Source organism: Esox lucius, chromosome 11, assembly GCF_011004845.1.
Source record: "Esox lucius isolate fEsoLuc1 chromosome 11, fEsoLuc1.pri, whole genome shotgun sequence".
Classification (NCBI taxonomy): Eukaryota; Metazoa; Chordata; class Actinopteri; order Esociformes; family Esocidae; genus Esox; species Esox lucius.
In genome coordinates, this window is record NC_047579.1 from 45,829,598 (window position 1) to 45,973,776 (window position 144,179).

Here is a 144,179-nt window from a genome sequence, read left to right on the forward strand (position 1 = left end):
TTTGCATTGCAATATTTAAAAAAAAATCTGGTTCTCTGCTATATATAATTTGTGAAACCTGGAGAGTCGGATCCCTAAAATAAAAATGGATGGCCTTCCATTCAGTTAGATTATTTTTCACGTGAAAACACTAGTGACCCTCCCAAATACCAGGAATAATATTTAAAACAGCTGCTTAATTTTATGTGAAATGAGTAACAAACATAAGGGGTCGCCTAGGTATGGGAATACCTGACGTGTTTTTTACAATAATGCATCAAGTTTGTGCACAGGTGCACAGATATTGCGCATATACCTGTTTTCTTGCTTCACCATTTCACATGGCTAGAGACTTGTGTAAGTAAACATTATTATCCCAGTCATCAAAGTGGCCACGTTTAGGTTTGACTAAGCTTGTTTGCTTCAAATATTATTTAATTAATTAATTAATTAAATAACTATTAATTAAATAATCTAATGTGACAGATGCCTACTTTGTTTTCTTCACATTCAAGTCCAGGTGGTCAACACTCGTGTCAGGTGCAGAGTTTAATATATTTAACATTTTCTCAGGAAAATTACATTTTATGAACTGCGCTGACATTTGGAGTAGCTGTCTATAAATAAAGGCCCAGACGAGTTTCACAAAAACTGTTAAATAATCCATACAAAGCAAAATTGGGCAACAATAAAATCTATAACAGGACTAATCAGATCCAGAGAACTGTAACTATTGACAGATAGGATTTTTAAAGGAATATTATGTCCACCATTGTGATCAATTTGACATCAAATAACAAAGTAGGTGAAAAGTTACATTCCATTGAACAGGCCAAACTTCTTGACATTTCCTACAGTAAAATTATATTATCCTTGTACCTTCAATTTATTTGTATTATCTTGACCTCATACTGTGGAAATATCGCCCCAAAAAAGCCTATAAGCATGGACTGCCTCTTATGTATTGCCCCAATCTAGCCAAGACAACAGATTTAGAACAGTTTTGTTCTATGTTAATTACATCTAAATCTATTTTCCCACCATCTTACTTACATCTTACATGCTGACAGACTGAACTAAGATTAGGATGGGATTTTTAAGAAGTCACTTTTCAATGAATCTGTTTAAGTCTGAATGTTTGCATTTTCATTTTCTTTGGTAACCACCGATTAACTTTGTCTTACCTCAGAATTATTGGTGACAGAGTGTTGAGTTCAATTATCATATAAGATTGGCTGGTATGTATCAACAGCAGCAATTAAATTTACCTGAGATGAAATTAAAGTATTTTTCAGGTTGATATGTGCTCAGTCAGAAGACACAATAAGGCATGTTTAATTGAGCCGAAGCCTGCTGAGCACTTAATCTTTCTTATGCGTAATTACTTTTTTCTTCTCCACTCTACAGCTCAGGTGTCACAGCAATAGCGTCACAGGCTGAGGTTTGGTGAATAAAGATGCTTGTGGACTGGAGGATACAAGCCAGCACTGGAATCAGAACAAGTGAAAAACAAACTGCTCAAAAAAAGAGAAAGAAGCAAAGTCCCTAAGCACAATGAATGCTCTGAGGTTGGACCATCTCAGATAAGAAGGGGGATATCAAAACATGGAGGTGCTGCTCTGTGTCTGTACCCTCTGGCATCTTTTGTTAGATAAACCTTGACATCTACATAGGGTCAAACAACCCTTAAATAATGTATATATGTAGAAGAACTGACTTGTGTCAGCAAGAAAGCTCTGCCTAGATGAGAGACCCTTTTGTGACAGAGTTTCGGCCACTGACACGATTGAAGAATGTAGCTGTTATAAGCTATTTGACCTATGATTTAGGACTTTCAAAGCAAAGACAAAGGCAGCATGGAAGTGCCGACCACCTCTCTGGTTCAGATTTATGTAAATGATGCAGAGAAGCTGAATACATCTTACGACTACAACGTGACAGATGCATCTGAGCCCCCAGAGGCATATCAGTTCTACACCATTGGCCTCTTCCTCTCATGCCTCTACACCATCTTCCTGTTTCCCATTGGCTTCATTGGGAATATACTCATCCTAGTTGTCAACCTAAATCACAGGGAGAAAATGACCATCCCTGACCTCTACTTTGTCAATCTGGCGGTGGCGGACCTGATACTGGTGGCAGACTCGCTAATCGAAGTCTTCAACCTCAATGAGAAGTACTATGACTACGCTGTGCTGTGCACATTCATGTCCCTATTCTTACAGGTTAACATGTATAGTAGCATCTTTTTTCTGACATGGATGAGCTTTGACCGATATGTGGCTCTGGCTAGCTCAATGAGTAGCAGTCCTCTGCGAACCATGCAGCATGCTAAGCTCAGCTGCAGCCTCATTTGGATGGCCTCCATCCTAGCTACGCTGCTTCCGTTCGCTATCGTCCAGACCCAGCACCGCGGCGAGGTGCACTTCTGCTTCGCCAATGTTTTTGAGATCCAGTGGCTGGAGGTGACGATTGGCTTCCTGGTGCCCTTCTCGGTCATCGGCCTGTGCTACTCGCTGATCGTGCGCATCCTGATGCGGGCACAAAAGCACAGGGGCTTGTGGCCTCGCAGACAGAAGGCACTGAGGATGATTGTGGTGGTGGTGCTGGTTTTTTTCATTTGCTGGTTACCTGAGAATGTGTTCATTAGCATCCAGCTACTGCACGGCACAGATGACCCGGCCCAACGCAGCACTTCCAGCAGCCATCTCTGGCACGACTACCCACTGACAGGCCACATTGTCAACCTAGCCGCCTTCTCCAACAGCTGCCTCAATCCCATCATCTACAGCTTCCTGGGGGAGACCTTCAGGGACAAGCTAAGAATTTTCATCAAGCAGAAGGCCAGCTGGTCCGTGCTCTACCGCTTCTGCCACCACACCCTGGATCTAAACATCCCTGTGAGGAATGAGGTATCGGAGGTGTGATGCTATGGGATCTTGCCTGTCTATGGGATCTTGCTGCAACTGGTTTTCATAAAAGTTTTAGGATGTCACAGAAGTTGAGTTATATGTAGGCTGTAGGGTCCTGGGAGTTGTCTTTATGTTCACAAACAGGCACCAAACCCTCAAGGCTTCCAGAATTCAGCTTTTTTTACTACTATTATTAGTAGTTGAGATATCATGTAGGTAGGACCTTACCAAGAGACAACCATTCTGGTTTCTGTACGCACAGCTGTAGGATGCATTGTTTATCCTCTTTGTAATTAGATATTAAAATTAGATGCCATTGATCTCCGTTTAGGCTGATTCAGGGTATTAAACACACTGACGTTTAATGGAATTTGCATGACGAAACTTGATGGAAATACCAGAATTTATGTTTTTTTCATGTATTCTCTTACCAAAAGACACACTCATTATTATAATGTATCAGAGCTAAACCTCTCATAAAGCTGCTGGACAATCTGATCTGGGAAACGGTGTTGAGGGAACAAATTTAAACAGACACATCAAAGGGACTAGGGATTTTCTTCCCCATGACCCTGGTGCAATTATTGTAACACTGTATACTGCTTGGAACTGTTCAGGTAACCCAGAGGGACTGGGACAAATTTGTTTGCTGGCTTATTTTTATATGTATTGACAATGGTACTTCATTTTAAGTTGCCATCAAATGACATTTTCTTTCTTCCTTTAACACTACTATTATTTAAATAAATAAAATATGTTTGTTTTTTTCTAAGATGCTGTTCAGAAGCACATCGCTGACTCCTACTGACAAGTACTGACAACCTCATGTATTACAAAAATTTTTACGATAATGCAAATCTAAACCAATGTTATGAAAACATGTTTACAGAATAATTTCATATTTTTCAACTCAAGGTTGATATCAAATGTAACATTCATGCATATTATCCTAGAATAAGTAAGAATTCAAGAAACATTATGTGTTGTTGCAGTATTTGTGAAAACTATAGTCAAGACCAATACTCATCTAAAGATAAAAGTTATCCATAGTGATTTAACCCTAAATGTCTACTTTTATTTGCTTGAGGCAGAAGCGAGGAGGCAGGTGTTGCTCGTAGCGGAAGAGATGGGCTGTATATCTAAACACATTACTTAATGAAGAAGATATAGGTGCTGCTTAAAAAACTTTTGTGTTTACAGCCAGTCTCAATGTCAACAGTCTGAGTAATTAAAAAAAATGCAGCAAATGGAAAGATTTATTTACCAAATATTTATTTATCAAATGCTATTTTATTTAAGAACTTGCTTGTTAAGGGACAAGGGAAAACAATATTTTCATCATTCTTTCTGTCTTGCTAATCGTAGATTTAGTAATAAAGGCCAGATGTTATCGTTCAAGAAGTTTTGTTTCAGTTACAGTAGAGATTATGTACAGTAGCCTACTTTAAGGAGTGTCGCACCTGCTTCTGTTTTGCTCAGTACATCTCCCCAGATACAGGAAAGCGGCAAAAGGTCTGCTTCCCTACCACTCATGTTCTCTTTTACTATAAACAGAAGCATTTTACAGGAATAAAAAAATATATATATCTTCATAAGTTTAATGTACACACTGCCATGACCCTATTAACCCACATTGAAGCTTGAGGCCATTGCCTCAAATATTTCACATAATTCTGTCTATGTGGATGTGCATTTCTGTGTACTTTGTATATCCATTTCCCATGAATGTAAAAGGAACCAGTAGGAAAACAAACTAATTCAGTGGATGCCAGTAATTGCCAGGATTAATGTGCTATTTGTTTGTGTTTGTGAATTGATCCTAGGTTACTTAAACTAAAACAATTTAATATATCTTGAATTTGGATCTATATAAATGATGGAGTAGTCTGTGTGTCAGATATCGTTGGAGTAATAGGCCTACTTACAGAAAACACAACAGAAAAGCCATGGTCTTTTTTTATATAAACCTTCCAATATCGTTATAAGATCTGCCAACAACTCATTTTATGTATGCCACAATTCCCATTGGTGAAACACCCAAAACAAACAATGTCAATCTGAATAACAGAATAGTTAATATGGAGACCAATGAGATTACATGTGCCTAACATTTCTTTCTGCCTGTGTTTGTTTGGGTGTTACTTCCAGGGCATTTCCTTTCCAACATGTACTCAATAACCTCAAGATTTGAGATGTTGAGATTTGGAACCAGTTCAGTTGTATAGTGTGAGAGGGTAAGTAGAAAAATAGCTTTGATTTATTGTTTCAGCAATAACAAAGCTTGTGCAGCGTGTACTGCCATTGCTCAAGTCCTATTGTGTCATATACCTATCGTTGTATAAAATAACTATAGGCCACTCAAACAGATTGTCAATGGGTCATTTTGTAAAATATTGTAAGATTAAAGAATACAATAGCAACTTTTTTTATTTTAGAGTTCCTAGCTAAACACAACACAGTACTGAAAGCATTATCCATATTTGGAGATAGATAAGCTATCACGATCTACATGTTTGTTACTACACCTGGAGTAAGAAATTATTACTCATTACAAAATATTGAAAACTATACTTCTACTAAGAAAAATTGTTGTTAGTAGAAATATCTTTCCTTGAGGCTTCGAAACAACTGTCAGGTTTTTAACTAATTTGTTTTTTTAAACAATCAGATCAGCTCAAAATAATTATCTGATGTTATGGGTCAGAATACCATTTGTCAGAATAAGGTGTAAAGGCAGCTACTGAATCCAATATGGCTAAAAGAGTTGACTGCCTATTTCGGTATTCTGTATAAAAAAATAGACTTTGATATGATTCCAGACAGCATAAGTAAAAAATAAAAAATAAATTCAGGCATGAGAGAGTACATGTCTGGAAATAGTGTAGAAGACATCACAGTGCTTACCAATAACCTTGTACTTTACAAAAAACAGTGGTCCTCTGCTTTGCAACACACGTAAGTGCTGTTCCTCAAACACTGTGGCTAGTGTGCCACTCAAATCCAGCCAACTAGTGTTGTAAACTTGGACACTTAAGGCTGGGGAGTAAGTTGCACACCTCTCTATTTGGTACACCGTCATGCATTGAAATGGTATCCTTTGAATCAAGATGTTGTTCCTCTAGGTGTTGATGTGACAATCTGTTATGATACTGTGATGCCAATGAGAGTTCATTAAGTTACAGTGTGTGTGGATGTGAAAGTTTGTTGCTGGACTAGAGGGTTACATGGTCAGCCTGTGAGTAGGGCAAGGCTGGGATGTAGCTCTAGTTCGAGTAGCACTGCATGAGATAGTGGCTTGGCACAGTGTGAGAAAATCATGAGCCCAAACCACAAACTGTTTTTCCAGCTGTGACAGTCCAGGCAGCCTGGGAAATACACTTGGAGCATTGTTTAAATACTTTGTTTGTAGGGGGCCTTGGAGGAAATGTCAAACTTGTGGTACATGATAAAAAGGTCCCTTCTTTTAATGCAAATTTTTTTTTTTTACCGAATGTCACTGTACCTCATCTCTTTTGGGTGAAACAGAATGGCAATGTTTGTACATGAGAACATACAGAGTATACTTGTAAACTATACAAAGTTACTAAAATAATACCATGGTGCTAGGTTGTCTATATATTCAGTGTATGTCCACATATTTAAGGTTTGAACGCAATTTAGAAAGAAAATAAAAAGTACTGTGTGTACAGACTGAGGATGTGACTCTAAAGAAAGGTGACAGGCGGGACCCAGACAGGAAGACGTGCGGGTTATAATGCAATGAAGAATGACAAGTTCATAATTACACAGCAGCGACGCACAGACAGACGGAACCAAGAGCACCCCAGGTCACCCACCCCCTGGGGAGAGACAGTGCTAGACCTGTCTGTGTGTGGTGTACACAATTACATACACGCACATATACAGGGAAATAAAGGCTGTGAGAAGAGTTTGACAGGGGACCGTGTGAGCAGCTGTAGGGATCAGAGTTGGATGCAACTGACGTCACAGAACGACGAGATGGCGTGACTATTTCCTTTGATTTTATCTGCAGTACGTTATTCTGAATTAGGGTTTGATTACGTCTTTGAGCATGCTGGAGCAGTATGCATTCTAACGATGATCAGAGCAATGCACCCTGACTTTCTGTCAAATTGGTCAAGGGAAAACACATTCAATGCACCAAGAAGTGAAAAAAGGCTGCCGTCTTGTCAAGGTAATTAAGAGTTAGCATCGCTCATGAATAAGGGCATGTCAGTGCACACTGTGGTGCTAGGTGGCTGAATAATGGATCAGACTCATGATTGCATTTGTAAATTACAATTATTTGTGAAAAACCGAGGTAAAAAAAGATTGCCTTCTTGGTAATAGGAGACGATATACAAAAGCATTCAAGCTAATCATCTCAGTGGGTCACTGAGTGCAAATTGACCAATATTCCCTTTTCCCCCCTAATAGATCAATTTAGACAGCAGGCTTTTATCACATGAAGAGGTTATGTGGTGACAAAGTTGATCTGCCCTAACTGAATCTAAATGTAAGCGTGTGTTTCATGGACAGAAAGGTGCAGCCACTTGTTTTGAGTACGGCTGTTGAGTAAGGATTCATCTACAAATGACGCAGCATGATAAATTCCTGGATAAAACACATACAAGCATACCGTGCCCTCTCGTGGCATGCTAACCAAGCAACATTGTCTTTTATCTGGGCATAAGGACCTGTGTATACACATGCATGCAGGGCTTTTGCCGAGAATCCTGGGCCCTCTGAAAAGATATAGGCCTGGGCCCCCTCACATGTAGATGAAGAGTGTATTATTACGATCACTGGGCTCTTCCAGGCCATCAGCCCCCGGAAACATACCCACCCTTCCCCGCGTTAGCTGTGGCACTGCATGCATGCACAAACACACACAGAATCAAAGACGCTTTAAAAGAAAAAGCTTCCAGAAAATGTGTCAGTTGGGAAAATAGCCAATGTATAAGCCATGCAAATGGGTTGGTTTGTGCTCGGGAACATGCAGTTTTGAACTAAGAAATCTTGTCCACACAAACATGATGAAAGAATTATGTTTTATTTCAGTATTATGGTAAAAAAAATATATGTTTTTGTTAAATTAGAACAGGCAGTTCTTTGGGGTTAAGAAGGAATCAGACTCATGTTTCTGAGGGTCTTATTCATCAGGATTGCAGTCTAAATATTTTGTACCTTAAAGCGTTGGAGTCGTGTTGGGAGGTGCAAATGGGAGAGTGGTTGGAAAGTTTAATCATTTAGAAGGTTGCCGGGGGACGGCTAGGGAAATGAGTGCAAGGGAACGTAACCTTATTGATAAATAAATATAAATATACATACAGTTGTGCTCAAAGGTTAGCATACCCTTGGGGAATTGGTAATATACAGCCCCGGAAAAAATTAAGAGACCACTGCACCTTTTACTTTTCTTTCTAAAAAAGTCGAAAAGGAAGGTTTTTAGTGAGGAACAGAAATGGTGAAATTAAGAGACCACTGCAAATTGAACACTTCTGTTCCTCACTCAAACCTTTCCTTTTCAACCTTTTTGTAAAGGAAAGAAAAGGGTGCAGTGGTCACTTAATTTTTTCCGGAGCTGAATGTACCATGTGAAAAGAAAACATGAGTGAGAAGGCAAAACACTCTTTTATTTCTTACGGGATTCACAATCAACTCTAGGTCATAACAGAATGGCACAATCATAAAATGAAACATGGCAACAAAGACAAAAATGAACAAAAGTCTGCCTACCCTTATTTCTTAATACTGTGTATTGCCCTCTTTACCATCAATGACAGCATGCAGTCTTTTGTAATAGTTGTCTATGAGGCTCCAAATTCTTGCAGATCTCTCCAGAGAGGCTTGATGATATTAAGGTCAGGAGACTGTGATGGCCACTCCAGAACCTTCAACTTTTTCTGCTATTATCACAGGAGGGTCAACTTGGCCTTGTGCTTAGGAAGATTGTCGTGCTGGAAATCCAAGAGCGTCCCATGCGCAGCTTTCGTGCAGACGGATGCAAATTGTCTGCCAGTATTTTCTGATAACATGGTGCATTTATCTTGCCTTCAATTTTCATAAGATTCCCCATGCCTTTTGAGATCACACACCCCCAAATCATCAATGAGCCACCACAATGCTTCACTGTGGGGATGGTATTCTGTTCACTATAGGCCTTGTTGACCCATCTCCAAACATAGCGCTTATGGTTGTGAGCATAAAGTTCTATTTTGGTCTCATCACTCCAAATTACAGTGTGCCAGAAGCTGTGAGGGGTGTCAAGGTGTTGTCAGGCATCTTGTAACCGGGCTTTTTTGTGGCATTGGCGCAGTAAAGGCTTCCTTCTGGCAAATCGACCATGCAGCTCAAGTATTGTTGTATTGTACCCCTTGAAACAACCACACCATCTTTCCATAGCAGTCTATATTTTTCCTGAGGTTACCTGTGGGTTTTTCTTTGTATCCTGAACAATTATTCTTGCAGTTTTCACTGAAATCTTTGTTGGTCTACCTGACCTTGGCTTGGTATCAAGAGATCCCCGAATTGTCCACTTCTTAATAAGTGATTGAACAGTACTTATTGGCATTTGCAAGGCTTTGGATATCTTTTTATATCATTTTCCATCTTTATAAAGTTCCATTACCTTGTTACGCAGGTCTTTTGACAGTTCTTTTCTGCTTCCCATCTGCTTCCCATATTTATATATATACAGCTCCAGAGAAAATGTTTCTTTCCTTTCCAAAAAAGTTGAAAAATAACGTTTTGAGTGAGGAACAGAAGCGTTAAATTTGCACTGTTCTCTTAATTTTAACCCTTCTGTTTCTCACTCAAAACCTTCCTTTCCAACTTTTTTGGAAAGGAAAGGAAAAGGTGTAGTGGTCTCTTAATTTTTTCTAGAGCTGTATGTATCCTTATCATTCCTGATTGATTCTTCTCTAGTTTTGAGTTTTGCTAGTGTCCTTGTCACTACTGGTAGTATGAGGCGGTACCTGCAGTCCATTCAGGTTGCACAAGTAGTCCAGCATCTCCAGGATGGCATATCCATACATGCCATTACAAGAAGGTTTGCTGTGTCTCCCAGTACAGTCTCAGGTGCATGGTGGAGATGCCAGGAGATTAGATGAGGAGAGTCGGACAGAACTCATCGAGTGGATGTGGATGCTGTCACACTTAAAGCTACCTAAAGGCACAATTCCTATAATTACTTACATAATGCATGTGATTTCTGTTTAGGAAGGTCTCCTTTATATGTACACCACATATGAAGGATTGTCACTGTAGAATTTCTGAGAAAATTACATTTAAACTTTAGTGCATCTCTACAGCATGGAGACTGCCACACTTAAAGCTACATTACAGGCTCAACTATAATAATTAGTTGATGATTCTACTTGATTTGAGTAAAGGTAGGTCCCCTCTATATGTGCACCACATATAGAGAATTATTACTGTATCATTGTTGAGAAATTTATATTGAAAGAATAATGCATCTCTGTGGCGACTTGAGTGCAGCTACATTTAAAGTTACAATATGTGCTAAAATTGTGTAATTAGTTAATGATAATACATGATATGAGTTAAGGTAGGTCCCCTCTGTGGGTACACCACATAATCAGAGAAATTGTACTTTAGCATTCTGGAGAAATATACATTGAAATGTATGACACATCTCTATGGCGACTTGAATGCTGCTACACTTAAAGCTACAGTACATGCACAAATCCCATAATTAATTAATGATTCTATTTGGTTTTACTTAAGGTCCCTTCAATTTACAACATGTAGAGCAATTTTACCGAAGGATTTTGTGAGTAATTCACATTTAATGCATATCTATGCATCTCTATGGCAACTTGAATGCTACTATATTTAAAGCTACACAGTATTAATCCACTTGATTTCGGTTAAATAAGGTCTCCTTTATACATACACCACATATTGAGCAATTTTACTGTAGCATTTTTGAACAATTCACATCAAAATGTTTAATGTGTCTCTATGCAGACGTGATGTCTGCTATATTTAAAGCCACAGTAAACGCTCAAATCCCATAATTAGTTAATAAATACCCTTGTTTTAGGTTAAGGAAGGTCACCATTATACATACACCACATGTAGAGCACTTTTACTGCAGAATTTTGGAGGTTTTTGCTTTTAAATCTAAAGGGGCATTACTGTGGAGACATGGAAGCGTTAAGTGAGACAGCATCCAAGTCTCCATAGAGATGCAATATATCTTTCAATTTCTCCAAAATGCTACAGTAAAATTGCTCTTTATGTGGTGGACACAGAGGAGACATACCTTAACCCAAATAAAGTGGAATCATTAAATAACTATGGGAATTGAGCCTGTAATGTAGCTTTAAGTGTGACAGCATCCAAGTCCCCATAGAGATGCACTATACATCATTTAAATGCTAATTTCTCAGGAATGATGCAGTAAGATTGCTCTTTATGTGGTGGACACATATAGGGGACCTACCTTAACTAAAATCAAGTGGAATTGGTAACTAATTATGAGAATCAAGGCTGTAATATAGTGTTAAGTGTGACAGCATCCAAGTCTTTATAGAGATGCATTATACATTTATATGCACATTTCTAAGAAATGCTGCAGTAAAACTGCTCTTTTTGTGGACACATAGAGGGGACCTATCTAAACTCAAATCAAGTGGAATGGTTAATTAATTATGGGATTTGCAGCTGTAATGTGACTTTAAGTGTGAGAGCAACAACCTCTCCATAGAGATGCAATTCAATTTCTCCAAAATGCTACCATAAAAGAAATTATTTATGTTGTGTACATATAGAGGGGACCTCCCTTCACTCAAATGAAGTGGAATCGTTAATTAATTATGGGAATTGAGCCTGTAATGTAGCTTTAAGTGTAACGCCATCCATGTCTCCATTAGAAATGTTAATGTTAATTACTCATACAGTAATGTGTCTCTGTATTTGTTGTGTATATAGAGGACACATCTGACTGAACACAAATTAAGTGAAATTATTTATTTATAGCCTACGTTCTGTGGTTTAGCATCAAATAAATGTAATGCAATATAATCCCCAATAGGAAATTAATATTTCTTCTCAAAAGAGGTCCGAACTAGATGTAAAAAAACAAAAACAAGTTCTTACTATATCGTATCTTCAGAAATGTTTATTGCATTAATGTATCTAGAGATACAAAAAATGTAACCGATAGAGAAAGACACGCATATATCTTGTGACGCAAACTGCTTTTCAGAGCGCTTTCACGAATAATGGTATAGCCGCACACAGAATCTTTCCGAGCGTCTAGGTTGACCGCAGTTTCCATGCGCACCACTGCATCGTTGCTACAGAAACAAACTCTTTACAGATCTACATTTTTTCGTGTTTATAGTTGTTTGTAAAATAAAATAAACAATGTTCATAACATTTCGACCTTTTACATTTGCATGGTTGTGTAAAAGGTGTTCTCATCTTATTGTGCTCACATGAATGAAAATTGCGTACAACTGTATCAGTTGAACATTGAAATAGCGGGATGCTTTAGGCACTTTTAGCCATCGGGGGGTGCCACCACCTTAAATCTAGGTTCAACAATGAACAGTATACACTATGCAGGGTGCCAAAAAGTGGAAGTTATTTGAATGTAGGAGACGACTGTGCAATTATTCACCTCGATGAGGAAAGTGGAATAATCCTAGAAGTTTATTTCTGAACTTAGCCTACATTATTTACAAAAATGAATGGATATGCTTCCCTAATTTATGAAACCCTTGTCTAAGACCTAATGTACAAAATCCAAAACTCACAATGTAGAATAAACGTTTTTCATTTGTTTTCTTTTCATTTTTGTTTATAGTCTATTCAGAATTGTGCATCGGTGTGCTAAACGCATTTTATATAGGACATGGACAAGAATAGTATATACTAGGCACACTATTGATTTATTTCACGAAATATATATTTTTAAAGACATTACTTTTACTGACCCGTTTTTTTTCCCCCAGTGAGTGGTTCATTCCAATCATTCTTTGACAAGCTGTGGTAATAAATTATACATCTCAACCGCCCAGATGAGCCTTAAAATTGTCCATGAAGCATTTTTTTCTGTCAAGGTAGTTATTTGAGCTGGCCTATACTATATTTTTATGACAATTTGGAAAAATAAAGATTGTTGATTAATATATAAACGAACTTTACCTTTCTCAACTAGCCCCAGCTCAACGATTCATGTTGCAGTAACTTTTCAGTTTTTCAAATGTAGGCTATTTGTAATGTGACTCAAATGTTATGCTGGAAACGTAATATAACTTTTATATATATTTTTTTGTAATCCAACACAGTAGGCTATATCAGATGATCATGTTATCAGCATCCCCCCGCACACATCCAAGTCCCCCCTCCCCGATAAACATACAGAGGATTGCCACCTAATTTGGCGCTTCACTCCTCCTTTCCTTTCCCACAACTCCAACATTTTAAGAAAGTGTCAAAGAGTACTTTAAAACCCTTTCAGATAGGAACTGCGTTATTGTTTTTCTATTGTTTTTTCAACGCGCACGGTGAAAAGAAGCCTTAGATCGAGAAGCATGCTGTGATTGAGAAGAGAGTAATAAAAGGTATCAAACGCCCCAAAAAAATGTTGAGAGTCGTAGTGGAATCTGCCAAAGACATCCCCAAAAAGAAATTCGGAAATCCAGATCCCATAGGGACTATAGCGTTCAGAGGTGAGTTATTGTATTCCTGCTTCTTTCTGTAGCATTTATGGTCGCTTTCATTTTGTCTTTCGTCTTAAGGTCTTGAGTGTATTGTGTTCTTGAGATTAGAAATTCAGAACATCGGGATTAAATAATCGTTGACCTTCTATACAGAATTAGACACTGAGTGACTTTCGGGTGTAGTATAACGTACTTTTTAGCTGCACTACTTATTTAGTTCTTTATTAGAAACCTTTATTAACTGTCACATCATCATTTATTTAATTTGCCGTCTATGAAGGCTATGTTAGTCAACCCAATATTAGTTTTTTAAATAAAAAAAACCTGCAAGACTTTAATTAGATTAAATAATGTAGCATAATCGCCTGAAAAGTATGTAAGGGAAGGGGCAACTGGTCATTATAGGGGCAGGTTGGCCACAGCCTCACCTGTTGTCAACAGAGAGAACTGCAACACAATTGTTATTTTTATTTCTCGAAGATTACTTCCTATTATCTATGAATATATCATCTTCCTAAATTGCATATAATTTGTGTTAGGAAATTGAATGTTCATTGGGCCCTGCCTTGCTGCTACAGACTGCGTTGTGCCGATTCGAGTTCACAGTAGTAGGCCATAGGCTAAGCGTGAATGTGGGGCTAGCCCCTCTCTCACAATGCAATGTACATTGTACATGTGAAAATATTAATACACGTGCTCAGAATGTTAGTGTGATCAATGTAGATCACACAAATTTGATGCCAAGTGGGGCTGACAGCCGGTAGCCCCACTACAGCGTAATTTCGTGTTTCAGACCTGATTTGCTGTCTGTCTGTCTGGCGCCAACATTAGTCGGCAAGAATTGCGAGGAGGGTAGATTGTCTTTGCTAGCTTGTTAGCTTCACAAACACCAGATAACTTGAGAAAATTAATAAAGTGGATTTCATACTCCAGCACCGGTTTGAAACCTTTAATTAGGAAGAGAAACTTGAAGTAAAGCGACTTAGTGCCCATCAGCCACGGGATATTGTCATCACTCAAACTGCTGATAAAAGTAACCGCAGGTTTAACGTGGAGTGTTTATTTGAAGAAAAAGCGGCTAACAGTTAGCATACAAAAGAAGGCACTCTTCTGTTTTCCATGTCTGCTATTTGGTGGGGATGGTACTTGGTCAAGGACGCGTTACAAAGATTTGAAACATCTTTCTGAGTGGATTGCAAAACATGAGAGCAGCGGGAGTCATCTGGACAATGCTGGGAAATTGGGCTTACTTGGAAAGGTAAATGTCGCAGCCCAAGTTGACAGTGAATACAGGCGCTCCATTGAGCAGCAAAACAAACAGGTGGAGGAAAACAGGTACGTTCTCAGTCGGATCATAACATGTATTAAACTGTGTGGAAAATGTGAAACCGCACTGCGGGGGCACGACGAGTCAGTGGACTCCCTGAATCCTGGAATATTCTGATGCATTTTCCAGACTATGTGTGAAGGCGATTTGAGACTTCAGAGGCACTATGACGCTCAGACATCTAGCACTGTACAAAACTAACTTTTAGACTGTATGTATGAATTGTACAGGGAGGAGATAGCCAAGCAAGTGGACGAGACATAATTTGTTGCCATACAGGCAGATGAGACAACTGATGTCTCCTGTAAATCACAAATGGTGGTTGTGTTGCAATACATGTTGCCTGACAATACAGTGACAGAGAGGTTTTTGGAGTTGTGGGAATCAAAGATAAAACTGGACCCGGCCTATCTAATAGCATCAAGGGTGTGCTGGAATCACTGAAGCTGGGAGAAAAGCCAGGAACAGACCAGGAACATTTTGAAAGTGCATTCCTTAGATCTACAAGGATTTACAGTGGTGAAGGAGAACTGATCCTACTCCCCCGGCACAACAATATAGCAGCAGTAGACTTTGGGGTTGAGACAGGGGGAGGCCCCGGACAGGGCCCAAAAGGCAGGAAATCAATCACCCACATTGCCAAGCATTAAACAAAGGGACATCCACAACCTCAACCACCCTGAAATGGGTTGAGTATTGCCAGCAGAGTTCAACCAAATTGCACGATGTGTGCAACAGAGAGAAACAACAAGCCAGTGACTCTGTACCCGAATGGCATTGGAGGGAGGGCATCCTATTGGTGATGAGATTCCACCTGGCTAGACAGCAAGGGTGGACCTTTCTGATCACCTTCACATCCCAGGACCAGACTGCACTTAATCATAGACCATTCTGAAGAGAATCCGACCCGGCCCCGGATAAGCGGAAGATGATGGATGGCATTCTGAAGAGATGAGTCAAGTAGACACTTGAATGTTTGCATAGAGTCTGCACATCAAACCTTAGTTGGCAGATCATTCCACAATAGTAGAGCTCTATGAGAGTAAGCCCTGCCTCCAGCTGTTTGTTTAGAAATTCTAGTTACAATTTGAATGCCTGCATCTTGTGATCATAGGTTACGTGTAGGTATGTATGGCTGGATCATTTCAGCAAGTTAAGTAGGAGCAAGTCCATGTATTGCGTTATAGGTTAACATTAAAACATTAAAATCAGCCCTAACCTTAACAGGCAGCCAGTGTAAAAAGGCTAGTACTGGAGTAATGTGTAAAAAAAAGTGTTCTAGTTAGGATTTTAGCAGCTGCGTTCAGCGCTAATTAAAGTTTAGGGTAACCGGAAGATGAGCATTGCAGTAATCAAATCTAGAAGTAACAAAAGCATGGATCCGTTTTTAATAAAAAGTTTCTGATTTTTGCAATGTTCCAAAGATGAAAATAAACAACTCTTGAGATATATTTTATATGTTCATCAAAGGAGAGGTCAGGGTCAAGTGTAACTCAGAGGGTTCTTACAGTTTTTTGGGATACGACCATACAACTGTCGAGGTTCACAGTGAGATCTGCCAATAAAACTATTTGTTTCTTGGGTTCTAAAACAAGCATTTCTGTTTTTCTTAAGTTTAAAAACAAGATGTTCTCTGTCATCCACTTCCTAAAATCTGAAACGCATGCTTCCAAAGTAGCTAATTTTGGTGCTTCTCCATGCTTCATCGAAATATACAACAATGTATCATCAGCATAACAGTGAAAATTAACATTGTGATTCCGGATGACATCACCCAGAGACAGCATATATAGTGAGAACAATAATGGGCCCAAACCCGAGCCTTGAGGAAAACCAAAACATACCTTTGATTTGTCAGAGCATATGCCATTAACACATATGAACTGATATATTTCAGATAAATAAGATTTATACCAGGCTAGAACATGTCCACGTAACCCAGTCTCTCTAAGAGAAGGGAGTGATCAATAATGTTAAAAGCAGCACTAAGATCAAGAAGCAACAGGACGGATGCGGAACCTTTGTCTAAGGCCATTAGAAGGTCATTTTTTACCTTCACGAGTGCAGTCTCAGTGCTATGATGGGGTCTGAAACCGGACTGGAGAATTTCATAAATGTTATTTGTCTTCAAGAAGGCATTCAGTTGATGGGAAACACATTTTTCCTTGTTTTCTGAGAGGAATGGGTGGTTCGATATTGGCCTATAATTGTCTGGGTCCAGATTAGAGTCTTTATTTCCGCTATTCTTAGTGAGTTAGGTACACATCCGGAGGAAAGGGAGCAATTTATTATGCTCAACATTGGCTGACCTAGCACAGGAAATAGCTCCTTAAGTAATTTTGTTGGAATCGGGTCTAGTTGGCAATTTTGAATTATTAATTTTGTGAACGTGTCGAGCAATACAGGATCAAAAAATTCAACTGTCCACATTGACTCCAGGTCAGGGAGGTTCAGGTTATTCTCAGGACAATTGTGATGTTGGGGAATATACCTATTTATGGAGGACTCAGTTGTTTGTTTTATAATGGTGATGATCTTTTCATCAAAGAAATTCATGTATTCATTACAACTAAAGTGAAGACCCACTTCACTTGTTGAGCATTGTTTTTTTGCTAACTTTGCAACTGTATCAATGAGAAATGTTGGATTGTTTTTGTTCAGCTCAATCAGGTTGGAGCTCCAGTTTTTTGTAGGCTTGCTTGAGTGCTCTAGTATTGTCCGTGTACCAGTAAGCGAGTTTCTTGTTGTGTATGTCTTTTGTTTTAAGTGGTGCAACCGTATCTAATGTATTTCGCAGTGTTGAGTTTAGATCCTCGATTTGATCGTTTGCAGATTTATTTACTCTGTCATCGATGAGCAAGCCTGGAAGAATATCAATAAATCTATTTATAGTCTGTGAATTTATTTTATGGCTTTTGAAAGTCATTATTTTGGGTGCAAGTGGGTTTCTTGTTTTAACAGTAAATGTACTAAGACAATGATCTGATATTCCAGGATTATGGGGAAAAAATATTTTTCTCTTGACAGGACTAAATCTTATTGTGGCAATTCTTTGGACCTGAGACATGTTGGACAAAACCCATTGAGTAAATTATGGCTTCAAAAGCTTTTTGAAGAGGGTCATTGGTCTTTTCCATATGAATATTGAAATCGCCAAAAATGTGAATACTATCTGCCATGACTACAAGTCTAGACAGGAATTCAGGAAACTCACTGAGGAACATTGTGTATGGCCCGGGGGGCCTGTAAATAGCAGCTATGACAAACAGTTTATTAGCCTGGTTAGCTATCATGAGTATAACTTCAAAAGAATGAAAACCAGTGATGTGTTTAAGTGTACATTTATATTTACTGTCATAAATATTAGCAACACCCCCTCCTTTTCGGGATGCGTGGGGGATATGATATCTAGTGTAGCCAGGAGGAGAGGCCTCATTTAGGACTGTAAATTCATCAGGCTTTAGCCATGTTTCACACAATCCAATAACATGTACTTTATGATCAGTGATTAATTCATTTACTGCAATTGCCTTTGGAGCAAGGGATCTAACATTAAGAGATTTTGCGATGCAAGGTAATTCAGTCATTTTTATTTGTGATCGAGGTGGAGGAAGGCTTTATCTTAATATGTTTGCTATTGTTATCTCATGGTGAGGCTACAGGAGTGAGACTCAGGTCAATGTTCCTAGATAAAAGAAGAGCACCACTCCAGCTAGGATGGAGTCCGTCGATCCTCAGCAGATATTTCTGGGAGAGTCCCAAAAAGAGAGCCAGTTATCTACAAACTCTACCTCCTGCGACGGGCAGAACTCAGTTTTCAGCCAACGATTGAGTTGCACAAGTCTGTTGTAGAGCTCGTCACTACCCCTAGCTGGGAGAGGGCCCGAGACAATTACTTGATGCCGACATATCTTTCTAGCTACTGTAAGTTACACGCTGATGCTATGTTTTGCCTCAGAACCTCTGACTGTTTCATCCTAACATCGTTGGTGCCAACGTGAATAACAATATCTCCTCAGTCACTCTCTAAACTTGCCAGTTTTAGACTTCGCTAGCGCCAACCTCAGATTTGCTGCTACGTCGGTGGCTCTGCCTCCCGATAAACAGTGATCGCGGGCTGATTCTTTAGTCTAATACTGCGGGTAATGGAATCGCAGATGACCAAAGTTTTCTGGGCCACCGGTAGAAAATGCCTGCCGATCATTCCCCTCCTTGAATTCAGTGGGGAAAACCTGTTGAAAATCTCTGTCAGCTCTAGAAGTAACCCAGGTTTAGCTGGTTGTGGCATTTCTTCCCCATGACCAAGAAAAAGTTCTTGCCCGGCTGCAGGAGCTGGGGAGCTAACAACGGAGGTGTGCAGGGGGGCTATCAACGGAGGTGTTCCGGGGGGCTAACAAAGATGAAGCTCTCTCTTGTCGAGGTTGAGCTTTAGGTGATGAGTTGACATCCAAATAGAGATGTCAGACAGGCACGCACAAACATTTTACCGTCTTGGTGTAAGGTCGTGCAGGGAGAAGAGTAGTTGCGTGTAATCCAGGAGAGACCATATGTGTTTAATATTAAAAGCAGAGATTAAATAAAAGATGCATTGTAAAAAAAGTTTTAATTATTGGTCACAATTTTGGGGAAATCTGGCTTCCCTTGAATGATTCCATGAATACCTGCCACTGATTTTGTGCAAACTTTAGATAGCAAGTTCTCTCAATCTGCACACAGGGATACCATGTTTTTATCCACAAGTTAATCTGAATCTGTGAAAGTAGATTACTGCCAAAATCCTCAATTATCCTTTAACGGCAATGAGTCACATTAAGTAAGTTTGCTTCTATTGTTGTTACACTAGAAGCAGTATTATTTATTTTGGAATTATTCAGTTCAAGGCATGCATTTTACAGAGTAATGGTTACATATTCTGCCCCGTACTGTTCTTTATACTTACAGTATGTTGCGAAGTGTAAACATAGAAATGGCAATTGATAGAAATCTTGAATGAGGAGGACATTAGTTAAAGTAATTCGATGCATTGTTGTTTCCATTCAAAAAAGCATGCTGATCTTGTCACTTTCTGTAAACCCTACAGATGAAAAGAAGAAAACTAAAGCAATAAATAATGAAGTCAATCCCGTTTGGAATGAAGTAAGTATAAATATTTACATTACCATACTTGGTCTCTCCGGCAGTCACTGGATATGCCGTGGAGGAATGTTGTATGGAGAAGGGTAGGAAAGTGATTTAGAGAATGAGATAAACATTTGGTCTAATGTGCTTTCTGCTAGTTGATGAATTAACATGGAATTGTTATTATTAGGTAGTGAAATAATGACCATGTTAAACCATTCCACTTCCCATTTCATAAAAAAAATTGTACCTTTCGTTATTATACATAGTTACATAGTTTCATTAATATTCACAAAGTATAATTTTTATGTGATCAATTTGTGCTTGCAGGTGCTTGATTTTGAACTTAAGGGCTCCCCATTGGACGCTTCTTCCTTCATAGAAGTTATTGTGAAAGACTATGAAACTATTGGCAATAACAAGTAAGTACCTGATCCCAGATCCTTTTTTTCGAGAATTTGTTTTACATCCCAGGAAGATAATCCCGCAGCAACAGGAAGTGGGAATTATTATGTGGATTACTGAGTAATTCATAGTAATTCTGTTGACAAAATGTAGCAGAAGTCTGACCAAAGTCTGTCAAATTTGAAAATATTATTTAATATTTAAACCTAAACAAGACTGTATGTTTGCATTTCGTGCAACAATAGGATGATCCAATGAAAATAAAGAATCAGGACACAGATTTTAGCATTGATTTTGATCTGATCAAACGTTTACATACCCTTCAATATTTGGCCTTGTTACAAACACAAGGTGGCACACACAGGTGAAAATGGCAATTAAATGTGAATTTGCCACACCTGTGGCATTTTAAATTGCGATTAGTGTCTGTGTATAAAGTCAATGCGTTTATTAACTTTCAAATGGATCCACTGAGCAGGCTAGATTCTGAGCCATGGGGAGCAGATAAGAACTGTCAAAATACCTGTGTAACAAAGTAATGGAACTTTATAAAGATAGAAAAGGATATAAAAAGATATGCAAAAACTTGCAAATGCCAGTCAGTACATTTCAATCACTTATTAAGTGGACATTTCAGGAATCTGTTGATGCCAAGCCAAGGTCAGGTAGACCAAGAAAGATTTCAGCCAAAACTGCCATAAGAATTGTTGGGGATACAAAGAAAATCCCACAGGTAACCTCAGGAGAAATACAGGCTGCTCTGGAAAAAAATTGTGTTGTTAGCTGCATGGTCGAATTGCCAGAAAGTAGCCTTTACGGCACCAAGGCCACAAAAAAGCCCGGCTACTATATGCCCAACATCATATTGACACGCCTCACAGCCTCTGGCACACTGTAATTGGGAATGACGAGACCAAAATAGAGCTTTATGGTCACAACCATAATCGCTATGTTTGGAGAGGGGTCAACAAGGCCTATAGTGAACAGAATACCATCCCGACTGTGAAGCATGGTGGTTGCTCACTGATGTTTTGGGGGGGTGTGAGTTCTAAAGGCATGGGGAATCTTGTGAAAATTGAAAGCAAGATGAATGCAGCGTGTTCTCAGAAGATACTGGCAGACAATTTGCATTCTTCTGCACGAATGCTGCGCATGGGATGCTCTTGGACATTCCAGCATGACAATGACCCTAAACACAAGGCCAAGTTGACCCTCCAGTGGTTACAGCAGAAAAGGGTGAAGGTTCTGGAGTGGCCATCACAGTCTCCTGACCTTAATAACATCGAGCCACCTTAATATCATTGAGCGGTTCATGCAAGACGACCAAAGACTTTGCATGACCTGGAGGCGTTTTGCCAAGACAAATGGGCAGCTATACCACCTGCAAGAATTCAGAGCCTCATAGACAACTATTATAAAAAATGCATGATGTCATTGATGCTAAAGGGGGCAATACACAGTATTAAGAACTAAAGGTATGCATACTTTTGAACAGGGGTCAGTAAATTTTTTCTTTGTTGCCATGTTTTGTTTTATGATTGTGCCATTCTGTTATGACCCACATTTGAATGTGAATCCCATAAGAAATAAAAGACATGTGTTTGCCTGCTCACTCTTTACTAATGGTCCAGATATTACCAATTCTCCTAGGGTATGCAAACTTTTAAGCACAACTATAACTACATCCCTGTTTCCAAAAAAGTTGTGATGCTGCATAAAATGCTAATTTAATGTTGTAATACAATAAAATGTGGATAAGTCTAAGGCGTTGAATACTTTTGAGTGCCACTATATTCATACATACAAGTATCAGATTCTTCACCGACCACACATTGTCTTTATTAGTTTATGGGTGGGAACTTTGTTGTTGAACTATTATGTAAATTACTGCTAATTTGCCTGTCCACACACCTGTCCACCCACTCAATCAAACAGACTCCAACCTCTCCACAATGGCCAAGACCAGTGAGCTGTGTAAGGACATCAGGGATAAAATTGAAGACCTGCACAAGGCTGGGATGTGTTACAGGACAATAGGCAAGCAACTTGGTGAGAAGGCAACAACTGTTTTGGCGCAATTATTAGAAAATGGAAGAAGTTCAAGATGACGGTCAATCTCCCTCGGTCAGGGGCTCCATGCAAGATCTCACCTCGTGGGGCATCAATGATCATGAGGAAAGTGAGGGATCAGCCCAGAACTACACGGCAGGACCTCGTCAATGACCTGAAGAGAGCTGGGACCACAGTCTCAAAGAAAACCATTAGTAACACACTACACCGTCATGGATTAAAATCCTGCAGCGCACGCAAGGTCCCCCTGCTCAAGCCAGCGTATGTCCAGGCCCGTCTGAAGTTTGCCAATGACCATCTGGATGATCCAGAGGAAGATTGGGAGAAGGTCATGGGGTATGATGAGACAAAAATAGAGCTTTTTGGTCTAAACTCTACTCGCCATTTTTGGAGGAAGAAGAAGGATGAGTACAACCCCAAGAACCCCATCCCAACCGTGAGGCATGGAGGTGGAAACATCATTCTTTGGGAATACTTTTCTGCAAAGGGGACAGGACGACTGCACCGTATTGAGGGCAGGATGGATGTCGCCATGTATCGCAAGATCTTGGCCAACAACCTCCTTCCCTCAGTAAGAGGGAATATTCAAATGAATTATTCCAAGGCCACTGTTTTGAGAGCTCATATCGGATGGAGTATTCAAGGGGTTATTAGATGAGCAATGCTTCCTCGTGTATCAACTGACAGGACTGAGTTGGATGGAAACCAGATTACTTCTAACAATACCACTCTGTCTGTGTGAGGAGGTGGCAACACAGTACCTTGACAATAGTGTATCAATGGCACAAGGTGGTCAAAAGAATCCATATTAGCAGTGCTGGGAGAGGAGCAAAGAGAACAGCCGGATCGGGAAGCAACCAATTCCAAGAATCCACCCACAAGGCCTCATACTGTCAATTCCCTAAAGTGAGAGCCAGGTTTGAGGAGAGAATTGCCAGCTGTACTGTAACCAACTGAATGTATGTGAGTAGGACAGAGTTGTGGTTAAGACCACAAAGACTTCATTGCTCTTCTCCTGCAGGCTGTGCCAATCCTTTTCAAAAATTCCTTTGTCATCACCCCTTTCCTTACAGACACTACCCACAGTGGACTGCCCTTGGCAAAGGTTTATAGGTCTGTCCCTCCAGTGGCAGAATTGCAATGTATCGATAGGCCAGGAAAGAAATGGGCCTATAAGATTAGGGTCTTGCTTGTCGCCCCGTTTGAATAGAAGAATGACAACCGAAGGTCTCCAGTCTTTCGGGATTACAGAATGTGAAGTGAGAGGCTCCAATAATTGAGGCAGACTACAGAAAGAAAGTGTCCTCATCAACAAGCCCAGCTTATTTGTAAGGGACCTAATTTTGGAGTTTTTTCTGAACTTTATCACCAAAAGTGTTTCCAATAAGTATTCTCTCAGGGGAGTGGAGACTCTTACAAATATGATTTTTGTTCTTTGTATTTTAATGTGTAATTGTATAAATCTCCATAAAATAAATAAATTAATGAAAACAAAAAAGACAGATGTAAACAAATCAAATGTAGACAAAAACACATTCAAATGTAGCACTAATACAAAATGCGTTGTCGACTTTCTAGACGCTGAACAATGCATATAAGTGAATACGTATACCCAAATTACCAAAAAAATCATAATTTTACTTTAGGGATATTGCTGAAATTGAAATGATTGACCCTTCTACCAGCAAAATACATTTCCCCTTGACTAACTGGACAAAAAATACAAAAAAAAAAGTTTGTCTTTTGTGGTAAGCCCATGAGTTGTCTATGGATGATATTAGAAAAGGTCAACTTTAAAACCCACAACAGGCATTTTATCACATACATTGTGTATGGTATGTACCACAATCAATTGTTTTCACTGGGACGGAACATTTGATTTTCGCATAGATAATTATCATCTCACAAATTTCTATCAAATCACTGTAGTGGAGGGAGAGCAATATAACCAGATAATGCTGCACTCATGCTAGCTCGACCCTGCTCTCCCAGAGTGGGGATGTCTGGGGCGTGTGTAGAAGTTGGTGAGGATCTTAGTCATCTGAGGAAGAACATGTGTTGTCATGTCTGTGTGGTGACTCAGTGGATATGGTGGGACCTGAACAGCTGCTTCATGTTGTTGCCGTCTGGCCGCAGATTCTGTCTGCCTAAATGCAGGACAAACAGACACAAAAACTCTTTTGTTCCTGCTGCTATAGGTTTTGTTAATAATTCAATGTGAGATGTGGACCTTTGTGTAGTATGTATTTACTTGTGTTCTCCTTCGATAGTATCTGTTGTATGTATGGCTTATGTGTCGTTTATGTTGCACTTTATTTTGCTGCAAAACGAATTGCCCCTCGGGGATAATAAAGACTCCTTGAACCTTGAACCTTGAACCTCTTAAGTGTGTTGTTGATCTGCACACCAAGGATTTTAAAGCTGCTGCTCCATCAAATTGTCGTGTCTGAAAGTCCAGGATCCAATTACAGAGGCATGTGTCTAGTCCCAGGATCCCGAGCTTGGTGACAACCTTGAAGGGAATAATGGTAGTAAAAGCTGCCCTGTAGTCAATGAACAGCATTCTGATATACGTCTCCCTTTTGTACAAGTAGAACAGCGTAGTGTCTAGTGCAAAAGCAACCGCTTTATCCGTGGACTTGTTGGATATTGTAGTGGGTCTCAGACTTCACCAGTTTCTCAAAATCAATTCCAATTATAGATATGAGAGCCACTTGGCGAAAATAAACAAAGTTAAGAAATAGCTTAGGAAATGTCGACCATGCCATCATATAACATATTTTAACACATGTTCTTTGCAATGTGACGAGTGTTGGAGGTGCAAATCATAAATATCATTCAGGCTTTATTTAGAGCCTTGTTATTTCCAGTGGTGTTAGGAAAAACGTGGCTGGGAACACTTCATTCAAAAGATTCCTTCTTGTCTTCCAAAGAATAATAATAAACAATCTTTGTAAAAATGGTTGTTTAAAAGAACTCTCTCCGAAGAACTTAGCAAAGTCATACATACCACAGACCTTCAGTGAACACCACATTGATGACAGAAAAGTAAAAAATTACAATACCACATCCTGTATCTAGCCCAGTGGTCTGACTCACTGTGCTCTGTGAGAAAGTTTGTAAGAAGCGAATTCTGTGTGACACACATTAGCAAATTCCTTTTAGCAACCTATGATATTGTTCACTTTGCTGCAAAAACTCCAGTGTAGATGTCTTTAGAGAGAGCTAGAGTTACAGCAGTAGTTAAAGAGCTTTGCACAGGCTTGTCACAGGAATGCTGGTGGTTGATGTCTGGAAATCGTATGTGTGTCTGTATGTGAGTCTGGGTGTGGTTTACCCCTTCACAATAAACAAACGCTTATTTAGAGCACAAGTTGTTTAGAAAAACATTTCCCAACAAAGTGGCACTAAACAATCATCTTTCCTGTTGAGGAATTTTGTCCAAAGTTCTAGATGGTAAAAAGCATGCAGTGATATACAGTGGGCTGGTGCCAACTTCGTTACTCTTTGTCAAGCTAAAAAAAAAGCATGACGAGGAGCAACAAGTAGTTGACATGTTGTACAAATAGCACCCAGACTAACGGTTTGCAGCAGAGCGTTTTATCTTAGCAAACAATAACGGTGTATTGTGCTGTATTATTTGACTTCATTGGGAATAAATGCTTTAAAAAACTAAAGTCATTTTAGTGAATTTATTGCAACTAGCAGACACAATTGGGTGTGGTGTTCCAGGTGAGTGTAGGTTTTCCTGATAACAGGGGATCCAGCATGGGGTAACGCTCCCTCGTTTTTGCCCCTCTTGATTTCAGATTACCATATGCCAATATTAAGACTATTTCTTTTATCACATTAAAGGAGAACAGTGGCAAATTTAAAACGTGTCAATGTGCTTAAACCACCCTGTCTTGTGGCAGTCTGACTGTCTGACCAACTTGATTATTTCAGAAATTCATAATTGCAGTTTTCTAGTTGATAAGAGGTAGTTCAAACACTGTAAAATGACATACTCAAACAACAGGAAAACGACATCCCATTCATGCAGTAAAGCAGCAAGACATTTATTTGTGATCTATGTGTGGTATAATTAAGTCCCTCTATATGTTTCCACCAAGATTTATACATCAGAATTACTGTAGGGGCTTATTACTATTTTACCTGTTTTCCAGATTCATCGGATCAGCTAAGATCTCTCTCCAAGATCTTGCCCTTGGTCATACCAAATCCCTACCTGCAAAGAACCTGTCCCTTGTCAACGAGAAGAAACAAGAAACAGGGGTGAGCATATATAATGGGATTATTCTAAAAATTAAGCACTGTAACCAGATTGTAGAGCCTATTTTCAGAGGTTTCACCATGTCTCTACACATGGGATGTGTAGAGACATGGTGTCCTAAAGGGAGGGGCAGTTAAAGGGAGGGCTACAGAGTAAAGACATGAATTCCACACCTAGCAACCTGAACAAAAGGTTCAAGCATTTCTTAATGTAACTAGTAAGGTGTTAGGAGTTGACCCAGGTTTGGGAATACCCCACATATGTGTCACAACTTGGTTAAAACGTATTGACCATGGATGGAAGCTAATGTTGGTAACCACACGGAAGTGTAATTCAGTGGGGAGAACAAGTTTTTGATGAACTGCCGATTTTGCAGGTTTTCCTACTTACAAAGCATGTAGAGGTCAGTAGTTTTTATCATAGGTACACTTCAACTGTGAGAAAATCTCCAGAAAATCACATTGTATGATTTTTTTATAATTAATTTGCCTTTTATTGCATGACATAAGTATTTGATCACCTACCAACCAGTAAGAATTCTGGCTCTCACAGACCTGTTAGTTTTTCTTTAAGAAGCCCTCCTGTTCTCCACTCATTACCTGTATTAACTGCACCCGTTTAAAGTCGTTACCTGTATAAAAGACACCTGTCCACACACTCAATCAAACAGACTCCAACCTCTCCACAATGGCCAAGACCAGAGAGCTGTGTAAGGATATCAGGGATAAAATTGTAGACCTGCACAAGGCTGGGGTGGGCTACAGGACAATAGGCAAGCAGCTTGGTGAGAAGGCAACAACTGTTGGTGCAATTATTAGAAAATGGAAAGAGTTCAAGATGACGGTCAATCTCCCTCGGTCAGGGGCTCCATGCAAGATCTCACCTCGTGGGGCATCAATGATCATGAGGAAGGTGAGGGATCAACCCAGAACTACACGGCAGGACCTGGTCATTGACCTGAAGAGTGCTGGGACCACAGTCTCAAAGAAAACCATTAGTAACACACCATGCCGTCATGGGTTAAAATCCTGCAGTGCACGCAAGGTCCCCCTGCTCAAGCCAGCGCATGTCCAGGCCCGTCTGAAGTTTGCCAATGACCATCTGGATGATCCAGAGGAGGAATGGGAGAAGGTCATGTGGTGTGAGGAGACAAAAATAGAGCTTTTTGGTCTAAATTCCACTCGCCGTGTTTGGAGGAAGAAGAAGGATGAGTACAACCCCAAGAACACAGTCCCAACCGTGAAGCATGGAGGTGGAAACATCATTCTTTGGGGATGCTTTTCTGCAAAGGGGACAGGACGACTGCACCGTATTTAGGGGGAGGGAGGGAGCTGCAAGTCCGTATTGCCCAGCGACAGCCCCAAAACCTGAAGGATCTGGAGAAGGTCTGTATGGAGGAGTGGGCCAAAATCCCTGCTGCAGTGTGTGCAAACCTGGTCAAGAACTACAGGAAACGTATGATCTCTGTAATTGCAAACAAAGGTTTCTGTACCAGATATTAAGTTCTGCTTTTCTGATGTATCAAATACTTGTCATGCAATAAAATGCAAATTAATTACTTAAAAATCTAATGTGATTTTCTGGATTTTTGTTTTAGATTCCATCACTCACAGTTGAAGAGCACCTATGATAAAAATGACAGACTTCTACATGCTTTATAAGTGGGAAAACCTGCAAAATCGGCAGTGTATCAAATACTTGTTCTCCTCACTGTATATTGACATCTCTTTTGAAAACATTTATTTTGAATGCATGCCTATATTTCTTAATAAAAACTAATATAGGTATTATATATATTACTATTGCATGGCCATATATGTCATACATTTATTTACATACTCGATTTTGGACATTTTGAAATGTATGTTTTAATGTCTTAAATACTTGTAAATATATTTACATAAATGCCAAAATTATAGTTGGTAATATGCACTTAGCATTTACATCTAGCTGATATATTTCCATATTTGTATTGTTTACTGTGTTTATGTTATCTAGTCATTTATTTGAAGTACTTTTACAGAGATGAAAAGCATTCATGATACCGTGATAAAATGTATGCATAATGAGTCTCTTTTTTCTCTAGAAAATAATGTCTTTAAGGTTAATTCCATGATGTGTTCATGAGAAATGCTTACTGTACTGCATACAGTTGTGCTCAAAAGTTTGCATACCCTTGGAGAATTGGTAACATACAGCTCTGTAAAAAATTAAGAGACCGCTACTTTTTCTTTCCTATCCAAAAAGGTAAAAAAGGAAGGTTTTGAGTTTGGAACAGAAGGGTTAAAATTAAGAGACCACTTCAAATTGTAGTGGTCTCTTTCCTTTCCTTTTTTGTAAAGGAAAGAGAAAGGTGCAGTGGTCTCTTAATTTTTTCCGGAGCTGTTTACGTTGAGAAAACGTCTACATATGTATGTATATGATTTGCATGCGTTTTCCATGTGGGTAATATTGTTTTTTACCAAGTGTGACAAATAGTATTTGCAAGTATGACAAATTTTCTTCAAATAGCATTTTGACCTTTAACCCCATCTTTTATAGGCTACCATTGATTTGATGATAGGTTATGAGCCGCCAACTAACACCACTCCTAACCTCAATGACCAAACTCATGGAAACCAATTGTATGGGGACACAGGTCAGTTTAACATAATCTCTCTTTTGGTCAAGCATATGTTTTTGAGTGTTAAGCAAATCCTCACTAATGTCACAAGGATCGTTTTACTCAGTTACAAATCGATATAGTAACCAGGGTTGCGTTCATTAGAACAATGAAAGGAAAACTTTTGAAAGAAAATAAATACAGGCATTTTTTTTTACGTGGACACATATATTCCCTCCATTTGTTCTTAAATGAATACAATGAATCCCTAATGAATAGGTAGTGTGGTGGTTTTCTACCAGTGATTGTCTGCATGCTGTTTATTATCATTACAGTGGCTCTCAAAAGTATACAAGCCCTTATTTCAAGAATCCTATTCATTCGAATTATTACACAATACAATGTGTAAGAGTCCAAGATGGGTGAATGTTTTTGAGAGCCACTAGTATGCAATTTGAAGATGATTAAAAAAAACACAAGTTGTCTGGTGAGATTAATGTTTTTACTAGCTGTCAGTGGGGAATAGTGTATCATCCTGTATTTACAAATGATTGTGTGTTCGTGGTTGTGCTTGTGTGTTCCTGTGTACATGCGTATGTGTGTGCTTGGCCTTCGTGCACGTGTGTCCTGTCCTTCCAGATGGCGTTGAGGAGGGGGGGAATGGTGAGGAAGAAGTTTTCCCAAAGGGTCAGATGGGGACTCCTGGAGGTCTACCCACACCTGGCCAAACGCCTGTCCGGGTGAACCGCAAGAAACACCGGGCCCTGGCCAACAAGCCTCAGGACTTTCAGGTAGGATATACAGCTAACACCTGAAGTGCATGTTAAATGTGTAAACTCTCCTTGTCTGTCGCCTCACTGATCTGAAACCGCAAAGATGAAGGATAATGTGTTGTTGAACTATGTCACACTTTTGTTGTCGTTGACCAGATTCGTATTAGAGTTATTGAGGGCCGACAGTTGCCGGGCAACAACATCAAACCGGTCGTTAAGGTGAATCTGTGCGGACACACCCACAGAACCAGGATCCGACGAGGAAACAATCCTTTCTTTGACGAGGTAATCTGTTGATCTTTTACTTTAAAGTGTCTTTACACTCCAAAATCAAAACCAACCACCATAAATTTCATATTTCCTTATAATCATATAGTGGACATTACCACAAATAAAGACGAAAATGATGAATACCCAAATTGGACCATTAGTAATACAGCATATACGCAGGAAGCCACCGTCGCAATCAAATTCTCCAGGCTGCTTGCTGTCTAAAAGTTCTTCCCATGGTTTAATAGGATCCTGGGGATGAGAGTCAACCCCACCTTCCAGGGAGCCACGCTCCTTTTCCCAGTGCACTAAATGCCCAATGTAATTTACCTCTTCGAGACAGAGGAGCCGCGTGATTGCATCTTAAAAGAACAGATGAAATGTAATTCCTCAGGTCAAATCAGTATCTGTGTAGTAGATGAACAGAGCCCCGCTGACCCAGTTACTCAGTTGTATCAACCGCGGTCTGTTTATACGTGAAATGTACTCCTCTACATTCACAAAAGATTGTCTTTGTTCCAGTGTTCATTTTGTATTTGGAATTGACTTCCTCTAATCTGCCTGTTTCCTCAGTTGATTGGCATTTTTGATTGTCTATAGACTTCCAATTCTCTCATCCTGCTGCATCACTTTCTCTATGCCCTGTTCCATTTCCTGCTTCAGTGAGTTTCCTTCTAATCTTCTCTCTCTGCAACAGTGATCCTTAGTTAAAACCTTGACCACTCACATGCATTTGTCCTTGTACATTTCATTACGATTTCTGCAGTATATCTGTACACTTTCTGAAAACCAAGAGTATAAAAACCTAGGAATTATGGTATAGAGAACTAGGAATTAATGTTTATGACAACCTCTCTGCTATGTGCATACACTGACATTACAATGAAACATTTTTATAAACTCTCCGCAGATTTTCGTCTTCAATGTCAACATGCTGCCTTCAGAGCTTTTAGATGAGTATATCAACATTTGGGTAAGTACAGGCCTAGTTGGCTGCACTTGTAAACACTCCCTCTCAGACAGGATGGGGTCTGTTTATCTTATACAATGCGTTCACAGGCTCAGCTTCTTACCATCTTATGGCCATGTTTTTGGGGGTAGTAGTTGGATGGAGTTTTGGAATGCAAGGTAGATGTGGAGGTCAGACCCTAGTCAGGCATCTGGACTGATGGGTGGCCTTTTGGCAGGATAGTTGTTTAATGTTGTGTTGAGCATTCTAGCAGGGCCCACCCATTGGGTGTAGGCTGAGGCTACTGTCAGCCTTGCTGACTTACTCTTGTAATTATTAGGTTGTTCAACATTAAATTACTTTGTGTATTCTACTACTCTTCAAAACCTATTCCCCAACTAACTAGTTGCTTGGATTTCAAAAACCAGTCTATATCTTTTTACTTCTTCTTGGACAATCTCTTTTCCAGAGCCAAGGACTTTTTTTCTTTTTTTTATGTATGCAGCTGTTTTGGTATTGTAAGAGAATAGTCTACCTTTGGCTTCATTTTTGATTTGCATCAGTTTACCTGTGGCATCCACGGAAAAGAGAGATGCAAATAGACACCAGTGTACTGTACATGGGAGAGCCTGCCTCTTCTTATACACTACTCTTCACCAGGACTGGGAATGCTAGTTATAATCAAGACATACCAGTGATCTTAACAAGCCAGACAACCACAAGCCCACTGTAGGTGAATAAGATATACAGCCTCCTGGAAGATATAGAATAGAGGCAAAGGAGGCAAATAAAAGTACAGGAGGCGAAGAGCTTAGGAGCTCTGAGATGGGGAAGTCTGAGGGGAAAACTACAGCAATGGACACCCAGTTCCCAGCAGTGAGGCAGCCAGTCACAGCAAAAGTAATCAACCGCACTGAGGTAGAAGACATGTCCAATCCAAGATATGAATGGCAACATCAGCCGGACAGAGAACATTGTACTGGGGCAGAGGGTCATTGGTTACCACAGCATGATAGTACATGACAAGCTAGGGGTTCTGCAAGTTCTAGTGGATGCTGAACCACAGCCATTGGAGAGGACTTTGGTGACTAGATCCTGATTAAAGTGTCAAATATGTGCACAATGTTAACAAAACCAGCAACAAATTGTGAAGGAGAGAATGGGCACGCAAACTCTTTGTACCAGTGTGTGTCAGTGCATGGTGTGGGTCAAGTCACAGGTCTAATCAACAACGTGAGGAGGGTTAAACATCTTTAGGTTGTCAAAGGATCTGTAAACACAACAGTCATTGCGTGGATGACACTTCTGTCATCCTGTCTCCCCAAAAACTAAAATATCTATTGTATCTATATGGCGTGTCTGACCAGAGGTTATCCAAAGTATAGTTAATAGAATAAGTGACATGAACAATGTTACATCTCCTTAACTGTGGTTAAACTATGATGCAGCTGGCTGGCTTTTTTCTCTGCATTACTAATCCTCTCCCACTTTCTTTCCTAATTTGCTCTCTCTCTCTTTCTCTCCATGCAGGTGTTTGACTCGTACTGCCTCCGAGCTGATAGTTTAATCGGGGCGTTCAAGGTGAAATTTATTTACACTGGGTGAAAGTACACAGATAACAGTTCTTAAGGGTACAGGAACCTTTCATGTTGACAAGGCACAACACAGTAAAACATTATTATTGGTATAATTCTATAATTAAATAGAATCAAATTGATGTTATTGATTACATAGGCCTATAATGATGATAATTTTGTAGCCTACAATCTACATCATATTGCTTTGTAGACTGTGAGATGAACACGACTAGTTATGCTCATCGAAATATTAAACAGACGGACTGAAATATTAAACAGCTGTTGATGCAAATGAATAATTCCGCTGTCCAAACAGTGTCCTGAGCCCTAGTGCCTGACTGTACTGGACTGTATCATACTGGACTGAATCATAATGGACTGAATCACACTGGAGCGTATCTTATTTGACTGAATCATACTGGACTGAATCATACTGGACTGAATCATGCTGGACTGTATCATATTGGACTGAGCCAAACTGGACTGTATCATACTGGACTTTATCATATCTTTTTAGTTTTAGTACAATAAGTGCTTCTGCTTTAATTGAATGCAGAGCATTAGCCTATATCACCATCCAATCTATTGTGATTTCTTGTCCTAACAATTATTAGCCTACATTTGGTTGAGATAATGTTGAACTGGCAACAAACATGAATTTCTTGAAGTAATAGTAAAATAGTCCATAAGATTTTAAAATGATATTGCATTTACACTTTTCGCACTTACAACCATCAGTTACATTGACATAAAATGTCAATATGTTGATTGATGACATTGATGTAATGTTGGAAGAACATCTTGAAAAAAAATGTTTTATCCATAACCAAATACTTTACTCTGATTGTAACAGTTTGATGTCGGTTACATCTACGACGAACCCGGTAAGTTCCATTCAACAAAAGAGCAATAAAAGAAACAAAGTATTTTCTTGATCTTCAACTTCCTTCAAGTACATTATTTATGTGTGCTTTTGTCTGTGTGGGTTGTATTCATATGGTTAACAGCCCATGCCATCATGAGGAAGTGGGTTCTTCTGAGTGACCCCGATGACTCTCAAGTGGCCAAAGGTTACCTAAAGGTCACCGTGATCATCGCAGGCACAGGAGACGAGCCACTGGTATGATTGCTGTGTCGCTGTGTTGGGTCACCTCATTCCCCCACATGTCTAAGCATCCTCCATGATGTTATTGTGTGTACACTGGATCAATCTGTTACACAGCTACATACCTTGTCTCATCAAGGCTCTCTCCTCCTCTCAGACTGAGAAGAGAGATCGGAATGAAGAACAGGATGACATAGAAAGTAATCTATTGGTGCCAGCTGGGGTAACGCTCAGACTGGTTACTCTCAATTTGAAGGTGTACCGTGCCGAGGACATGCCTCAGAGTATGTTTTTACTTCTTTCTCTTCTGTCCTAAATCTAGTTAGGGGCCACTTTTCTGACATGAATAACTGGTCTTTTCATACTACAGTGGATAATGCGGTTGTGCAGACTGTAAAACATGTATTGGGATTCGAAGGCGATAAGAAAAACCTAGTGGATCCCTTTCTGGAGGTCAGCTTTGCTGGCAAGAAGGTACAGCTAAGACTCTGAAAACAACTCTGAATTCATTACAAAGGAAACCACTCAGACAACAGGCAATATTCAGATAATTGGTTTGATTTTGTTTAATGATGAATTGATCGTTTTGTTACCAGCTGTGCACCAAAATCATTGAGAAAAACGCAAATCCTGAGTGGAATCAGCTGATCAACCTTCAGGTCAAGGTACAGTATGAGCTAGTTCTTTTAGTAGTAAATCACAGCGTAAGAATTTTGGTGGATGGTAGAATCACTGAAAGCACACAACATCCTCTTATTTCCGTCTTTAGTTCCCATCCATGTGTGAACGCATCAAGTTGACTGTCTTTGACTGGTAAGACTATGGTTGTCCTCCCTGGATGACAAATATAATACATGTGTAGATTGTTATAATGGTGCGATGTTTTACACAATATTGATGAACATCTCCACCTCAAATTCTGCCACTAGAGAAAATGATGGCATATGTTTAAGAAATGGATCGTATATGAACATTCAGTAGATATACTGTATCAGTACATATATGAATGATGTGCTGAACTGTTCACACAGGGATCGTCTGAGCAGGAATGATGCAATAGGAACAACCTTTCTAAATCTGACCAAAATATCCTCAACTGGTGGTGAGATTGAATGCATTTTATACAGGGGTTAAAGTTAATTACATTTTCATTCCTGGTACAGTAACCTATTGTGTGTGCATGTACTTGCCTGCAGGAACGTAGTGGGCCTAATAGAAAATAATTGTTTTAAAATGTATATTGGCCTACCTTCTAATGCAACAGATTCTACAAGGTGTTGTTTTGCTCAAATTCAGGTAATTACCTTAAAAGGCTTGTACACACGTAGGTAAAAACATGCTAACTTGAACCTGAAAAGGTTATTTAGCTGTCCCCTTTGAAAGGTTTCAGGTTCCAGGCAGAAACCTTGTTGGTTCAGTGTAGAACACTTTTCACATAGTGGATTCGTAGGAATAAACAGTGTTTGAAACCTATTTGCTTTGTATATATTGCAGGCTATGTTGCTCAAATTTTTCTCCTGATATATTTGGACCAACATTGGGCTATTTGTTATTCACTTTGACATTACCTTCTCTCTCAAACAGATATCCCTGCAGAAAATAGCACCACCTTGGCATCTGAAGGTAAAGAACCATCATTGTATGAGGAATTCCGATAACTTTTGTCACACAGGCACAGCAGTTGAAATTACTACAGAACAAGTATACTGTTGACAACCATTATAAACTGGATGGTTCGAATCCTGAATTCTGATTGGCTGATAGCCATGGTAAATGAGACCGTTTACCACATGTACGACATATCTTTTAGGTGTTGGTTACAGCAATAAGGCATCTCGGGGGTTTGTAGGTTATTGCAGGCACTCCACATTGTGTCGTGCTTATGAACAGCTCTTTGTCGTGGTATTGGCCATATACTGCATCCCCTGGTGCCTTCATTCTTAAATAAATCCTTAAACAGGCTTCATTCACATACCAAAACCGAACAGAACAGAACCTCACACATTATTGCTGTTCACCAGGCTAACTACAATGTACATGGCATTGTACCTGGCTTTAATTCAAAATTACTACACCAAACCTTCCCATTAAAAGATACTGCTTTTTGTACGTCAGTGAGCCGGGAGGCAGAGGTGGGGTTCCTCCCAGTGTTCGGGCCTTGCTACCTGAACCTTTACGGCAGTCCCAGGGAGTACACTGACCTCCCAGACCAATACGAGGAACTCAACTACGGCAAGGTAACACCGTCCCTGTGGTTAAGTACCAGTGCTTCAGCGACAGCAGGAGGTTTTGTTACTGCTTTTTTATGAGTTTTAAATATTGCATGTATAACAGCTTTCTTAACGGCAACATATTTATTATGTTAGAAATAGATTTCTGGAATTTCTCTAGTTGCTGTGTGATGATTGGAGCATTTTGTGGAGTTCTGTGCTTTTGTGGCCCTGTGTCTAGTGCAGTAGTGTAGTGGTAACCCTTACCTTAAACCAAACCACACAATAAGGAGAGAGTATATACAGAACCTACCTTTCTGCAAGACTTACCCTCTGTCAATATCCAGCAAAATCTGCATTCCTCTCTACAAGACCAAGCATGCCACAATAATCACATACACTACCAAATCAACTACTTTAACAAGCCCCGAGAAAGTTAAAGAGCAATTCTATTCAGAGCAAGATAACATCATCCAGTCCACTACCCCAAATTACCAACTAATGATTTCTAGTGATTTTAATAAGAGGGTGGGCAAAGACAGCCTGATCTGTCAAGTAATTGCCAATACAGAGGAAAACGAGGACATGAATAGAAATGGCTCCTACTTCTGACTACATGCCCAGAGCTTAGTTTTTCCATAACAAATCTATCTTCAGACAAGCACAAAATTACAAGATACTACCATACCCTAGTATAATTTTGTTTTAAACTGTTCAAGCAACAAATGTGTTCCAGAATGGAACTGTTACTTCATGGCATGGGAACTTGTTAATAACTTTATTCTGTTTATCTTGTGTGTGTTTGCCCCTGCCCCTCTGAAGCATAACCCCTTAGCCAAATGATTGATTTGTTTAATTAGAGAATAAATTATTAACATTTTCAATGCTAGTTAAGAGTAGAATCATTATAATGTGTCAAAATGGATTTAACTATGACAAAGTAAGATCTTTCTTGTTCTAAAAATGGTAAAATGTATTCCTTTCCCAAAATGAGACAATAAGAAATTAATTCCTGTTGCGTCCTTGATAGTCTGCCTAGAACCTCAGAGGATCCTCAGTTGGTAGAGGTTCTCCAGGATGTCTGAGAGGATCCAGATGAATTGTAATTTAGATTCAAATATAGAGCAAACCTGTGGCGCAGCATGAATTTTGTAAGTATGTATTCTTTTGGCACGTATTTGTCACCTTTGTTAACAATGGGTGACATATTTACTCACGAAGGGTGAAATACTTATTTACTTTACAGAAAGTTTGATCTTTCTAAAAAAAAAAAATATGGTCCTCCCTCCAGTTAAATACATTTTCATGTTAGCCTAGCTTAACACTTGAAAAAAACAAGTGACCAAGAAGTGATAATGAAATGACAAGTTATTCCCAATTACACCATTGTTCTACATTATTGTAAATTAGCAAATCTATTCCAAATTGAGACCTTTTAAAGGTTTGCAAGTCAAGAGAGGCAGTTGTACACTGACACGCGCATATGCAAATACATGACTGTATAAGAACTTGTAATTTGGTCATATACATAAAAAAAAAAACATTTTGAATTGATTTTAGCTTTGATAGTGTAGTCAATGAAGTGTCATGCAAAAATGTATTAGCACATATCCACTTTGATATTAAACCTTAAACCAAGCCGTTGGATGGTATTCCAATTAACCTGTGGTAGCCAAGTTGACAAAATAAACGATTGGCATGAGATAAATGTGAATTAAAATGTCATAATTTTGTTAATGGATATCATAATTATACCTCCCTCAGCAATGTGGCTTATTTTACCACCGTGTCCTATGAGAACAGGAAGCAGCTTGCCATATTAGACTAGCGGTTTTAACCAATTATTATAGCATAGCAGTAGTGTCTTAGTTTAGGGCTGCTCAATCCAATTCCTCAAAAGATACCATCCGGTTTTCTCTTTTGTAACTGGTATACAATAAAATGTAACTGGTAGCTTAGAAATAAGGAAAGTAACAACAGTGTCACTGCAGTAAAAGAAAAACATCCTTGCTGCACCAGCAACTGGAACCACAAAACCAGTATAAACATAATAGTTGTTAGCATCTTAGTAATTTATGTCTGAGTTTCAATAGAAACCACAATAAATCAGTGTGACGGCATAAATCGTTATTAGCAAATCCAATGGACTACCAGAGGGAGATACCGTCTCTCTATCACAAGGTGAAAAATATTTAAGGGACGGTTTTCCTGACTCAGGTTAAGCCTAATCTAGAACTTTGCTTAAGCATTGTCTGTGAAATCGGCCCTGGATGTTTTACAAATCCTTTTATCAGGGTGAAGGGGTGGCCTACAGGGGCAGAGTCCTCATCGAGCTCTCCACTCAGCTGGAGGGCAAAGCTGACAGGAAAGTAGACGACATCTCCAGTGACGACATCCTGGTGGCCCAGGTAAACAGAGAGATTCTTTCATAGCTGGGATTTTGTTGCTTCAAGAATTAATAGAAATCTGTCTGAGACAGGGTTATTGTCATTTCAAATTGAAAGCAGTCTATTTAAGAATGAAACAGCGATTCCATTTTAAAATTGGGCAGCAATAAACTAAAAAGGAGGTTTTTACACAATTTATATTATTTCCAGAAATGACTGTCTGCAATTAAAATTGACTGTAAAACTGCTCTGAAACAGATGGATATAGAGTTGAATATATCCTCCGTTCAGGACCCACCGTTCAGATTTCTATGTGTGGACCAGTGCTTCCAAAAAAAGATTTTTTTTATACCAAAGACAAAACAATAGTGACATTGAAATAAAGCTACTCTGACTTCTCTGGGTTTATTATTTCAGAAATACCAGCGAAGGAGGAAGTTCTCGCTTTGTGCTGTGTTCCATAGCTCATGCATGCTCCAGGAACCCGGTGAGCCAATCCAGTTTGAGGTTAGCATCGGTAACTATGGAAACAAGCTGGACTCTACCTGCAAGCCATTATCGTCTACAACCCAGTACAGCTGTGCTGTGTTTGACGGTAATCAAAACTATACAATACCATTACTGGACTGAACTGTCCCGTTATATGTTAAACAATACCCCTCAGTAGCTTGAAACGTAGATAACTTTTTTCTGTTTCTGCCATAGGTAACCACTACTACTACCTGCCCTGGGCGGATACCAAACCTGTTGTCATTCTCACATCTTTCTGGGAAGACATCAGCCACCGACTGGATCCAGTCAACATCATTCTCTACATTGCATACAGACTGGTGAGAAATCATAAAAAAAAAAGTCAATCTTTCAGTCAATCATGGGACAAAGCTTATTGTGGCAACTTTGTTATTTCCGTCTGTTTTAATTTCTGTCAGGAGTCCAACCTCACGTCCTTGAGAACAGCCATCCTTGCCAAAGCCTCAGATGCACGCTTAGCTGAGATCTGGCTCAAACTCATCAACCAAGTTATTGAGGACCTGAGCAAGTAAAACATTCATTGATTCTATCTCAGCTTATGATTGTTTCTTTTTAGGTTCTTTAGCATATTTCAATTTACAAGCTAGCTCCCTCTTTCTATCTCATGATATTATATGCTGTGATCATTTCAGAAGTTCTGAAAACCTTACTCTAGTTTACTCTGAACGTTTTCTAAGAACGTTCCTGTATTTGGCGTTTTCAAGATTTCAATTTTTAAAAGTAATAACTATAGTCTAGCTTCTCTGACAGCTTCAAATTAGCTTCTGATAGCTTTCAGATACCAGAGCTTGACGGCAAGCCAAACCTGACCTCGCTGGACCTCCAGATTAAGAAGATGCGTGACTCAGCAGTGGCCAGCATCAGAGAGATGGCCAAACAGATGAAAGAGGAGGCCACCAACGTTAAATCCACGCTTACAGATATTGAGGACTGGCTGGAGAGATTGAAACAGCTTGCAGATGAGGTCAGGAGCAAAACGACAATTGACATTGTTATTACATTCAGGGTTCACCAGCTAAAGCCACCTTTGTGATGAACACACATACCAGAATACTGCAGGGATTGAATTCTCTCTCTTCTACTACTGTGTCAATGTCAAACCGACCCTCTCTCTTTCTTGCTTGTTCTCCCCTCCAGTTATCTCTTTTCATCTCCTCTTAATTATGTATCTTTGTTAACTGTCTTTGGCTGTGTCCTTAGTCCCAGAATAGTATACCTGATGTGGTGATCTGGATGCTGCGTGGAGAGAAGAGGGTGGCATATGCTCGCATCCCAGCCAATCAGATCCTATACTCCACCTACAGTGAACAGGCCTGTGGGAGATACTGTGGCAGGACCCAGACCATCTTCATGCAGGTATTACAGTGGAGAACAGAAACATGAAAACTGATTGTAGTAGTACACTGAACAAAATGCATTTAAGTTCCCTAGCCATTCAGGTATTGCAAACATTTTTGTGACTTTTGGTCGGCGCAATGCAGTACATTATGTTGCCTCTACCACAAATCCACACATAGCTACAGCTATCATTAGTTACATCTCCTTGACCATCATCAACCAGTGTGCTGCTCTCATGTCTTTTGAAATATGAATCCAAATGTGTACCTATGAACCGAGCCAAACTAATTACTTGTCTATGCAGGCTAGGTGTCCAATGTTCATCTGACAGTCAGACATGTCCAGTGTTACTTTGACATTCAGGCTGAAAGGCCTGACAGTGAGACTAGGTGTCCAGTGGTGATCTGAGCCAGATTAGGTGTTCACTGTTGCTCTGATAGATTAGTAGTCTAGTTTAATGTCCACTGTTAATCTGTCAGGTTAACTGTCCGGCTTAACTCTACTGGTTGGACTTGGATTAACACAATGTTTTGATGTTAAGACTTATATTACTGTAACTACATTTTAACCCTCAAGAAAATCTGATGATTGTTTTAACCCTCAAGAATGTTAACCCTCAAGAAAATGTATTTAGTTTTTTTTTTACCCTGGTTCCACAGTTTAGCCACTTTATTGATATACCCATATACTCTCATTTACAACATTTTATTATGTTTGTTTGTTTTGGCCAGTACCCCATGGACAAAAACAAAGGTCTGAAGATCCCTGCCATGCTCCGTGTCAACATGTGGCTTGGGCTGTCTGCCCATGAGAAGAAGTTCAACAGCTTTTCAGAAGGAACTTTCAGCGTGTTCGCTGAAATGGTATTATTATTCATATATGACTTGCACCAATTCTTTGTTGTATAGTTGTATAGTGGGTATATAACCTTGTTTTTACTATGCTGATAAACAAAATGCAGTGACATTGAGTACCTTTTGGTGCATGTTGATTTCAATGGGTCTTCTTCTCTATTTTTTATATGTATATTTTCGCCCAATCAACGTCTCTTTTCACTTGCACTTCCATTGAAGTTATATTATCAAGATGCAGTTACCCACTCAATTAGGCTTAAGTGCCTTGCACAAGGACACAATGATGGATTTTTCATCTTGTCAGCTTGGGTATTCAAACACTTTCACTTACTTGGCCAATGCTTTAACTCTCAATTGACCTTTCTAGCCCTTACTGCATTATGCTTTCTCCTCTCCCATCAGTATGAGAACCAGGCTCAGGTGTTTGGGAAGTGGGGCACCACAGGGCTGGTGTACCGGCATAAGTTCTCTGATGTGACCGGAAAGGTGAAGCTTAAGAAGGAGTGCTTCATGCCCCCCAAGGGGTGGGAGTGGGAGGGTGACTGGATTGTCGACCCTGAGAGAGGGTGAGTGTAACTTTTTGGCGGGCTTAAACACACACGTGTGTGTGTATGTGTGTACATGCACACACGCACAGGTTTGTTAACCCTAGAGTATGATGAACAGGATCGTAATCTTCAGCTGAGACTACAATGAGTTAGTGGGAGTGTTAAGGTCTGTGGTGTTTTTGTGTGTCTTTGTTTTAAATTACTTATGAGAAAGATATACTCACACTGATAGTAAAACAAGGAACATTTTACCTTGTCATGACAATTTTTTGGCACCTATGAGGAAAAATGCTGTTCATGGTTTACATTTATTTTAAAAGGTACGCTTGAGGTTAGAATCATGTTTAAGAAATAGGTTAGATTTTTTTATGGTAAGGTTAGGGTCATTTGAATGGTAAAATTGTTTTGTCTCCATAAGGATAGTAAAAGGTAAACTGTATGTGTGTGTGATTCAGGTCTAACAATACAACTGGCTACCAAAAGTCCCCATAAAAATGGTCAAACTATTGACAACACTTTAGCTGTTCCCTACTAGGAAAAAGGCTGTTTCCAGTTCAGAGGGTTTTTTTTTTTGAGTTTTTTTTTTTAAAGAGGTTTGGGTTTAGGGTAAAATGAATTATCTTTAGGGTAAAAGTTGGGTTTAGGGTTAGAGGTTCAGGAGAATCCTGTTAAGCCATGAAAACAGGATATGTGTTTGTGTGATTCAGACTCCTAACAGAGGCAGACGCGGGGCACACTGAATTCACAGATGAGGTATTCCAGAATGAAACGCGTTACCCTGGTGGGGAGTGGAAGCCTGCTGCTGAACCTTTTACTGATGTGGTGAGACAGCACACATACACGCACGGACACATGCCATACACACAAACACACCCACACACAGGCCCTCTTTATATACAAGAGGGAATACATATGCAACACAAATAGGGCTGCAGCAACGAATCGATAAAAATCTAGAACGTCGATAACAAAAAGTGTTGCCAACAAATGTCACCATCGAATTACTTGGGTCTACACAAAGAAATACATTTTCAAAGATTGCGGTGGCTGAGATGGCAGGGGCTACATCGAATGGAAGTTGCACGCAACCAGAAACGTTTCGGACCACTTAAAGAATACAACGGAAGAATTTTGTTCCAAAGCAGAACTCTCATAGCACGACAGCACTGTAATGCATGAGCATTTAAAGAGAAAACACGTCGTAGCCTTAATGACAAAAGATGAAGAGGGCTCAGCACGGCAAGTTAATATAATACACAATATTTTATTTTGTATTCATGGAGTTTAGGCTGAGTTAACGTTGATATACCTGAGCACATTGAGTTTGTGTATATAGTTGCGCGGCTCCGGCTAGCTATGCATTCACAACGTTACTGATGAATGAACCCCTTACATTAGTGTCAAATTTAGTCAGTTCTATGTTTCTCCACAATAAATACGTTGATGTATTTAAGTGCATTACAATTCTGGGAATGATGTATTATTTTCTACCCGATACATTCGATAGATTCATCAATTATCAAAATAGTGTTTAGCTGCAGCCCTAAAAACAAACCATGTTTCCTTCACATCACACAGTTTCTGCACAAGTCAAGTTATGTTGTATTAAAAAAGTCTCACCAGGAACTCACTTGGGGTGCTAGAATGTATCCTAAGAGTGTGGCTCTCAAAACTCGTCACAAGAGAAGACATAAAAATGTTTCCTCAATCCTCTTACAGTAAATATATACATATATCTTATAATAAAATAAGATGTATATTAACATACCAAATACTGGAGGCAAAAGGCCTTGACAGAGGCCTCTGGCATCCTGAAGCATTCAGCCTCTATCATAGAAGATCCCTGTGCTGGGCCTATAACATTTTCTCTCTATTGCTGAAAATCAGTGTGGCATTTTCAGAGGAAGTTGGCTATATTTAAGATTAGCATAAATGTTATAATTGGCGCCTTAGCAACTACATCTGCATTCAACACTAGCAGATTTCTGAGCTCAAGTGGACGTATTCTTGTATTGTTTTATACCTGTGTGTCTCATCAAAAAAAGGGTAGGAACTGTGTCAGTAAAATGTGATTTATGTTGACAGGTCTGTTTCTTTGACATGGTGGAATATTTCTGTTTTTGGTCAAATCAATGATCTAAGAAATAGTGGTAGGAATACCTTTGTTAGCAAATTGTTGAATGGAGAACTATCACATCTAAGTACACACTGAGTATGTGGTCCTCCCACTACAACCCAAGACTGAATACATTATAATAATTGTCCCCAAAAAAAGTTAATATTTACTTAGAAGAATAATAGTAATTAATTTAAGATTAAGATTAATTGTACCAAGGAATATCAGGATTATTTTGACATTGTGTGTCATATGTGATGTAGTTGTCAAAAGCTGTTACCGAGCCATTATTTAATGTTGGATGTGACTGACTGTAACTGTGTAGAATGGGCAGACATGCCAGAGTGCAGGGGAAATGGAGTGCCCTGCAGGCTGGAAGTGGGAGGACGACTGGAGCTTTGACAGCAACAGGGCCGTGGACGAGAAAGGTAAGGAATGACAGGGCTTTTTTCTACAATTGTATGGTACTGAGCGTACAGTGCGTAATGTAACACTGACACTGTACGCCGATTTGCCGTTGTGCTTGTTGTTTGACAGGTTGGGAGTATGGCATCACCATTCCCCCCGATGACAAGCCCAGGTCCTGGGGAGCAACAGAGAAAATGTACCACACCCACCGCAGGAAGAGGCTCGTACGGCCACGAAGGAAAATATCGAACACTGCAGCAGCACCCGAGGTGAGGGGACGAGGAGGCGTGACAGAAGCGGATGGAGAAGGAGGAAGAGGAATGTGGGAAGGTGGAAAGGGGTTTCTAGGAGATAGTGGAAAACATTTAGCGTGAAGGGCCGGAGTGGAAGCGACCGTTCTCGTGTGCGTCTGATCAAATTGCCGAAGTGTTATTCCTCACATATGCCACTGCCTTTTTGATTGCCCAGAGGCGGGATTCAGGCGAGGGCTGGGAATACTCGTCCCTGATTGGCTGGAAGTTCCACAGGGTGGCGCGCTCATCGGACACTTTCCGCCGTCGGCGTTGGAGACGGAAGATGGCCCCGTCCAATGGCATTGGATCATCAGCTATCTTCAAACTGGAGGGGGCACTGGTTTGTAACAGTAGATGTTCAAAAACAGTCCAAGTGGAAAGTTAGACTAAAACTACGCCACCTCGAAGTACATTACATGGGTTAGGGTTAAACGTTTAGCAAATGTTGTTGTCTCGCAGCTGTGTTGCTGGGTAATGGAGAGACATAACAAAGGCTTCGGGAAGCCTTGCCCCGGCATTAATATGGAATTTCCAAATGCCTTTTAACATCTTGATTACAATATCCTCTCATTATTCTCCTCCAAAGGAACCTTCCTGGTTGGCACAAAAACATCAGATAAGACCAGAACTGACTCATGCCCTACTTATTCATCAACATTGTTGTGTTGCAGTGTCTTAATGGGCACTGTCTATAAACAGCCCTAATCCTTGTTCCCTTTTGAAGATTAGAGAGGATTGGAATGGTGTAACTGAAGAGGTTCCTCTGTAGCAGTCCAGTCATCTAAAATCTCTTTTGGGTGCTGTTTAGCATATTTTCTTTGGCAATGGTTTTGTCTTGATATGATGTCATGATGAGTCTGTAATCAGTGAATGTAAATATGAATGGGTGTTCATCATATCCTATATAACTTTTATAAAGTCTGTCTATTCCTCTCTGGAATTGCCCATAATGTCTAATGAAGGCATTGCTAGTCCTGTTCTAAGATGTTCTCTGCTTTTCTTGCTGCATTTACAGAGGCAGTAGAGCTGTTGGTAAAATGTAAAAAGGTCATAAGTGTGGGGTATGTGTAAACTCACCCCCTGTGTTTTGTCTATAGGGTGTAGATGTTGATGAGCAGGTCAGCAAGAAGGATGCAGCCCTGCTTTTTGGTGCCAGCACTCCGACCGTTTCCTGTCACTTTGACCGTGAGTAATGCGGACCCATGCCAGCTAATTGCATACACTGATTAAGATAAGCCTGTTAACATAGATGTGTATGAAAACATGTTCATTCATCACTGTCCATAGTTTAACTCAGTTATGTTTTTTGCAGATATATTTAAATAAAAGATGGACAGCATCAGCATATTGTTATGGATAGACATTCATTGTCATTATTTTGAGATGAAAGACAATAGAAAGTCCCTAGACCTTAATCGGGCTGCAGCCAATGCATGTTGACTTCTCATATTCCATCCTGCCTGCCCCTTCCTCTTCGGAAGTCTGAGAAGATTTCAGACGACATCCAATCAGTATCACTCTCTCATCAGGGTGTTATGTGTATCATCTGAGAGTGTATGTCTATCAGGCCAGGCATCTCATCGCCATGGACAAGGATAGCTTCTCAGGTGAGGAAAATCACTCAAAAATGATAAAAGGGCAAATGGGTCCCTTTTGTTTTAGCATTTTTTTTAACCGCGTATGTTCTAACTAGTTATTGAACATTGTCCACATTCTCCAGGCTACAACATTTACTAGTGTATTGTGTATTTAAGCAGAGAAGTTGCAGGTCGAAGCATAAGCTATTCATCAACGCAGTTGTAATGCACTACAAGCTGATTAAATCTGTTTTAAAAATACAACGCCTGTGCTCTGGTCTGCTGGTTCAGATCCCTATGCCCATGTGTCATTCCTCCATGTGAGTAAGACCACAGAGGTCATCAAGGCCACTCTGAACCCCACCTGGGACCAGACCCTCATCTTCAATGACATTGAGATCTATGGAAACCCACAGACAATTGCACAAAACCCCCCGAGTGTGGTATTGGAGCTCTACGACAGTGACCAAGTGGTATGTACCCATAGAGATAGTGGTCTCTATTGCCCAAAGGTTTGTTTTAGCATGTACTGGGCCATTGTTTTACCATTTTGTAGTAGTCAAATGGCAGGGATTTCCTACAGTTTAAAGAAGTATGAGATACAGAGGCTCTCCTCTTTACATCTTTCCAAATGTTTTGTTTTACCTTAAAATGTATTTAATCTAGTAAAATAATATGAATTCAACGCAAATCCGGAATAAGGTTCTACAAAAGCATCAATCAGGGGTGGGATATAAAAGCAATGTCAAGCATTGAATATCCCAAGGATCACAGTAAAGTTCATTATAGAAAAATGGGGAGAATATGGCACCACTGTGAATTGATCTAGGACAGACCGTATTGGATGAGAAGTGCACTAGCCAACGAGACCACCAGTGGCCTATGGCAACTCTAAATGTGTTAGTCTTCCATGGCTGAGGTGGGAGACACTGTGCATACTGCAAAAATAAAACATATACCTTACAAAACTGGCCTTTATGGGAGTGGCAAAACAAAGAACTCACATCAAAGCTAAAGTTTGCCAGGTGGCATCTGGAAGACTCTGAGACTGAGTGGAAGAAGATTATATGGTCTGTTGAGATCAAAATTGATTAAAAACAAGAAACCAGGCAAGCCTAGTTCAGCCGGCCCGCAATAGAAAATGTTGCCACTTTAAGATTCAAACCCGGGTCACCCACTTGAAAGGCTGTGTCGTAAACCACTACACCACAGCGCTGTACATTTGTTGGCTGTCAGTACAGCCTCTTGTCTCTATTTTGAACAAATCCACTTTTGCCACTGGCCATTGTAATAGTTAATTGGCCATTCGTGAATGACATTGATACAGTTAAACTGACTAACGTTTCTTACTAAGTTTACCTCCACCACAAATAGCAGCTATGTATCGCGTTTGCCACTGGCTGTTTTAACCCTTGGTAGCCTATGGGGCTTTCGGACGGATTTCACTACTGGGACATTTTGGGTCTTAGATTCATTTCTGTAACTGATACAACCTATTATGATGTATCCTGGTAATAGCAACCCCTCTGGCTACAATAAAAACACATAAAAACAGACTTCTGGGTCACTATTTATAAAACTCATCTGTTTGAAAGGCAAAAAAAAAAATTCTGAAAACATTTCTGCCATTCAGCATCAAGATTTTTTTTTAAAGCATTATGAGATTTTGTGTCAATGGTATTTCCTCATACTTTCATGCCTTTACTATCAAATTACACTGTAATTGGGTTGAAAATAATGAAATAATTATATAATAGAAGGTAAAAAATATAGGCACCCCCAAAAAATTTGGTTCTTCAACCTAGAAATGAAACACTATAAAATGAAAGATCCAAAACCTATCTAAAGGTTTTTAGGTGTAATGACACAAAACGGCCAGCAGATGGCAGCACTAGATCGCTAGTTACGTTTGGACTTATATATTTTATAAACTTAGAAAAATTACCAACTTCTTCCCAAAAACTCAAGAACATCCCCATACTATTTTGACTAAATATTAATTTTTATATCTTATATATAATACAAACGATGTATTATGGTTCAAAACATCATATATAGTGATGTACACGCTTATAATATCTATCCTTGTCTACAAATTAGCCTTTCTAAGATGCATTGGCAATGTCGTTGCCTGGTGAAACGTTTTCATAGCAACCCAAACTATACAACTATACAACCCATATTATACACGGACAACACCAATTATACACGGAACGCTTCAGGAAAGTGGCTACAAATAATATACCATTGGAATAGGACGATTATGGCGAATCTATTTTTCGAAATATTTATGCAAATGAGCACTGTCCGCGGTATCGCGGATGTCGACTATGGATGGTTAACAGCGTATTAGCCAGTAATAAGCTTTACCAGTGTCATAAGAATTGAGCAATTGCCAAAAGCTATTTCATTTCATGGCATAAGAACTTATTTTTTTCTTTGTGAAAAGACGAGATGCAACTAAGAAAATATCAGGAAAAACCCTACTAGAACAACTGAACTTTATTTGTGATTAATCAGAGTCACTTTAAATGATGGCAGGTGTGTAATGACTTCTTTTTAACATGAGTTTGAATGTGATTGGTTAATTCTGAACACAGCCACATCCCCAGTTATAAGAGGGTGTGCACACTTATGCAACCAGGTTATTGTAAGGTTTTTATTTGTAATTCTTCCCCCTTGAAGATTTCAGTTTGTTTTTCAATTGAATTGTTCACATTATAGGTTGCATTGAAAGTGGAAAACATTTTAACATGGATTGTATGATGCTCTCCATGTGCACAAATATGTTTTAATGGGGCAGATGAAAATAAAAATATTCTATATTGTCTTCTATAATGGGTCTGATTCTGACTTAGGTTACCTGGGTTATACACACTCACTTATAGTGGCCGTATGTAAAATTGTTACGGAACTACTGGCATTAATAGAAGCATTAATGACCAGAAGACATTTGCACTAAATGTTAATATTTCAAATATTATTTTCTACAAAATTGAGTGCCTGAGATGTTCCACACAGCGATGGTATCTGCCGACGCTCTGGATTTTGACCATGACCTGATTCCCTCATGATTTCACCTTTACGAGGCAATGAAACAATGAGAAGAATTCCTAAGTTATAAGTGGAATAACTTTTTCTTGCACTTTAATTAAATAATTCATTAAATCTATCAATAAGACAGTGTTAAATGAATCATGATCAGATTAGATGGGGGAGTTGTACAAACGTATAAAAAAATAAATACAGTGCCTTCAGTTCAAATGTTACCTTTGGGCAATATCCAAGGTTTTAATTACATACCTCACTCTTTTTTCTATTTCTATCATGTTAAATATTACCCACTATCAGTATCAGTAGCTGTAATTAGCACATACATTATATTTTAGGGCCTTCCGCTGTTTCTTTTGTTACCTTCATATACTTTCTCTCTAATTGTGTACGCAATTACAGCCGTGTGCTTCATAATGGAACAGAACAAAGACAGAGCAGATTAGGATCTTGCCGGACACATTTCAATAATTGACCATGTCATCAGTGCCTGCAATAGACTTTGGTGTTGAAGCCTACACTAAAGCTGCATCCTCCCTGTCTTCCATCAACATTATAACGACATGCAATCAATCATCTTTCCTTAAATGAAAAATGGCAGGCAGGGGGCGAAATCCCTTAAGTCATTTCCATGTAGCTGACATTCTGCTCACTTTCTGTGAGGTAGTGCCATCTACCCCTAAATTTTTTATACTTTTAAAATGTCAAAAAATGTCAAAAAATGTTTACAGCTTTGTAAGCTGGTCAGCCTTAAGTTTAGTGAGTGCACTTTGTAATTATTTATGACTCCCCCTTTGAAATAAATGAAAGAATATGTGTATATACAGTACTAGTCAAACGTTTGGACACAGTACTGTATATATGTTTGGGTGTGTCCGTTTGGGTGTGTCCTACTTGTTGACAGATACTGTATATGTATGTGCAAAACATCACATTCAGTACTCTTTGTCATTAAAAATAAACAACTGAATTACATTTTTTTATTAAGATTTATGTCAGCCCAATAGGAAAGAAGATGTGCACACTCTTCCTACCAGCTGGATCTATGATACTTTTAGGTGATTCTCAGAATCATCTTGGGTGAATATACTGTCCGCATGGACCAAAAACTGGTTGAAAATAGTTAATTTGAGTGTTCATTTTTCATGTAGTTATTAGTTTCTACATAGGCGGTTGTTTGGGCTTCTGTTATTGAATACACTGATTCTAGAGCATGTGCTGAATGTACGAGAACATGAATACAGGGGCCACATGTCCCTACTCTGTGTCGGGCCATCAGGGTAAGGATGAGGCCATGGGTCGCAGCATGTGTCCCCCGGTGGTGAAGCTGAATCCCGGCGCTGCAGTCTCCCCAAAATTGCTTTGGTTCCCCATCACCAAGAAAGGCCACAGTGCCGGAGAGATACTGGTTGCTGCTGAGCTACTGCTGAAAGACAAGGTAGAGTTCTAGAGCCCCGTTTTGCAGAGTTGTTTCCGAACGGGGAACTGGATGAAACCGGTTGATTGATTGGTTGACGTGTATTGCTTTTAGGCTAATGAGGGTGATTTGCCCCTGGCACCCCCCCGGCGAGGGGAGAGACTCTACATGGTTCCCCAGGGAATCAGGCCTGTTGTACAGCTTACTGCCATTGAGGTGAGGCCGACATATACAGTGATAATACGAAAAGGCAATGGTTTATGTAGTTTATACATCTAACAACACAATGTACCTTCATAGTAACGTATGATCATGCATGGTGCATGTTTGCACCTAATATTTTTTGCGATCGTCACACTCTCTTTCCCAGATGTGTAATGTAAAATAAAATGTTCTCATCTGTACATCAAATTGAATATAAAATGTTATAGAGCTAAAATGTTATAAGTTGAACTTTGGATAAAGATTACCCGTGATATCAAAATGAATGGCTGTGCATGGCATTTGCATTGTTTACAAACAATTGAGTACATGGGGTGTTACAGTTGAACTAAGCTCATAAAGCTAGTGGTATTATGCAAGAATGAATGGTTACATTATCATTAATTCATAAGTTAAAATAATTGAAGTAGCAAATACAGGCTTTTATGCTTTTCCTGGTTGTAAGAAAACCACCATTTCCAGAATTGATAGTGCTTTTCAATAATCAGAAGCAGTCATTGTTTTGCAATCTCAAAAATACTAGCTTGCTTGCTGGCAAGCTCTGAAGAATACCTAAAAACTAGTGCCACAGACATTTTGAAAAGCCCTCCATCAAGAGTGGGAACAACATTTTACAAGAAAGGGTAATGGAAAACAATTTTATTTAATCAATGGTGTGTGTGTATTTGTGTATTTGGTTATGCAAACTCATGCGTTTGTTGTGTTATGTCATAGATCTTAGCCTGGGGTCTGAGGAACATGAAAAATTACCAGTTGGCTTCAGTCACCTCTCCCAGCCTAATAGTGGAGTGTGGGGGGGAGATTGTCGAGACGCCCGCTATCCAAAACATCAAGAAGAATCCCAACTTCCCAGGATCTATCCTCTTCCTTAAAGTGGTATTGCACAACTTCCCATCAAAGTGAATGTACTCTATAACAGGGGTTTGAACGTTTTTTTCTCATCACATTTTCTCAAAGATCTTAGAGAAAAAAAATTCACAACTCTGTTCATAAATAAAGTGACTGATTGTGATGTTGTTCTGTATTTTAAATGTTTTTAAATTACCAAATGCTAGCTATATTGGCCCTTTGACATCATTCTCATTTTGGTCCCACCACTGAAGACTAATATATAGGAACCTTTTGTCCTGAATATTAGGACAATGGATAGGAATATTTTGATGCATGAATGGGATAAATAACAACACCAAACGATGTTACCAATTTAGTAAAAGCAACATGCAGCATACATTTTAATAATAATAACACTGGAGTCAAAAATAGCAATGATATACTCAATGATATAACTATAAGGAAGGTCAGTGCTACAATGAAATGTTAAATACAAATATGAAGACAAATTGCAATCATTGGTTCACAAAGGCAATATTAGGAATACTGGGGTATTTAAGATACTCTGAAATAGTGAAAAATATGCAGTAATGGTCAGACACAGAGACATCAACGGATAAGGATACTGCAGTGTTTAGCTGCTATGTTGTCGCTAAGTCCAAAGCATGGCCATGGTGGTTGGAAGGCCCATTCACATGTTGAATAGAAGATCTAAAAATGACGAAGTTTGGAATCAGTCTGATTAAACAGTTTGTAATTGAAAAATCACGTGAATGTGGAACATGGCCTTGGTGGTGTACTTAGTGTTTTGACAAGCACATATGGCTGACATTTTAACAATACACTGTGGTATGCATAAGAACTGAGCTCATTGGCACCCAGGCCACCAGAAGGAGTCATTGGAGCACAACAATCCTGAATGCTGCTTGGCTGAAAGCTGTGGCATGTGTCGTCACCTACCTTGTTACTGTTGTAATTGCGGCTGTAGCTGGTCATACCCGTATTCTTCAATACATACGACAGGGAATTATATGAAATATAATTTATAAAATATATATTTGTACATATTAGAAGATTGATCCCGCACCCTCCTTCCCTTCCTCCTCAGCTCCTACCCAAAGAAGAGATGTATACCCCTCCCATTGTGCTTAAGGTGATAGACCATCGGCCTTTTGGTAGGAAGCCCATTGTGGGCCAGTGTACCATTGACTCCCTGGAGGAGTTCCGATGTGACCCCTACTTAACCAGCGCTGAGGTGGCCATGTCGGCCAAAGGTACTCACACTCATACAGACCCAGACTTTCACATGCACACGGATGCATGAAAGCACACAAGACTATACAACATTGCTTGTGTACAGCTTGTTCAATAAAATAACTATCCAGTCTCTTTCGTACATTATTGTTTTAGTGGCCATGATAGCAGCAACTCAAGGAGACATCATCATTGACATGGAGAACAGACAAATCCTTAATACTAGGGTAAATATTACTAATTGTTTCAGTTGTATTGTTTCATCAGCAAATTATACCAGCAAAGGAGCAATATTGCTACACTCTTTCTGCTGTCTCTTCCAAATTGCTTGGCATGCCAGTGAGTGATAAAGAGTTCTGATAACATTAGAAATAAATCTGGTGAAAGTTATCAGAAATGAGTTGTGTTGTGACAAATTCTTAGTATGATTTTATTTTGGTTTTCTTCTTAGTTCCTCACAGAAACAGTAACATTATTTCTTATATCAATGCAAATGATGAACAATTTCCAGACTGAGACAAAATATATTGTTTTTGCAGCTAACTTGAGGTTCTCTGGATTTTTTTAGGAAGAGGAGGCAGTTGACTGGTGGAGTAAGTTCTATGCCTCTTTGGAAGAGCATGCTAAGTGTGGGCCGTACCTGACAAAAGGATATGACACACTAAAGGTACAATCAATACATTCTATCACTGTTTCCATGAATGATAGGTTTGGGTTTTCGGTTCTGGAGTACACCTCTGTGGTTTTTGTTATTTATTTTTATTTGACTGTGTTTTTATACAACTTTCAAAATGATTGTATTCCACTCTTCTGAGCTCAATGATATTTATAAATGATAAACACTAAAACAAAAGTGTTTATAAGAACTCAAATATTTTGGCACAGTGGAATTTCAATGATAAGCATGTTGCCATACTCATGGGAATTAACTTCCCAGACAAGCCCACATTTTGTTACATTCCCAAATAATCAAAGAAAAATGTTGTTACTAAAATGGGAGGGAAATAACAAAGAAGTCACTGATGACCAAACAAAGGTCTGCTGGTAACTGGGTCAGAAACAGCATCCACTGGGTATCCACCAAAACCTACTAGTATTTTTTTGTAACTTTTATTTACACAGAGAAATGGTCTAAAAAAAGATGTACAAAAACAAACAAAAAAAGATATATTGGAATAGGAAAATGCACACAGAAACACACACAAATGAAGCACACACACATTAAAAAAAGAAACCAGGCAAGCCTAGTTCAGCCGGCCCGCAAAATAAAATGTTGCCACCTCAAGATTCGAACCCAGGTCGCCCACATGAAAGGCTGTGTCAGAAATAATTAATACATGTCGTTGCTCTCAGTAGATTCAAACTTAATTCTTCCACTCCACGAGAGGCACTGTCTTTACCACTTCGCCATGGCATTACACATTTCAGCAGTCAAGTTTACCTCCACCACAAATAGCGTCTATGAACTGTATTGCTTTTGCCACTGGCCGTTTTAACAGCTTATTAGCCAGTAATAGGCTTACTTGTATCTACTAACATCCTAGGAATAATCATAAGAATTGAGCAATTGCTAGAGAGACTGAAGATGAACTATTCCATGCCAGAAACAGTCGCAATATAACCGTATACAGTTACAGCCAGTGAAGTTTTTATCATTACAGAATAATTCCCAATGCGTACTTCACTTTGCCTGCGAGGGGCAGTCAGTCAGTCACACAGTCAGTCAGTCATACAGTCACTCAGTAAAAGACATTCGCTTACCCAGTCCGGCAAAAAACATTCACAGTTAACAGAAAAAGGGTATTGTATAATTTGAACTGCCTTATAGGCAACATGATAGTCGAAAGCAGTTTTACCTTACTCAGAGTAAGCTCTCTAGTACTAGCAGGTCATGTGAGTGCATCTGCACTTTTTGCCGGGCCGCGTAAGCAGAGCCGCCCTAGAAGAGTGAATGTTTCTTACTGAGTCCATCCGTCCCTGACTGACTGACTAGGTGACTAAATACCCCTTTTACAGCGTAGTGGTTAGAGATGCGGTCAACACACATGATGCCTGAGGTTCACGACAGATAAAAACTTTGCTGGCTATAACTTTATGTAGCTACATAATAGGAAGCCTAAAATAAAACAGGTGGATATAAGGATTTGTTCAGGAAAGACAAACACTTCGCTACCTACACGATTCTCTTGTCTTTTCACTTGACAAAAAAGTCAGTTATAGATATATCGTCACCAATATTTTAGTAGCAGGATATTATGGTGACAGCACTCAGATTTTCATTATCACAATAAAAGCCATCATTGACATTTAGAAGGCCATAAAGTTAACAATCTAGTAGGTAAATAAATATACTGAGAAGAACAACATTGGAACGGACATTAAACATAAACATACAGACTAGATTGACAGGCTAGATTGTTAACTACACTCACCTAAAGGATTATTAGGAACACCTGTTAAATTTCTCATTAATGCAATTATCTAATCAACCAATCACATGGCAGTTGCTTCAATGCATTTAGGGGTGTGGTCCTGGTCAAGACAATCTCCTGAACTCCAAACTGAATGTCAGAATGGGAAAGAAAGGTGATTTAAGCAATTTTGAGTGGCATGGTTGTTGGTGCCAGACGGGCCAGTCTGAGTATTTCACAATCTGCTCAGTTACTGGAATTTTCACACACAACCATTTCTAGGGTTTACAAAGAATGGTGTGAAAATGGAAAAACATCCAGTATGCGGCAGTCCTGTGGGCGAAAATGCCTTTTTGATGCTAGAGGTCAGAGGAGAATGGGCCGACTGATTCAAGCTTATAGAAGAGCAACTTTGACTGAAATAACCACTCGTTACAACCAAGGTATGCAGCAAAGCATTTGGGAAGCCACAACACGCACAACCTTGAGGCGGATGGGCTACAAGAGCAGAAGACCCCACCGGGTCAGAATTTGGCGTAAACAGAATGAGAACATGGATCCATCATGCCTTGTTAGCACTGTGCAGGCTGGTGGTGGTGGTGTAATGGTGTGGGGGATGTTTTCTTGGCACACTTTAGGCCCCTTAGTGCCAATTGGGCATTGTTTAAATGCCACGGCCTACCTGAGCATTGTTTCTGACCATGTCCATCCCTTTATGACCACCATATGCCCATCCTCTGATGGCTACTTCCAGCAGGATAATGCACCATGTCACAAAGCTCGAATCATTTCAAATTGGTTTCTTGAACATGACAATGAGTTCACTGTACTGAAATGGCCCCCACAGTCACCAGATCTCAACCCAATAGAGCATCTTTGGGATGTGGTGGAACGGGAGCTTCGTGCCCTGGATGTGCATCCCACAAATCTCCATCAACTGCAAGATGCAATCCTATCAATATGGGCCAACATTTCTAAAGAATGCTTTCAGCACCTTGTTCAATCTATGTCACGTAGAATTAAGGCAGTTCTGAAGGCGAAAGGGGGTCAAACACGGTATTAGTATGGTGTTCCTAATAATCCTTTAGGTGAGTGTATATCACCTTATATAATTCAATAAAAAAATGAGTTAGCGCTGCTACCATAATATCCTACTGCTAAAAGAACAGCCATCACTAGTTTACTGTTATATTGCTATTTTTGAATTATGTCTTAGCATTTGTTCAGGATAGTCAAACACTTCGCTGGCTACACCATTCTCTCGTCTTTTCACTTGATGTAAAAGTCTGTTATCGTCACCTATATTGATACAGTAGTTATTGTATCAATGTCATTCACGAATGGCAAATAAGCTGTTAAAACGGCCAGTGGCAAAAGCTATAGAGTTAATAGATGCTATTTGTGGTGGAGGTAAACCTAATAAGAAACGTTACTACGTTTTACACATTGCGTAATGGCGTCTAGCGACATATTACTGGCTAATATGCATTTAAAATGACCAATGGCAAAAGTCATACACTTCATTGATACAATTTGTGGTGGAGGTAAACTTCATAAGAAAGTTACTCAGTTTAACACAATGTTTAATGGTCTCTAACGAAATATTCAAACTAGGCGTGATATTAATGTATGACAACATTATATAATGTCAATATGCTATACTGACACCCGGCAAATGGTCAGCTCTGTGGTGTTGTGGTTAAAGACACAGCCTTTCACATGGGCGACCTAGGTTAGAATCTAGACAGGGCAGCCATGATCAACACTTTCTATTGCGGGCCGGCTGAACTAGGCTTGCCTGGTTTCTTGTCTGAACGAATTAATTAGATGACATTGTTCAGAAGTTGAAACAAACATCAACTAACAACCAAAGTGAATAAAAGGCAATGATGTCTGTAAGTACAGTCAACTCAAGAAGTGTTGACACTTTTCATTAAATTGAGCAAAAGTAATTGGAAAACATAAAAAACACAATGAGTCAAACATAAGGGAATGTTAAATCATAAATTAATGGTATAAATAAAGGAGAGAGTGGTCTGCACCCAGGTAGCAGACTGGTAGGCTGTGCTAATGCAGTTTGAAATTATTTGTTAGAATGCCAGAACGGTGGTGGTTCGAAATGATCTCTAGAGAAAGTTACAGAAAACACACAAATATCATAAATGTATGTATATATTCTGCCTTCCGCTATTGCTAAATCCATGTGTTATTATTTAATCCAGTCTCTTTTTATTCGAGTGTCGCTTAACTGCAGAAAGCCGTGAGCCGTGGTTAGATGTGGGATAGGTTAGTGTTACGTCGTACCTGACGGCTGCAGAGTCACAGAGTAAGTGATCGCTGAATGGCGGTTTGGAGGGCGACGGGCCAGTAGCGGACATTTACTGGTCCATTATTTTTGTCTGTTCTCAGGTGTATGACTGTGAGCTGGAGGAAGTTCCTGAGTTCCAGGGGTTGACGGATTTCTGTCACACATTCCGACTGCAGCGGGGGAAGACTGATGATGATGAAGACGACCCCTCAGTGGTCGGAGAGTTCAAGGTCGCCATTCAGATTTTCTTTTCAACAAATTAACATGTTATTCTATTAAGCTATTGTATTCATAGTACATTTAAAATGTGTCTCAGTTTAGGTGGACAGACTGGCATGGTGATTTTATGAATTTTTGTGTTTTCCTATCTTCGATGGGAGATGTATGTTGGCTGACAACAGTGATGACGCCTCCTTATCCTGAAATTGTCCATACATTTTTACAGTCAAAACATGCACAACTTGGTGGTGTAAGGGGGTCCAGCATTCTAAGCTGCTGCAGCCAGTGCATATGCACTGCTGCAGCACAGGTTTAAATCTAGGATAATGTGATGCAAATTTGTAATATAATCCTCCTTAAAATTACTCCCTTCCCATCCTGTTTATGTGTTGATGGCAACCCTTGAGCAAACCGGGTTAACGGCCATGTTCAAGATCAACCAGGTAGATTATTCACCTTGTTCCCTTTAGGATTCAATCAACTTTCAGTTAATGGCCTAACAGTTTCCCTGATCTCACATTCATGAGCTAGCATAACAGCCCAAGTATCATGCGAGGCAGTGCAAAATAATTTCAAGTGCAATTTAGCTTGGGGGAAAGTAAAAACCTGTTTCAGCAGGTTATTACTTACTGTTTTTTATGTAGAACCAATGTTGCTTGTCCTATCCTGCAGGGTTCTTTCCGGGTTTACCCCCTACCTGATGACCCAGGAGTGTCAGCCCCACCCCGCCAGTTCAGAGAACTTCCCCAGAGCGGGTTGCAAGAGTGTCTGGTCAGGATCTACGTGGTGCGATGCATGGACCTGCAACCTAAAGACACTAATGGCTTGGTGAGTGGACTCCAAAAACTGTCTACACACCAAGATAACTTAAAAATCAATAACCTGATGTATTGTAGGTCAGAATTTGAATTAATTTCAGGTGACCATTTGTCAACCACATTCACGTTTGACCATCAACAAACATCAATAAACGTCAACAAACGGTTATCAATACAAGATACATGACTTATATATACTCTTTTCCCACACTAACACCATACACTATTTCAATATCGTGTTTGCATTTGTGCCTTAGTGTGACCCTTACATCAAGATTTCTTTGGGGAAGAAAACAATAGAAGACAGGGACAACTACAAACCAAACACACTCAATCCAGAGTTTGGCAGGTAAGACAATATACAGTAGTAGTTTTATGTAAACTTTCACTTTCCGGTGAGCATGCCAGTTGGGTTGGTGATTACAGAGGTCAGTTGCTGCAGATTTTTAGAATTTTAGAGACCTCTAAATCCCAATGAATACAAGAAAGATAAATAACAAATTGATATAATAAATAAGATCTTTATGACTCCTTTTTGTGTGCGAAACCACTGCATTTTTAACATTGATGATATAATCATATTGTTTTTTACGCATCAACAAATCTACTAGCATGTGAAGGTAATCTTTTTCTTTTTCTTGGCAATGTGTTTTTTATCCAATTCTTCTGAAATTATTAACATTGAATGACATAGCAGAAAACAGTGGCACATCAAACATTGCCAGTGTAAAGTACATTTAATATTTTAAATTGTGTGGCTATCCTATGAAATGATTAGCTACTGCTAACTACTATGCAAGCTAGTCACTGTTTCAAGATGCTTGTGTTGTACTGGCATTCTCCTGATTAGTTATTGGGCATTCTCTACGTCTTAGTGCTACAGCCACCTTTCAACTGGCTAGGGCTAACCTGTATCTGTATTTACAACAAAAATAAGGCATTATTACATTAGTTTTTGCTGGCTGTCATGTTCCAGTGTGCCAAAATGTGTTTACTTGTTCATTTTTAGTTGGTAAGGTGTTGGCCAAAGCAATTAATGTTTGGCGTTGCAAATGTGAAGCACGAGCCAAATATTTGATTAAATTCGCTTTGGAAACTAATGCATTAGCTTTGGAAGCAACCAAGGAACTGTGGTTATGAGTTTACTTGTCTACATCATTAGTTATAGACATAAAGGTACTGAAAGGTTGCCAGGCTCGGCAAAAACATGTTTCCTGTCAACAAATGCATGGAAGAAGACAACTTCAATAAATTCTACTTACCAGCCAATTAATGGAATTTGTCCCTTGCTGTCAACAAACTTGCAAAAAATTGTTAAATGCCAGTGTTTCCCCAGGTAGTTCTACTCCAATGACTTCAACCAATTACATTTCTTTCCCGACCATGGTGGCAGTACTGAACCTGTTCAATAGGAACTTGGAGTCATTAGAGTGGTACTACCTGTTGATAATGAGCACTGTGAAGTGCATCTCACTTAACCCAAGGTAACCCAATTTCTTTTTGTCAGGATGTTTGAGATGTCCTGTTTCCTCCCCCATGAAAAAGACCTTAAGATATCTGTGTACGACTATGACATGCTCAGCCGAGATGATAAAGTGGGAGAGACAGTCATTGACCTGGAGAACAGAGTCCTTTCTCGATTCCGCTCCTGCTGTGGCCTTCCGCAGTCCTACTGCCTGTAAGTGTGTGTGCTTTGTGTCTCCCTGTGTGTGTGTGTCTATATGCCTGTCTGTCTGTTTTATTGTGTTTCGGTATTACTATCTGTTCTAAAGGTCTCTCACTTTGGTTTTCCACAGTGTTTCTGTTCCGTTTTGTATGATTATGTCTTTATATTGCCTGTACTTGCCTAGTAGAGCACAACCTGTATTCTGAACCATTCCCCACTAGAGAATGCTATTCAGTTATTTAACAATTCTATAACATTACATTACAAAACAGCTCAGGTATAAACCAGTGGAGGGATCAGCTGAAGCCCTCCCAGATCCTGGAAAAACTGGCGAGACTGAGAGGGATCTCACCTCCCCAAACCTCAGCAGACGGCGGCATGCTGTCCTTTGGTGGAAAAGACTACAACCTGTTGGACTTGGGTACAGTAGAATCACTCAGTAGAAAGTCACTTTAGACCTGCAAGTAATCCAAACATTTCTCTCTAACCTTTTAATCTAGGAAAAACCTTTCAAGATTTTATGATTATTGGCACCTTTGGTAATACTTAAGTCTTTACCATCTCTAACGGAAGTGCAATATCTACTCATTTATATTTTTTCCAAGTTCACATCGGTCATTAGGAAATCTTACATGGGAAAGGCTGGAGAAAACACAAATGAATGAGAAATGTATGTTTGTTGAAGCTGTGATGAACTTGCCTGGAAGAGGACCCAAGTGTAATTTTTTTAATTATCCAATTATCACGATCATTGGAACTTTTGATTGGAACTGATTTCTGCCGTCAGTTATCTTGTCTTCATGAGAGTGGGGGCTGTTTTCAGGCAACATGTCCAAATAGCTTGTTGCCATGGAAGTGACAGCTAAATATTTTGGCCTAATATGCTTTTTAGATAAGGTGTGAGATATTTCTGACATTTTGCAGATTCAGGAGAAGGACAGTGAGTGCACATTGAGGAGGCTTGGTTTGAAAGCCAGATTATAAGTCATGTGACTTGCAACTTTTGACATGTTAATCAACTCTCCTTCTTACTCCTTCCATTCACTCTCACTTTGGGACCCCCAGCTTAAAAATATATATTTGACTGCAATTAAGATGGACAAATTATTCTCTAAACTATTCAGTGCTTGTTTTTAACAGTAACAGAAATTATAAAAATGTTGGAACCAGGTAATGACAGGGAATTCGCTCAAGCCATTGTTTTCTTTTTTTTCGCCTGAGTAGATTACCATGTCTGCTAGTGTCACCACTTCATGTTTTTCACTAAACAACATATCTGCTTCTGAAAGTCAGCCCGCATTTCTGTCTCCTGATTATGTGTTTCATCCCTAGAGGCCAACAGAGTGATCCACCAGCACCTGGGTCCAGTCAGAGAGAGGATGGCATTGCATGTTCTGAGGGAACAGGGTCTGGTACCAGAACATGTAGAGACCAGGACCCTGTATAGTTCTTTCCAACCTACACTTTCCCAGGTTAGTATATTATTACTTTATTTTTCTAGGCACATTCGTAAAGTCCATAAGCATGTTATATGTGCATTTACAAGTATGTGCATATAAAAAATATGGATAATGTATTCACTTGCTAATTTATTAAAGGAATACATAAGATGTCTCCTTTACTGCAGTTATGTAAAATGCAAACTCTGTACTAAATTTATCATGCCAACTCAAATATGTAAAAACATGATGTTTTCAATAGCAATGTTTTTTTTTCTGGGATCCCCAGATATTTCACAATTGTATTGTGCTTGGGAACTACCACACCTCATTTAAGTAAAAGCCTTTAAGATTAATTGACAAGTTCAACCAAATTTGCTGGATTGTCCCCTAGAAGAGGTTTTATAAAGTGTGGTCTGGAGAACAATTCTCAATTGTATTTACTCTTCCCATCTGTAGGGGAGGATTCAGATGTGGGTGGACATCTTCCCGAAGAACCTAGGTATACCAGGACCTCCCTGTAGCATCACTCCACGCCGAGCCAAGAAGTAAAGGCCTTTTTCACTACAAAATAATGATATAATAATTTTGAAATGTCTCAGTCAATATCTTATTCAATTTGATGTTATTGGTATGAAATCAGTTCACAAGAGAATGACCAAAGTATGCGAAATTGCTGTTACTGGTGAATAGATCAGGTTTTATTATTAGCTTTTTCCTCTGTGTTGAAAATTGAGGAGGTAGGTAATTTCAGGCATTGTGGTTCATGAACATGGTGCATTTATTATGAGATATACCCTAATCTATAATGAATTAGCTCTTGGTAAAACAGTACTGTCAATTTCATCTTGGTTATCCAGCCAAATTATGCAATCAGCATGGTGGATCTATTGATGATGTTACAATCACCAAACAGTTTGACACACAAATCATTATAGTATATTAAGGTGAAGCCGTTAACCTGATGTACCACAGGGTTTGATGTGCATAGTGGAGAGAGGGAGTTTCAGTGTTTGAGTTGCTTTGTGTGTCAGACAATTTGATTGAGATGATCTCAATGCACTTCCATTTCCATTTATCAAACATAGTGGCAGTTTCATAATCTTTATCCAAATGGCAGACTGTGTTGGCAGACTTTATCCAAATGGAAGACTGTGTTGGCAGACTTTATCCAAATAGCAGACTGTGTTGGCAGACTGTATCCAAATGGCAGACTGTGTTGGCAGACTTTATCCAAATGGCAGACTGTGTTGGCAGACTTTATCCAAATGGCAGACTGTGTTGGCAGACTTTATCCAAATGGCAGACTGTGTTGGCAGACTGTATCCAAATGGCAGACAGTGTTGGCAGACTGTATCCAAATGGCAGACTGACCATTAAAGTGTTGAATGTTTTTGTTTTGCAGATACTTCCTGCGGGTCATCATATGGAACACCACTGATGTCATACTGGATGAGACCAGCATCACCGGAGAGGATATGAGTGATATCTATGTCAAAGGGTAAGGCAAAGCATGATCGATTACCCAATGTTACAGCATTGAGTGATTAGCTTTTCGTATGCATCTTACTGTACTGCTGATCAAGAATAGGTAGTGAATCCTACATTTTGCGGGACACAGCTGTCTGGCCATTCTAGATCCAAGAGGTAGTTGTAGCAGGGAAATCTCATTGTCGAAAACATATAAACCTGACTTAATTCTTACGTTTAAATGTTTTTATTACTGATTACACGACAAAGTACCACATTGCCTGTTCAATTGGTGGCATAGAATGAAGAGAACATTTGTTGTTGGTGGAGTGTATACTGTAAGACTTGAAGCTGCAGTCCAGCTGAAACTGGAATTCATGCTTTCGGCACTCTGTTAACTTGTTCCTCTGGCCAGAACAATCACTACCTACAATATGTAAAGTAAGCAAACGTGACTGTCTGTTCATGTTGATACTTTGCAGATGGATGCCTGGTATGGAGGACAACAAGCAAAAGACGGATGTGCACTACAGGTCCTTGGATGGTGACGGAAACTTCAACTGGCGATTTGTTTTTGGCTTTGACTATCTATCCGCTGAGCAACTGTGCCTTGTTTCCAGTAAAGTACGTTTGAAGGGATGCATTTTTATTGCTTTTAGCAGACACAGTGATGAGCCAAAACATTATGACCACTCACATGTGTGTCGAATAACAATTGATCCTCTACTAACAAGAGCACATGTCAAGGTCGTAGTCAGCGTGTGTGATCCAGGAGAAATGGGCAGGAGGGAAAACCTGAGCGACTTAGACAAGGGCCAAATTGTTAAGACCACGAGACTGGGTCGGAGCATCTCTGAAATGGCAAAGCCTCTGGAGTGCTCGGTTAGCAGTGATGATTGGAACGCCCAAGTCTTATCGATGCGCGAGGGCAACAAAGGCTATCCCGTCTGGTCCGAACCGATAGGTCTGCTGTGGCACAAGAACATGTTAGTGATGTTTATGGGAGGAATGTGTCACAACCTGCAGTGCAACACACTCTGCTGCGTATGGGGCTGCGTATACGCAGACTGGTCAGAGTGCCCATGCTGACCCCTGTCCACTGTCGACAGCACCTGCAATGGGCACGTGAGGGTCGGAAATGGTCATTGGAGCAGTGAGTCCCATTTTCTTTTACATCGAGTGAATAACCGTGTACATGTACACCGTTCACCTGGAGAAGTGATGGCACCAGGATGCACTGTGGGAAGACGACAAGCCGGTTGAGGGAGTGTGATGCTCTGGGCAATAGTCTGGAATCCTGAACGGGCATTCATGTGGACGTCAATTTCACGTGTTACCTACCTAAACATCTTTGCACACCAGGTACACCCCTTCATGGCAATGGTATTCCCTGAGCAGGATAATGCACACTGCCCCACTGCACAAATGGTTTGGGAATGGTTTGAAGAACATGATGAAGAGTTAAAGGTGTTGCCATTGCCTCCAAATTCCCCAGATCTACATCTGATTGAGTGGGATGTGCTGGACCAACAAGTCCAATCCACAGCGGCTCCATCTCACAACTTACAGGACTTGAAGGATCTGCTGCTAATATCTTGGTGACAGATACCACAGCACACCTTCAGGGGTCTTGAGGAGTCCATGCCTTGGCGGGTCTGCACTCCTTTGGTGGCATCCAGCATATTAGGCGGTATTAGGCAGATGGTCATAATGTTTTGGCTCATCAGAGTATATTAGACGCAACTTAACAGTCGGTCCTGGTCCCGGAAATTAAACCAACTAGTGCCATACACTACCAACTCTACTTACACATTCTCTTGAAATATTGTCAGATAAGGACAAAGTTGTCAAAGACAGTAATTCATTACTGAGTATGTTGGGACATGGTTATTGTCTTTTCCTGACAGGACCATTTTTGGAATCTAGACAAATCTGAGTTCCGGATCCCACCAAAGTTGATCATCCAGATTTGGGACAACGACAAATTCTCACTGGATGACTACTTAGGTAAATAAAATGTCTTTCCTCTGATCTGAACTAACTGATTGTAAGTGTTGTTCTTTTTACTGTCATCAAATTTCAACAATCTCATAAAATAAAAAATGAAAGAATTAATGTTAATCAAGACAGTAACAAAAACATTTCTCAGAATCTGAAAACCAATCTAATTTAAATCCAGGTATGCAGGACATAACAGATACCACTCAACAGGAAGCATGAGGGCATAACAGTGAAATAACAGGATAACTTAACCAGTTGCTGCTGTGTTTGGGTCACAGGCACTGTTGAGCTGGACCTGCTCCATCTGATCCCACCTGCCAAGAACTCTGAGAAGTGTAATCTCAACATGCTTCCAGGCATTTCAGGCTCAAAGCCTTCCAAACAACCCCAGCCCAACTCTCTGTTCAACCAGAAGTCTGTGCGGGGCTGGTGGCCCTGTATGATTGAGCAGGATGGGAAGCACATCCTGGGAGTAAGTCCTCTTCTAGTAAAACGAGACACATCGCTTATGGTGTACACAAAAAGACACACACGTTTTGTTGTTAACAAGAAGCTCTTATCTGGTCTCACTGATGATGATTTGCACAAATGTTTGTTCGGCCTTGACAGAAACAGATGGTTCACCATGAACATATCAAACAAAAACATATGTTGATGTGTTTTATGCTCCCGTTGCCCCACTTTCAAACATTCAACGTATGTGTGCCAGGCCTAGCTTATCATGGCCCGGTCTACGAGACTAGCTATAATTATATGTTTAAGTATATTTTAATTAATTAATTTACATCTTAAAGGACCTTTTTTGGCAAGGTCCTTTAAGGTTCAAATTGTTATTGTGAATTAAATGCTTACACATACCATAGGCACCGGTAAATAGCCACTTTCATTCTTTGCTCAGTGTTGATTAACCAAATTATGTTTTGAATCTTAAGCTTTAGAACAATCTGTTCTTGTCTTCCAATAGGGGAAGGTTGAGATGACCCTGGAAATACTGGATGAGAAGGAGGTAGAAGAGAGACCTGCTGGGAAGGGCCGAGATGAACCAAACATGAACCCCAAACTAGTCTTCCCCAAGTAAGCCAAAATCCACATCAGCAACATCACTTATTAACAACCCATGACAATATAATTTGAGCTTGTAGTGGGATTGGAGCATTAGGGACTTCGCCAGTCTAAACAGTAAAGAGGGGACTGTGGAATTCTGGCCTTCCAGTCATAGTTCTTCCTCTGTCCAGTGTCTGTGTTCTTGTGCCCAATTTAATATTTTCTTTTTATTGGCCAGGAGGGCTTTTTCTTTGCAACCTCTGCCTAGAAGGCCAGCATCCCGGAGTCGCCTATTCTCTGTGGACGTTGAGACTGGTGTTCTGCGGCTACTATTTAATGAAGCTGCCAGTTGAGGACTGTTTCTGAAACTATACACTCCAATGTATTTGTCCTCTTGCTTAGTTGTGCACTGGGGCCTCCCACTGCTCTTTCGATTCCAGTTAGAGACAGGTTGCGCTGTTCTATGAAAGAAGTAGTACACATCGTTTCAGATCTTCAGTTTCTTGGCAATTTCTCACATGGAATAGCATTTAGGGATGTCCAATGATCAATTAGCCTTTGAATATGATAAACTTGGATTTCCAAACACAACGTGCCATTGGAACCCAAGAGTGATGGTTGCTAATAATGGGACTCTGCACGCCTATGTAGATATTCCATAAAAAAATCTGCCGTTTCCAGCTACAATCATTTTCAACATTAACATTGTATGTACTGTATTTCTGATCACTTCTCCAGATCTATGCCGAAAAAAGCAAATTGGTAGCTCGAATAGTGGATCAGACAAAGCCAAAAGTGATTTTCAGAATCTCATCAGGGGGTGTTGAAGCTACAACGGGGGGGGGGGGGGGGGGGGGCTACAGCACCCATATGTCCCGCAGCTATGATGTAGTGATAATTCTAAAGGTGTTTTTGGACAAAAATCATGAAATAAGAGTTTACATTTCAATCTGCTTACCCAAAAACTACATGCAGATTACCTCTCCACATTTTAGACCACATGTTAGAGCAATGTAACATTATGGCAAATGATCAGATCCGTTGAAATTACCCTAAGAAAATGTGCTATGTGGTTGATATTGTTTTTTTCTGTCCCCATTCAGTCGCCCCGACACTTCCTTTTTCTGGTTCAGCAGTCCGTGCAAGACTATGAAGTTCATCATATGGCGCCGATTCAAATGGATCTTCATTGGTGTAATAGTCCTCCTGCTTGTGCTGCTGTTCATTGGGATCCTGCTGTACTCCTTACCAGTATGATGCATATCTATCATTTACAATACTATTATATCAATGCCGCATTAGAAACTTTAATATGCAGCTCTGGAAAAAATTAAGAGACCACTGCAAAAAGATCAGTCTCTCTGGTTTTACTATTCATAGGTATGTGTTTGAGTAAAGTGAACAGTTTTGTTTTATTCTATAAACTACTGACAACATTACTCCCAAATTCCAAATAAAAATATAATCATTTAGAGTATTTATTTGTAGAAAATAACAACTGGTCAAAATAACCAAAAAAACATGCATTGTTGTCAGACCTCAAATAATGCAAAGAAAACTAATTCATATTCATTTTTCAGCAACAAAATACTAATGTTTTAACTTAGGGAAGTGTTCAGAAATCAATATTTGGTGGAAGAACTCTGATTTTTAATCACAGCTTTCATGCGTCTTGGCATGCCCTTCACCAGCCTGTCACATTGCTGTTGAGTCACTTTATGCCACTCCTCTGGATGTTGTGGGGCTGTCTTGGTTGACACGCCTGTGCAACATCGCGTGGCGGTCGGGGACAGTGCCTCTGGGATGGCAGACCGGGGTGGTGGTCCCTCTTTTTAAGAAGGGGGACCGGAGGGTGTGTTCCAACTATAGGGGGATCACACTTCTCAGCCTCCCCGGGAAAGTCTATGCCAGGGTTCTGGAGAGGAGAATACGGCCGATAGTAGAACCTCGGATTCAGGAGGAACAGTGTGGTTTTCGTCCGGGCAGTGGAACACTGGACCAGCTCTATACCCTCTACAGGGTGATGGAGGGTTCATGGGAGTTTGCCCAACCAATCCACATGTGTTTTGTGGATTTGGAGAAGGCATTCGACTGTGTCCCTCGCGGCATCTTGTGGAGGGTGCTTGGGGAATATGGGGTCCTGGGTCCTTTGCTAAGGGCTGTCAGGTCCCTGTACAACCGAAGCAGGAGCTTGGTCCGCATTGCCGGCAGTAAGTCAGACTTGTTCCCAGTGCATGTTGGACTCCAGCAGGGCTGCCCTTTGTCACCGGTTCTGTTCGTAATTTTTATGGACAGAATTTCTAGGCGCAGCCAGGGGCCGGAGGGTGTCAGGTTTGGGGACCACACAATTTCGTCTCTGCTCTTTGCAGATGATGTTGTCGTGTTGGCCCCTTCTAACCAGGACCTTCAGCATGCGCTGGGACGGTTTGCAGCCGAGTGTGAAGCGGTGGGGATGAAAATCAGTACCTCCAAATCCGAGGCCATGGTCCTCAGTCGGAAAAGGGTGGCTTGCCCACTTCAGGTTGGTGGAGAGTGCCTGCCTCAAGTGGAGGAGTTTAAGTATCTAGGGGTCTTGTTCACGAGTGAGGGAAGGATGGAACGGGAGATTGACAGACGGATCGGTGCAGCTTCTGCAGTAATGCAGTCGATGTATCGGTCTGTCGTGGTGAAGAAAGAGCTGAGCCACAAGGCGAAGCTCTCGATTTACCAGTCAATCTACGTTCCTACTCTCACCTATGGTCATGAGCTTTGGGTCGTGACCGAAAGGACAAGATCCCGGATACAGGCGGCCGAAATGAGCTTTCTCCGCAGGGTGGCCGGGCGATCCCTTAGAGATAGGGTGAGAAGCTCGGTCACCCGGGAGGAGCTCAGAGTAGAGCCGCTGCTCCTCCACATCGAGAGGGGTCAGCTGAGGTGGCTTGGGCATCTGTTTCGGATGCCTCCGGAACGCCTTCCTGGGAAGGATGGATGGATGGATGGATGGATGGATGGATTTAGCCCACATGCATTTATTAATTATTCCAATTGGACTCTTAATATCTCACCTGGCACAGCCAGAAGAGGAGTGGGCACCCCTCTGAGCCTGGGTCCTCTCTAGGTTTCTTCCTAAATTTCGGCCTTCTTAGGGAGTTTTTCCTAGCCACTGAAATTCAACACTTCTGTTGTTTGCTCCTTGGGGTTTAAGGACAGGTGTTTCTGTAAAAGCACTTTGTGACAACTGCTGTTGTAAAAAGGGCTTTATAAATAAAAAACAATTCTCAGAGTTGGGGAACATTGTCAGAGCAGAAAGAAGCAGGTGTTCTTCTAGGATAACCTTTTACTTGGCTTGATTCATGCATCTTTCACAAAGACAAATCTGCCTGATTCCAGCCTTGCTGAAGCATCCCTAGATCATCACCGATCCTCCAACAAATTTCACACTGGGTGTGAGACACTGTGGTGTGATACACCATTAGACGACCAGGTGTTGGGCAAAGCGGAACATTTGACTTGTCAGAGATGACCTTACTCCATTCCTCTACGGTCCGATCCTTAAGGTCTTTGGCAAAGTTCAGCCTGGCTGTTCTTTGCTTCTCATTGATGATTTTTTCTAGCTTTTACGACTTCAGCCATGCCCCTAAGTGCCTTTTTCGAACCATCCTCGCCATGCACTTCACCCCATCTGCTGTTTGACATTCTTTATACAGGTCACTTGATGTCATCCTACGGTTGTTGAGTGACATTCGAATGAGTTGACGGTCATCTTGGTCAGTGGACTGTCGTTATTGCCCTCTATAGCTTTGTTGTCCCCAATGTCTGTTACTTGACCTTGTCTTTATGAACCACCGTCTTTGAAATTTTCAGGATGGAAGCAACCTGACGTTCACTGTAGCCCTCTGCCATAAAAGCCAGAATTTAAAGCTTATCACTCAAACCTTATCTTTTCATTTCTTTTGTCATGCTGAATAGTTATTTTTTATTCTAATTACCATTGAGGTACTACTTACACTGTTTTTGCCATCCAACTGGTCCTATTGCAAGAGGATAGTGATGACCACAGCAGTGGTCTTTATACTTTTCCTTGTTAAATTTGATTTGGTTCAGGTAGTCACCTAATCAGTACCTCATTATGTAAAATGAGGTGCGCCTGTGTTGGAATTTAACAGACTCTGGAGTGGAATGGCTGCCATAGATGTAGAGATGCTTTAGAGAAAAATTAGGAGTGGTCTCTTCATTTTTTTCAGGGCTGTTTATTAAAAACTGTGAATGCATAGATTTTGTGTTTGTAGTTGGTCCATGGGATCATTAAACCCAGTGGAGCCATACTGTTAGGGTAAATAGGAGGTACCCTAGTATTTACTTGATGTGCAATATTGCAATCATTTAACAAATTTGTCATGAATATGAATGTCAGATGATCTAACTTTACTTTAAATCAATGTAAAATACGTATTTTACTAATTTAATGTTTTCCTTGCTTCTCCAGAACTACATCGCAATGAAAATGGTGAAGCCTTTCTCTTAGGAGTTTTTCTACAAGGGATTAAGCGATAGAAGACGTAACACTCTGGCCCAGGCATTTAATGACATGTATTCCTATCAGTTTTATCCAGCATTATTTTTATTGAAAAATTTGATGAAGCTTAAATGGTTAGGTTTTATATTGCTGCTTTTTTTTCAGCAGTCATCAGTTGCACTAAACAATTAAGCTTGTTTCCACTGCCCTCTCGTCACTGTACTGTATTGTCTATACTTTACATTGCCCTCTCGTCACTGTAATGTGTTGTCTATACTTTACACTGCCCTCTCTTCACTGTACTGTGTTGTCTATACTTTACACTGCCCTCTCTTCACTGTACTGTGTTGTCTATACTTTACACTGCCCTCTCTTCACTGTACTGTTTTGTCTATACATGTCTGTCTTTCCCTGCAAAAACAAAAACAAATCCAGTTCTATCTTGTATGTATGCTTTAATGAACTTAATATGAATAAACTATGTTATAATCACTGAGAAAAATAACTACAGATATCAAACTGCTAAAGTGGCTTCAGACAATGTCCTAACATCCTGTGGTCCACTAGCTTCAAGTCCATAGAGAAATGATGAGAGAGGGTTTGTGCTCAGGCTAAAGTACTGTAAAAAGGCTTCCGGTGTGTAAGCGAAACAATATAATATAACCATAATACTCACACTCATTCCAGGATTTTTATTAATTCCTATATCTCAGCCTCCTTGGATCTTTTCCTTTTCAATGTCAGGTGTATGAGTATGTGGTAATGTGTCATGTTTTGTCAAAATATTGTCTCCACTGTTATTTTCAGCATTAATTAGCTTTAGTTGAAGTGTAACGTTTGAGTAGTGTTATCTCAGTCTAGAATGTAGTAGGCGAAGGAAGCACATGAGAGTGGTTAAACTTTACAACTCTTGAGTTCCCTTAATCTCGAGTCTAACATCATAGAGCACCCTCTGGTGTCCTGACTTGTAATAGGATCTAATGCATATTCCAGACTGCATATGAATGTTTAGAAGGGCTCATTGTAAACGGAAATAAAAAAGGTAGGCCCTTTCAACTTTGTTAAAATGTAACTAAATTGTATGGCCTTAAATATTTGCCTATTTATCAAGGTTCGAGTGTTGACACAGAGCTCCTCCTTTATATAATGTGGAGATTGAGTGGACACGTGAAATAAGGAGAAAACAATCTTATGCCCCCTACTATGGGAAACTCACATTCTTCATACACAGTTCTTCCCACCCTTACAGTTAGTCAGATCCCACTCAGCCCAGTCAAACTCTTATCTGCCCAGAGTAGGACTGCATGTTCTTAAACTGAAGTTCTTATGTTGTTGTTGTTGTTGTACACAGCATCATTTGAACACTGCCTGTGCAATGTTATCCGCCTGATGCAAATAACAATAAATGACGTTAATAACAAACAAAACGGACCGCAAACAGAGAGTTAGGGGTGTCTGGCTCATTGGTGCTGCTGCAGCTTATGAGGCATGGCAGGTACCAGGGAGACTTGGCAAATGTGCCGCGGCAGGTGGCAGAGTTGTGGCAGGTAACGTGGCTCATAGCGTAGCTGTGTAACATGCCAGAGGTGGCAGACACCGATGTTGCACACAAATAGACAATAAAATGCTGATTCGATAAGTTTTAAATCCATTTAAGTTGCTCACAGTGCATTCAGAAAGTAATCAGACCCCTTCACATTTTGTTACATTATTGCTTTATTCTAAAAGGTTTTACATAGTTTTTTTTCCCTCATCAATCTACACACAATATCCTATAATGGCAAAGAAAACAGGTTTCTAGAATAAAAAAACATGTATCACATTTACATAAGTATGACACTCAACTGGTGTCCACAAGTGGTAAATTCAAGTGATTAGCCATAATTTGTATAGGCACACAACTGTTTATTCGAGATAATTATATTTTACTAAAAATAAAAATGTAAACATCAGCCCTGATCTGTTCATCTGCAATTCTGATCATGCATTAAAGCCCTCAAATATAATATGCACAAATGTTTTGGGTCCTGTGTGTGTCATTCAAGCAGCAGATCATCTTCCAGTACTTCACAGTATTTTGGCCCGTGTGCATTTTGTGTGAGCCCGCAGAGAGAAAGAGAGCGCATCGGTTACAGGGCTTGTCATTTTTGGCATCTGATTCTGGCGGCTATGGAGACATGATCATTATTTGAAGAGCAATATAAGAATTGCAGCTAAAGAGTTGATGTCCGATTGACAATGTATGTAGGCAGCTAGCATGTACATTCAAATTTCTTTGGGGGGGGCGGGTGGTATTGTGATCCTAGCAATGCCTCTGATCTCACAGTTATCAGTACATGTCAGAGCAGAACCCTAGCCACGGGGTTAAAGGAATCAAGCGTAGAGCTCTGAGACAGGATTTTGTGTCGATGCACAGACCTGGGTAAGGATACCAAAAACATTCTGCAGCACTGACGGTCACAAAGAACACAGTGGCATCCATCAGTGGAAGAAGTTCTGGAACCACCAAAACTCCTCCAAAAGCTGTTCGCTCGGACAAACTGAGCAATCGGGAGAGAAGGGCCTTGGTTAGGGAGGTGACCAAGTACCCAATGGTCACTGACAGGGTTCTAGAGTTCCTGTGTGGAGATGATAAAACCTTCCAGAAGGACCATTTCTGCAGCACTCCACCAATAAGATCTTTATGGTAGATTGTTCAGACCGAAGCCACTCAGTGAAAGCCAACTTGGAATTTGCCATAATGTACCTAAAGGACTCTGAGACAATGTGAAACAAGATTCTCTGGTCTGATGAAACCAAGACTGATCTCTTCGGCCTGAATTCCAAGCATCATGTATGTAAGAAACCTGGCACTGCTAATCACCTGGCCAATACCATCCCTAAGGTTAGGCATGGTGGTGGCAGCATAGTGCTGTCGGGATGTTTTTCAACAGCAGGACTTGGGAGACTATTCAGGATCCAGTGAAAAGATACAGACGTAGAAAAGTAAAGACAGATTCTTAGTTGAAAACCTGCTCAAGAACACTGAGGACCTAATACTGAGGCAAAGGCTCAACTTTCAACCCTACAATGACCTTAAGCACACAGCCAAGACAATGCAGGAGTTGCTTTGGGACCGGTCTGTGAATGTCCTTTAGTGGCCAGCCAGAGCCCAGACTTGACCCTGATTGAACATCTCTGGAGAGACCGGAAAATGGCTGTGCTGCGAGGGTCTCCATCCAACTTGGCAGAGCATGAAAGGTTCTTTAGAGAAGAATGGGAGAAACTCCCCTTATACACTCTGACCACCTCACTCGTGGCTCGAACCAGCGATCCTTTAAACACAGTGAAGGGAAACAACTGTAAATCTTTTGAACAGACAGTAAATATGCAAGAAATAGGATATAGGAGTTATTTAGATTAATTGTAATCTACAAATAGCCAAGGAGGAAAACAATATTGGGTCTATATAGTATCCTTTTTCAATACATCTGGCTAAATCGCGCCCTTCATCAGTAGGACTGGATACCTTTACATACATTTACAGGTATCTAGAGTATCAGTTGGTGCTGAGACTATCTGGATCGAAGGAACATGGTGCTGTTGCCTTTATAGTCAATTGTATCCACAACAATGTCCATCATGCACATGGAAGCAATCCTGAAAGAGTTTGGGAGTTTGACTGTCTGCAAAAATAAACAGACCCAACTAAAATTGTATTGTAATTCAAATACTGTAATTATTTTTCTTATTCATACCACTGAATATTTTATGCCCTGTAAAAACCTTACATTTCAATAACAGAGACGGGGGATATGATGGTAACGTTTACATTCACTTGTGAATATGACAGTCTTACATATCAGTCTGACAGTACTTTGACAGCATTTCAGTCGAATGGAAGTATAGTTTGAAGTCACTGACAGTATTTAGAAATGCAACCAACTGTCTTTAGAAGTCACTTATTTAGCTGAATGGAGTCCACCTCTGTGTCACCAGGGTGTTTTAAATTATTTTAGGTTAAATAAACCTGGAAAGTCCGATAGTTCGTACAATTCCCAACAAAAACTACATCATGAAGATAAAGGAATATTCAAAGCAAATTCAGAATAAAATTCTTCAAAAACACCAATCAGGGTAGAACATAACATTTCCAAGGCTTTAAATATCCCCAAGAGCACAGTAAGGTTTGTTATGAAGAGAATATGGCACAACTGTGAATCTGTCTAGAACAGACTGTCCTCAAAAACGAAGTATCAGAGCGAGAAGGGCTCTAGTCAGGGACACCACCAAGAGGTCTATGGCAACCCAAAATGAGCTACAGCCTTCCAAGCCCGAGCTGGGAGAAACTCTGCATAATGCAACAATAAACTGGATGCGTCACAAAGTGGCCTTCATGATGGAGTGGCAAAAAGAAAGAGAAAACAACCCACATCTCAGCTTGCGTTTGACAGGTGGCATGTGGGACACTGAGACCAAGTGGAAGAAGATGAGACCAAAATAGAGCTTTAACAATAAGCAGTATGTATGGTGCGAGCCTAACACCACAAATCATCCTGAGAACACCATCCCTACAGTGAAGCATGCTGTTAGCACATGCTACTGTATGGGTATTGTTCCCTGTGTCAGGGCCTGAAGAGCTTGTAAAGATAGAGGACAAAACGGATCCAGCAAAGTACAGAGAAATCCTGGGAGTAGACCTCCTGAGGTCTGCAAGAGACCTGGGACTTGGGAGAGGATCATCGTCCAGCAGGACAATGACCCCAAGGATACAGCCAAAACCATACTTGAGGTACATTTACAAAAAGGCAAATGTCCTAAAGTGGCCCAGTCAAAGCCAGGACCTCAAACCAATTAAGAATATGTGGAAGGAGTTAGAAATTGCTGTTTACCGAAGGTCCCCATCCAACTTAAGCAATTTTGCAAATAAGAATGTGCAAACATTGTTCTGTCCAGATGTGCAGAGCTTGCATTACTTATCCAATAGACTGATGGCTCTAATTGCTGTCAAAGGTGTCTTTAAAATAAATATTGACTAAATTGCGTGAATACTTATGCAATTAATTACTTTCTATTTCTAATTCATTTGGAAATAATTTGTAGATCGTATTTTTCACTTTGACATGAAGGAATTTTTGTGTTGATCAGTGGCAAAAATCCCAGATTAAATCCATCTTGAATATATGTTGTAACACAATAAAATGTGCAGAAGTCCACGGGGTTGATTACTTTTGAGAACCACTTTAAAAAAAAATATTCTGTGGCACTCTTTGGCACTATATTGGACATTCAGTACCCCAGTATACTTCAAAGCTCATTCAGACAGATATATTGAACAGGGGTGAGTTCAGAAGCATACAAGGTTTTGGAACACATATATTTGCTCAGAAATATGCACTGCTGTATAAAAATGACTCTCCAAAATCTAGATTAAAGGCTGTTTAATTTTGGATTCATAATTTGAATTATCAAATAATACTTTAAGTTTATTAATCAAAATAATGGTTGTTGTGTATTACCACAACATTTACAGCTGTTTCTAGTGATATGCAACACCACTGGTGTGCAGTTTCTCAGGAGTCAACAATGCCTACACCTGCACCCTGAATGGGTGTCTGTTTACACTGACGGAGGGGAATGATTAGATAACATGGACTTATAACTTATGTAATGATTGTGAATGTTATGTGTGGGGGGGGTTGAATCAATGCCACGTAGAATTAAGGCAGTTCTGAAGGCGAAAGGGGGTCAAACACAGTATTAGTATGGTGTTCCTAATAATCCTTTAGGTCACAGGTGTCGAACCGGTTCCACAAAGGGCCGAGTGTCTGCAGGTTTTTGGTTTTTCCTATAAATTGGTTCCTAGTTCATACCTACACAACCAGGTGAGGGTAGAAACTAACCAATCAGTGACCTAATTAACCAATCAAGTACAAGGAGAGAGCAAAAACCTGCAGACACACGGCCCTCCGTGGAACCGGTTTGACACCTCTGCAGGTGAGTGTATATATATATATATACTGAACAAAATTATAGATGCAACACTTTTGTTTTTGCTCCCATTTATCAGGAGATGAACTCAAAGATCTAAGACTTTCTCTATGTACACAAAAGGCCTATTTCTCTCAAATATTGTTCACAAATCTGTCTAAATCTGTGTTAGTGAGCACTTCTCCTTTGCCGAGATAATCCATCCACCTCACAGGTGTGGCATATCAAGATGCTGATTAGACAGCATGATTATTGCACAGGTGTGCCTTAGGCTGGCCACAATAAAAGGCCACTCTAAAATGTGCAGTTCCATCACACAGCACAATGCCACAGATGTTGCAAGTTTTAAGGGAGCGTGCAATTGGCACAATCCCTCAGATGTTGCCCGTGAATTGAATGTTAATTTCTCTATAAGCCATCTCCAAATGCGTTTCAGAGAATTTGGCAGTACATCCAACCGGCCTCACAACCGCAGACCACGTGTAACCACACAAGCCCAGGACCTCCACATCCAGCATCTTCAACTCCAAGATCGTCTGAGGCCAGCCACCCGGACAGCTGCTGCAACAATCAGTTTGCATAACCAAAGAATTTCTGTAAACTGTCAGAAACCGTCTCAGGGAAGCTCATCTGCATGCTCGTCATCCTCATTGGGGTCTCGACCTGACTTAAACTTTAGGAGGACATGAGGTCCTGGTCCACACCTGCGGAGTACCTGGTTTGGGGGTCCCGTTGCTGTCCCTGTCCTTGTCCATTTGGTCATACTTCTGACCTAGTCTAAATGTAAATAGCCCAGATAAATGTATTAATTATTCCAATTGGACTCTTAATATCTCACCTGGCACAGCCAGAAGAGGAGTGGTCACCCCTCTGAGCCTGGGTCCTCTCTAGGTTTCTTCCTAAAATTCGGCCTTCTTAGGGAGTTTTTCCTAGCCACTGAAATTCAACACAACTGTTGTTTGCTCCTTGGGGTTAAAGGCCGGGTGTCTCTGTAAAAGCACTTTGTGACAACTGCTGTTGTAAAAAGGGCTTTATAAATACATTTGATTGATTGATTGATTCTCTTCACGGATGAATCCCGGATTTCACTGTACAGGGCAGATGGCAGACAGCGCGTATGGCGTCATGTGGGTGAGCCGTTTGCTGATGTCAGCGTTGTGGATCGAGTCGCCCATGGTGGCGGTGGGGTTATAGTATGGGCAGGCGTGTGTTATGGACAACGAACACAGGTGCATTTTATTGATGGCATTTTGAATGCACAGAGATACCGTGATGAGATCCTGAGGCCCATTATTGTGCCATTCATCCACGACCATCACTTCATGTTGCAGCATGATAATGCACAACCCCATGTTGCAAGGATCTGTACACAATTCCTGTAAGCTGAAAACATCCGAGTTCTTGCATGGCCAGCATACTCACCGGACATGTCACCCATTGAGCATGTTTGGGATGCTCTGGATCGGCGTATATGACAGCATGTTCCAGGTCCTGCCAATATCCAGCAACTTCGCACAGGAGGAGTGGACCAACATTCCACAGGCCACAATCAACAACCTGATCAACTCTATGCGAAGAAGATGTGTTGAACTGCGTGAGGCAAATGGTGGTCATACCAGATACTGACTGGCTTTCGGACCCCCCAAATACAGTGAAACTGCACATTTTAGAATGGCCTTTTATTGTGGCAAGCCTAGGCACACTTGTGCAATAATCATGCTTTCAAATCAGCATCTTGATATGCCACACCTATGAGGTGGATGGATTATCTCGGCAAAGGAGAGGTGCTCACTAACACAGATTTAAACAGATTTGTGAACGATATTTGAGAGAAATAGGCATTTTGTGTACATAGAGAAAGTCTTAAATCTTTGAGTTGGGGGTAAAAACAAAAGTGTTGCATTTATAATTTTGTTCAGTGTACATATATATAGTGGGGAGAACAAGTATTTGATACACTGCCGATTTTGCAGGTTTTCCTACTTACAAAGCAAGTAGAGGTCTGTCATTTTTATCATAAACGTATGATCTCTGTAATTGCAAACAAAGGTTTCTGTACCAAATATTAAGTTCTGCTTTTCTGATGTATCAAATACTCATGTCATGCAATTAAATGCAAATTAATTACTTAAAAATCATATAATGTGATTTTCTGGATTTCTGTTTAGATTCCGTCAATCACAGTTGAAGAGAACCTATGATAAAAATGTTACTTCTACATGCTTTGTAAGTGGGAGAACCGTCAAAATCGGCAGTCTATCAAATACTTGTTCTCCCCACTGTGTAGATATATATATGTGTGTGTGTATATATATATATATATATATATATATATATATAGATAGATAGATATATGTGTGTATATATATATATATATATATATATATATATATATATATATATATATATTGATTATTGTTTTATTTAATCGTTATTAAACCTGGTCAGTTGATTGAGAAATGTATACATTTTAAATGACAACCTGGCCAAAGGTGTTTAATTGCAAGACAAAAAGTACAAAAAGCACATTTACAAAAAGTACAAAAAGCACATTTGATCTGGTTGTTATCATCATTTTTGCTCAACTATGAATTATTGACCAGAATCCTAATTCGTTGGAAAAACCACACTCCCGGATTCTACCTTGATTGAGCTCACAAGTCCAAACCGCCACAAGTAGTCGCTACAGCACGAGGTCAGGCAACCATATTATTAAACCCCCTACTCAAACAGTTCTAGCCACTTGCTCCATCCTCCAGGTGACCCCCGTTTAAACTGTGAGCACAATTTTAAACCTGGTCTCGCAATGATCTAGCTATACAGTGAGGCAGTGACTCTACTGCTGCATTTGGGGGTTAAGGAAGATTACTTTTAAACAGGGAAGGTTAACATCACGAAAGAAAATGTAACTATACCGCCTATTCTGTGTATTTAATTCTTAATAAACAGCCCACCAAACAATGGATCTTGGATTTTTCTTGCTCAAAAAGACGGTCTTCCAGAGAAGAGTTCTGGACAAGGCTGCAGATATGTGCTATGCCTACGTGGTTTGCTCGCTACGTAGGCCTATGCTTCTCTAGCGCATTGCAAAGAATCAGCGCAAACAAACGAGATACCCTGAACTGAATCTGGTTTCCTGTGTTTGATTTTACCCGCCTGTTTTTCTCTGTTTTTCCTGCAGTGGCGCAGGAGGGCACGAGGAATTAAACAGACCTTCGCGCAGGCGCATTTCATTGTTTTGACTGAAAATGCCGTCGGTTTCGAAAACGGCGGCGAACGCTTTTCCTCAAACCGAGAAACCAACCCACTATACGTAAGTAAAGCAAACGTTAAAGGGACAAAAACACGTCTTTGTTGAAATACTGTGGTTCTTTTATGTGCCGAATATTGTTTTATAGTTGGACTGATTGATATTTTTTTACTCGTAGTGCAGTAAAACATGGTGCTTTTCCTTTTGTAAATTCTTCCCAATGCAATGGCAGTGCACGTACGTTTAGCACTAACGCGTTAGCTTCATAGCTAGCTTTCCACTAGCTAGTAACTTAGCTACATCTTCAAATGGAGAACGTTGCGTTGTAGTAACTGTTACTTTCCACCATTAGCTATAATTATAATTTAATTGTATGTTTGTGGAAATGTTTTCACATCAAAAAGAAAAGTCTTATCATGCACGTTTTTCAAAATAGTGAGCAACAACAGTACGATTTGCGGCTGCCGTTATAGTCAGTCAACTTACAGTACTATACAGTACTAGTCAGTAAACACCGCTTACTCTGACGTTAGCAAGCTAGCTAGCTCGGACAGGGTAGCGAAGTTGGATCGTTAGCCAGCCAGCAGCTTTATCCTTTCCTCCTTCCACCTCGGCCTTTTCCTTGCTCTTTCTACGCATGTATTTTGACGTACGCTCCGGTTGTTTGAGTGACTGTAACGTTAACAATCTGGAGTGAACTGTATGTGAATACCTAGTTAAGACACACACATATACACACACATACATACTTGGCAATAACGTTATATCAGTTGTAATCTCTCTTTGAATGACAATATGTAGTTTAATTAAAAAAATAAAAAGCAAAACTAATGTACTGTCATGTTGTCAAATGTCCTCTCTGAGCTTTGCATTCAATAAGATACGGTGCGTGGCACTACAGTATTCTCATAACACGGCATGTTTTTACATTTTGCAGATATTTGAAGGAGTTCAGAACCGAACAGTGCCCTCTATTTTTGCAGCACAAGTGCACACAACATAGACCCTTTACATGTTTTCACTGGCATTTCCTCAACCAGAGGCGAAGACGACCAATTAGAAGAAGAGATGGGACTTTTAACTACAGCCCTGATGTTTATTGCACGAAATATGACGAGACTACGGGAATTTGCCCTGATGGAGAAGAGTAAGTGTGACGCATAATCTTTTCAATTAATTATTACGATGGCCTGTTGCTACTGTGCGATCCTAAAAATGTACACATTTGGTTCGTGTTGATGTTGTTCAGCCAGGTTGAGAATTTACCCAACAGTCATTAAGTTAAGGCTGCGTATTTACAACAATGGTTAATATTTGATGGATGTTGCATTGTTTCATTAGCAAGTCAAATGCTTGTGAAATACTAGAGTGATCCTCGTTGCGCATGATTCTGCTCCTAACACGAGCTTGTTGGTGACTTAGCTTGCACATGGTGTTGTTGACTTGTCTATTGTATTAGTTGAATGGTCCGAGTTTCGTAGTTCGTATTCCTCTTGAGTAGAATCCCCCCCCCAAAAAATAAATAAATAACAACACACCGTAACATTTCATATTGAAACACTGAACGAACCAAATGAGTTGTCTATCTTCACTGTCAAATATTATTTTGGGGACACGAGTTTTCGACTGGGTTGAGCTATATCTCTCTAGCTTAGCAGGAAACAATTGATTTGAACGTCTGCTATGATAGCGAGGTTAGGAAACGATGAACACACCCCCTGTTTTCTGGCTTGTGATTGAACCGCCATTGCACGTAGCTTTCTTCCATTGGTCGAGCAAGCCACGTTTGTTATTTCTTTAAACCCACTGTATTAAGTACGTGTGTTGGAAACGAGTTCGCTTCGTGCTTACGTCTTTGAAACAGTAGGCTATACAATACGAGTCTGTTTTCACTGTTGTGAATTGAAAGCAGGCATTCAGTTCATACGTTTTAAGGTGCTTTCAGTTCATATTTGACTTCCCAATTCAAGCGTCAGCGTCGATGTTATCCTATTAGCATAACTTCTCTTTTATGTTTATATAAAGTCGTCGTCTTATGGAGGTTATGCAGCCTGTGTATGTACTGGTCTTGTCCTATTATGGACGCTGCAGCATTTCTAGGCCCAACCTTCAAAGCATAAGTAACACATTTTCAGTTTTATTGTTGGGTTGTGTCACTTGTGCACATCCCCAAAACTTTACTTGTCACAATGAGTGTGACAAATGTTGTGAAAAAGGAAAGTAGAAAATAATTGTTAGGCCCCTTTGAGGCAGGTTTTTGCAAACACATTGGTGAACAGTCACACGTGATGGGATAACCAAATGGTAATATATTTAGCCTACAGATATATAGAAAGTCATGTTTTTGAAAGGTATTTGCCACTTAATAGATTACCCATGTGAAGGATTGTGAGGTTGCACTTATAGATCAAAGAATGGATAAATGCATATATTTTCAGTGCATCACAATATATCTAAAAATAGTTTTTCAGTTTATCAAGGTTACAGGGATAGGTTAAGGAAAAGAAAGCTAACTTTTCTAGGTGATCTGAATGCTGTTACTTTGCCTACTGGCTAACAAACCTGGTTATGAGTATTTTGAAATTCCTTAACACAGGTAAGTGAAAGTAGTGATATGTTCATTTAATTGTCAGTAAAAATTGGGTGTTTTACAACTGTAGTCGTATTAAACAATTGACCAAATTAAGGGGTCACTGAAAGGATTCAGGCTAATTAATACCTTATCCTGGGTTAAATGATAAGAATGAAGCCCTACACCATCTTGAAGAAGATCCTGTTCAAAACTGAGAATAGCAGCTCTGAAACATGATATTCAAGCTACTCCAATGCGCAATGTAACATAGCCACCATGCTCCCCTTTAAATTAGGCCTATTTGTGTTAGGAGCACCCTTAAAACATTTTATAATGATAATTACAAATGTCTCACTCACTAGTTCAATGACATTCCTCTATGTTACAGGTCTGGTAAAATATTTTGTCAGTCAAGCCTTGTCTAGAAAGAGGTACAGACTAGTTACGATATTATTAACATTGTTTGAACTCTGCCTGAGAACGAGTACTTGTACATTATCCCCCTCCCTCGTTTTACCAGTGGCTGTCCGCTCTCTCCTCGTGACGTTCCATCCGTTGCCGTGGTTACTGTTGCTATCTGAGTAAGAAGCTTTGGCTGTATCTGAGACGATTATTGGTTATTTACCATTTCTTTGTGAATCTGACCACTTTAATAGCAATGTTGCTATTATTTCTGTTCAATTCTCCAGCATACATCAAAGCCTGTCAATGCTGTATCTAGAAAAGGCATTGCATTCCTCTGACTCCCACTCTAGGCATTGTCTAGATTTCTGTTGTTTGACTAATATGCATATTAAGCAGCATGAATTTTTTCCCCCCACTAATACAGGGGGGGGGAAACATATCTCCCCAATTAAAATCTGTAGAGATACTTCATTAGGATACGCACTGCATAGCATATAGAAATATATAAACCTTTTCAATTCCGAGTGTATCACTGTGAATACATTCTGATGATGTACTTCAGTATGTCTAATCAGTGGACTTGACCTCCCTTTGTTTCTCTGTCCTTGCATGTCTAGCTGTCCCTACTTGCACCGGACCACTGGTGACACAGAACGCAAGTACCATCTTCGCTATTACAAGACTGGTACCTGTATCCATGAAACTGATGCCCGCGGGCATTGCGTGAAGAATGGCCTGCACTGCGCATTTGCTCATGGCCCACATGATCTCCGGCCACCTGTCTACGATATAAGGTGATCTGTTATCTCCTTGGTTCCCACATGTTGTAATTGTATCATAACTAATCATTACTTTGTCAGAAAATACTTCTTATATCATCTGAATAAAAATAGGTCTGTATCGGGAATGGTTTGACCATACACTACCAAAATATCTATTCATACATGCATAGCTTTGGAGAATCTACTCATTTTACCAGTATGCTGTGTTTCTTTAAGATGGCTCTGAATGTCTCTACCAAATGTTGTTTACTTTGATTCAGTGAAGTAGGTCTAGGTGTTTTGGATGAAGTGAAATGACCTCAAATTAGTCTGCCCTCACCCAAGCACATGCTGGCAACAAGACGTGGCACATATTAGACTTTAAAGGGGGGTTGTTTTCTTTGCAACTTCACTATTCCTTCTGCCCATTTTATTACTGTTATAATTCCATTGCTGTTATTCATGATAGAGGTGTAAAAATGTAAGGGTTTTAATTGGATGGTCAGTGTTTAGATGCCTACCCTTAATACTTAATCATAGCAACTCTGAGCGGATTTGGGACAGTCAATGTCCTGCTGTCTTCCAAAGGACATTCAATGCTGTTGTCGTATTTATCATGCCACTTGCTCAACCAGGAAGTCTACACCGCAATCTTTACCTGGATCGAGCTCACAGGTGTTTAAGTCACCACAAAGAGTCACTAAAACAAGACATGGCAACAAAGTTAGATTACTAAACCCCCAAACCTGGATGGTGGTGGCTAATTGCATCACTCTATTTGGGACCCCTAGACTAATCCACCAGCAGGACTCAAACCCTGGTCTTGCCATGATGTAGTTGAGAGGCAGTAACTTTACCTCTGCGCCAGTCAGGGGCCCCGAAAATAAATGTTTTGGGCTCGTTTTGGAACATGTTTTTTAAGATACAGATGATCAAAACATGCAGTGCCTCACTTGCTCACTAGCGTGTTCTTTGGTCAGTTGAACTTGTAGTTACATTATCTTAGTCTGTTTATTAATGATATCATAGGCTACCGGTTTGCTTTAGAATACTTTTTAAGATTTTGTTGTCAAGCCCCAGCTTATATCGCTGAATTACTGAAGCCGTACGCTCCTTTGAGCTCATTATTGTCATTAAGGTCTGCTGCCTTATAGGGGAGATCGAGCATTCTCAGTCGTGGCCGCAAGGCTGTGGAATGAATTGCCTCTGCAGGTCAGATTGGCCCCCAGCCTCCACATTTTTAAATCACGACTTACAACTCTCTTTTATTCATTGGTCTTTAAACCTGTTTGAAAGTTGTATTCTGCATTTTCATTTTCCAGTTTACTTGTTTTTAATGTTAGTTTTGTTACTCCTATGTGTATAATCTGTCCTAAATCATGTTAATGTCCAGCACTTTGGTCAACTTGGTTGTTTTAAATGTGCTTTTCAAATAAAGTTGGATTGGATAGAGACCCACTTTTAATTAAGTTACAAGAAACTGCGAGGTACAGCACTCTGTTGTGAAGTATACATTTAATAACCTTTTATATGACCTATAACGCACATTGGTAACTTAGACTGCGTGGTGTCTCATCAGTCTGTACTGTGCACCTCCTCTCTACCTTGCTAGCTTTCCATTAAAGATGCAAGCGTTCTCTGAATTACGCCAACTTATTGGTCTCATCGGCTCCAAAACGGAAACAGAAGCGAATACCTGCATTGCTGGGAAAACTTCAAGTTAAAAGAGAATTGGATAAAAGGGGGCATGATTGAACAAACAACACAAAGTTTATACTTATTTTATTTTTTGGAAGATACGCAACTTTCAATCACCCGTTAGGCACAAAACGAGTTAAACCACTCTTTGCAGCAAGGCTTGCAATCACACTTTCTGATCAGTCTCATTGTGCCGTGGAGGAAGATTGCATGTTTCATTACCTAAATGAAACCAATAACTAAATGAAACCAATAACTTTACTGTCCCAAAAATATCTGACCAAATTCAAAGTGACAACTTTGCCATAATGGAGTAAATATTTTAACTGTTTGTTAATGCACTGTAGGGTCCCTGATGGCTTTCATCTTGGTTGGGACGGTGGAATTAATTACCCATTTTCATGCAAATATTTTAAAATCATGAGGAAACTAAGATCAATGCCCCTGTCCCAGGCCCTTCTCCCCTAAGTGCACGGTTTGGCTGGGCGCCCAGCTTTAGAAAGCCTGTTGGTGGTTCCAAACTTCCTCTGTTTATGAATGATCAACTGGCTATCAACTGTACAGGGAGCCCTCTAGCTTATACAACATGGTAGAATACTAAAGATTAATGTTAAGTGTTGATAACTAGGCATAAAACATTACACTGAATTGGTTTTTCTATTTCTTTATTTTGGTAAATTATATTTGTTAAAAAAAAAAGCAATTCAGTGTAATGTTAGTTAATTTATATATTTTTTTGTTGTTGCAATAATTAAAAACAAGAAGCACAAAATCTCTACATTCAGTATTGCATCCTTAATCTAGTTATAATTTATAAACTTGTATTTATGATTTTGAGTTAATCTGAAAATATTTTTTTCCTTTTCTTTACCCAGCCCTAATCACTAGAACAGGTTGAAACTTCCAAAAATATCACATCAATGAAAAATTGACATTTAATGAAATCTGGATACTATTGGTTATGGTTGTGGTCAATTACATTCCAATTCTCAGAATCAGAGTTTTATTGACAAGAAAGTTTCACAACTTGCAAGGAATTTGTTCTGGTGTTGGAGCAACAGTTAATTCAAAAGGAATAAGGGAAATAAAATCAAATAAGAACAGTGGACTGAGCATAAAAATAGTAGACTGTGCATCAATAAATTACAAAAAATAACTAAAAGGTGTATGTAAGTTGCAAGATTTTGTTGAGGGTTGTTTATGTATGTGGGGAGGGGTAACAGATTTGTGCCTTTATGTGGGTAGCGCCTATAGTCAAATTGGTTCCAGGGGCATGTTCATGAGGCCTACTGCTGTAGGAAAGAAACTGTTCTACTCTGGTCAGTTATATAAGTGGAACAATAATAATTTGCTGACTGGAGTTTTTTTTATCTGCACAGAGAGATCCAGGCACAGGAAGCCCTTCAGAATGGTCAGTTGGGTTCTGGAGAGGGTATTCCTGATCTTCAGCCTGGGGTACTAGCCAGTCAAGCCATGATTGAAAAGACCCTAACCGAGGACCCTCGGTGGCAGGGTGAGCAACAACTACATTGATTCTATTGGGAGCGTCTCTGAATGTTGCATTATATTTTGGAATTAGGTCACGAAATAATGTCCTAAATTGTGTTTTTTTTCCGGCTAGACACCAATTTTGTTTTGGCAAACTACAAAACCGAGCAGTGTACCAAGCCTCCACGACTATGCAGACAGGGCTATGCCTGTCCCCACTACCACAACAGTAGAGATAGAAGACGAAATCCACGCAAGTTCAAATACAGGTAGGTAATTCGCACTGTCGGCTTATAAAGAATAATCATTTTTTGCATCTGTGTAAAAACTGTATTATAATAATATTTTGCCTAAATGAAGCTTTTGTATGTGTTGCTCTAAAACCCTGTAAATGATGTGTCAGGTCAACTCCATGTCCCAACGTGAAACATGGAGATGAGTGGGGGGAGCCATCGAAGTGTGACAGTGGAGATAGCTGCCAATACTGTCATTCACGCACAGAGCAGCAGTTCCACCCAGAGGTGAGAGGGACATAGCACTCTTGTCTCACATTTACTGTGAAGGACATTTGGCCAGTAGGGGTGGGAATGTATAAACAACAGTGAGATCATGAATGTTAAGAAAATCCCTGAACAAAAACCATGAACTTCTTTTCTTAACACATTATCAATCATATCACAAAACTAACACTCATAAATGCAAAAATAAATGCAACAGTTCTGTAAGCCTAGTTGCAGGATCATCATAAAAAAGACCAGACGAGAAGCACTGTACCACCTCTAAGAATGCCATGGATTATTGGGCGCACTGTGTGTGTCTGAGTTAAGGCAGAAGGGAACAGGAGAGAGGTTGCAACCTTGACCCAAGTTGACTCACTGACTTGGGACACTAATTTATAGCTTATTATAATCTATTTTGTAATGTAGTTGTCTTGAGTGCAATAATACAAGACAAGCTCATTCATCTTGCTAGCCAATGGAACATGTATACTTTTTTTTTACTGTGTACTTTTCCCCTTCCAACCGCATTCAGATTATTAGCAAAATTGCTTTTCCTTCTCATTTCAACTTTAAGTTCTGTCATTTTTAATACAGTTTCTAATTGTGAAAGCCAGCCATCGCTTAATAACTTGTCCCTTGGAGGCTTTATCACTAATCTATCGCTTTGATAACTTTCGATTGGATGACAGTCCGCAAGCTACATGCTTCACTATGGTGAAAACCAAGAGCGGTAACAAGGGTTTACATTTCAAGGAGGCTCAGGGAGACAATGAAACAACAGAGATGGTAGAGGAAACGTTAGTGGCCAAAAGTTACGTGATAGATGTCACAAAAAGCATTACAAAAGTATATAAATATAAACTTCTTGGTATTAAATGGTGTCAGGAGTTTAGAAGACTGCTCTAGATTTGAGATTTAATCAATACAAAAAAAATTCTCAAGCGATGTATGCACTGCCAAGAAATGGAATGGGCACATTTACATAGGCTGAAACACCGGTCTCTTCCAGCGAACAGCGTTCAGATTCCTATTGCAGTAGCCTTTGTGTAGATAGTTTGCAGTCAGTGTCCATGCAATCATTTGTTTTTATGTTTTCAAAATGATTTTGCTTTTAGTGTTGATTCAGTACCGTGTCTAAAAAGCCAATACCTTTGATTGGCCCTGTTTGAGAGTTGACAAGCATTCCTCTACTGTAGAGACTAAACTTGTGGGCATATCCTAAGAAAAACTCAGGATTACATTCCACTTTGTCGTTGAATGTACAAGTACAGTACAATGAAATGCAGTCAGCATATAACCAGAAGTGCAAATAGAAGAGGGCAGAAAATGTGTAAGTAGTAAGTATTATGTATGTACAAGTGGAATGTATAGATGTGCAAATAGCAGATCCGAACCCCAATTTGCTGCGCGCGTCTGGTACTCTTAAAAAGTTGGACAGGGTTGGCAGGTCTGCTGTACCACCAGTACAACAGGTCCTGTTCTGTAGACATGGTCTTTATTTATTCATGTTGTACCAGTCCAATATGACTGTCTGTTGAAATGAACCCTTGTGTTGTGAGAACTGATTGTTTTCATATGTTATGAATCTATTTTGAAGGGTTTTCCCATAACTTTAATGGTTTTACTTATGTTTAAGAATACTGAAATGAATGTTATCACAATATTCATGATCAATATCAAATTTTTCCAATATCGTGCAACCCTAGGCTCATCCCTAGACTACACTTAATAAGGCAGCTAGCGTTTCTGTCTCTTTCTGTGCAGCTGGCTAACCGAACCTAGACTTTGCTACACTTAATATAATATGGCCCCCCTACCTTAATTTATAATCAATTGCTAATCTTAAATTACTTTAGTGATGACATATTTTTGTACACCTCCTTAGCATGTTAGTTACCTGTCTTATTTCAATTGTATAATTGTTACTTTCATTTTAAATATAGCTAACTATCTGTGTTAAATCAAACTGCTAAATAAGCCATGCACCTGTCAAATCAATATGACCACCCTAGCTTAAAATAAGGGTGTCCAATAAATCAAGTTTTAAAATGAAGATCGCACTAGCGGCCACGCAACTTTTCTAGGTAGCCTGAACGATAAACCGGACAGTCAGCTGGCTAGTTAGCTATGGGAAGCATAAATGAGAGAACCTCCAACTAGTCTGCTGACTATATATACAGCGCTGGAAGAAAACGAGACCACTGCACCTTTTTCTTTCCTTTCCAAAAAAGTCAAAAAGGATTGTTTTGAGTGAGGAAGAGAAGGGTTAAAATTAAGAGACCGCTGCAAATTGAACGCTTCTGTTCCTCACTCAAAACTTTCCTTTTCAACTTTTTTGGAAAGGAAAGATAAGGTGCAGTGGTCTCTTAATATTTTCCGGAGCTGTATATACAGTTAGGTCTGGAAATAATTGGACACTGACACAAGTTTTATGTTACCTTAAAGTGCACACTCTCAGCTTTAATTTGAGGGTATTTACATCCAAATTGGAGGAAGGGTTTAGGAAATACAGCTCGTATATGTAGTCCCTCTATTTCAAGGTACCGAAAGTAATTGGTCAATAGACTCAAAAGCTGTATCATGGATAGGTGTGTCCAATTGGCTTCCATTGGCACTGGGTCTCTAGTGTTTATTGATGATGTGACAGAAGATAAGGAGCCAGATTAATTCTGTAGTGTACAGGGATATATTGTCGGCTCAGATTTAGCCAAATTCAGCGATGTGATTGGACAGCGTTTCACTTAACATATGGACAATGACCCAAAACATACTGCGAAAGCAACGCAGGATTTTTCTAAGCCAAAGAAGTTAAATATTCTGCAATGGCGGAGTCAATCACCTGATCTCAACCCGATCAAGCATGCATTTCACTTGCTGAAGACAACTTAAGGCAGACAGGCCCATGAACAAACCACAATTGAAGACAGTTGCAGAAAAGGCCTGGCAAAGCATCACAAAGAAGGAAACCCAGCGTTTGGTGATATCCATTCGTTTCAGACTTGGAAAGGATTCTCATGTATTAAAAATTATTTATCCAATTACATTAGAGCTCCTGAAATAAGTCAACTGTATGAAAATGGTTTCAATTCCTAAACGTTTCATACAATCTTTTTTTTTCAACCCCTTGAATTAAAGCTGAAAGACTTCACTTCAATTGCATCTTGGTTGTTTTGGCGTATAGAGCCAAAATTCTGAAAATTGTGTCCAGATATTTCCGGACCTACCTGTATCTACACACTCCAACTTTCCAGCTCTTAAACAAGCAATAATTTGAGCTCCACAACTGATGTGCTCGCCTATCAAGTGATAAGGACAGGGTTGCTATCGTTCATGTAAAATGTTATTTAACGTATATCTGCTGTTTATTTTACTAAACTGAACATTAAAGCTTTCAAACATTTCCTACTCTGTATCACCAAACAACATAGAAATAGTTGTTCTAACGAGAAAAGGTGTGGCCGCTTTGGCAATGTCATTTTGTGTTATTAAATAAAACTTTGAAAAGTCTGAGAGCATAACCTTTTTTTTTTATGAAAGCATCCATGCAAGGTAGATTTGATGATATTTACACATATATTATTGTTAAATAAACAGCCAAAACAGTACTTTAAAGGAAGGCTGTCAGTGGGTGCTAATGGGTATGAAAGGGTTAAGAAACTGTTTCCATTTGTCGATTAATGGAATGTGACACGTTATTTACCAAAGATGTCTTCATTGTCACTTCAAATATAATTTTTTGCAGATCTACAAATCCACCAAATGCAATGACATGAGGCAAACTGGGTATTGTCCTCGAGGTCCCTTTTGTGCTTTTGCACATGTAGAAAGTAAGTGAGCTCCTCAAAATAATGCTGTCTTGGTTGTGGACAACAACAACATTAAAACATTTACTTTGAGAGGTTGTTAAAACTTTCTGTCTGATTATATTCTTTCAGGGATTCCGTCAGAGGAGACAATGAACTCACTGCTAACAGCAATGCAGTCGGGCTCGCAGGCCAAGCTGGGCTCTCAGCAGTATTCAGAGTGTTCGGTCAGCGAGTGGGGCAACGGTGCGAACTCGATCAGCTGCAGCAACAACGGTCAAGTGGGGAATGTATGACTTCTAATTATTATTCCCTCTCTGTGTCTTTTGCCCTTTAACTTCTCAGGTTGAAAAATATACTGTCAGTATATAACATACAATCAATTGGACTCTGAATAGATGAGATAAAATATGATGATTGAAGAAAAGAAAAATAGCTCATCCATATTTATCACAACATTGGTATATTTTTGCCATTTTCTTTTTCTGTTGTTCTGTTTCATGTACTTTGCATTTCACCACTTTGTTACCATTTTGGCACGCTGGCAGTACTAGTCCCCCAGGGGTTCAAAGAGTAATTAAAATGAATGTAAGATATAAAGAAAAGCTCTTAAAAAGGCACAACCACTACATTTCATTCAGTCTAAAGCCAATATTTGATCTATTACAGTGGGGAGAACAAGTATTTGATACACTGCCGATTTTGCAGGTTTTCCTACTTACAAAGCATGTAGAGGTCTAATTTTTATCATGGGTACACTTCAGCTATGAGAGACGGAATCTAAAACAAAAATCCAGAAAATCACATTGTATGATCTTTAAATAATTAATTTGCATTTTATTGCACATTTATTTCTTTAAGAAGCCCTCCTGTTCTCCACTCAATACCTGTATTAACTGCACCTGTTTGAACTCGTTACCTGTATAGAAGACACCTGTCCACACACACAATCAATCAGACACCAATCTCTCCACAATGGCCAAGACCAGAGAGCTGTGTTAGGACATCAGGGATAAAATTGTAGATGTGGGATGGGCTACAGGACAATAGGCACACAGCTTGGTGAGAAGGCAACAACTGTTGGCGCAATTATTAGAAAATGGAAGAAGTTCAAGATGACAGTCAATCTCCCTCGGTCTGGGGCTCCATGCAAGTATTCACCTCGTGTGGCATCAATGAACATGAGGAAGGTAAGGGATCAGCCCAGAACTAAATGGCAGGACCTGGTCAATGACCTGAAGAGAGCTGGGACCACAGTCTTAAAAAAATCATTAGTAACACACTACGCCGTCATGGATTAAAATCCTGCAGCGCACGCAAGGTCCCCATGCTTTTCTGCAAAGGGGACAGGACGACTGCACCGTATTGAGGGGAGGATGGATGGGGCCATGTATCGTGAGATCTTGGCCAACAACCTCCTTCCCTCAGTAAGAGCATTGAAGATGGGTCGTGGCTGGGTCTTCCAACATGACAACAACCCGAAACACACAGCCAGGGCAACTAAGGAGTGGCTCCGTAAGAAGCATCTCAAGGTCCTGGAGTGGCCTAGCCAGTCTCCAGACCTGAACCCAATAGAAAATCTTTGTATGGAGCTGACAGTCCATATTGCCCAGCGACAGCCCCGAAACCTGAAGGATCTGGAGAAGGTCTGTATGGAGGAGTGGGCCAAAATCCCTGCTGCAGGGTTTTTGCAAACCTGGTCAAGAACTACAGGAAAAGTATGATCTCTGTAATTGCAAAAATAGGTTTCTGTACCAAATATTAAGTTCTGCTTTTATGATGTAACAAATAATTATGTCATGCAATAAAATGCAAAATAATTACTTAAAATGTGATTTTCTGAATTTCTGTTTAGATTCTGTCACTCACAGTTGAAGAGTACCTATGATAAAAATTACAGACTTCTACATGCTTTGTAAGTGGGAAACACTGCCGATTTTGCAGGTTATCAAATACTTGTTCTCCCCCACTGTATCTGCTTTCTGGCCTCATTAGGAAAGCTGGGTTTTTGGTTGGCTCTAAGACCCTATTGTTAAGACCATGTGTACTTCTCTCCCTCAGGTTTCATGTTCTAATAGTCCAACTGTAACACCAAGCTCAGGAAGCAACAGTTCATTGTCCCCAATTGGACCCATCGGCAGTCCTACTTGCTTAACTAATGGTAGCTTATGTTCAGAGTCCACCACGTCCAGTGTGTCATCTCTGACGTCTAACTATCCCAAAGCTCCGGGCTTTGAACGTGAGGATCAGGTACAATAAGACTGCTCTTTCCCTCTTTCTTTTAGCCCATCCTTACGGGCAGACCCCTGCACATAGCTTAGTGTAGGGCCTAACCCGCTGCTACACAGACTTTGGTCATAGTTTTCAATTCATTTGTTTCATATTTTTTATTTGTATGTTTTTTTTTGTCTTTCACTTATTCAATGTTGATAATTTATGACCCAAACATTTTATAATTCCATGTCAAATTTAGGTCATGTTGTCCAGTATAAGTTACAAAACATGTTTCCTTATTTAGTTTTAGAATGTCTGAAAACGCTGTGATCATAGTATTAAAATGCTTTTCTCTTAATAAGGCTGAACATTTTGAACATATTTGTATACATAATTTGACTTTGAATCAAGTTGTTTGCTCTCTTATAGCTGAAGTAAATGACAATTTTGCCTGGTTTACAGAGTCAACCCTTTTGAGAAACACTATTTTATTTTTTACAATGCAGGCAAATGAACTTGTCATTTGTATTGCACTTTTTAGCCTTGTGATTGGACAATCAAATTGTATTTGTGGTGTTTTACAACATGTTGACTAACAGTGAAATGTTTATTCACAGGCTTTTTACAAAAAATTATAATTAAAATAAATAGATAAAATAGAAATATAAAGAAGGTATCAGTTGGGCCAGAGTCGATGTACCGTATATTTTCTGTGCAGGTTTGTGCATCTGTAGAAAGTAAATGCTTGGTAACTGGAAGAAGTTGTTTCTTGTGAACAGTGAATTTTACAAATATTAAATTATAAGCAAAGACCAGCCGGGGTGTAATGTAGTGGGTGATCTTCAACTCTTTGGATGGTTAAGAGGGTTTAATTAAATAATATTTTCCTTTAAGTTAACTTGTTAGTTATTACGTTAGGCTAATACTTGACTCTTGATGTGGAATCAGTGATAATGGCCAGATAAGTCTGTTTTTTCAGGACTTAAATTGGTTCCTAAATAAATAAGATTAATAGGCTGCAACAATAAAACTAATTTGGGACAGGACTCGCATCTGCATTCATGACAAAGCAAAAACTTATTTTAGAAATGTGCCAATTTAAAAACCAAAAAATTTAAGGTAGTAAAAAATCTTTGCCCATTCAGCCAACTCAAGAATCCGGTGGAAGAATTGACCAAGAAACTAGTTGTGACTAACCAATGTTTAGAGATTGGACCACTTGCCAGCAGCACTTCATCAGTCAGGCTGTTACTAGTAGAGTGGATAGACGGAAGCCACTCCTGAGTAAAAATCATATGAGGCTGAGTGTTTTGTAAAAGCACTTTGTGACTGCTGATGTAAAAAGGGCTTTATAAAATACATTTGATTGATTTAACGTGCCTGAAGTACTATGAGGAAAAAGACTGAGCCTGGTCTGAATGCCAAGGTGTACATCTGAAAAAATAAGGTACCACTCATCACCTTGCAAATACTATCGCTACGCAGAAGGGTGTTGATGGGAGCATCACGCTATGGGGATACTTCTCGGCTGGGCCTGATAGATTGGTTAGGATGGAGGGAAGGATGAATGGTGCAAAATATAGAGAGGTCCTTAAAGGAATTTTTTATTTTATCCAGAGCACAAAGAACCTAAGACAGATATGAAGACTCTTACAAAATGAAATTGGAACACATAAAAAATCTCATTTTTCTAAATGAATGTAATCAATTTTCATTCAATGTAATGAATGTAATCAAATGAAAATTATTCTATTTATAACGCGTACAAATGTGAATGGGTATGGATACTTTCTAAAGGCACTGTAATTCTAATTTCGAGTTGACGTACCCATAAAGTGCTGAGGAGTGTGAGCACCGTCAACCACAGTGTTCATATACTTTACAGGCTGCTGTCTTGTGTTTTACCCCGTATTTGCTGCATTTTGCTACAGTTAACTGCCTGGAGCTGATTGGGAGCCCGATATTGGGCTAAAATACTTGCATTGTCAGCAAGGACGTAGATGCCAACTGCTACGGTTTCAATGTTGGGTCATGTGAATATCTTGTCTGTTTTCAGATAAAGAACCACAAGGGACATTGCGATCAGAAGATGATGGACCAAGACAAGCAGGTCAATAACTAAAGCCATTACTACTGTCTCTGTATTTATATAGGGTAGCACATGTGTATTGTTTGCTGTTATAATTTCTAATTCAACAGGACCCATTCAATTCCTCTTCATAATTTGCCATTGTAAAGCATGTGATTAGACATGGTGTCTTAATTCTCTTATTCTTAACCAAGCACCAATGCGTGCAAGCTAAGGTAATATAGCCCAACATTGACAGTTCCTAACACTGAACATCTCTTACAGACACACAATAGTGTATTCTCTGGGATGAACCCTCTGGCATCCAGCATAACCTCCAGTATAACATCTAGTCTGGCATCCAGTGTTGGCTCTGATAGTTCTTCACCCACCACCTTATCAACAATGAATGCAAAAGCAACTCCATTCTATCCTGGGAGCAATACTGTGGAGTCAGTTATAGGTAAGTGTGCTGAACAATACTGTGCCCACTTTTTTAAGGGCTGAAATCTAGGTCTTTATACAATGAAAAGGTAGGCATTTTTAATAAAGTAATGATAATTGACTTTTCTTTCAGGTTCTGCTCTTGACCTGAATTTTTGTGACATCAATGTTGCGTCTCTTGATAAAGAGTTTGAGGAACAAGAAAACAATAGTCTTGGTTTAAGTAAGGAAACTTTGAAACCTTGAACACAATTGGCCGTACACTAAATTTAGCGTTTACATTGAGCAACTCATTTCTGTTTCCTGTTACCCTCTAGGTCAACGGATGTTGGGAGGATCTGCTCCAGTCAACATTCCTGGCTCTCTTGCACGGTCCTCTTCATTGAATTCCAACTCATCCCTCTCTGCCTCTCCTCTGAGTTCCCTGTCCCAGTCCCTATCCCAGTCCCTGCTATCAGGAATGGCTCCTCAGCAGAGTCAGTCTCAGGGCCTGCTAACTAAACCTGAGCATGGCCTTCTAGGAACACCCACCTCCTCTCAAAACTCTCTGGGTAAGTTGGCAACAGTGTCACATTACAAGTAATGGAAACGAGCTTGAAATAAGTACGCTTTATTATATTATTCTCATGAGGCATCCCCAACAATTCATTAATGCATCACTGTACAATTTTCTTTGCATACTTTTCTTGGGCACTAAGATGTTTTTGTGATCCCACCTTTATAGGTTTGAATGGGGGAGCTAACAATATATGGGACTTTGTGAGTGGCAGCTTTTCTCCCAGCCCGTCGCCAGTGTTCAGCAGCCTTGGCTCCACTACTGTGAGCAGCAGCACTGATCTGAAACGGCTCTTAAGAGAGCTGGAGGAGGCCAAGAGGAAGATCAAGCAGTGGGAAGAGGCTTGGCACCAGGTCAAACAGGTCAGATATTAGTCCCATGCAAGAACTATGACTGAAGGTACTGTCTGAAAGCAATGCATCTGGACTCATGCTAAACAAATTGCTTTTCCTTGTACACTTCTTTGTTTGTACCAGGCATGCGAGGCCTGGCAGAAAGACTCCCGTGATGCAAAAGAACAAGCAAAGTCGGCCGAGGCAGAGCGGCAGCTGGCAGTGCAGAAACGAGAGGACACAGAGCGCAAGCTAAAAGAGCTCCAGGGTGACTTTGACGTTGTGTGTCGGTCCCCTGGCACACTCCTGCTACGAAGCTATGGAGACCTGGACCAGCTCCCTTTACCAAAGCTCCACTCCATCCAGAGCCAGTTGCGCACAGACCTAGACCTCATAGACGGGGTAAGAAAGGCCAGATCCCAAACACATTGTTTTCCTTCTTAGTCTCTGGATCACTTCAAGACATGATGATATAGCATGCATTTTGTTCTTGGTCAAAATATTTTCTATTGAGCTGTTCTGTTGTGATTTGTGACTGAAACCACCTCTTCTCTTCCCAACACAGGTAATATATCAGCTTCAGTCAAAGAAATGTATAGTTTGCCAAAAGCACGATCGTTGCATAGTCCTGCAGCCTTGCCAACATTATGTACTTTGTGAGAACTGTGCACCTAGTAAAACAGAATGTCCATACTGTAAGTCAAAAATATTGAAGTGGTGATGTACAATTATTCAAGGTACTATTTAAGGAATTAGCTCTTCAAATAACTACTAAACCATATATAAATTATGCTTACTTTTTCTAAATTAATTGTGTGTTTCAGTATTTCATTTAGTGATTAAAATAAAAGTTTAATTAGAACTACATACAGCTGTGGCCAAATATATATGAACACCCCGCACTCTTGAATAGTTCCCTATTTATTCTAGAATACGTCTAAACCAATAAAACAGTATCTTACAACACCTTTATTTGTTTTTCAACATTGCAGAACCAGTTTTAATTTATAAACTTAAGTTTAAAATGTTTGTTTAAAAAGTAAAGTTAAATGACATGGACTAAAGTGTAGACAACCTGCTACTAGTATGCGGTTGGATAGACTTTGGGCCAAGTGTAGACAAACATTTCTTCACTAGCCACCCCAGAACAGTCCAGCATATCTGCTAAACTGTTCCTTGTTGTGTTTTAATGTGTGTTTGGGGTTTTTCTCTGGCTTAAAAAAAAACCCTGTCCTACAGTGAAGACTTTTGGATACTAGGTTTCCCCATTTACCTCTAGAACACCTGACAGTGCATTTCATGATACCTTGCGCACATAAAAGACCCCCAGTACCAGAGCCAACAAAGCTTCCTAACAACTTCATACTGTCTTCTCCATATTTGATTGTAGGGAGTGTTCTTTAAATTGAATGCTACACACTGATCTGCATTGGAAAAGTGTCTGCTTGTCTTTCAGTGTTCCATAGAATATTTAGTCCTAGATTTAGTCCTTGTTTAGGTTATTTCTTTTGAAGATCATTCATGTTCGTTGGGTTTCCTTTTGTTGATTTACAATCAACCAAATTTAGTGTTCAGAGCAAACAATGCCTTTATGAAGTTATGGGTATGTTTTAAAATACGGTGGGGTTGACTATCTGCTTTCAATGTTGGAGCCCTTCCATTAGCAGATTGTAAAGGTGTTTTGGAGTGCAATTTTCATGCACTGTCCAGCGAAACAGCAACCCCAAACACATACAATTCTTCAAACTTTGAACAATTAGATTAAATATTGCTGCTGAAGAGCTGATCAAATTGACAGTCGAAAGGTGCAACAAAAATAAAACTGGTTCTAGGTTCTTGGTCACAACTAGGTTTTTGGTCATTTCCAAAATAAAATTGGTTCTGCAACTGGTATGAAGGCTAAAAGTGTTTTAGAAGAAATCAAGAAAAGTGCATGGGTGACAATGTATTTGGCTGCACATTTATTTTGTATCGTGATGGATCACTTACATTTTCCAAATAGTTAGGGTATCAATAATTCAGATAGTCCTAATTTGACTGTTCATCACTAACATATCAGTCAAATGTTATTGTGAAGATTGATTTCTTGTTAAAGCACTTTGTTCACTTGGGAATTTGTTATAGGGTATTTTCAAAATTAGCTTTGAGCTGCTTTGTAGACTTTGTTTCTTAGATTACTTTTTTCCCCTTATAAATATGCTAATGTTAAAGGAGAATTTTGCTCTTTTAGATTGTTACTTAACCTTAAAGTAGGCCAATATAAATAGTAGTTTATGGTTCACTTTTATTTAGATTGCCATTATAAATGTGAAAAATTTTCATGTTTATGGCCAAAACACCTTTAAGTAACATCTAACCAAATATGGTTGTGACTGAGGTTAGCTGATGCTGGTGATGTCTAAAATAAACTGAACCAGATATAACACATTCTTCAGGATGAGGAACAATCTAACATCAGGTTGTAAATGTTGAAATTCTCCTTTAAAGCTTGTGTGTGTACTGTGAAACATACTAGAATATTTCATGTTTCCTATTGTCAAATCATGGTATAGTTCTATATATCTTGTTATTTTTCATAGAAAATTACTTAACAATAGTTTCTACTTCCATTGTTTAATTAAACATTTTCAATCAAATAAGTGCAAACTTTTGAATGCATTTTAAGGCATAACCAGCAGCTCTAATATCAGTACGGCACATACATGTAAGCTAAAGCAGTTAGGCGATCAATTAGTCTGTATTTTAGTAAGTTCTGAATTGTTCATTATGTAGTTGTTAGAGGAGCATGTCTTGTATGTACAGACGTCTAACATGGTGAATTTTATAGGATTCCTACTAGCCTCTCAAACATGTATAGAACATATCTGATACCTGGCCTCTACTCTCAAGTGCCTTGCCGTAGATGGTAACCATGAGTGTCAACATTTAGGATTGTTGTAAAAGCAGACACAGGTAGTCAAAGCTTGTGCTCACATTTCTGCAAAATATGTCTATTTTTTACTTTGCATTAGATGTATCCACCATAGGGTATTCAACGTTTACCCTACAAGGTCCAGATCCTGCTGCTTTTCTTTTCTGATAATAAATGGCACGCACCTGAAGTCCTGGGTCTAAGTCAGGCCCTGATTCGAGGGTTACAATGAGAAGAAAATGCAGTGGAACTGGCCTAAAGTTCCAGAGTTGATTTTGAGGGCCGTACAGTATATCGGCTCAATCCTATGTCAAAGTATTTGATAAGATTTATAGGTGTATGAAGTAAGAAACCTTGTCAGTGCCTATGTTCTGGCAAGCTTACAACAAAGCCAATTGAAATGTATTTTCGTAACAGGCAATGGTGCTTTTTTTTGGTGCAGCTTCAGTATCATTAAAATGACCATCTTTGATTTAATGTTTGGGAGTATGCAAGCAAAGAAACCGGAAACAACTGTATGGTCTTGTCTAAACGAGATAAATACAGGCTCTGCTATACATTTGAAGTGTTTGTGGAAAGATGCATAATTCTGTAGTGTTTACAGAAGAAATAAGTGGTGTTAAACATGTACGTTTTTTTTTTTCTCTCTCCCAAGTATGACAGTGTAATGTGCTTAGGTTAATCTAATTGAAATGACCTTCTACTGTGTTAAAAAAATGTTTTTATTTTTCCTGTTTATATTGTGATGTCTGTATATTCACAGCAGTTAGTATGTTCATTAAGAAAAACATATTTCCAGGTACACGTTTTGCAGTGTAATTATAAAAATGGGGAAAGTAAATTGTTTACATGGATGGTAATTAAGTAACTCAGAGAAAAGCTAAATGTGTGTTTCTCCTAAAATCCAAAAAATCATAGGTATTACCTTGTATTGTGTTCCCTTGTGGTAAGTTAAAATGGCAGGCAGAAATTTGTATTGCATGCCTTAAGCCTTGTATGCATCATACGTTAACCAGCTAAATATCTAGATCACACTGCCAGATTTATTTGTATTGTCAGTCTAGCATACTGTAGAATTGGTTACTTCACTTCTGCAAATCTTTGCTGCAGCTGAGAGAAGGGTATACGAGTAGTCATAATGTTTTTAGAGGCTTGAATGTTATTGGGCATACATTTTCCTAAATTATCACTGAGATAAACACTAATATGCTTTACTTGAGTTCTTTCTATCAAAACAGTGTAATATGTGTCCTTTTGACTAACATTCAGTGGAACATGTCATGATGTCTTATAACGTTTGCTTTACCAAATTTATAACATAATGCTTCAAGTTCAAGTAAAGCACCAGTCAAAGACTCTTTGGATCGAAACTCATCTTTGATTACGTTATGTTAATTTTCATCTCTTAGAATCATTGTTGCAGGCATACTGTAGATGTACAGTGTATTTCGGTAGAATGTGTTGATTCCTTAATTGGTTTGTGGAGAATCCTAATAATGTTACTGGGCTACTGTAAATGGTGCATTCTAATAACATGCGCACGCCAACTAAAAATAACTTTTTTTTGGTGAAGCCAACTTTGTTAATGCGTACTTGGCTCAAATGAACCAAAGTGTTGTAGTTTCTTGTAGTTACAAAATTTACAATTAGTGATATTCTCTTCTATGTTTCAATGACAGAAAGAGGAGAAAACTATGCCAACTGCTTTTGCTCACAATTGTAATGGACTAAGCCCATTAGTAGTTTTACCAAAGACCTTTACTGTTATTGATATTGTTTCCTTTATTTTTATAACTGTATTTCATTTTGTTTAGCATTCTAAGCAAATTGTTAGAAACCTAATGTGAAACAAACCAAACTTACTGTAGTAACTTACATAGATTGGGGTGTGGATTTACAGACACAAACGGCATCTCTGGCCCTTTTGTAAAACAAGCAGAATATTAAACAATTTGAGTTTTTAAATTGGCAGTTTAATTCAGTGAAGGAATTTCAGAAGGGAGTGAAATTTGTGTTGATATTCCTAAGTGGCCATTTAGACTATTTTGAAGTTGTTTCTCTTTTCTACATGTTGATGGTTGTGCACTACTTGTATGCGGTCAGGAGTATAAAGAGTTCACTGACTATGGTGCTTTCTTTAGTTTCATTTGACTGGTGTTTTCTTAACGATTTTAAATATTTACTCTATGGAATGAATTCAATAGTGGATAATGTGTTAATTGGTTGTACAAGTCATTGACTGGTAAAATAACCGAGGAAAGTGATTATTTAAACCAGCATCTATGGCATATACAGACTTGAGTAGGTTTATGGTGCAGGTGTTATTTAATGAAAATATTTCACTTGTTTTTGGTCCTTTGCCCTTCTGAGTATCTCCCTTTTGGCTTTTGTTGTACTAACAGAAAATTATATTTTTAATAATATGGCTCAGTCATTCCATGTTAAGGCCATATTAGTCAATTTTCTTTCCTATGGACCAGTTTGGCTTTTAAATACATCTGTGCCTTTATGATGTTAAAATGTGATATTTTAATTGCGATTGGAAGAGCATTTATAAGAATATGATGGGTAACATAATTTATATAGGGTTGTTACATTACAGGAAAGCCAAAAAATAATCAGAATCCCAGTGCCTTCAGATAATTGTATTGATCGATAGTCTAACCAATTTAAATCTGTGGTTGTTACCCTTCACCTGATTTAGAATAATCCCTTTGAGTGGTGAAATTTGTTTTGTCGCTCTGAAAAGTTATGAATGTAAAGATGTACAATTAGCGATTAATGAGAAAATGGTTGTTTGGAATAAGACTGATTTATTTGGTAGAGACCTTGAACAATGAATCATGCCTCTTCTTCTCAGTCTGTATTTGCCATATCAGGAGTATGCTTCATTGTCTATAACCCATACATAATTCCACCTATACTCAACTTCATTGGCACGAGAAAAACCAGACAATTACTGTTAAAGAAAAGCACCAAGTAGAACTTGTGTAAATGAACTGTAATTGAGATTTATCATAATGCTCTGCAGTGGAATACCCTATAATCTATTTTGCATTCCTGTGAAGTGTTTTTGTTTCCATGTTTTATTAATATTGTGATTATGGAACCTAAAGATTTTATGCAATCTTGTACATACATAAATATAATGTATGACACTGTTCAAATTTAGTATGAGAAAATGCCTATTGAAGCATAGAACTTTTGTAAAACATGAAATTAAAGTCTGAATAGATGGAACCACTTGTTCCCAATAGTTAATTTCAATATGTTAATTTAATACAGAAACCCTGAAATATTGAATGTACCGTTCTAAATTAGATATTTAATAGGTCACTGGAATAATGTGGAGAGCAGTTAATCCATTATGATGTAGCATCTAGTTTTGTGAATTGCTTTACAATAAAATAAATGTATAAGACATAAACAAGTGCAGTTTTCCAGTCTGTATTTATTAGTTTAGTAATTAAGGGGAGGGGGAAAAATCTATTTTCTCAGGGTTTTACAGCTATGTCTGTAGAATAAAGCAAGGTGTTTAACTGTAAAATGTAGTACACAGATGTGTTTACGCTGTCCATGGAAGTAGACATATGTATTGCAAATGGAAAACATTTCCCTTATTTTGTTATATGTATAGATGCATAGGACATGGATAGGTATTCAATTCCCCTATAGAAATCATAATAATGGGATTTCTCCTGTTGAAATTTGAACCTTTTCATGAATGAATAGATTGTCTTGATCTAATACAGGCCAGATTACTTTTAAATAAAAAAGTATCAATATAAAATCTTGTAGTGTATCATTAATATTGTTAACACTTGTTTAATTGTTTTACACTACAACATTATGCAATGATTTACAGATTTCAGTTTTTTTTAATCATCTTGGGAATTAAACTTTTTATCTTAAAAGTGTGGAGTATTTGTTTCATGCATTTCAAAAAAGATAGTAATAATGTATGTACTTAGTTGACTACAATCTCATAGAGAACTCCCCTCTTTAAAACAGATTCAGACAAAAATGAACCAACATTTATTTTACTTCTGATTTAACAAAGGTTTTAGCACTTAACGGTGAATACATTCCAATACCTTAGAAAGTAAATTATTCAAACAATCTTATTGAGATTTGCCATTACCTAATAGTGCAACAGAAACTTATACAACAAGCTTATTTCTTTTCAGTCCTGGAATAAATCAACATCTTCCCAACCTTTGCAAGTTTAGACATTGCTGTAAATGTTACAGAACAAAATTAAACTATAAAATATTAACATATGCATTTAATTATGAAAGAAATGTTTCATATAAAACAATCTATACATATTCTTAGATATCCTGTTTTCTTTACCTTTCAAGCATGGAATCAAAGCAAGTCACAACATTATCTCTCTGTAGATCAGCAATAAAACAAGGGCCCTTGGATAAAGAAGACATCTAGAGGAGACAGGCCACAGGCAGAGTTTTGTGGTGAGTAACTACTGTACACAGTAGTGCCATTGAGTAACTATCAAACTCCTCCAGCATAACAGACCCCCACTCCTCACCATTCCATCCCTCTCAGAGAGTACCATCAGCATCTCAGCTATGTGGCATCTCTGGATCTCTTCCAGGACACTCATCCTCCTGGCCACCAGGGGGCAACCAGTTCTCAGCAGCTACTCTAGCAGGTCAAAGTGTGTGTGTGTGTGGGGGGGGGGGGGGGGGGGGCAGGGCAGGGCAAAGATGCAGCACATTGGAAGGCAGCAGCAGGCAGGTGGTCTGGCAGAGAGCACTGTGGACCAAGGGCCCTGTTGCCACCCACACAAACAGCCACATTTACAAAGTTCAAAGCTCAGCAACAGCTGCCCCACACCAATCGGCATTGTCCTAATAAAAAGTCAATGTTTAGGGGGTGTTTTGTATCAATATAAAAGTAGGGAATAAGCCATTTAAAAACTCAGGAAGACTACAATGTTAAACAGGTGCTAGTCCTCACCTTAATTCAATCCAGTTATGATAAAAGTGGCTTACATTTGCTTGCGAAAGAAAGGTCTGTTCACCGATCAAATATGCCAAAGGATCTGCTCGTACACTTGGTATCTGTCTTATAGAACAGTAAGTCACACAGACAGTTATTTCTAAATAAGCAGAAAGCAAATGAGACAAGGTATTGTCTGTGAAGCAGCTGCTCCTCTCTCATGGTCTTTTTGCAGCATAAACCCTCAGGGAACAACCGTTTCACATCCTGACCAGCTCTCTGATAGCTCCTCGATCTTACACCGCAGAAGTAAATAATTATGAGCTATTTACATCTCCAAAACATGATAAAATCTTCTTCCGAAGCCAGTCTCAGCCACTCTGTAATTCATTGATCCGTGTTGTTGGCAGGGCCTGGAAGATGGCCCAGTGTGGTGCTGGGTCGAGGGCACTCACTTGACCATACATACCACAGTGTAGCTGGTCAGATTGGTAACATGCTCTTCAGAGAAACTGGTTCTGCGCATGGGCAGGGTCCTCAGGACCCAGCAAGTCTAGTAGCCTCTTCACAGTGTTATCTGCAAGCCAAGAGCCAATTGAGGGCCCACATCTACCAGACACAGGCCTCCAGATTAGAGACATCCTAGGGAAAAACAGGGAAAAGGCGCTAAAAATGCAGCATTTAAAACAATCTATACACTGGCCTGGTAGAGACAGGAGTACATTTACAAATTTACTCGGGCAAATCTATTTCCAGTTCAGAGCACTCCGGTTGGAAAGCACAACGGCACAGAATAACTGAACGAACAACGTATGATACATTTTTTATTCTAATATTTTGGGATACTGGATTTTCTTTTCTCTACGAGCTGTAAGCTGTAATCATCAACCTCACAGGGGTTGACGTCCCGCGCCTGCCGACTTGACAGCGTGGTTAGCCCTTTCAGAGCCAGCAGCTCAAATCCATCGTCCCTGACATCGCCTGAGAAACCGAGCAGTGAGGAAGTCAAGTCAGGGTCATTTGTGAGTCAGAACGATGGCTGAACAGCAGGTAGAATAACAGTATAATGTGGTTTGAGAATTGGTAGTGTGAGTAAAGTATCAGCTGCATCGCCTTTCAGGAGCATGTGTAGCAGGTCCAGGCCTTGATGGACATCCCTGCCAGACAGGGTGAGGATCACCACCTGCTCCATGTCTGGGTTGGATGAACACTTGATTGGACATCAGCACACTCCAGGCGTCCGGCACTGCCTACATTTGTATACCTGAGAACCAAATGTGAATAGAAACATTACTGAACCAAGACAGAATCTGGGGTCTGAGTGGGACCGACTGCACTCAAGCTGCAATTTTTTTTTTATCTACTTTTGTTTCTTTGGCTTTTTGATTGACACACTGCTGATTTGCATGGGTTATCTAAAAATGTGGCCTGTTCTAGTTACATTGCATTGTGGGAGTTTGGGTGTTCAGTTCTGGAGGCAAACACATTTCCTCACTGTGCCTGAGGCACCTTGTCTTTCAGGGCTCTGCACGAACAAACTGCTGGACCTGGATCACTCCTGTATTGCTTATTACGATTTCCATTTGCCTCACATACATTTTTGAGAAACATACTCTTTCCAGTTGCTTCCCTGGGAGAAAGAAAAAAATACAACATAGGAAACTCAAGCAGATAATCTTAATTAGCAGTTCCCAGCCATTGAGTCATAGAACACAACCTATTCATTGATGTAATGAGCTATAAATGGGTCTGTTATTAGAGGAAATGTACTCTTTCCCATTCACTAATTCAGACAGTGTATTCTCATCAGATAGCTTTTATCTGTGTGGTTTGGGGTTGGACATATTCATGGGCTGGGATGCAGTGCTGTTGCATGGTCCAGTTTTTTTCATAGGAGGCTCAAGGTTACACAAGTCAATAGAAACAGTGGGCGCTTCCTGGCAGAACTCAGATGCTATCCATTTCCAAGATCTTCCACATCCCCCATTTCTTTCTGGACAGTAAACAAACAGTTCATGTTAATTCATGAGGTTATTAATTCTCTTGTAAAATCCAGTATTTTACCTGAAATTGCCATGATCTTGAAGAGGTGCTTTCAGATGCACCCCATGAAGTTCTCTTTGGACATTTTTCTTCAACATCTCCATCTGACTGTGTCTTGCAGAAAGCAGCAATCCTCTCCATATAATCATGTGACCTTACATTGTCTTCACCTGAGACCATTATTTATTTTGTTTTTTACAATGGTTACTCTACATTCATTATTTCATTAACAACAACAGTTATATCAGTGATATATTTGAGTTATATTTGTCTACCTGGTTGTACAACTAGAGGTTTGTATGACATGCAGCCTCACAGAAAGTGGCCATCTGTTTGAAGAGTCAGAAGAACAGAGTGTAGATCCCAGTGCTCAACTATCTGTAAAAAAAAGACAATCTACAGTATGCCTGTAGATTCGGCAAAGACCTAAATAAGTGATTACACTATGCAATGCCTTATGCTGAACTTGATCCCACCTTGTGGATATTGTCTGAATTACAGCAACAGTGCATTTTAACCAAATCTCCTCCCCTTGATTTACTTTCACTTTTGGTAAAGCAGCATAGAAAAGCCGGAAAAAAATATATTTTTAAATCATTAAAAAATAAGTGAGCAATTAAAATCAATAACCATCTGGATCCTTCACCACTATGTCTCCTCTTCACATGTCTCCTCATGATTCAAACAGTCCAAAAAAGCTTTGGATAAAACAATAAAAAAGAGTGTGTCCACTCTCCATAAAAAAGATTTAGGTAGGACAATAATTCCCTACACAGTGCATCTTAGTGATGTCAATGTTAGAGAGGGAGGATGTCTCTTTTCCATTTCACAACAAAATACAAGATATGTATAAAATCTAATTGACCTATTTCCATCAAATTAAAGGTTGTAAAAGTTGTGCAGCCTACTGTAGAATATTTTCAACTTGGAATGATGTTTCAATATTACTTTTTGTAAAAGTTATTGCGATATCATTTTCAAAGTGTGAAAATGTGTATTAGATTTAAGTGTACTATTTTGATACATTTTTGGATTTCTGGATCAAATCAAAGATTGTAAATGTTGTCCACCCTAGGGTAGAATATTATGAACTTGGAATTAAGTTTCTGTGATGACATTTTAAAAAGTTATTGTGATTAAACTCTATTACTCAAAGTTTGAAAATGTGTTTAAAATCTAAGTGTACTTTTTTGATAAATTTAAAGATTATAAAAGTTGTCCAGCCTACTGGAGAATATTTTGAACTTGGAATGAAGTTTCTATGAAACGTTTTGACAAAGTTATTGCAATAAAACTTTTTTCAAAGTTTGCAGGATTTTGGAGGTTCGAGTTGTGATTTCTGGATCAAATCATCTTCTTCTTCCGCTTCATCCGGGGCCGGGACGCGGGGGCAACAGTCTAAGCAGAGATGCCCAGACTTCCCTCTCCCCAGACACTTCCTCCAGCTCTTCCGGGGGGACACTGAATTATGAACAGAACCAGCGACAAAGGGCAGCCCTGCCAGAGTCCAACATGCACTGGGAACAAGTCTGACTTACTGCCGGCAATGCGGACCAAGCTCCTGCTTCGGTCGTACAGGGACCTGACAGCCCTTAGCAAAGGACCCAGGACCCCATATTCCCAAAGCACTCTCCACAGGATGCCGCGAGGGACACAGTCGAATGCCTTCTCCAAATCCACAAAACACATGTGGATTGGTTAGGCAAACTCCCATGAACCCTCCAACACCCTGTAGAGGGTATAGAGCTGGTCCAGTGTTCCACGGCCCGGATGAAAACCACACTGTTCCTCCTGAATCCGAGGTTCTACTATCGGCCGTATTCAAATCAAAGGTTGTAAAAGTTGTCCATCCTAGGGTAGAATATTTTGAACTTGGAAGTTTCTATGATACTTTGTGAAATATTAATAGCGATTAAACAGTATTTTTCACATTTTTAAAGTGTGTATAAATTTAAGTGTACTATTTCCATCAAATAAAAGATTGTAAAAGTTGTGCAGCCTACTGTAGAATATTTTCGACTTTGAGTGATGTTTTATGATACTTTGTGAAAAAGTAATTGCGTTTAAATTTAGTTTTGTGAAATGAAAAGAGAATTGTGTAGTCAGCAAAGATTTCATCTATCCTGAACAAATTCTAAGACATAATTCAAAAATCCACCAGAAATTGTCGCAATATAACAGTAAACAGTTTCGTTTTAGGCTTCCTATAACGTTGCTACTGAAAATTGTAGCCAGCAAAGTCTTTGTCCATCCTGAACAAATCCTCTTTTGCCACTTGCCGTTTTAACAGCTAATTAGCCATTTGTGAATGGCATTGATAGAGTATCTATCAATATAGGTGACGATTACTGACTTTTTCATCAAGTGAAAAGATTAGAGAATTGTGTAGCCAGCTAAATGTTTGTCTGTTCTGAACAAATCCCAATATCCAACCCAATGTCCATGTATAAGTGCCTAGTTATTTTATCAGTGGGTTTCCCGAAAGCATCGTTACTTAAGTGGCACATCGCTTATTAATTAACGAGTGCTCCGGGCCACTTGTTAGTCCATCATAACCGATCTTAACAGGCACTTCACTGTTTATGTGAAATAGTGCCTCCCTCAACATGAGAGGAGTGGTCACAAACAGTTAATATTAAGGCAACAGAACAAATAAAACCTATCAAAACAGTTTTGATTTAGACACATTTATTTAGACAAAAACGTACATAAAACAAGAAACAGGCTAATTAAGATTAACCATTCACGAGTCTGAAACCCTGCATCATGCTGCTACTGTTATTTGATGGATAGGTGCTAGTGCCTCTACCTCGTCAAGAAGAACATTGAAGAACATGCCAGATTGCATGTTTTCTCTTGCATTCCATTTGTATTCCAAACAATTAGAATAGATTTTTCTCACTATGGTTTATATTCCCATTTAACCAATCACATGTTGATTGCTATGTGACTTATTTTCTATATAGCTACGGGAGGAATTGAATGTTATAATTTCATTCCAAGCCCCAGAGATGACCTAATTCCATTCCAAACTCCCGTAACGTGACACTCACGATGCACTTTATAAAGAGCGACTTACGTGGTGGTTTGGGAAACAGATGTAAGTCTGTCGTAACAAAGTCCCACTTAAGGCTACGTGTAACGTTAAACCATCGTAAGTGCTACGCTATTGGGAAACCAAGCTCAGAACAGTTTTATTTTAGGCTCCTGTTATGTAGCTTCTGAAGGTTGTAGCTAGCAAAGCTTTTGTCTGTCCTGAACAAATCGTAAGGCATAATGTGTTTTGACTGTGACAGGAGTCGAATGCAGGACCTGTTGTTCCATAGTCTCTAACCATTACGCTAGTTAACAAGGGGTAGTCAGTCAGTCACTCAGTCAGTCAGTCAGTAAGAGACATTCACTCTTCTAGGCTGGCTCTGCTTATGTGGTCCAGCAAAAAATCTAAACTTTTTGGGGAAAGTCCAAAGGCTGTGCAACATGTGGGTTTGCTTTCTGAAAAATCTGAAAGTGGTTTGGGGTTTCTAAGCCACATTGTTAAAAAGCTTTTGAATACATAACTTTGAAGCATGTAATGTATTGCATGTTTCTGAGTCTGGGGAAACAGGACCTGATGTTGGAGTTTGAATAAAAATGTAATGTCCAATATCATATATCAAACCAAATTTACCTCGGTGAATTAACTGATGTGGAATCAGAATCGACAGATGAAATATAGGATTTGAAGCTCTCAAAAAGAGTATTCCAATATGTTGAATCCGTGTCCATATGTACAAGGATATAATTATAATGTAATCATGAAATAAACTACAGTCATGCGGGAGCAAAATTTTTGTATAAGCACTGTTAAAAAGAAAACTGGATTTTTTGACTGGTATTGTATACACTGCTCAAAAGAATTAGGGGAACATATCACAAAGTGGGTCACAATGAACAAAACATATCAAAAATCTTTACTGTACATTGTGTAATTTGTTGAGAACAAAATAATGGAAACCAAAGTCATCAACTGATTGATGGCTGGATTCAAATTCACATCAAAAATCTAATTATTAAACAACTGAAATCACTGGCTGTTCCAACTTGGGTGAATTTCATCATGGCAACTTGTAATGTGAGTCAATAGGATTTATGGCCCCCACATGCCTCTATGCACTCCCAAAAATGTCTAGGCATGTTCTTGATGAGACCGTGGTTGGCGTCCTGGGGGATCCTCCCAGACCTGGATCAGGGCATAAGTGAGCTCCTGGACAACCTGTGGTGCTACTTGGTGGAGTCGGATGTACTGATACATAACGTCTCAGAGGTTCTCAATTGGATTCAGGTCTGGGGAATGTGAGGGCCAGTCAATGGCATTGACGCCTTTGTCATCAAGGAACTGCATACACTCTCTGGCTACATGAGGCCAGCCATTGTCCTGCACCAAGAGGTCCCCAGGACCCACTGCACCAGTCTAAGATCTGGATTTCATCCCGATACCTAACAACTATCAGGGTACCGTTGGGTAGCACGTGGAGGTGTGTGCGACCCTCCAAGGATATGCCTCCCCAGACCATCACTGACCCACCGCCAAACCGGTCATGCTGGATGATGTTGCAGGCAGCATAACGTTAACCACAGTGTCTCCAGACTCTTTCACGTCTGTCACATGTGCTCAGTGTGAACCTGCTCTCATCTGTGATGAGAACGGGGCGCCAATGGGGGACCTGCCAATTCTGGTGTTCTCTGGCGAATGCCAGTTGAGCTGCGTGGTGCTGTGAGCACAGGGCCTACTAGAGGATGTCAGGCCCTCATCCTGTCTGTTGTTTTCTGTTGTTCAGAAAAATGCACACTAGTAACCCGCTGGAGGTCATTTTGTTGTGCTCTGGCAGAGCTCCTCCTGCTCCTCCTCGCACAAAGGAGCAATTACTGGTCCTGCTGCTGGGTTGATGTCCGTCTACGGCATCAACCCAGCATAATCAGTCAGGTAGGATAAGGAGAGAGCAATTGTCTGTTGCCTCTCCAGTGCACCTGCTGTCACTTTTCATTTGCACCAAACCAGGTGACATTGATTCACAATCGCTTATGCTTCCCAACTGGAGATATTGATATCCCTGAAGTTTAATTGAATTGGTGTTGTGCTTGATTACCCTTAATTCTTTGACCAGTGTATTTCAGTCTTCAGTTGTTTGGTTTGCTTTGGGAGTGTGTACTTTCTCACTTATCTACCATAAAAAATTCAAACCTGTGGTTTTGAGATTGTTGAATAAAAATAATATCCAGTTGTGGTATGACTGACATCTTAACATGAATTTCTATGTGTCTTTCATCACAATTTACAGTGGCTATAGAAAGTCACCACTCCCTTTCAAAATGTTGTTGCCTTGCAGCATGAAATGAAAACACGTAAAATTATCTTTTTCTGGGTTAATTTACACACAGTAACCCACAATATCCAAATGTGAAAAGAAAAAATATCTAAAAGAAACTGAAGATTACCAAGTTGCATTATTTTTATCTTATAGACCCTGCCTTGCTTTTGGGCATCTAAGAGCAAAACAATTGCAATATTTATTTCTGGCACATTTTATGTAGGGAAAAAAACCCAGTGGGATATTTTGCTGTGCGGCACCACTCTCCAAGAAAAAAATGGTTGGCATTTATACAAGTTTTTTTTTTATTTGTCTATATGCCTGCTAAATAATTTCTTGTTGGTGTTTACATGGTTTTATAAATGTGCCTATTGACAGAAATGTAAATGTCAGTACAGAAGCATAAAATCGGTATAGAGTAAATCATTTGCGGAGGTAAATAATTTTCAAATGTTGACCATAATAAGAAAGAACTGCACAGGGGAATAGTATATTGAAAAGTAATTTTATTTTAAATTAGTGAAAACATGTTATAGTGCTTTAAATCGGACCATATCCAGGATTTATTTTATAGATCCATCAGGCAATGTTTGAAGAGGCTTCAATGGCTTTGAAGTTTGTTGATCAAGGTTGTGTAATGTAAGCAGTAGAGCCATCCAGAAAGTCTGAGCATTTGTGTTTCATTGAAATCCTTTCAGACAAGCAGAAGGCTGTCCTTTTCTCTTATATTTATTTAGAGGACAAAACAAATATGTGAATACATTTCATAGTAATCCATTCCAAAAATGACTAATTTGAAATATATCAGCTAATTGTACTGAACATACAGTATTTACACAGATTATTCTGGTAGGCTTACTTGGAATGTGTTCCCTGCAATGATAAAACATTTTACAAATTGCAAAAAATATGTATATGGTAATGCAATAGTGTATCTACTTCTCACACATACTATATAGGGCTTAATTACTACAGTAGCCAAAATAATTTAACTATATATATATATATATAGATATATATATATAGATATATATATATATATATATATATATATATATATATATACATATATTGATGAATAAAGCATAATGGCAAAACTTACTCAATATACAGTGAAAGTTGTAGGTATAACAATTATTTTGATTTCTTTAAAATGTCTGGTATTATTGATTGAATAGATCCTTGCCTCAGCATTTGCTGAAATGTTCATCGCTGATATCTCTCAGGTCATGGCCAAGAAGAGCTGGGGGGCTGGTGCATGTTATGCTGTTGTAGATGGTGACAACAGTGTGAGGTTCCACTCCTTCAGCCAGGGTCTCCACCTGCCGGGGGACAGTCTGTGGTCTCCTCAAGCTGTATTCTCTGAGAGGAAGGATACTGCAGTCACAATTCCAAGGGTTTCCTGTCAGCCAGAGTTGGTCCAGGGTGTCTGGGATACCTGGTGGAATGCTGCTAAGAGTGTTATCTTTCAGGTTTAGGTAGCGTAGTCTGGGCAGCAGCTGCAAGGTACCATTGTGTAAATGCTCCAGCCTGTTAGCTGAGAGGTCTAACCATGAGAGATGCTGCAGAGGCGGAAGGGCCTCAGAAGGGAGCTGACGAAACTGGTTGCTTGACAGCAGCAGATAGTCCAAGTTCTTCAGGCCATAGAAGGTGTGGGAGGTGAGGGCATCTAACTTGTTAAACCTCAGGTCCAGCTGCTGAAGGCCCAATAGTTCAACAAAGCTCTGGCGCTCCACCACAGATATGTTGTTGTGTTGGAGGAAGAGCCGTCGAAGACCTGAAAGTCCAACAAAAGCCTGTGTTGTGACCCTGGTTAGACAGCCTTTATCCAGGTGAAGACTGTGGAGCTTGAAGAGACCCTTGAACACCTGGTCTGGAAGACTGTGGAAACAGCTGCCTGACAGGTTTATCACAGCCAGATGAGAGAGGCCCATGAAAGTACCCATCCGGGCCTCTTGCACCTGGTTGTGCTCCAGCTCGAGAACCTCAAGGTGCCCAAGCCCCTCAAAGATCCTCTCTCCTAAGGACCGGATCCGGTTGTAACTGAGACGCAGCTCCTCAAGATACTGCAAGTCACGGAAGGTCCTGGGCCTTAGTGCACTAATGGAGTTGTTTGAGAGCCGCAGTACATGGAGGCTGTGAAGACCTAGGAAAGTCTCATCGTGGAGCACTGATAGTTTATTGTTTGTGAGATCCAGCCATCTAAGGGACTTCATACCCACAAAAGCTCTGGGTACCACTGACATGATTTGGTTCTGGCCTAGGTAAAGCTTTTGCAGTTTTGTGAGCTTCAATAACACATTAGCCTTGATGACCTTAAGGTAGTTTCCAGTGAGGTCCAACTCCTTCAGCTCAGTTAGACCTTGGAAGAGTTGTGGCTGTAAGTAAGCCAGCTTGTTCCCAGCCAGCACCAGCTCCCTCAAGCCATGCAGATCCTGGAATCCATTCTCAGGCAACACTGCCAATGAATTCCACCCCAAGTTGAGAAGCCACATATGTGAGAGGCCAGCAAACAGCTTATCTTCAATTCGGGACAATTGGTTGTTATTGAGACTGAGTGAGGCAAGGTTAGGTGTGTTCTGGAAGATTGTGCCAGGCAATGAACGGATGCGGTTGCGCTCCAAATGGATGTGAGCTAGTGACTTAAGTCCCCGGAACACCTGGGAGTCAAGGGTCACCAGCTGACCATTTTGCAGATTTAGAAAGTCCAAGTTGCTGAGATCCTTGAAGCTGGCAGCAGGTAAAATGGTAAACATGTTGCCATCCAGCCAGAGGGAGCGTGTGGACATGGGCACATCAGCGGGGGCCTGGGTGTAGTTGCGCGCACTGCAGTAGACATTGAGCTCTTGACTGTAGTCATCATGTATACAGGTGCAGCCCTTGGAACAGGGAATGGGCTCATCAGTAGGTTTCTCTCCCCCTGTGTCAGGGTCTGGTAACACCAGTGATGTTCCCAATACCCACAACACCAGTAGCACAATGGTGTGCATAACAGCTAGGGGTAGAGAGCAGAGGAAGTAAAGTCTACTCATCCAAAACTTCTCAACATTATCTCTCATAAACATGCATTTTATTGCAATAAACAATGAACAAGCATTTGGCTTTCCTTCTCGAAAGATGATATTAACCTAAAGCTCTATTTTAGCTTCTGCACAAATATACCCAATTCAGATTACTCAAGATCTAGGTCAGATATTACATTATGTAGTTGACCCTCAGATCACGGTTGGTGGCCACATATTTCATATTCTATATTTCCTTAATAAGTCACATTTGCTACATGTATGGATTGCATTTGTTTCTGGACATTTGTTCAGCTTGTCTGGCTCTTTTTGTCTGGATACATTTTTAGCTGATAAATATATAACACAATTTAGATTTTATTGTCCCTAATTTCCAAAATATTTTACATTGGATAATCAACCTTGGATTAGGTATGGATTATTATAATTTTTTTAAATGACAAGGTCATGTGTTGGGTGAGAATTGTTTGGAAACAATTTGGCTTGGATATAAATCTTGATATTTTGAATAATAAATTCTTAATAAAGATCCCAAATTCTAGAAAGAATTTGCTGTAAACATTCATTTCAAAATTATCAAAAGCTAGTATCATTTGTAGATTAATTTAAATAATTTAATGATGAAAGTTCCATAAATCAGCATTATTTGCCCTACCTTATGTTTCAGCAATCTCGACTGAGGTAGACCGACAGCCATCCACTAAACGAAGGACGTGTGTTTGCACTTGAAAAGGCAAACCAGTCTACTCTTTAAAGTCAGACCCACTGAACTCTCAAAATTAACCAGTTAACTTCCGTATGACCATCATCATCATCAGTTTCAAATGAGACTGCTCTCTACTATCTCCCACATTTCTAGACTTTACAAATGCATGTGCAATCTTACTGTCTTACTGTTTACAGTTTAAAATAATGAAAATCTAAAATTACTTAATTTTCATCTTTAATAATAACGACAAAGAGACCAGAACAACTGGACTAAATAGGTCTTATCTGTATATTGGTTGTAGGTATCAAACTGAAATTTGCCACATCAGGTTTTATATACAACATAATTAATAACCCTAAACATTCATATTATAGGTTGCCTCTATTGTACATAATGGTCTGACAGTCTGGCTCTTAAGCAGCCTTTGCTGTTTACTAAAGCCATGTTCCTCTCTCTGAGTATGTGCACTGTAGATTCTGACTGATACAGCCTAGCTGAGAGATAAGACAAACCTAGTGCACTCGCTGGAGTAAGGCTTTATGAAATGTTTTACTATTTAGGAGATTCTAGTATGCACTGGCAATGTGCATGCTAGAAAGCTCAGTATTAGTAGTTTATCAGTCTCAATGTTGCCTTGATATCAGAGCATTTTAGCCAATCATTATCTCAGGTATAGAGAAATGTTGCTGTTTCTTATCTCACTACACATGCTGGGGTCAAATCGTGGTGGGGGTAGTATCAGACCAATTGACCAGTGCTAAAGGACGACCAAACTCAGAAAATTCTAACAGAAAACATGACTTGGCAACAAAGGGTTTCAGTAACCATTTCCTGGAAAATCCTGGACTTTGACAGGCTAGCGGTAAAACAAATACATTAGGTGTGTTGTCTACTCTAATAGTTACAGACAGGAAATTACTTCCTTTTGTCACAGTTAATGCAGTTTTTAAATGCCAGGCTAAACCAAGACATAAATATGTTTTTCAGGGTTTTAATATTTAACTGCCGACACTGAATTGTCACATTAAGCTTACATCAAGGCGTGGCTCAACAATTTTTCTAAATTACATGAGATCACAGTTTCATGGTGGTACACAACTTGTGACTTCACTGGGAGGTGTTATACAGATACATGTTTGAGTGGTGTGATTTACCTTTGTAAGTACTGGTGCTATTTTCTACCACCACTAGAGAACACTGCTGCTCTGTTCAAAATTCAAAGTAGAATCTCTATTGTTGTACACATATTCGGAATTTTACTTGGTGGAATGGTACTGGTACCCAATATTTATTACACACAAAATCTACACAATGTTTACATACACTATATGCAAATGGGAGGTGAGTATATACAATTATACTATTTTACAGATTTACTGTTTAGGTACAAATCCACAGTATCGGTATGGCATGTCTACATGCAGGGAGATAAACAGATTTTAGGCGCAGTATAATGCAGCTATACATTTTACAATTTTGAGATGTTAAGCATAGTCTTTTTAGTGTCTACGGATCAGATGACCAGTTGCTAAGTACAACATCACAGGGACAGGAACTGTTGGGGAGATTTTTTGCTCTTGATGAACCTCCCATCCATTTATTAATAAAAAATGTCGATAGAAATGTAATTTCATACAGCATAAAAAATATGAATACCCTTAGATTCAGTAGCTGATGTTGACCCCTTTGGATTTAATAATGTTTATTTTAACTGTCTATCAGTCTTTTCCAACAACTGAGAATATTTTTTGCTTGCACTTTTTTACAGTACTGCTTCAACTGTCTCATGTTCAAAGGCTTTCTTGCGTGCATGACTTGCTTCAATTACCTCCACTGCTTTTTATGAGATTGAGATCTCGGCTTTGACGCTGAGATTCCATAACAATCTATTTCTTCAGCCAAGCCGTTTCTCAAAATGTAATTATCAATTGAGACAGTAATTTCCAGTGGTAAATGTGTGTTAATGTTATTGTCTTTGGTATTGGTTTGGTATATAAGCAAGAAAATCCCAACATATTGTTTACCTGTGAGAATTATTGGTGCATTACTGGCACCAAGCAATTGAAATGTGAAATAGGGCTTTCTGCATTTGCTTGTATTTACTACAGCCAGGAGGCACATGATAGCACATGGGCAAGATCAGTGTTTGTTTCAAGATTATTTTTTGTCTTCTAAAAATTATCCCCATTTTGTTAGGGAGGCCCTAGGATTTTAAGAGACTTCTATAAGAATCTTACAGTCAGCTCTTGGTATTTGGTTGGTCGACCGGTCCTTTTTTAGATTACCAGTGGTCTGGGAGGATTTACAGTGGGGAGAACAAGTATTTGATCCACTGCCGATTTTGCAGGTTTTCCTACTTACAAAGCATGTAGAGGTCTGTACATTTTATCATAGGTACACTTCAACTGTGAGAGACGGAATCTAAAACAAAAATCCAGAAAATCATATTGTATGACTTTTAAATAATTAATTATTTAAGTATTTGACACAAGTATTCGATCACCCACCAACCAGTAAGAATTCCGTCTCTCACAGACCGGTTCGTTTTTCTTTAAGAAGCCCTCCTGTTCTCCACTCATTACCTGTATTAACTGCACCCGTTTGAACTCGTTACCTGTATAAAAGACACCTGTCCACACACTCAATCAAACAGACTCCAACCTCTCCACAATGGCCAAGACCAGAGAGCTGTGTAAGGATATCAGGGATAAAATTGTAGACCTGCACAAGGCTGGGGTGGGCTACAGGACAATAGGCAAGCAGCTTGGTGAGAAGGCAACATCTGTTGGCGCAATTATTAGAAAATGGAAGAAGTTCAAGATGAGGGTCAATCTCCCTCGGTCTGGGGCTCCATGCAAGATCTCACCTCGTGGGGCATCAATGATCATGCGTAAGGTGAGGGATCAGTCCAGAACTACACGGCAGGATCTGGTCAATGACCTGAAGAGAGCTGGGACCACAGTCTCAAAGAAAACCATTAGTAACACACTACGCCGTCACGCAAGGTCCCCCTGCTCAAGCCAGCGCATGTCCAGGCCCGTCTGAAGTTTGCCAATGACCATCTGGATGATCCAGAGGAGGAATGGGAGAAGGTCATGTGGTCTGATCAGACAAAAATTTAGCTTTTTGCTCTAAACTCCACTCGCCGTGTTTGTAGGAACAAGAAGGATGAGTACAACCCCAAGAACACCATCCCAACCGTGAAGCATGGAGGTGGAAACATCATTCTTTGGGGATGCTTTTCTGCAAAGGGGACAGGACGACTGTACCGTATTGAGGGGAGGATGGATGGAGCCATGTATTGCGAGATCTTGGCCAACAACCTCCTTCCCTCAGTAAGAGCATTGAAGATGGGTCGTGGCTGGGTCTTCCAGCATGACAACGACCCGAAACACACAGCCAGGGCCACTAAGGAGTGACTGCGTAAGAAGCATCTCAAGGTCCTGGAGTGGCCTAGCCAGTTGCCAGACCTAAACCCAATAGAAAATCTTTGGAGTGAGCTGACAGTCCGTATTGCCCAGCGACAGACCTGAAACCTGAAGTATCTGGAGAAGGTCTGTATGGAGGAGTGGGCCAAAATCCATGCTGCAGTGTGTGCAAACCTGGTCAAGAACTACAGGAAACGTATGATCTCTGTAATTGCAAACAAAGGTTTCTGTACCAAATATTAAGTTCTGCTTTTCTGATGTATCAAATACATATGTCATGCAATAACATGCAAATTAATTACTTAAAAATCATACAATGTGATTTTCTGGATTTTTGTTATAGATTCCGTCATTCACAGATGAAGAGTACCTATGATAAAAATTACAAACTTCTACATGCTTTGCAAGTGGGAAAACCTGCAAAATCGGCAGTGTATCAAATACTTATTCTCCCCACTGTATATAGTCATCCAGTTATACCAATCTGTTACTTTGCATATGTATGATTTGATACTCTCAGTCATGAATGAAAGGTTTAACTTAAAGCTCATGTATCTGCTTTATCAGACTACGATCTTGTTTTCTACCGAGTGGTTTCAAATAAAATAAATTGGTTGAATTTTGCTATGCTACGAATGAGCGACGAGGCTTAAATTGAATTACTAATCCTCTTTTTTTGTAGATGTCTGTAATGGTTATACATCTGCCATTGTGAGTCTTTAATATTTACTGGTCCTTTAACAAATACTTCTAATTGGCTCATTGCCCTCCACTTAATCAGACACATGGTCTCAGGTCTGTCAGCTACTGTGGGCTCACCCAAAGCACAGGAGACATCATAGTGACTGACAGACCCCCGGCTACCGTGGCTGTTAACATATATGTGGGCTCTGCTGGGAGTCAGTGATAAACTCCTCAGTCATATAACTAGCAGTGAAAAAGTTTAGTGCTTCCTCAGCAGTGGTGAACAGGCCTGGAGGGCACAGTCTCACTGTGTGTTGGAGGATCCATGCTGATAGCTGCTACACCTCATCTTCTCTCTTTTGTTTTTCCTTCTGCTGCTCCTGTCAGCTGTATGACTGTCTGTCAGATAATTTATTCTCAGTGGTGCAAATGCTACCTGGGGAAGCCTTATAATAAAATGACAACAGTAGAGCCTAGTGTAGGCGCAGATCTAGGGTCTCGCTACAAAGAGACTGAAATCCATTTATTGGACACCTATTTCATGAAAACATTAAATAGCTGATATCATAAATAAATAAACCTTTAACCCTTGAACCGCCAAGCCTTTCAAACTACCATTAACAGCCAGAGGCAAACGCTGTATTTCGTCATCATAAGAATCGTCCATATTAGCATACACATTCTTATTCAAAAATAAATCCATTAGAATGTAGTTTTCATTTTGATCTCATTTTGATGATGTACAAGGTAAAAGAAAATACATTATCGACCAGTTTGAGACGATCAGAGGATATACACATGAATAGCCATGCATCGGCCTAAAGCGCGCTTGCTTGATTTCAACGACCAGTGCACAGCTCTAGCCTCCTAGATTACTGGCATATACAATTTTTCTATAGGTTAAATGAATAAGTTATCAAAAAACCACAAGGAGTTATTAGAAGAAGACAAAGTCCAAAACGAATAGGCTATGTGAACGGCTTGTCTTTGCTAGTCTCTCCCGGCGGTTCTAGTGTGATTTGATTTCAACACCAATGCATAGCTCTAGTCAGAGGCGTTTCTAGGATCACAATACATTCGGGGCTTAGCCCCCCCGCCCCGCCTGGGACAGAAAGTACAGGGGTCTGTATGAACATGAGGATAATTTAGATGTACACGCTAGCGGCCTGCACATCTACATTGTCATAATGCACGATTAATAAATGAAAAAGAGGGCCAAATCTTAATTTTTTTTTATCAATTTGAGATCCAGGCCAATTCATAAAAGATCTGGGACTATATCGTTGGTCATTTGTTAATTTTTATTTAGCCTAATACATTTGTAGAATATTAATCTTAAATAAGTTAAATAAGCAGAAAAAATGATAAGGTAGACAATAGGATGTCTGTGCAGTTTAGTTTCTCTTTCCTAAAATTAAAACCGTAACTTGTATGGTAATTGGTGACTAGTAAACAATATCCTTGGTATTTTGTTTGGTGAATAATTATTTAGCCTAATACATTTATAGATTTACATTTTAAATTTACATTTGATGAATTAGCCTACACAATAATCTGAATCTCCTATTGAAAAACAATAACATGTGATAAGTAGCCTATATGGTATGTATTATGTTTTTGAATGGTCATGGAAATCTTGTATATCATTTTTTAATTAATCCAAATTCAACCAAGACTCATTCATCTGGGAGTATCGCGCATTCATCCATTGACGTCATGCATTCAGTGAGGGGTGACTACCGCCTGGGTACCATTTGGGTACCAACGCTAAGTGTCTTGAGCTATTGGCAATTTAAATATGATTAAATACGATTCTTTAGAATCGTTGAATTGTAGGCTTAACAAAATAACAAAAATCATGCTAAATCAGGTGCACTCTATGCGCAGCCATCTCTCACATATAAAGTTGTTAGGCTATTTCTTTAAGTAGCCCAGCCGCTCGACTAAAATAGACATGCCATTGTAGGGTAAAAGGTAGTACTTTTTAAAATAATTTAATAACAAAGAATGGGCAGCATTTATTATGAAACACAAGAAGTCTATAATAACAGAGATTCTGCAGATGTAAGGCAAAAAAATATACGCCTTTTCACCAAAACCTTTCTGTATCCATCACGTGTCATATTCTTTAATTCGTATGGAAATATTTGCTCATCATCTTAAGTTGCTCTAGATAAGAGTGTCTGCTAAACATTTCTTAAGAGACTCTTTAAGACTACTTGGTAAAATATTGGTACCTAGTAAAAAAAGAAATGGTGTATTCAAAATAAAACGCTAATCCGTTTTCTGGGGGTTGACCATCAGTAATGGAGATGACAAGCTACAGACAGTGTTGCCAATAGTCAAAATGTACTTTTATTGCCTAATTTTCTCAATAACCAGGAGTAAACTACTACAGATTTGACTTAACCTGGGGCTCTCTCTTTTGTTTGTTTGTTCCTGGGTAATAAGTGTTATTTCCTAATTGCTTATGCCTCAAAAGTATAGAGAATGTCTATTTCCCACAAACTTTGCTTTTGTGACCAGGACAGTGATATTTTGAAATTACTAATTTCCAATGAGAAAATGGGAAAATGTGTGTACTACATAAGATTTAGAAGTGAGTAGTCAAGATGGGCTCTGCTTCGGCCACAATGTGATCAGTCTGTTTGAGGCAATCAGAATCTTCATTGACACCTCATCCAGGAGCCTTAAAGCTGTGCTGCTCCATAATAGTAACAAGTACCTGTCTCTTCCCCTGGCTCACTCGATGAACCTCAAAGAGGATTACAACAGCATCAAGACCTTGCTGGATGCCTTGAAATATGATGAGTAAGGCTGGGAGGTCATGGGAGACATTAACATTGTGGCATTTCTGATGGGTCTCCAAGACTGTTTTACCAAGTCTCCTTGCTATCTCTGCTTTTGGGACAGCAGGGACACCAAGGTTCACTACCACAGGCAGGACTGGCCACAGCGGACCGAGTTCTCTGGGGGAAGGACCAACATCAAGTGGGAGCCACTGGTGGACCCCCGGAAGGTGCTGATGCCACCACTGCACAAATTGGGCCTTATGAAACAATTTGTTAGAGATCTAGATAAGGAGTAGGCAGACTTTAAGTACCTTCAAAGCTTCTTCCCTAAGCTATTTGAAGCAAAGGTCAAAGCCGGTGTCTTTGTTGGACAACAGGTAAAGATGATCCTGGAGTGCAATGAATTCCCCAAGAAGCTCAATAGTAAGGAGAAAACGTCTTGGAACATATTGGTTCGGGGCTTCCTGGGCAATCACAAGGCCAAAAACTATGTGGAGCTTGTTGAGACCGGTGAAGAACTATGGCAGAGTGGGCTTTAGGATGTCCCTTAAAGTCCATATCCTTGATGCTCATCTTGATAAATTCAAAAAGAACATGGGAGCGTACTTGGAGAAGCAAGGCAAGCACTTCTACTAGGATATACTGGACTTTGAACTCTGCTATCAACGACACTCTAACGAGAACATGATGGGAGACTACATTTGGGGGCTGATTTGTTAAAGTGATTTACATTAAAAACTACTCACTTCTACATCTTTTATAATCATTTCTATATTACTTTAGTGTAAATACGTAATTTTTTGATTCATTTGTTGTTTTGTTCAGACTTAGTGCGCAAAGACAAATTTGTTTTTACTATCTGCAGAACATTCCACCAGCTTAACTACAGAGGCATGACTGGGAGGGGCAAAACAATAGTTTGACTAAAAAAGAATGGCTTAAGAAGTACCTTAAAGAGCCTGTAGAGATCTGGATAAAGAGGGATATGTATAAAAAGTGGTGTAATTTCTTAATGGGTTATCCAATATGGATGAAATATTCTAAAATGAAAGCTAACAATCTGGACTTAACAAATGGGTTTTGGTGCATTCACTGTATATCTATAAATATTTCCAACATTACCTGCATTTGTATTTTGCTTTTTTGTTGTCTGAATTGTTTGTCTTTTAGTTACATAAAAGATAAACTGAATACAAAATATAATAGTCACATTTGAGGTAAAATGGTCAAATCCCTGACCAAGAACTGTATAGTTGTAGGGCTGTGTGTGAACAAAAAGTGTTTCAACAACTTGAAACATTATGACTGAAATCATGAAATTCAGCCTCACATTCCAGCTTAGATGGCATTATGAGTTGGATCCACAAATTCTTATTGGTGATTAATCTGGTGAAATGTAGCCCACCTTGAACTTATGTTCATTATGTGCATTTCACACATTCAATGTCATATCTCTGGATGACCTTCAATCAGACGCATGCTGTAACTTGTGCCTGTGACCCATAGGAAACCTCAGGCATTGACATGCTTCAGAGTTCAACAAAGATCCCAAATCTTAGGTGTGACCTTTTACAGTTGATCAAGGTGTGTTGTCTGATTTTTAAGGGGAAATCTTAGAATCTGTCATTCATTCAAGATTCTGACATAATCTAGACTCTCACCCTTAACAAACTTAACAAGTTGATATTGTTAGGCCCATCTTTACAAAGCAGTGAAGGCTGGTATTAAAATGTGTTTTTATAAGTAGACTAGACACTGATTAAAATGTTCATTAGCAGTTGATTTGATCTATAAGCCTCGTAAGTGAATCCCCCCAGACCCACTAGTCAGGATGTTACCCACATTACCTCATGCATTGCCTCCCAAATGAGGCTTCATTGCTCTCTGCCTGTTTGGGATATGAAACACTAAATGTAATGATTAGATATGCAGACTAATTGGGCACAGACTGTACAGTTCCAACACCAATACATGGAATGGTATTCAGTTGAGGCCTACTGTATGTATATTGTCCATGATCTAGATAAACTGTTCAATATTAATTAGACTTTTTTATAACATTATTTCGTATGGTAAATGGCTTTGTAGGCCTGAGAAAAATAGTTCATTAGAGTAATAGTTTTTTTCCCCAAGTATCTATAACCTCTTAGAGCTGGTTTCACAGACACAGATTAAGCGTAGTCTAGGATTAAAACAACAATAAAATGAATGGAGTTTTCTATTGATCTGGATTTGTTAGTCCTAGACTAGGCTTAATCCGTGTGTACGAAACCGGCCCTTAAATTATTCCAGAACTTACCCCTGTCGTTCTGCAGGGTTAATAAAAACGTTTACACCTTTCTTTCTGTTGTTCATTCCACTGCGCATACCTGTTGTAAACTCATCACCTTTTATCATACATCATTAGGCAGGATAGATATGCTTTAGTTGCACCATCATTAACAGAAACCATTTACAACCCTTTTCCAAAAAAGTTGGGACGCTGTGTAAAATGCAAATAAAACCAGAATACAATAACGTGCATATTGTTTATTCAGATTCGTCCATCCAACTGCCAGATAGTGAAGCGTGATTCATCACTCCAGAGAACACGTGGCTGCGGGCTTTCCACCACTCCAGCTGACGCATGAAACTGCGCTTGTTGATGTGAGGTTCGCGTACAGCTGCTCGGCCATGGAAACCCATGGACATTTTATGAATTATATTTTCCTGATGTTACTCCCAGAGTCAGTTTGGAACTTCATGGCGAGTGATGCAGCAGGTCACAGGTGATTTTTACGCGCTACGTGCTTCAGCACTCGGTCGGCCCCATTCCGTGGGTTTGCGTGGTCTTCCACTTAATGGCTGGGCTGTTGTTGCTCCTATATGCTTCCAGTAACAAATAATAGCATTTACAGTTGACAAGGGAAGATCTAGTAGGGCTGATATTTCATGATCAGATATGTGGCAATGGTGTAATCCTATGACAGTGCCAGATTTAAAGCCACTGAACTCTTCAGTACGACCCTTCGTACTGCCAACGTTTGTTTGTGGAGATTCCATTGCTATGTGCAGGATATTATACACCAGTGGCTGAAACACCTGAACTCAATCTTCAGTAGGGGTGTCCACATACTTTTGGTCATATAATGTATTATTATATAACATTTATGGTTGTTATCCCACCTTTACATTGAACATGGTGTAAAAAAAAAGTAAACAACATATCAAGGTTACATTTCCTGAGTTTTTTTTGACACATTCAAATAACTGTTGCGCCAATATCATCTGAAGGAGAATGTATCTAAAATCTAACATACAATCCCATCACAGGCCTTCTGCCATACGACGACTGCATTCCCCTTTCCTCTCACTCCACACCCAGCTAAAAATATCCCCTCTTAGCCCCAAGCTGGATCTGAAGAGGAGAGCTCCAGGAGGAGAGCAGTGTGCGCTAGCTTTGTCCTGACATCTGGAAGGCACCGGAACTCAGCCGTTTGGTTCGTCTTGCCCTTATGCTGATCACTGTAACCAAAGCAAATAATTGCAGCTGGTGACCTAATTAGGTCCCCTGAAATGACCAATTAGCTGTGGGGGATAGAATCCCTAATGATCTGAATTCTGTTATCCACATTTCTGCTACCTAGCCTCATATGGTTCTGGCTGTTTTTAAGCCTGTTTTTCTGAATTAATGTATAATGAACAATTCGGATCTAGAATCCTCAATATAAAGACCACATAATCCTCTAAAATATCTGAAGTCTCTAAATTGTAATGTGACTGCACTACTTGTTAATGCAACTGTTTAAGCTAACCAAAATATACCAGTGGTTCATCAGATTCAAGAGCCATTTACTAGTTTGTATTATTTTTATGTGTGTTCTTAACTCAGTTACAAAATTCCACTGGATGAGTTGGGTAAAAAAAAAAAAAAAAATCCCTCTGACATGGTTGTAATATCTTGCACTTTTTCTAATTAACATTCGAGTGGGAACAGATTTGGGTATCAAAACTATCTGAAATACTACTTTAAAGTAAAATAAATAATAATAATGCCAACACGACATCCTGTCCTGATTAAGGTCAGATTGGATCATATATATCTGGAGGATCAGAATAAAATTATTCAGTGAAAAAATGCAATGCTATCTTGATTGTTTGAATCTGATTAGATAACAAAACCTTTTTTCATCTGATAAAACAGCCACCAGTGTCATTAAATTGTATTTTGACTGTTTTTGTTGCATGGTCAACTTTATCTGCTCTTGAATCAGACAAGTGTGCTTTTCTGCCATCTGTCCTCGGAAGACGACAGTGGTGGATGATCGTAGGATCCTTGCCATTGTAAAGAAAAACCACTTCACAACATCCAGCCAAGTGAAGAACACTCCAGGAGGTAGGCATTTCATTATCCAAGTCTACCATAAAAAAGACGACTTCACAAGAGCAAATTAGAGGGTTCACCACAAGGTGCAAACCATTCATAAGCCTCAAGAATTGAAAGGCCAGAAACCTAAAAAAGCCAGCTCAGTTCTGAATAGCATTCTTTGGACAGATGAAACTAAGATCAACATGTACCAGAATGATGGGAAGAATAAAGTATGTAGAAGGCTTGGAACGGCTCAAATAAACTGCATCATCTGTAAAACAACATGGAGGCAGTGTGATGGCATGGGCATGCATGTGTGTGAGTCAAGTGTGCTTTTCTACAAGATCCTAATCCCCACTGATGGTCAATGCAAGGATTGATTTAATTTGCGGTACCTGAAAGTAGAAACTCATTACTTCTGACTTATTTCAAAAACATGCATAATCCAAGTTAACAGGATAAAGTATGAAATTAAATGTGTTAATACAAATAATAATAAAGTTTTAGGTACTAACTTATCAACACATCTTATCAACACACAGCAATCATAACAACACACCTTGCAGAATTAGTCACAGACTCAGATTAGACTTGTGGCAAAAATACACTTTGCTGCTTGATTCTGTAGCAGGAATATCAAATGTTGTACCTGTTTCTAAGTCAGGCTTACTTGGCATTAGTTCAATGTTGCCTGTGGTGTGACTTTCTGGTGAAAAGCTTTTGAGATGATACTGATTCATAGAGAGAGGTTGAGTAGTTATTTTTTCCCTTTCCACCCTCAGGCTGGTACTCTACTGTATCCTATAACTAACTGGTGTAGTAATTTCAGTGATCTTCCACAGTGTGAATGTAGGACAAGGCAAAAGTCATCCCCCCATGAATGATGCACCACCCCTTTGGGCCAGTCAGTGTCATATTGTACATTTTGTAAATCTCCATAAGATGTATAATTAAGTAAAGTTAATGCAAATTGTATCTGAAATACCTTGTATGTTAGCGAGACTTCCCTAAGAACATGTGCCAAAGTTAAGAATTTTGCATCAAACATCAAGAGATCTAAACATGCCATATTATAGCGCCACCGTGTGGGCATGAATGTTCTGGCATGTGTTTGGAAATTTGACCAAATTTCGTTACAGTAGAACAATCCTATACTTATTTCAATGCATTTATATGACAGACCATGCTGCCATAAATATTTCAGTACTTTTTTGGGATACTTACAATAATACATTGCGTGAACTTTATCAATGAAGGCCACTTATAAAGTTTCATGCAGTTCCATAGTTTGGTGTATCATGAGTTCATGAAGAAAAATATTATTTCCTATTGAGAAGTTCATAGTTAACATTCATAGTTGCAACCATCTGGCCAATCTGAGTAATTTAGTAAATTCATGTTTTTGACCGTTCAGATTTCCCAGTTTTCAGGATTAAGCCAATCAAAGTGAACACAAAGTGAACACTTTGTGAATAAGTGAATAATTTCTTATTATAAATGTAAATAAATACTTTGGGGAGATCTTTCTATGGAGCACTGTATTACCTCTGCGACCCAGACCCCAGGTTGAATACTGGTAATAATGGTTTCAAAGTAAACATTTTTGCGTGATTTGTTAAATTGGGTTACTGTTAATAATGATTGTGGTTGCATTTTGCTCAAATATCCATGTATCCAAAAATATTAAAATATAAATTTCCAGGGAATGTAATTACTTTTTGATATGACTTCATCTACCAGTGTCCAGGTTACTATTGGAGTAACAAATGTTAGGGAGAGCTAAGGTAGATGTGGTATTTACCTAAAAGGGACTTATGTTATTTTAAATATGTTATTACCAGTAAATCTGTTATCATGCATGTATTAAGGACTAATTATCCAAGTCATTTTTATATGTTTAATGGTTGTGCATGAAAGATAATTTTCAGAAGCAAGTCTGAAGACTTGAGTTCTGTCTATTGTCCTTTCTCATTACACACAGTGACAAAAAACAGGAGAAAGAGTTCTATTCACCACAGGTGAGTTATATTTCAAAGTTATGTGGAATTATTTTTTTCGAACTACTTCTACAAGGTGCTCTTAATAATGTCAATGTTATGATTTCTTTGTGGAAAAAGCTAAAATGTGGCAAACAATAGATATTTTTGTTTTGTTTTTATTGTGAATTAAATTGTTAATATCCATACGGTAATGTCATGCATAAGATAGAGTTCAAAATTAACATTTACTATCCATTTATAGTTTTAATAGGCTCTTCATTGAATGATAGACATCATCTCTGTGAACCAAGCCTTTCAACTATGTATTGTTGTAGCAGTACCATGTACCAGTCTCCGACTCATAAACGAAACGGGTGGAAGACTATGTTTGATTTTCACAAAAGGATCTGACTATTTGCACTTAGAAAAATTAGATTAGACCAAATCTTGAAAATCTTCAGGAATGGTGTACAGTTATAATCTCCATCCTGTACAGCCAAGAGAACTTTTGACTTTGTAAGTTACAGTTGAATAATATATTCTATAGGAGTGACGCTGACAAGATGTCCATCTTTCAATTCAGAAATGGAAATTCTAAAAGGTTTGAGACACTCAATACATTTAAGTTCACAATACACATTCACTTCACACATTATTTGATGAGGGATGTAAAGGATGTGTAGGGCAATGTTGAAAACAATGTTTCATGACATGGATTTGCCACAGACATCTTTCAAATACTTATGGTTGAACTTGTCATCCCATATGCACTGCTCTTGCGCAGTAATTCTAGGTTTGAGACATTGCTATTATGGAAATTTCCAGTGTCGCAAGGTCTAGAGTAATTTCAGAAATCACCTATGCTTCTTTCTCTACCTAGCAAATTATATTTAATGCTTATTGCTGCATGTATGGTGATTATTATAGCCTACTGTCCATGCCTTTTTCAGTCATTCAGTGTGCATACTGAAATGATTGACGTCTCAATAAAAAGCCACTCTTGGCTTTTTATTAAGACTTTTTGGGTAAACTTGACAAACAGGAAACATTAAAAATAAATGGTGACTGGTCAAATTAATTGATACACTGCTCAAAAACATTAAGGGAACACATAATCATCACAGTATAACACCAAGTCAATTAAACATCAGGGGTATCAGTCTATCCAGTAAGGAATTATAAGCGATTGTGAATCATTGTCACCTGTTTTGATGTAAATGAAAGTTACAACAGGTGCACCAGAGAGGCAACAGCAAGACATCTCCAAAAAGGGAATGGTTTTGCAGGTGGTGGCCACAGACAATTGCTCTCTCCTTATCCATCCTGACTGATTCTTCTCTAGTTTTGCATTTTTGCTAGTATCCTTGTACATTTTTGCTAGTGTCCAGGGCATCAACCCAGCAGCAGGACCTGTATCTGCTCCTTTGTGCGAGGAGGAACAGGAGGAGCACTGCCAGAGCCCTACAAAAAGTGACCTCCAGCAGGCTCCGGGGGTGCATGTTTTTGACCAAACTGTCAGAAACAGGGTCCATGAGGGCTCAATTTCCTTTATTGGGACCTGTGCTCACAGCCCAGCACTGTGCAACTCAATTGGCATTCACCAGAGAACACCAGAATTGGCAGTTCTGCCACTGGTGCCCTGTTCTCTTCAGAGATGAGAGCAGGTTCACACTGAGCACAGAGCCTGGGGACGGCTTGGTGAATGTTATGCTGCCTGCAAAATAATCTAGCATGACAGGTTTGGTGGTGGGTCAGTGATGGCTTGGGGAGGCATTTCCTTGGAGGGATGCACAGACCTCCACGTGCTAGCTAACAGTACCCTAACCGCTGTTCGGTACTGGGAAGAAATCCTCAGACCCATCGTCAGACCTTAAGCTGGTTCAGTGGGCCCTGGGTTCCTTCGGGTGCTGGACAATGCCCAAGAATGAATAGGCAGTTCCTGGATGATGAAGGCATTGATGCCATTGACCGGCCCTCACGTTCCCCAGACCTGAATCCAATTAAAAACCTCTGGGACGTTATGTATCAGTGCATCCGATGCGACCAAGTAGCATCAAAGACTGTCCAGGAGCTCACCGATGCCCTGATCCAGGTCTGGGAGGAGATCCTCCAGGACACCATCCGCCATCTCATGAGGAGCATGCCCAGACGTTGTCGGGAGTGGATACAGGCACGTGTGGGCCATACAGACTACTGAGTCACATTAATGAGTTGCCGTGATGAAATTCAATTGTTTATTTTGATTTTCATTGAGCTTGAATCCAGCCCTCAATTGGTTGGTGATTTTGGTTTCCATTGACCGTTGTTACATCATTTTGTTCTCAACGAATTACATAATGTACAGTAAAGATTTTGATCTTTATTATATTTCGTTCATCAACACCCAATGTGTGATTTAAATGTTCCCAAAATCTTTTTGAGCAGTGTATTTCCAACTAACTGTTGTGACAGATGTCGTGCAGCAATTTCATACCAGTCCTAGCATTTTGTGTCTTGTTGTTTACTAAGTCATTGTTTGTTTCCATTGTTAGTGCATTCAGAATTGATTTTGTTCTCATAATAGATTAATTGATTTTGACAGTTGGATATTTGTGGGAGAAGCATAGGGTGAGTAGGAGTAACCCTATTGCTTGCAACCCAAATTGTTATAAAATGATGTGTCTGTGTGACAGAGTCATCTGTCATGAATGCATATTTTACGTGGCCTCCCTCTATAACACCCAGCCAAGACAGGCAGCCAACCAAATAAACTCATGTTCCTATGGCCAGTAAGACCATTTTAGCACCTTTTAGTCCCTTTTAGCCCTATGAAGCTCATCTGATATGCACGCACAGAGCTGCCCATTCATTTAACGTACTTGTCCTGTCAGTGAGAAGGGTACCTCTGAGGAGTCAATAACACACACTACGTAATGTGTTACAGAATTAGGGACACTAGGGAGTCATGTGTGAACAGGTCAAATCACAGACAAGGAATGACTCACAAGACACAGAACGTTCTGTGGAATCTGGCAGCAGAGAATCCCTGCTCCACCCCAGTGCAATGATAAGGGGTGATGTTGGAGGAAAACCATGGTCCTTCATTATCACCACAAGCCTTCTACAGAAAAAAAAAAATGTAGTATGACATTTTTAGCTTATATTCTTGAGAAATATGTTTCTGGCTATACTAGATATATACAGTGGCCTTCAAAAGTATTCGCCCCCATGGACTTTTCCACATTTTATTGTGACGACATGAAATCAAAATGGATTTAAATAGGAGTTTCTAAAACCGATCAACACCAAAAAGTACTTGCCAAACAAAAAAAAAAAAAGGCAAATTGCTCTATAAATACCCCATCTAGTCTTGCCATTTTGCCATATTTGCTAGTTAATGTGAAAATTATGTATCTAATATATACATTTGGACACTGACACAGTTTTCATAATTTGGGCTCTATATGCCACCACAATGGATTTGAAATTAAACAACCGAGATGCAATTGAAGTCCAGACTTTCAGCTTTAATTCAAGGGGTTGAACAGAAATATCATATGAAACGTTTAGGAATTGCAACTATTTTCATACAGAGTCCACTTATTACAGGGGCTCAAATGTAATTGGACAAATTAACACAATCATAAATAAAATGTTCATTTATAATTCTTTGTCAAAAATCCTTTGCAGGCAATGACTGCTTGAAGTCTGGAATGCATGGACATCACCAAACGCTGGGTTTCCTCCTTTGTGATGCTTTGTCAGGCCTTTACTGCAGCTGTCTTCAGTTGTTGTTTGTTTGTGGGTCTTTCTGCCTTAAGTTTTGTCTTAAGCATACAGAGTCCACTTAAGTGGAGTGATGGATGTGACCTTGCAGAGTTAACATTCAAAGTTGCCATCATCTGGCCAAACTGAGTAATTTGGTAAATTCTTGTTTTCGACTGTTCAGATTTCCCAGTTTTCAGGATTAAGCCAATCAAAGTGAACACTAATAATTTCTTATTCTCTTTGGGGAGATCTTTCTAAGGAGCACCACATTACCTCTGCGACCCAGACCACAGGTTGAATACCTGGTAATAATGGTTTCAAAGTCACATTGTTTCCTCTTACAAATCATTATGATTTCTGGCAGTTTGGCAGTTACATTTCTCTGTAAGTCATTTCATTTTATAATTTATGATGTTTTGTCAGAAAAATTTAATTGCCAGAAGGTGGAACTCTTGATGAAATTTAGTTTTTGGTCATTTGTGCCTTTGGTGTACATGAGACCATATTTGTAGGCTATGTGAGAATGTGTTAACATCTTCCTGTTGTTAGTCAAGCGCTGCAGCTTTTCAGACAAACACAATAGGAAAATAATAGCTTGGTCTAAGTTCAAATATTTACATGCTATAAAACACAGTACACTATAATGGGTCAATGTCAGTTCTTCAAATGTGGGCAGAAACCATCTGGAATACATCATCATTCAAGTGGAAAGGGTTTGTGCTTCCAAGGCCGCTCACCCTGATCACACAGGGAATTACGGATTGGCTGTGGACGAGCAACCCTGGCATGGCTGTCTCTTTCCTGGCTGGTGGCCTGTGTGTGTGGTGGTCTGGGGGGGTGACCAGGTGGATAGAAAGGGATAGCGAGGCAGGAACAGGCCAGAACAGAGCTGCAATATGGGCCACAGAGTCCTGTGGGAGATGATCTTACGGAGGATAATCTCTTTGATCTGTTGGCTTATTAGCATCCTGTTAAGCAACTGCAAAACCATGATAGAAATGTCCCTGCAACGCTCGCGGCTATGGTGAGGTCATGTTATACTTTAGCCTATTTTGTCTGGACTCGTTCTCCCTTTTACATTCTCACTGCATTACTTATCTTGTCCTGTCAGCCCTAACTATCTCGATGAGTTAAAATAATAAGGCACAGTATATATAAAATAATATTGAGAGATTGATGCAAGAGACTAAACATGTAGATGATTAGCAAGAAAATGCCTTAAATTGTGTTCACTTCAGTGTTTTGATCTCAGATAAACAAAACACATGGAGAGTACTGGTGGCCCGTAAGTTGCACTGAGTGGTAGTACCCATCCTGGCGGGCCTGCGTCCCCCCATGGCACACAAACACACCGCTGAAGCAACACGTCTTTTTCTGAACTGAACACATTTTTGGGCCCACCAGTGTTCATGAAGGTGACGGCTAAAAGGGTTATAATTAATGATGTAGTGAGCTGAAAAATGAGGTTTTTTTATATGCAGCATTTTCATCTTTACAGTACATGCCTCCCCTTTCAGCTCGTTGCCCAGGGTGATGAATGTAATTACATTAGGTTAGAACTCTTTTTTCTTGATGGTATTATTCTGTAACTAATTTGTAGGGTTTTTGTGATTCCCTTCACACTATCCACTCAAGAGGGGGAAACAAATGTTTAAACAATTGCATTGTCTAAATGACCACTTCCTTTGTATTTACTAATATTTAGGTATATTAAAAGTATTTTATTGGGCATCTATTATTATTATTGCTATTAACATTATATACTGTAGGTCCACCTCACTGACAATTTAAATGCTAATGAAACTCTAAGGAAGTAGACATAAAATAGATTTAACAGATGTTCCATGTACATTAAACCCAAAATGAACCAAAAAAAGAGAGATGGTTGGAAAGGTTAGGGTGAGGTTTCCACGTTTGTTGAGGGTTGATTTGGTTCCTGTGTTCTGTTTAATACCGCTGTTGATAATAAATGGTAAACAGCCAATATTTTGGGGCAGCTTCATGTTGAGAATAATTGTGGTTCCCAGGGGCAAAAAACTCAGTTAACCTGGGATCAACACAAATAACTTTACTGCACTGCTGCATACTGTACACACAGAATTGGATTCCATCGTAGTCCATGTGGGATGAAATTACATTATTAAGGGCAGTTGAAACACGATTTAGGAACTGATTGAGACTTCGTTAGCCACAAAGAGACAACCAATTATCTGTGGCCCTGTGCACTTCCTCGTTCATGGAATGCAAGGGCGAAGTAATGAGTCACACAATCGGGGGATGCCTTTTTTATTTTTATTTAATATTTTGACTAGACTAGGCTAATTATTTCCTAAATCTGAACTTGTTTCATGAGATTGAACCAAATACATTCTTACTGATGTCATCAATAGCTATTAAACTGTTGAAGACTTTTTTTTTGACAATTTTGTCCAACCTTTCTAAATGGACTAAAGTTGGATAGAAGCCATATCTCATACTGGCCAAAAAAAAGAAAAGATTAAGATGGGCAAAAGAACACAGACACTGAACAAAGGAAGAACTCTGTCTGGAAGGCTAGCATCCCAGAGTTGCCTCTTCACTGTTGACGTTGTGACTGGTGTTTTGTGGGTACTATTTCATGAAGCTGCCAGTTGAGGACCTGTGAGGCATCTGTTTCTCAAACTAGACACTCTAATGCATTTGTCCTATTGCTCAGTTGTGCACTGGGGCCTCCCACTCCTCTTTCTATTCTGATTAGAGCCAGTATACGCTGTTCTGTGAAGGGAGTTGTACTCAGAGTTGTACGAGATCTTCAGTTTCTTGTCAATTTCTCGACTGCAATCGTCTTAATTTTTCAGAACAAGAATAGACACATTTCAGAAGAAAGTTCTTTGTTTCTGGGAATTTGGAGCCTGTAATCGATCCCACAATTACTGATGCTCCAGATGCCGAACTAGTTAGACATTTTCTTTAATCAGCACAACAGTTTTCATCAGTGCTAACATAATTGCAAAAAGGTTTTCCAATGATCAATTAAAACCCAACATTACCATGGGAGCAAGGATTATGAGCAAGTATGACGCATTCTAAGAGATACTTAATTTTTAAAGAAACACAAGTGGGATGGATTTTGGAAGCGGACAAGATAGAAAAAAGAGAAGAGGATTTACATGAACAGTCACATTGGCTCCATTTGAAATGAAATTGTAAACCTACGAACACAAACATGCCAATTATAGGGGGGGGGGGGGTCCTTCCTTGAAAATTGGGGGTGACATCCTGCCCAGTGGCATTAAACATTTCAGCAGATTCCTAGCATTTCACTACTGGCTAAAGGATTACAGCTGTCATGTCCTTGCACAGCAAGTGTGTAGTCATGGTTGTCCTTGATTGATAGAGCCATTGGATGCCTTTCAATGATGTTCCTATCAGTATTTATATTGATAAATGTACAAGGTGTCAAGATTTTTCCTCCTCCGCCATTGTCTATCCTCTTTCCTTCCACTTGGCGGGTTCTTAAAATCCACAGAAGATCCACAGAATATACTCCTAGCTAGCTAACTTCACAATAAGCAGCACAACCGCTTGTTGCCATGATTGGAGGGATTCATTTTTTAAAAGGATCCTACGTTGTCATATGGCCAACAATCAAAGCTGACCAACCGGGATAAATGGACGCTTAACTGGATAGTTGCTCAATGCCCCAAAAGCACAGCCTTGAAAATGACCATAGAATAGAATCAGCACCTCTATGTCCTAGTCTAAAGGACATAGAGGTTGGAGCCAGCCAGCGCCTGGTGGCCGGGTTTGCCACGGAGCCCGGTCGGACATAGCCCGAAAAAGCAACGTGGCACCCCCCTCTCCATCCTATGGGCCCACCACTCATGGGAGGAACCGCTGGGGTCAGGTGCGCTGCCATATGGGTGGCAGTGAAGGCCAGGGGCCTCCACGGACCAGACCCGGGCGGCAGGGGCTGGCCCTGGGGACGTGGAACGTCACCTCTCTGTGGGGAAAGGAGCCGGAACTTGTGAGGGAGGTGGAGCACTATCAGTTAGATCTGGTGGGGCTTACATCCACTCACAGTCTCGGTTCTGGAACCGTAATCCTGGATAGGGGATGGACTTTATTCTTCTCTGGAGTTGCCCAGGGTGTGAGGCGCCGGGCAGGGGTTGGGATACTCACAAGCTGAGTGCCGCTATGTTGGAGTTTACCCCAGTGGATGAGAGGGTCGCCTCCCTACACCTACGGGTTGTGGGGGGGGAATCTCTGACTGTTGTTTGTGGACTTTATTCTTTTCTGGAGTTGCCCAGGGTGTGAGGCGCCGGGCAGGGGTTGGGATACTCACAAGCCCCCGGCTGAGTGCCGCTATGACTGTCTCTGACTGTTGTTTGTGCATATGCCCAGAACAGCAGTTCAGAGTACTTGGCCTTCTTGGAGACCCTGAATGGAGTCCTGCTGGGGGACTTCAACACGTGGGCAATGATGGAGACACCTGGAGAGGCGTGATGGGGAGGAACGGCCTCCCTGATCTGAACTCGAGTGGTCGTTTGTTGTTAGAGTTCTGTGCTAGTCATGGATTATCTATAACGAACACCATGTTCGAACATAAGGATGCTCATAAGTGTATGTGGTACCAGAGCACCCTAGGCCGAAGGTCGATGATTGATTTTGTGATCGTGTCATCGGATCTGAGACCGCATGTTTTGGACACTCGGGTAAAGAGAGGGGCGGAGCTGTCAACCGATCACCATCTGGTGGTGAGTTGGGTCAGGGGGTGGGGGAAGACTGTGGAGGTTGGAGGCATTGAACTGAGTGGTCGATGTTTAAAACCTCCATTGCTGAAGCTGCAGCGGGGAGCTGTGGTCTAAAGGTCTTAGGTGCATCAAGGGGCGGTAACCCTCGGACACCCTGGTGGACACCGGTGGTCAGGGAATCTCCGGAGACGGTTGCAGTGTACCGACAGACCCGAAGGGCTGTGACCTCTGCTGTGAAAGAGGCAAAACAGCAGGTGTGGGAGGAGTTTGGGGAAGCCATGGAGAAGGACTTTCGGTCGGCACCAAGGTGTTTCTGGAAAACCGTCCGCCACCTCAGGAGGGGAAAACGGGGAACTATCCAAGGTGTGTACAGTAAGGATGGGACACTGTTGACCTCAACTGAGGAGTTAATTGGGCGATGGAAGGAACACTTTGAGGAACTCCTAAATCCCACTAACACACCCTCTTTAGTGGAGGCAGGGCTGGAGGCTGATGGGGAAGCATCGTCAATCTCCATGGCAGAAGTCACTGAGGTAGTCAAACAACTCTGCAGTGGCAAAGCTCTGGGGATTGACGAGATCTGTCCCGAAATTTTGAAAGCTTTGGGTGTGGAGGGGATGTCTTTGATGACACGCCTCTTCAACATTGCGTGGAAGTCAGGGAAAGTCCCTAAGGAGTGGCGGACCGGGGTGGTGGTTCCCCTGTTCAAAAAGGGGGACCAGAGGGTGTGTGCCAATTACAGGGGTATCAAACTTCTCAGCCTCCCTGGGAAAGGAGGGTTCGGCAGATAGTCAAACCTCAGATTGAAGAGGAACAATGCGGATTCCGTCCTGGTCGTGGAACAACCGACCAGCTCTTTACTCTTGCAAGGATTCTGGAGGGGGCCTGGGAATATGCTCATCCAGTCTACATGTGTTTTGTGGATCTGGAGAAGGCGTATGACCGGGTCCCCCGGAGATACTGTGGGAGGTGCTGCGGGAGTATGGGGTGAGGAGGTCCCTTTTGAGGGCTATCCAATCCCTGTACGTCCAAAGTGAGAGCTGTGTTCGGGTTCTCGGTAGTAAGTCAGACTCGTTCCAGGTGGGGGTTGGCCTCCGCCAGGGCTGCGCTTTGTCACCAATCCTGTTTGTAACTTTTATGGACAGGATATCGAGGCGTAGTCGGGGTGGGGAGGGGTTGCAGTTCGGTGCCCTGGGGATCTCATCGCTGCTTTTTGCGGATGATGTGGTCCTGATGGCATCAACGGTCTGTGACCTTCAGAACTCACTGGACCGGTTTGCAGCCGAGTGCGAATCGGTTGGGATGAGGATTAGAACCTCTAATGGTTCTCAGCAGGAAACCGATGGAGTGCCTTCTCCGGGTAGGGAAGTTAAGGAGTTCAAGTTTCTCGGGGTCTTGTTCGTGAGTGAGGGGACAATGGAGCGGGAGATTGGCCGGAGAATCGGAGCAGCAGGGGCGGTATTGCATTCGCTTTACTGCACCGTTGTGACGAAAAGAGAGATGAGCCGGAAGGCAAAGCTCTCGATATACCGGTCAATTTTCCTTCCTACCCTCACCTATGGTCATGAAGGCTGGGTCATGACCGAAAGAACAAGATCGCGAGTACAAGCGGCTGAAATGGGTTTTCTCAGAAGGGTGGCTGGCTTCTCCCTTAGGGATAGGGTGAGAAGCTCAGCCATCCGTGAGGAACTCGGAGTAGAGCCGCTGCTCCTTTGCGTCGAAAGGAGCCAGTTGAGGTGGTTTGGGCATCTGGTAAGGATGCCCCCAGGACGTCTCCCTAGGGAGGTGTTCCAGGCACGTCCAGCTGGGAGGAGACCTCGGGGTAGGCCCAGGACCAGGTGGAGAGATTATATTTCGACACTGGCCTGGGAACGCCTCGGGATCCCCCAGTCAGAGCTGGCAAATGTGGCTCGGGAAAGGGAAGTTTGGGGTCCCCTGCTGGAGCTGCTGCCCCCGCGACCCGATACGGATAAGCGGATGAAGATGAGATGGAGAGATGGAGATGAGAGGTGTACCCTATGGTACATACACTGTTCACTCTTGATGTCCCAATATTCTAGGATGATAATGCCCCCATACACACTGCTAAACGAATACAAGAGTGATTTTCATGAACACCAGGATGATATAAAACACCTTAAAAGGCCTCCCCAATCCCCAGATGTGAACATCACTGAACTTTTGTTAAGGGGTGTTCTAAAGCTCAGAGTGCAAAGTAGATTTCTACCGTCATCCTTCATAGAATGGGAGGCATTTCCTCTGGAAGAATGGTGCAATATCCAACTACACACTTCAGGACTTTGGGAAGGCAGAAAGTGGCTCTATGCATTAGGTCCTTGATATAAATATATTGTTAGGTGTTTACATTATTTTCTCCACCCCTTGTATATTGTGCACCCCCTGCTAAGAAAAGTATGCTACAACAGCTAACCAACCTATTCGTCTCTATCATATCAACAGATGTGATAATACTTGGGGATTTTATCTTGGACTGGAAGACACAGGATAATGTAATGGACACACTCCATATATTTTGAATACTTTTTAATTCCAGTCTGCAATTACCACAAGGTTACATATTGTTAGGACGTAAATTTAAATGTACAGTGTAAATACACGTGTAGTTACATTTTAATTCGGTATTACCAAAAATATTTCAATCCTCTTTTGGGAACTCTGTATCCAGAAATCAACCACATCCATCTCTTCCCCCTCCTTACCGTGTAGTTTCAGTCGTCATAGTCATTATGTTAATGTAATTACTGTGTCAGTCATTTGAATGGTGTGCCCAAAACTAAAGCGGAGATAATAATGAGCTTATCACTGGGATGATGATCATACATTATCCCCGTCACAGGACCAATTAATAGAGAAACTACTCCCGCTCTTTCTTGCAGTCGCTCTCTGTCCCTATTGTGCCTTTTTTTAGAGTTCCTTACAAGAACAACTACAATGCAGCTTACCTATTTCATACCATCCCTACAGAATAACATACTCTACCCATTCTAGTTTCATTACAAACATCTCCCCCAATCACCTTGGCTTGCATGCTGCTGTTTCTGTTTATCAGGCAGTTTATTTCCCCCAAGAAGCCCAGATCAGCAGAAATCAGTAAGGGAAACAGTTGCATTAAGACAGAGAACAGAAAGGGAGTTTGACAATACAAATAGCAGGGGACATGAATCTAAAACTACAGCAAATTAGCTGTTAATACAATTTCATTCATTGCTTGTCCATGTTTTGGTGTAAAATTCAGTCAATGTGCATAATGTGCACAGTACATGTAAGATGGTGAGAGTACAGATTTCTGCCAATAGTAAAACTGCCTCAGAAAAATAATCTTGCTCTCTCTAGGTTTATCGTCAACTTGGATTAACTTTAAACTGCAAAATATATCCTTCAGACAAAGTATTTTTTCTCAAAGGGTACTTTGAAATTAGTGAGTTCCAGATTTTTTTCTTTTACGAGGGTATATTTATGGCAATTCATACCAAAATGGCACCTAAACACAACCAAAGTAATACACTACAGTCACACAAAATCATTATCTATAATGAAATACATACAGAGGGATCTGTTCAACCCTTATTCTCCTCTCCTTTTTTTATTTACAAATAAATCTAGCATATTCTGCAGTAATGTTTTTGGCTTTCTTCTTCGCTCACTGTTCTGTCTAACTTGTTCAGTTCAGGGTCCCCTCATCTCCTTTCTCCTGTCTGTCATTCTGATTGCTCCAGACCGACTGGCTGTGGTGTGGGATCCGTAGTTGATAAAGTTGATAAGTTCTCCTTGGCTGATTCCTCAGCATCAGTTGGTACAGAGCATTAGTTACAGAGCATTACAGAGTTACAGAGCATTAAGCAGCTATGTAAACAGCTGGTTAGCTTACATTAGCTGTCTAGATAACGTGAGAGAAGAATGAAAGCTACTCTAAACAATAGCATTAGTTTTGTCTATGCGACTAGGTAGCTAGCTACTAATGTATGATTTCAAGAAATACTTATTTTATTGAGGTTTTTAAGTAGATGTGGTGGCCACTCTGAGGCCACACAACTCTTACCACCCGACCTTGGCACACACCTCCCTAGCCTGTCAGAGAGGCGTCCGTGAAAACTTGCACAAATAACGTCACCCTGCCCATCGGGATACTCTGGCTTAGCCTGGCCGGGTTCCTGCGAATGGTTCAGATCCCTAGTGTTAGAAATCGGCGGTTTCGTATAGTGGTCACAGATTTCACACTAGCTAAAGAGCTGGTTAGCAGCAACCATTGGTTCCGATGGCACACGGGTGCAACAGCCCCAAAGGGACCACTTCATGAGCAGCCGAGATGAATCCCAGGAGGGACATGATCATGCGCACGGACTTCGTGCATGGGGGTTGACAAAGATGGAGGGTGGTGAGGATGCGCTCCATCCTCGCTTCCGACAAGTACGCCATCAAATAGGACATCTGCTCAGTAGGTCATGGCACACTCTTCGACTATTTCCCAGCCAGGCCCAGACAAGTGAAAAACATCACCAACTGGGCCATGTGAGAGATTGCCAGCTCCGTCGACGAGGCCAGGATCACCCAGATCCGCTAAGACTCTGATCCCCTTCCTGTGCAATGGCACCCACGCCGCTTCCACACACTTGGAGAAGGTGTGCGGGGCTAGAGCGAAACCGAATGGCACCAAGGGACAATTGGCACATGAAAGTATGCATCCTTCAAGTGTATGCTCATGCTAAAGTCGCCTTGGAGAACAGACTCCAATAGGCGCTGCGTCATGCGCATGCGAAACAGGCGTTTGGCCACGCATCTGTTGAGAATGCCACCAGAAAGTAGAGGGAGTAGAAACCGCTTTCTTTCTGGGCCGTCGGAAAAAGAGCTCCTCAAAATGGAGACAGAGTCAATTCGTGAGAAGAACTTGTGCAGCTCACAATCCCCATTGAGGGAGGGACTGTAGTGATCTTCTGTCCCAAAGGGAGAAAATAATCACTCTCAGGATCTGAGCCCATGTCTCTCACACAGGAGTCGGGGAAGCTTACTGCTGCACCACTGATCTGTGACAACAACGGTGTCAGCAGTCATTGAGAGGGGGCCCTAAGCAAAATATTATTTGGAGGCCAGCTCTCTCCTACTGGTCTGGGGCTAACTAGCGGTCTCAGGCCCCTAGATCGGGGGCCCTAAATGACCGCCTAAGTCGCTTATGCCTAGGGCCGACCGTGAGTACACAATATATCAGTACATTACATATTTTTGCCTTAAATTCATTTGTCACTGGGGCGGTGTGGCAGTACTCCCCCTTTAACTGCTTTAGCTAGCTAGCAGAACTTGGTGGCAAGTTCAATTGGAAAATGCAGTCAGGCATGCTGACATCAGGATTGATAGCTACTTAGCTAGATTTCATATTTAAAACCTTTCAGCTTTCATATGGCCAAGAGGGCCTTGCTATTTTAATACAGTATTGACATTTTGTTGTGGTGTAAATTGGTCTCATTTGCACTTTAACTGTAAGTTACTGAGTATACTGTGTGTTTTTTCTCTTCATAGACACCAATGGCTGGCCAGACCTGTGGACAGTTAAGCAAGGGAAAGATTTAAAGTCCAACAAACCATGGTTAGGATGCAAGAACAAGAAACTGGGTAAGTTACAGTAGTTCTAAGACTTGGTTCCCAATGTATCTATTAGAAATGTTTTACAGAAAAATGTAGTTGATGACTGGATGAAATATATTAATTTGCTAAATGTGTGTGTTGGTGGGTGCACCCAGGTGTGTTTCAGGAATCTAATGACTCACACTTGCACAATTTCCCAGGCCGATGTAGTACAGCTTGGGTTGGCGTTGACTAAAAGACCAATTGGGATTCATCATTTTAGGGCGTTCAAAGTCCATGCCATGGTTTCTCATATAACATTTTCACACAGGGCGCATATCCATTGTTGAAGAAGCCATTTGGAAACAAATGCCCAAATTATTTGTACACCCACTTCTCTGGCCGACCCTACACCACTGGGTAGCTTATAAGCTTGGTAGTTAGATTCCTGCTTAGATGGATGTATAGCTTACTTTTCAGGTCCCTATCAACCTGTGTAGTGATCAGCGTTTAAAAGCTATGCTTATAACGATCAGACCAATAGAAAGGAGTCAAAATCACCAGGAAGACTTTGTTAACATCTGCATTTCAAATTACATCTTTACCCAATACACTTCATAATATAATTTGCTTTTTTCCATTTTTTGGAAATGGCTATTTTATATACACAATGCTAAACATCACATAAAAAAGTACATGTTAGAAGGAAATCCACTAATGCTTTTACTCTTCGTGGTACTAAATGATGAGCACACATTGCAGCATGATGATGGACAGAACAGAATAGAGTGAATGAACACTGCCTTTTTAATTCTCAAAGTAGCAGTGCCTTGTGGCCTAAATACTTGCTGTACATAGATACAACGCCT

At 39.9% G+C, this 144,179-nt stretch overlaps 4 protein-coding genes and 1 long non-coding RNA gene across 9 annotated transcripts in view; 3 read left to right on the top strand and 2 right to left on the bottom strand.

Moving 5' to 3' along the window:
- Positions 1 to 3,753, top strand: part of gper1 (G protein-coupled estrogen receptor 1) — a 5,620-nt gene extending 1,867 nt beyond the window's left edge. The window contains exon 2 of the mRNA XM_010874898.4: positions 1,387 to 3,753. Coding sequence (XP_010873200.1) covers positions 1,836 to 2,906 — 1,071 coding nt within the window. The 5' untranslated portion in view covers positions 1,387 to 1,835 and the 3' untranslated portion in view covers positions 2,907 to 3,753. The remainder of the gene's footprint in view (positions 1 to 1,386) is intronic.
- A 9,534-nt stretch (positions 3,754 to 13,287) lies between these two features.
- Positions 13,288 to 72,981, top strand: LOC105013392 (myoferlin). Of its 3 annotated transcripts, XM_029123319.2 has the most exons (53): positions 13,288 to 13,597; positions 19,996 to 20,051; positions 20,364 to 20,455; positions 26,675 to 26,783; positions 29,323 to 29,419; positions 30,023 to 30,174; positions 30,313 to 30,441; positions 31,337 to 31,399; positions 32,906 to 32,956; positions 33,806 to 33,836; positions 33,960 to 34,072; positions 34,215 to 34,341; positions 34,428 to 34,531; positions 34,654 to 34,722; positions 34,827 to 34,870; positions 35,089 to 35,159; positions 35,642 to 35,680; positions 36,173 to 36,294; positions 38,562 to 38,675; positions 39,072 to 39,249; positions 39,360 to 39,484; positions 39,584 to 39,693; positions 39,957 to 40,149; positions 40,386 to 40,541; positions 41,255 to 41,386; positions 41,780 to 41,943; positions 42,633 to 42,747; positions 44,367 to 44,469; positions 44,579 to 44,718; positions 44,918 to 45,082; positions 45,840 to 45,927; positions 46,272 to 46,349; positions 46,611 to 46,792; positions 50,650 to 50,808; positions 50,902 to 51,003; positions 51,724 to 51,885; positions 52,949 to 53,114; positions 53,251 to 53,321; positions 53,663 to 53,761; positions 57,915 to 58,043; positions 58,705 to 58,860; positions 59,108 to 59,199; positions 60,358 to 60,528; positions 60,789 to 60,937; positions 61,849 to 61,988; positions 62,415 to 62,503; positions 63,361 to 63,456; positions 63,908 to 64,049; positions 65,333 to 65,432; positions 65,705 to 65,898; positions 66,391 to 66,500; positions 67,574 to 67,721; positions 70,936 to 72,981. In XM_029123319.2, the coding sequence occupies exons 1-53, from the start codon at positions 13,510 to 13,512 to the stop codon at positions 70,972 to 70,974; spliced, it is 6,114 nt and encodes a 2,037-aa protein (XP_028979152.2). In that variant the 5' UTR covers positions 13,288 to 13,509; the 3' UTR covers positions 70,975 to 72,981. The 3 variants fall into 3 exon arrangements, with proteins under 3 accessions (XP_028979152.2, XP_028979153.2, XP_028979154.2); XM_029123320.2 differs by lacking the exon at positions 50,650 to 50,808; XM_029123321.2 differs by lacking the exons at positions 50,650 to 50,808; positions 50,902 to 51,003.
- Positions 72,982 to 80,117: 7,136 nt separating this feature from the next.
- unkl (unk like zinc finger) lies at positions 80,118 to 103,368 on the top strand. Of its 2 annotated transcripts, XM_010874893.4 has the most exons (16): positions 80,118 to 80,248; positions 81,123 to 81,332; positions 83,780 to 83,956; positions 87,001 to 87,134; positions 87,243 to 87,378; positions 87,513 to 87,630; positions 91,352 to 91,436; positions 91,545 to 91,702; positions 93,474 to 93,662; positions 95,683 to 95,736; positions 95,980 to 96,157; positions 96,272 to 96,361; positions 96,456 to 96,689; positions 96,863 to 97,056; positions 97,171 to 97,428; positions 97,592 to 103,368. In XM_010874893.4, the coding sequence occupies exons 1-16, from the start codon at positions 80,184 to 80,186 to the stop codon at positions 97,745 to 97,747; spliced, it is 2,436 nt and encodes an 811-aa protein (XP_010873195.1). In that variant the 5' UTR covers positions 80,118 to 80,183; the 3' UTR covers positions 97,748 to 103,368. The 2 variants fall into 2 exon arrangements, with proteins under 2 accessions (XP_010873195.1, XP_010873197.1); XM_010874895.4 differs by lacking the exon at positions 93,474 to 93,662 and having other exon boundaries at positions 80,119 to 80,248.
- A 1,281-nt stretch (positions 103,369 to 104,649) lies between these two features.
- Positions 104,650 to 107,345, bottom strand: LOC109616286. 2 transcript variants are annotated; one of them, XR_004576470.1, is made up of 4 exons: positions 107,218 to 107,345; positions 106,964 to 107,112; positions 105,789 to 106,163; positions 104,650 to 105,541 (listed from the first exon to the last, which is right to left on the bottom strand). It is a non-coding gene; the product is annotated as an uncharacterized LOC109616286 (long non-coding RNA). The 2 variants fall into 2 exon arrangements; XR_002197398.2 differs by having other exon boundaries at positions 104,650 to 106,163.
- Positions 107,346 to 112,781: 5,436 nt separating this feature from the next.
- Positions 112,782 to 116,056, bottom strand: igfals (insulin-like growth factor binding protein, acid labile subunit). The gene is made up of 2 exons (XM_010874892.4): positions 115,969 to 116,056; positions 112,782 to 115,285 (listed from the first exon to the last, which is right to left on the bottom strand). Exon 2 carries the CDS (start codon positions 115,278 to 115,280, stop codon positions 113,478 to 113,480), a length of 1,803 nt encoding a protein of 600 aa, XP_010873194.1. The 5' UTR covers positions 115,281 to 115,285; positions 115,969 to 116,056; the 3' UTR covers positions 112,782 to 113,477.
- Between the last annotated feature and the right edge of the window lie 28,123 nt (positions 116,057 to 144,179).

What these genes read in the sequence shown, in the direction of transcription:
- LOC105013392 (XM_029123319.2), top strand. Translation starts at nt 13,510, where the DNA reads ATGTTGAGAGTCGTAGTGGAATCTGCCAAAGACATCCCCAAAAAGAAA. An exon ending in AAGGATATGACACACTAAAG is followed by an intron (nt 53,762 to 57,914) that starts GTACAATCAATA and finishes GTCTGTTCTCAG; the next exon opens with GTGTATGACTGTGAGCTGGA. An exon ending in CTTCCGCAGTCCTACTGCCT is followed by an intron (nt 60,529 to 60,788) that starts GTAAGTGTGTGT and finishes ATTACAAAACAG; the next exon opens with CTCAGGTATAAACCAGTGGA.
- unkl (XM_010874893.4), top strand. Translation starts at nt 80,184, where the DNA reads ATGCCGTCGGTTTCGAAAACGGCGGCGAACGCTTTTCCTCAAACCGAG. An exon ending in ATTTGCCCTGATGGAGAAGA is followed by an intron (nt 81,333 to 83,779) that starts GTAAGTGTGACG and finishes TTGCATGTCTAG; the next exon opens with CTGTCCCTACTTGCACCGGA. An exon ending in TACTGTGGAGTCAGTTATAG is followed by an intron (nt 96,158 to 96,271) that starts GTAAGTGTGCTG and finishes CTTTTCTTTCAG; the next exon opens with GTTCTGCTCTTGACCTGAAT.
- igfals (XM_010874892.4), bottom strand. Translation starts at nt 115,280, where the DNA reads ATGCACACCATTGTGCTACTGGTGTTGTGGGTATTGGGAACATCACTG.